The sequence below is a fragment of the Centroberyx affinis genome, unplaced genomic scaffold, assembly GCF_046629955.1.
Source record: "Centroberyx affinis isolate AG114_WGS23_722 - 3 ecotype Tasmania unplaced genomic scaffold, CSIRO-AGI_Caff_v1 ptg004281l_1, whole genome shotgun sequence".
Lineage (NCBI taxonomy): Eukaryota > Metazoa > Chordata > Actinopteri > Beryciformes > Berycidae > Centroberyx > Centroberyx affinis.
In genome coordinates, this window is record NW_027282002.1 from 44,059 (window position 1) to 179,853 (window position 135,795).

General features: G+C 41.3%; 10 protein-coding genes and 2 non-coding genes across 14 annotated transcripts; 5 read left to right on the forward strand and 7 right to left on the reverse strand.

Moving 5' to 3' along the window:
- The first annotated feature begins 21,370 nt into the window (after nucleotides 1–21,370).
- Nucleotides 21,371–25,075, forward strand: lim2.1 (lens intrinsic membrane protein 2.1). Its single transcript, XM_071543297.1, has 4 exons — nucleotides 21,371–21,545; nucleotides 22,469–22,618; nucleotides 23,412–23,546; nucleotides 25,014–25,075. Exons 1-4 carry the CDS (start codon nucleotides 21,371–21,373, stop codon nucleotides 25,073–25,075), a joined length of 522 nt encoding a protein of 173 aa, XP_071399398.1.
- A 6,458-nt stretch (nucleotides 25,076–31,533) lies between these two features.
- Nucleotides 31,534–33,911, forward strand: bsx (brain-specific homeobox). Its single transcript, XM_071543298.1, has 3 exons — nucleotides 31,534–31,777; nucleotides 32,547–32,737; nucleotides 33,669–33,911. Exons 1-3 carry the CDS (start codon nucleotides 31,534–31,536, stop codon nucleotides 33,909–33,911), a joined length of 678 nt encoding a protein of 225 aa, XP_071399399.1.
- Nucleotides 33,912–39,920: 6,009 nt separating this feature from the next.
- jhy (junctional cadherin complex regulator) lies at nucleotides 39,921–57,025 on the reverse strand. Its single transcript, XM_071543291.1, has 8 exons — nucleotides 56,595–57,025; nucleotides 53,047–53,821; nucleotides 48,460–48,555; nucleotides 46,930–47,396; nucleotides 46,179–46,467; nucleotides 42,829–42,915; nucleotides 40,961–41,083; nucleotides 39,921–40,136 (listed from the first exon to the last, which is right to left on the reverse strand). The coding sequence occupies exons 1-8, from the start codon at nucleotides 57,023–57,025 to the stop codon at nucleotides 39,921–39,923; spliced, it is 2,484 nt and encodes an 827-aa protein (XP_071399392.1).
- A 3,970-nt stretch (nucleotides 57,026–60,995) lies between these two features.
- Nucleotides 60,996–66,215, reverse strand: LOC139664450 (heat shock cognate 70 kDa protein). The gene is made up of 9 exons (XM_071543285.1): nucleotides 66,086–66,215; nucleotides 64,420–64,629; nucleotides 63,696–63,901; nucleotides 63,385–63,537; nucleotides 62,674–63,229; nucleotides 62,307–62,509; nucleotides 61,900–62,098; nucleotides 61,581–61,813; nucleotides 60,996–61,482 (listed from the first exon to the last, which is right to left on the reverse strand). The coding sequence occupies exons 2-9, from the start codon at nucleotides 64,622–64,624 to the stop codon at nucleotides 61,282–61,284; spliced, it is 1,956 nt and encodes a 651-aa protein (XP_071399386.1). The 5' UTR covers nucleotides 64,625–64,629; nucleotides 66,086–66,215; the 3' UTR covers nucleotides 60,996–61,281.
- On the reverse strand, nucleotides 62,176–62,268 carry LOC139664460 (small nucleolar RNA SNORD14). The gene has a single exon (XR_011696843.1). It is a non-coding gene; the product is annotated as a small nucleolar RNA SNORD14 (small nucleolar RNA).
- On the reverse strand, nucleotides 63,970–64,061 carry LOC139664461 (small nucleolar RNA SNORD14). The gene has a single exon (XR_011696844.1). It is a non-coding gene; the product is annotated as a small nucleolar RNA SNORD14 (small nucleolar RNA).
- A 655-nt stretch (nucleotides 66,216–66,870) lies between the features above and the next one.
- LOC139664457 (cytotoxic and regulatory T-cell molecule) lies at nucleotides 66,871–74,510 on the reverse strand. Of its 3 annotated transcripts, none has more exons than XM_071543294.1 (11): nucleotides 74,433–74,510; nucleotides 72,490–72,630; nucleotides 72,191–72,343; nucleotides 71,800–71,919; nucleotides 70,326–70,487; nucleotides 69,586–69,798; nucleotides 68,598–68,675; nucleotides 68,386–68,457; nucleotides 67,825–67,974; nucleotides 67,533–67,634; nucleotides 66,871–67,203 (listed from the first exon to the last, which is right to left on the reverse strand). In XM_071543294.1, exons 1-11 carry the CDS (start codon nucleotides 74,476–74,478, stop codon nucleotides 67,022–67,024), a joined length of 1,419 nt encoding a protein of 472 aa, XP_071399395.1. In that variant the 5' UTR covers nucleotides 74,479–74,510; the 3' UTR covers nucleotides 66,871–67,021. The 3 variants fall into 3 exon arrangements, with proteins under 3 accessions (XP_071399395.1, XP_071399396.1, XP_071399394.1); XM_071543295.1 differs by having other exon boundaries at nucleotides 67,533–67,619; nucleotides 72,484–72,630; XM_071543293.1 differs by having other exon boundaries at nucleotides 72,484–72,630.
- Nucleotides 74,511–79,191: 4,681 nt separating this feature from the next.
- LOC139664453 (heat shock cognate 71 kDa protein-like) lies at nucleotides 79,192–82,980 on the forward strand. The gene is made up of 8 exons (XM_071543289.1): nucleotides 79,192–79,396; nucleotides 79,614–79,819; nucleotides 79,900–80,052; nucleotides 80,139–80,694; nucleotides 80,856–81,058; nucleotides 81,248–81,446; nucleotides 81,545–81,777; nucleotides 82,760–82,980. Exons 1-8 carry the CDS (start codon nucleotides 79,192–79,194, stop codon nucleotides 82,955–82,957), a joined length of 1,953 nt encoding a protein of 650 aa, XP_071399390.1. The 3' UTR covers nucleotides 82,958–82,980.
- Nucleotides 82,981–84,978: 1,998 nt separating this feature from the next.
- On the reverse strand, nucleotides 84,979–85,886 carry h2ax1 (H2A.X variant histone family member 1). The gene has a single exon (XM_071543286.1). The coding sequence runs from the start codon at nucleotides 85,787–85,789 to the stop codon at nucleotides 85,403–85,405; it is 387 nt and encodes a 128-aa protein (XP_071399387.1). The 5' UTR covers nucleotides 85,790–85,886; the 3' UTR covers nucleotides 84,979–85,402.
- Nucleotides 85,887–86,073: 187 nt separating this feature from the next.
- hist2h2l (histone 2, H2, like) lies at nucleotides 86,074–86,989 on the forward strand. Its single transcript, XM_071543290.1, has one exon. It carries the CDS (start codon nucleotides 86,132–86,134, stop codon nucleotides 86,510–86,512), a length of 381 nt encoding a protein of 126 aa, XP_071399391.1. The 5' UTR covers nucleotides 86,074–86,131; the 3' UTR covers nucleotides 86,513–86,989.
- Nucleotides 86,990–93,342: 6,353 nt separating this feature from the next.
- Nucleotides 93,343–101,672, forward strand: LOC139664456 (zona pellucida-like domain-containing protein 1). Its single transcript, XM_071543292.1, has 9 exons — nucleotides 93,343–93,436; nucleotides 94,326–94,552; nucleotides 94,642–94,826; nucleotides 95,870–95,942; nucleotides 96,958–97,055; nucleotides 97,422–97,502; nucleotides 97,721–97,892; nucleotides 98,674–98,815; nucleotides 101,503–101,672. The coding sequence occupies exons 1-9, from the start codon at nucleotides 93,343–93,345 to the stop codon at nucleotides 101,670–101,672; spliced, it is 1,242 nt and encodes a 413-aa protein (XP_071399393.1).
- A 2,411-nt stretch (nucleotides 101,673–104,083) lies between these two features.
- On the reverse strand, nucleotides 104,084–121,692 carry hyou1 (hypoxia up-regulated 1). Its single transcript, XM_071543288.1, has 24 exons — nucleotides 121,527–121,692; nucleotides 119,795–119,867; nucleotides 119,432–119,525; nucleotides 119,060–119,138; nucleotides 118,756–118,910; nucleotides 117,654–117,730; nucleotides 117,361–117,542; nucleotides 117,126–117,241; nucleotides 115,936–116,122; nucleotides 115,159–115,293; nucleotides 114,388–114,470; nucleotides 114,056–114,188; nucleotides 113,536–113,720; nucleotides 112,759–112,897; nucleotides 111,779–111,836; nucleotides 111,135–111,211; nucleotides 110,765–110,926; nucleotides 110,326–110,486; nucleotides 110,136–110,223; nucleotides 108,856–109,112; nucleotides 108,684–108,768; nucleotides 107,356–107,617; nucleotides 107,029–107,130; nucleotides 104,084–106,129 (listed from the first exon to the last, which is right to left on the reverse strand). The coding sequence occupies exons 2-24, from the start codon at nucleotides 119,859–119,861 to the stop codon at nucleotides 106,080–106,082; spliced, it is 2,934 nt and encodes a 977-aa protein (XP_071399389.1). The 5' UTR covers nucleotides 119,862–119,867; nucleotides 121,527–121,692; the 3' UTR covers nucleotides 104,084–106,079.
- Nucleotides 121,693–135,795: the final 14,103 nt, after the last annotated feature.

Genomic DNA, 135,795 nt, shown 5'->3' on the forward strand with positions numbered 1-135,795 from the left:
CATGAAGCTATCAACCAAGTGTCAGTCCAAGCTAACACTCCAGTGTCCATCTGGCTCCTATGTTAGTCAACTCGCCACCACACAGCTGCCTGATTTTTGCTGTCTTTACAGATATGGATAATCAATCACTTGATTAAACTAACCTATAACATATCTTACATTTCTTCCTCTTTTGAAAACGTGAAGAAGATCCATATAACTTGTCTTGTCTTTTCCTGAAATTGTGTTTCCTGGCTGTAGCCTACTTTGCTTTCTCTGACCTAGACTAGGACCGACCGATTAAAATCATCCATAACGTCGCCTGTTCCTTTAGTTTGACTCAAACTACACGATGACAGATTGGCAGAGCCCCCTACCAAACAGACACACATAGCAAGGAGCGGCAGGTGAGTTTGATTTGTGTCCCGGCATGTACCTCGATGCACCCAAAGCCGGGCTTCAAAGCTGGCTCACGTAAAATAACCGGCCCGCTCTGACTACGACGCTCCCAGGAAAGACTACCTGTGGTTCCTCACCTATACTGCTATTTGTGCTCTCTCTGGGCTTCATGCAATTCCTAGAAACGAAAACTCCAACTGTGGGGAAACACCCCAGACCCTCCCTGATGGTTCAAAAGTAAGTATTTGAAGACCATATGCTCATTTGGTATGGGGGTGTTTGTCATCCTGAAGTCTACCAGACAAGTCAACTCTCAAAAATCCTATAAAACCAGACTTTGCCATATCTGTTGAAAAAAAAAAAAATATGGGAATCTTTTCATGACCGCAATGCTTCTGTCTGCAAATGTGTTATCTGTAAAGTGTTAGGCTACTATTTGCACAATTTCCAATTATTATTCATAATCAATCCTAGGTGAGCGGTATACTGAATCCTCTATATGATGCATGCTACTGTAAGCTTTATGACTGAAACACTGTAATGCTTTGGTAACCCATTGTAGCCATACATGAAGAAGTTTTACATAGAAACCTGCTAGTACACTGATCGTGCACCAGAGGGCACTCCCGCTAAAGCTTTGAAGGCGGCTCGGCCAAGTTGTAAAGAGGCAAACACACGAAGGGCCACTTAACTTTACCATGGTTTTTTAATGTGGAGTCAGATATTATCATTTTGAGATACTGTGTTCTCTCTAAAATACACTAAAGTTTGAACTAAATTATATAATGCAGATTCCCTGAATATTACCATGACAGAAGCAAGTTCCTTGACAAAAATGATGGATGAATCCAGGATGGGTCTGGGCAAACACTTTGGAAACTATATGAAGAAATATAATTTTTTGTTCCAACACATCAAAGAGAGATAAGAGACTGTGATGGTTCTGAAAATCTGTATTCACTACATGGCTGGAAGGTGTGTTTGTGTGTGTGTGTAAGAGCATACACTACTATGCAACCAACATATGAAGGTAACTTCTATGGTCTTGTACCCACATGCATACAATTTATTCCAAAGGATTCACAAGATATGACTTTCACATTTTCTGTGGTACATTATATCTGTCACCTACAATACTAAATCATTCTAATTGATGCTCAAGACTTCTTAAGGATAAAATATATAGGGAAGGGCTGGACTGATACAGTAAAGTGCTCTAACACTATATTTTACACATTTGGGTGAGTAGAAAATGTTCACGAGTTAGTGCTTAAAATGATCCTTATTTATTTTAAATCATCTTTTCAAAAGGCCTTGGACAATGGTAATGAATTCACTGTGGTGAGATTGAGTGAAGCCATCTGAGACTTAACATCTCCAAACACCCTGTAACGTGCAACTGCCTTGTCTGTTTATACACCCTTGTAAGTAAGGGCTCAAGAACATATGGTAAGGAATAAGAAGGTAGGCTATGTAACAGGGTGGTGACTTCCAAAATCCTTAGGGAGCTTAGTAGTGATGTGATAGAGTAAGTTTCAATGAAAGATAAGAAGTCTATTTTTCCAACCATACCACATACTGTACTTGTATACTGGAGGTTCATAATGGTCACAAAATCATGCTTAAAAACTGTTACTTCACAAATTCCTATTTCTGCATTTGCATTTCGTGATCTTGGAATTATAAGGTTGAATCTGACATTTTTTCTTAAATCAGTATTGAGTTATCCTCTTATTCATGATCTGTGAATGATCAATATCTGAGACCTGCACTCACACACCCAGAGAGCACCTTATACTTCCAAGCTCACAATTTGGTAAGAAATTGATCCACAGTCCAGATTTAAGGATCGTGAGGAGTATGGAAAGAAAGCCACTAATTTGACCATCATTGATCAGCAACAAATCTAATATCTCAAGTTTCTAATATACTGCACACAGTATCTGTCTGGTGTGGCTCAAGAGGCTGACCATGACTGTTCCAAGTGTTACTGGTGTTGTGAATGTATCAGTTTTGCTGCAGTATAACTTCAGTAAAAATCATAGCCTACATATGCCATCAGACCTACTGAGCATTAGGAGAAAAAAAAACATTTGGTAGCTTTTGAGGTGTGCAGCCATTGTCTGAAATGGTTTTCAAATCACCTTGAAGGAACTAGTCAAAATATTTGAAAACATAGTCCAAAAAAAAGAAATAAAAAAAAAAGAAATAAATCTTCTCCAGGTCTTTTTTCTACTCAAAAGTGATTGATCTGAGGATACTGAGCCGTCAATCAATCAGGCTCAATCCATTCATTATATATATTTTTTAAAAATCAAATAATTTCTAATAATTTTACAATAGAGAGACTCATCCCCAACAGACTGTCTGGAACTTTCCATTGTTCCTGACTGTTTACAAAATAACCCCTTCAGTCTAATTTAACTCATTTGCATTTTTGTCAGGGGGTTTGGCAGAGAAGACAGATGGAAATGAAGCAAACATGAGAGCAAATGGAACGACTAATTGATAAGTGAAAATTAACATAGCTTTTGTCTCAGACCGTTTTGTACACACTAATGGGACTTTCATTTACTAGTTATCTATATATTATGGAAATAAGGCTTGGTCACACATATCACAGGGCAAACTTTAAGCCTGTACACTAAACTATGATTTGCTAATCAGCTCACAAATATGAAATATGAGTAGTGTTTACGATAAATGTGTTCAATATGCTCACAGCATAACAGCTCGGGAGCTTGGGTGGAGTGCAGTTCTGAGATACTGAGAAAAACTGTAATGTACTTTCTATATTTTTAAATATTTAACCCCAGAAGGTTCTTTAAAAAACACCTCACAAGCAAGTGAGGAAGCAACATTCAAACATCATATGATAACTCAATCTTGACAAAAAAAAATAAAAAATAGAACCTTACAATTCCAAGTTCAGGAGGTGATGATATTTGAGGCAAAATACACCAGTAGTGTTTATATATTCTAGGAAAGGGTGAGAGTGCATAGCATCAATGGGCCCACTGCTTATAACTTCATAATGGTGGAATTATATGGATGATGGTCCAAGGACCATACCAACCCATCTATATCCCACTTGATAGCTATCAGCAGTTAAAGCAAAAAGAGGCTATGATGGGAAACAAAGGTAGACTGGGCCATGGGGGTCGGGCGGTGGAAGGGGGTTGTCTGCAGTTTTGGTGTCGGGGGCTAGAGGTGCATTAGGGAGGACTCCTCTATGAGAGCACTTAACTGACTTAGAATGCTGAGAGGAGCCGTCTGGAGTGGGGGCCCAAAAATGTCTTGCAGCACAAAAGCAGAAGGAATAGGGCGCCGTGTTTTAATGCTGTTCGTCCCCTACCTGGCAAGCTTTATTGTGCTCTTTCTCCAAGATGGATGGCATTGTATTAAAATGATCCGTATCCAACAGGACCCATATGGTCCGGGGCATTTAGAAGGGAGGCGGACTGCATGCGGCCACAGTGAGCAGCCCGAGCTTTAATCCCTGGCTTTTCTAGGGGACTCACATAACCCGGGCCCTGTTTGAGGCGAGTGGTGTGCTTGCCTGAGAGGCTGATGCCGGGCCGGCCGAGGCTCCTTGGCCAGCCACTCCAGTCTGGTCCGTGACAGACAGCTCCGCTCATCCCCACGTGAGTGTCTGCTGCCTGTATCGACTCCCCACCAACGCATAATTCCATTAATCAGTCCAATTTCCCTGTGGGCAGTGGTTTATTTCCGTCATCAAATGCCTGATGAAATCTTTAGACGCTGCGTATTAGGGAACAATCCCTACAAATAGCTGATAGTGTTAACCAGTCACAAGCTGCGCCGAGGTGTCGCTCAGCTCTAATTTGAAAGGGAGTGAGGTGATAATGCGATGTGTCATCCTTTTGTGGGCGTGCATTAATGGCGCCAGCCAAGATGGCAATTGACGGCAAATCAACTTCTTCCAGCGGGAAGGGAACAGTGGAGGGAGGGGGCTTGGGTTGGAGGAAAGCGAAAGAACATTGACTGGCAAACTGCGGAGCCACAGCGGCCTTTAATCCATTACTCCTCCTGATGGGGAAGGTTTAATGCATCTCAGCCGTAGATGGCATGTGCATTTCAGTCCCTCTCTCTCTCTTTCCTCTCACTCTCTCTCTCTGGCTGAGTTAGCTGTTACTGTGAGATTTGTATGGCATGATGTGTGGGATCTAGACTGAATGCTCTTAATTCATTCTCGTCCTGTTCACTTGCTTTTCCCGTACTAAGTGGATAAGTTTGGAAATCTATAACAGGACAGAATAAGCATGTTGATGATGTCCGTATTGGAAAACACTCTAGGTAACACTTCACGTTAAGTTGTTCTTAATCAGTCAGATAAAACTGGTTTTGAGAAAGCATTTTATTAGATTAGATAAACCGGTAGATAAAACAGCATTACATTAACTTCAGGACACAGGGATTAATTGATTGACAATTCAAAGGTGCAAGCAACTTAAAGAACAATGGAATTAACTGCACCTTAGAAGAAATAGAAATTAGCTACAGCCTCAGGAGAGGTGGATATAAAGACAGCCTTTACACACAGTGTAAGCAAGAACAGCCCTGAGATTTATCAGTCTTCGGAGTAATGAAAATGCTAGCCATAGTGGGAATATTTACTTTTACATTTACTTTTATACCTAATGAAATATAAAATGAAAACTGTGCCCACCCAATTTTGTTGTTCTGAAATGTAATTTTATGCAAAAGTAGCAAATATAATCATAATTGTCAGAATTTTATGCAAGCATAAGAGCAACTTCTGGGAAAAGGTGGGCCATTTGTGTCCGTGATACCGTGATTGAAAAACATGAATGATGTAGCGCCCCCTCTGGCCAATCAATGAAGTTCTGAAAATGCTGGATTGCTGTGGTGAGATGCATCATTCTCTTAAGTTGAGAGACTGCGTGTGACATGGACAAGCAAACGAACAAATGACTGAACAAACAAATGCATAAAACGAATGAACAAAATGAATGAACGATATAGCTCCCCCTTTGGGCCAATCAGTGTAATTTTGAAAATCCTGGAGTGCAGTGGTGAGATGCATCATTCCCTCCAAGTTGCATCAAAATCCAATTGGCTGTGTCTGCGATTGTATGATGGACGGACGATCAAACAAACAAATCCATAGACAATGGCAACTTGATGTGAGAGTGTCTCTATCACTGTACTCTCTACACATGCATGCACACATTTTGAAGGGGATTTGAGTGTGGGATGTGGTGATATATGGTGGGATTATGTAACATGTGGGCTGTGCAATGCACCTAACCTATCCTCCTACTGTAAACATACTCATTTTCTGATAATGTAAAGTAATGACGTTGAATTAGAGGATGATTTATTCAATGCCGTGCCTGTTATTTTATAAATACTGTCTGTCATATGAGCTACATGTATTTCAAATGGTATTTGATTTAATACAGTCACAATACAGTAATACAGTAATGCTAACGCAAGCAGCACTATACTTTTGTTTAGATGTTTCATCCCTTGAACTCTCTATTAAGAACTATGAAATATAACTAGTGGCAATACTGAAATCAGTTTTCTGAAAGTGCGATATGTTTTCATGTAATGATGCACAATGACAGCTTTTTGTCACTAGGTTGAAAATGTAATAAAACCCATTTATATAAAAAATTACTGGATAATGCAACATCAACTGGTGATTATTACTTATTACTTCACATTTTTAATTGAATTGTAATCATAATATTGACTAATAATGTAATTACATTACATTAACAGGTTTTCTTACACTTTCAACCCATTTTGATGGACGTTTTATTATATTTTGACAAGTTATTACATTATTAGTTGCTACACCAGCCAGAGGATGCTGAAGCCCAAACTTCAGAAATTGACTTAATTACTGTTCACATAACCTGAATATGACAGTATGTCAACCTCCCTGCCCCTTACTGAAATGCCTTCCTCATACCAGCATGGTCTGGATCTTTGCATCTCACATTACGCTGCTGTCAGGTTGTAGATGTCTCTCCTCCTGTGCACTCCTGTGCAACTGAGGACAAACACTGACCTTGTTTGTCCTCAGTTGCCATCAGAAATATTAAGAGGTTTGGGGCATCTATCTTCCAGAATCTATAATTACTCCACACTGTAAACACCCAGGGAATACAAGCTAACAAGTAGCAAACATGATGAAATTAAATAGTAAATACATAGCATTTGTTATCTTAATTCAAATTCTAGTTATTATTAAGTAGACTAGATAACTAGCATATCTGCTTTTCATATTGTACTGATCAGCTTCTTTCTTTGCCATCCTCTTTCTTTGCCATCCTTACTGAAGCTTTTTTTCTTGAAGACTTAGTAACAGTGGAAATACGTACAGCTTTAAGAAGTTCTTCACTCTTCATTTTAACAGAAATATGAACTGGAACACTGGTAACCCATTGGTGATATTCAAAGCAATCATTGGCATCATATTCTATAGCCCCTAGGAGCTAGTTTCTATCACAATTTTCATTATTTTCTGTTCTGGCTGCTTTTGATACATATAATGCAAATCATTTTGTGAAGAATCAAGCAAAGGTATTCATAAATTGGAATAAAAGAAAGCAGGAGGAAACTCATGGGCAGGAGACTTTGTCTAGTTATAGAAAGCGTCGACTTGAGCAATTTTACGAAGGCATATTGATCCAACACACCCTCTTATTAATGTGAACTGTCCCAAACACATAGCCACCTAGATGCTGCTATGAAACCTCATAGTTAATGTCAAATGTAGCTATGAGGTAGTTTCAGATCTGTTACAGTCAGTGCATCATGTAAGCATACAGAGCAGCTTCATGGCAATTAAGACCACCGAATTGGTTGAGTCATTGCAGAAATTACATGAATGTAGAGGCGTTCATAGAATGGTATAAGTGTATTGTACCATAGGGTATGAATGAGTTCCATATGCCTCAGCTCACACATTTCAAAGTACTGTACGGTATGAAGCTGCCACCGTCCTGATGAAATGAAGTATTATACATCTGTTCTTTGAGATTGAACTCGAGACGTCCAATCACGGAGAAACGGGACGACAAATTCTCTGAGAATCCGGCGATTGAACTTTAATATCTGCATTAATACATACACGGCTTCTTATCACGGAGGCCCGCGCTTGGTGCGGCCATCTCGGGCGTTTCCAATGTACACACTTGTGCCTTATTTCCCTACGAGAGCCGTCTTCATAATAGCCAATTGTTTCTCCATCACAACAAACGCCCAAACCTCGGCCAAGGAAGGAATCTATGACTAACCCTATGCACATTTCATCACGCCGCTGCATTGAGTGCTTCCACAGTATGCCACCACTGATAGGCAGGCTTCAGAGATGAAGAATGAAAGTAATATGCACAGGTCCTGCCCTTAATTTGTACGTACATACTTCCGCATTTATACAAAAAGGAGGTGTCGGAGGGGGGGGGGGTCTGCGGTTTGGGCTGTTGGTATGTTTCTCGTCTTTGGCTCCTCAGCACCGAGAGAGGCAACAGCTGTTCATTTGATGCTGCCTGCACCTTTGTTGACCCCATTTCCGTCTGTGCGGTTGCTGAGACAGTGGAGAAATTAGTTGTATTACCCGCTCCCTACCGCGGCAGGTCTAGCTGTGATTCTGCCCAGATTCTGTCCATTACAGTGGCCCCTCTGTCTTATTAGCCCCAACACACTCACTAACATGCCAAATCACTGCTTCGTGTGGCCGCCGCGAGCCTCCACTCGCCGGCAAACAGACGGCGAGAGCGCCGACTTGAAAGCAGATGGGCAGTGGTGTGGATGGCAAATGTGTTTACTCAAATGCAGAGAGCAAAATCAAGTCAAGTTGTTTTGTTATAGACTAAATGTCTGGAACATGCGGAAGTGAGATACAGTATGTTTGGAATATAATTGGAAGCGTATTTGGAAAGGGACTTAAAACATTGTCATTTGCTGAATCAACAAGAGGAGACCGTTTTCCAGATACCTTTCTTTTATCTTTGAGTGTAATTGCTTTTTTGTAATCTGTACATAAGCAAATAAAAAAACTCACTTTACCCACCTTTTTATTTGCAGAAGTACACATCGTAGTAAGCAGTATCAAACTGATGTTATATGAGGATAGGGTGTGTTAAAGGAAAAGCATAGGTGTGTAACTCATGAAAACTCAAATTGTGGAGTGTTCAGGTAATTGTATATCATAATTGCATTGTTAAATAGTCCAACTGACTATTGATGACTGACATTATCCTTTTACTGGATTATTATGCCTATTTTCTAGCAAACCCATGCAGATTCTGCAAATGAAATGTATAACTGAAGCTCAGAGGGAACGGTTTCCACCTCTCCCTACCCCCCATCCATTTTTTTATTGACTCTACGCACAACAGACATTTTAACTGAAATATCTTTTTTTTAATATTCACTCCCGACACAACGGCAGCCTAAGTCATATCGATTGTGGCTGAATTAAAAGTACCTGATGCAGGGCGTCTCTAATCCGCAGGGTCTTTTAAGAGTCACCTGGTCGGACAAATGGGCCCTTTTAAAGGAGTATAATGTGTTCTTAAATTATTTTATTGATGGGAGGGGGACGGCCACTCCAGGTACCCATACAAACTGACTTAACACGCTGTGAAAGGGTCAATTTGGCCTCCATTTTCCATTTCTTCGTTATCTGCATTTAGAGTCACGCTGAGTGGCTCGACGTGGGATGGGATGGGCCGGGGGGCGAAGGGGGGGGTTGTCAAATTTCAGCATTTGCTCGCATTTACAGTGTTCTCTGGCTTCTTACAGTGAACTAGAAAATTGCAAATAGATCCTGTTTGCTTTTGTTGCTTTGGGGTGTGGTATGGGTGAAGGATGTAGTGTTGTGGTACTCGGTTGTTGGACTTGTCTTTTATTTGCTTTCGGTGTTTAACGGTAATGGTTTTCATACATCTGTGGAGAAAGTGATCTCTCGAGCACATTTTTGAATGACAGGACCTGAACGAAGAAGACGAAACAACCATTTGATACGCCGTTACTGGCCTCAGCTCAACACATCTTATTGTCTGCCACATTTTAGCAACAAAATGCACCTGTAGCTTTTACATCGGTTGTAAAAATCGTTCCTTTTCCCTCAGAACAGTCTACAGAAGAACACTTCTCTGCATAAACCGAGTTGTTTCTTTCACCCTGGAAAAGATGAATGACAACTGTGACATATAAAGTGTTGCTTTGTCCCCCGCCCCCCCCAAAACAAAATTCTCCCCAGTACAGAAAATGAAAAGAATGCCTTCTCCTAGGTTAAGACAAACCACAAAGCTTTTCAACCCAACCCCACGTACTGCATGTCAAACAAACCCGCTCCAAGAAGGAGCCTCACGCAGCGGCCCAACACAATGCTACACCAGCCAGAATGACATTTTGTCTTTCATAAGCCTGGCAATTTCGCCCTGAAAAATAATGATTAATGCTGAATGGAGGAGAAAAGGTGTGTAACGCTTTTCAAATCAACCGGAGTCTGTAAAAGGGAGACCGCTAATTACATTGCTGTTTGTATGACCTCTGCTTAAGTGCATGAAAGCCTCCTGCAAACGACAGGTTAAATTGCATTTTCCAGTAACATTTTAAAGGTCCATGTGGGCACTCTGCCTAATAAAGCCATTTGTAAATGACTCCTCTTTCAGAATCCATTAGGAAGTGGAGCAAGGAACATTTCGTCATAGGATTCAGAGTCAATAAGCATGTAATCAGGACATCCAGAGAATGTAGCAACCAGTGAAGAGGATAATTAATGAGATTGCCTTATGAACTGGTTAATTACTGACTGTTGGCCCCCTCAATTGTCCCCCAAGTGCTGCATTTGTTCCTTAGTTGCCATTATGCTCTGATTGACAGAGATGGAAAACATGGGAGGGAGAGAGAATCAAGACGTCCAATTTTATACTAACCGGGTATTAAAAAATGGAAAACAAGCCGGTAATTAATGTGACCAGTGATTAAGACCTTTGACGAGGGGAAGTCAGACCGAAGGCAACAAGCATTGTCAACATTTCAGTCCCTGCCAAATAGCGAGCCATTAAATGCTACTGCTATTGTGCTGGATAAGATATTCTGTCCTCACAAATGATTATTTGCATAACATTCATCTGAAAGCAGGAGTTGACGTTTTAGAAGACGTCGCCGTATTTATGCATCTGCTATTGTTAATTGAACTACAATCAGCGGATAATACACGTTACAGACGGTACTGTTTTTGTTTTTTGTTTTTTTTTCCTGTTATTGTCTGCTACATTTCAACAAGCTTCTCATGAATATAAAGTTCAAACACGAGCGTTTTTTCAAAAGAGGAGGACCTAGGTCGACTCAGAGATACAATATGTCTAATAAAAAATACACAAATTGGTTTCCTCTCCTCCGTTCGCACCATCGGAGGAGAACAATTAGAGGCTTAAAATGAAAAGTGAAAAATCAGAGGCCCCCGGGCAGAACAAGCTCCATACACACACACACACACACACACACACACACACACACACACACACACACACACACACAGAAGGTCAATTCATTACAATTGGCAATAAAACAGCCACTGTGTCAGCACTACTCCCCCCCCATTTTTGTCCCCTTGTTTGATCATCTGCTTAATACCCAGGAAGGACGGAGAGGGAGTAGCAGGACTTATCGGTGGGGTTAAAGGGGGTTAAAGCAAGTGGGAGTCAGGGAGGAGAAGCACTCCCAGGTTTGAGAGTGCTGTGTGTGTGTGTGTGTGTGTGTGTGTGCGTTTGGGACGGGGGGGTAATTCAGAACCACATGAAGTCCTTGTACCTCCTGAGTCCTGGTTGTGAAGGGTGGGAGGGCTGAACAAGCAGGCCTGGGCTCGTACATCCTGGGGAAAAAGCAAAGGACCGTGTTGGCGCTCAACAGGGGTGGAACTCAAAAAACAGCTAACCCCCCCCTTTCTAACGCTACCACCGAAACACACACACATGCATACACACCCTGTCAATGGGTGTGTGTCCACTGACCCATTATGACCCGTCCTTTCTGAAGGCAACAAAGGTGGGAGTGAAAGAGGCGTGAGATCACACACATTTAAATCAACTGGGTGAGTGCTCTTATTCATCCGATACCCACCGGGGTGAACAGTGACAATGTCCTGCTTGTTCGCCGCCTCCATATTAGTCCAATATACGCTGAAGTGGCTGCGGTAACTGCCACCGCGGTGATTAGAATAAATTATTGTTTTTACAATGTGCGCATTCATACTGTGTAATAAGTTCAATACCTGTTGTGGTTGAGGCTAAGATCAGCTCAAAAGGAAGAGCTGATTGATTGACTGGGTGAATGTCGTCCCAGTCAATCAATCAGCGCTTCCATATCATTTTATGTCTGACATTCCTTACTGTTTATTTCAGAAAACATATGTGTAAAATTTAAGGGTCCTGTATTATAAACAGTAGATATTTCTGTTGGGAAGTATCGCTTTTGCTCAGGTTTGGGGTTGTTAAACATGTCATGTATTGGATGCAGGGATCCTGTTTTTTATACTTTTTATTGTCATCAATTATCAAATTCAATAATTACAAGATTTAGATTAATTACAAAAATTACAACTTCTTTTTTTTTCTTTTTAGTGAAGGAGTGTCCACCCATGTGCTATCAGTATTGAGTGAGAGAATATTTAGTAGCCTATATTTTTTTCATACATTTTAAGTGACAGCAATTGTATCGTTTTATCATTTCTACAAGTGAATTAGTCAGAAAGTCAGTCATAAATTTGCGAACATTTTGCAAAAGTCATAAATAAACGTTTGTTTCCAGTAAACAATCCATTCTACCTTAATATTGTAATGACCTACATCTACCCTTTCACTATAGAAAACTGTTCACATCCTTTGAAAACAAAATAAAACATAACAGGTCATTGACACCCAGCAGGTCATCACGGCTTTTTATCTGACTAGCAATTTTCCCCAAACCTCACGTTAAAATCATAAATGAACATAGTGCTTCACTCATAACTGGTTTGCATTTGGTTCTATACTATGTGGAAGGAAAAAAAAAAACTGCTAATTGAATGGCTAGCCTGAAGATATTACAATATTTCATTGTTGGTTAATGCATAGGTTACCTAAATCACTGAATTGCCTGACTTTGCCTTGCTTGATGAGAAAAAATCCACTATTCACTATTTCTATTTTATTTCTACTCTCTTCATTTGATGGCAAAGCCTACAAGAGACAGGAAGTGTCCGGTCAGGGGGGGCGACGTGCTGCTGAATGGGAGCGTTGGGTCTTGGTGTTGGAGTCCCTCGCTGCTGTGTGGATCCCCCGCTGGAGCAGCAGAGCAGGCCTAAGCCCCTCTTCCCTCGCTCCCTTCCCTGCGGATTAAATGGCTTTCGTTCGCCTCTTTTTCCCTCGCTTGCTGCCACCGGGAAAGGCTTTTTACTCCTTCTTCCCATGGCCTCAGCAGATGAGGCAGCAGTTTCCTGTTTTTCTTCTTGCTCACTTAGAAGGAGCAAATGACCAGCAAGAACTCAATTAGCGGCGCGTCCCCCTCGGCCGGGGGTCCGAGCCGCCGCTCGCTCGGCCCGCATCGGAGATCAAGCCGGCCTATGCAAAGAGACAGCGAGCGAGAGAAAAGGGAAAGCGAGGGGGGGGGTGGTGAGGAAGGCGGCATCTGCCCCCATACAGATTTGCTTAATTGGGTTTGACTCCCACAATTACAGGGTAATAATGGCCTTTTCAACCCGGCCTCGTCGAAGTGAAAGGCAGTTGCTCCGCGCACCCGCATGCTGTCAGATGGTTTATAGCTGAGCGAGAGAGACAGAGAGAGGGAGAGAGAGGGATGGGGGGGGAATTGCCAATGGACTTTGGTTAAGCAGTGGTTATTGAGTCTTTGATAGGACTCCAGGAGGCCAGGGCAGCAACAATGACAGAATTAATGGGCAAGGCACGATGAGAATGTCAGCTCAGCGGGGGGCTGCTGTGGCCTTTGAGCTGCCTTCTGACGCCTCTGTGATTGTGCTCTCCACAACACTCTGAAAAGGCTTGACCTGTTTGTTGGTGGATCTGGTCTTGAATGCATTTTTTTTTTTACAAGCTATTGTGCTTATCATAGCGCAATACCCTGGAGTTGTCACTGAATGAGCGAGCAACGCAACGAGGTCATGTTCAAGTGGCCGTAATTTCGCTAATACGTCAGTATGCGGTGGTGAGATGATGACATATTCCGCGAGACAAGGCTGTCGGAACAGGCTCTCGAGCGGAGCAGGTAGTTTAATTGTGGAGGAGGCGGTGTAGTAACAGCAAAGTCGAACTGCGTTGACACGGTCGCATGCGGGGCCGCATACAAATTTGTGTACATTCCATACCAGTTTGGGCGCAAGGAGATTAAAGAGGAAACTGAAGGAAATCGGAAGGAACGGTGACAAAAACAACAGCTACAGTGAAAAAGCGACAAAGGTGGCTGAGGGAATCTCTAACAAGCTCAGCAAGCCGAGCTTCCAAACCATTTAGTCTGAGGAGTTGAGTATGAGATGTTAGCCAGAAAAGGGAAAGGAGAAGCTTTTCCACAAGGCAACACAACCAATCACGCCAATCACAGACAGTCCCACAGTAGAGGCTGGTGTGTGACGTTTTTTTCCACAAACATGCCCTTTTGTCCATACAAATCTATAAAATTGAATCTAGTATACTGTTGCCTTTAGTCTATCAGAGCCAAGAGCGCTGCATATAATGGTGCTACATCCAAATATCTGTACATATAATTAAAATCCAGACAATCAGAAAAATGTGAATTGTCTGTTAGAGTGGATTTTCCTTTGGATAAAAAAATTCCATACATCATGCATCAATATTTATCCATATTCATAAACAAATCAAGTTTTTGAAGGGATTGGAGGAACTGGACGAGATGGTGCATAAAGTAACAGTAATGTAATAAACAGATCTTGAATCATTCGGTGATTGTATGTTTTGGCGCTAACGGATCTGTACTCTAAATGTAAACAAAAGCCTCACCCCATAAGACCAAAGCAATGGATTGGAGATTTTTATACGATCAAACTGTTACAAGGACTAGTAGGATGTAAATTAAACCAATAATATGAGTAATGGGACGGGATGAGCTAGGAAAGTTTCACAAATCTTATTTTCCATCCATAGTTCAGACTGTGAGATTACCAAAATTCAGATGGTGGAAGAAACAGATTGGGGTCTTGCAGGTGATTGGAGCACAGCATCTCTCTTGGCACCAATATCGCCTCATTACTGCCTTTGCTATTGTTTATTTCGCCGGATTAGAAGACATTTTTCATTCACAAATTCATCAACTGAGGTCTTGACACCAGGAATCGACGCAGGGAATGTTTTTTTTTTTGAGAATGCAAACGCTTGTTTATGTTCGTGTTCGGAAAAAAATTGATCTACATTTTTATATTATTATTTGTTATTCTTGGATCCGCATTTTGATAGACGGCAGAAAATACAAAGACCAAGAAATGTGTGTGTTTTTAAGCATCAGTGTTAAATAGCAGCACTGTGTTCAGTGATGTGACAGCAGTATATGTCAGTCTTTGTCTGCAGGAGTAAGAAAAATCCACAGGTCTGACAGGCACACAAAGAAAGTTTCCACTGTGGGCCAACTTGTATGGACTTTAAAGCACCTTGCTGTCAGTCATTATTAGCCGTAACGATGGGCCCATTTTGACACTTCAGAATCAAGTCTTGGCAAATAGCCCTGGGAAGAGGAGCCACATGGTACGAGATGGCTTTTCCCTGATATAATTTGTGGCTGCAAATTACAAAACAGAGGCAGGAATAATGTGTAAAGTCAAGTTTGGTGAGGGAGAAAATGGAAAAATTTAGGGCTGTGTGCCACTCTAATGGATATCCTTGTGGCTGGGAGAAAATGGGACTCAATAATGTGTCCTTAATGTCTGCCAGCGCTGTTTCAGGGAACGTATCAGAAGAAATGTCCCCTGCCATTTCTACAAGCAATCACTTAATGGGACGGGCAAATCTCAACAAAATGGATGTACTGATCTATTTCTGGGCTTGACAGATGGAATGAACCTGTGGCTCTAGTGCGAGGGGGAAAAAAGGAAAAAGGTAGAAGGCGAAGAAAAGAACAGGCTACAAACAAGAAAAGATAAACACAAGCCTTTCACAATTCATTCACCCATGCAGCATGCGTGCGGTGTTTGTGTGTGGCTTAAGTGCAGAGACTGACAGGAATTTCAATTATTTAATTAGGGAGGGAAAATGAAAAGACTTAAGTGTTGTGATTTCTGCAGTCTTTCATAGATCAATCTAATGTGCGCTCACATTGGAAATCAACCAAGATGGAAGAGGGGCAAGTGAAGTAGCGTCTTCCTAAATCACGCAATTAAAATGGCAAATTAGTTTCTTGATATATTCATTTAAGTGGTTAAGTGGAAGGGTTTCTCTCCCCGTCCACGCCGCCGTCTCATGGGTGGGTGTGGAGAGGCAGCGCCATCCGCATGCTCTTATGATTAGAGCTGCCGTTTATTTGCTGAGAAAAACGCTGAAAGCACTTGCTGCACAAATTAGCCATTTGAAGGCTTCAAAATTCAATTCCAAGGAGTTGATTTAAGCATTTAGGCAAAGCGTGGCTGGAACGTAAAGATTTAGAAGCATTTTGCCCGCTGATGTCAATAACTTTCAGAGGCCATTATAGGTTTTTGTGGCCTTGTGCCTTGTGCACTGCACAGCTGGGAAATAGTGGGGATTTTTTTTTTTTTTTTGTTCACGTTTTTGGCTCATTTCCTTCATCTTTGCCCCTCTATTCTTGCATTATCCATAGGCCGTTTCCTATTGTGAGGCTTTGTTTGGGCTATGATTTGGGTCGTAATGTAAGGTCATGTGATGCTCAGTCACTTGTTGCATTTGCACTGATGGATCATAGCTTCAGATTGACAGGACATCTGTTGGTGGGATATGTTTCATGTTTTCAAACAGTGGAAAAAAAGTAGAAAGTAGCGTGGCTTTAAATTATATATGTAGTGACATACACTATGTACTGAAAAATGATAGCTGGATAGATAGAGGGATCCGTAATGGAAAAAAGAAAGACAGAAATTAGGAAAAAAATAAAATTCAAGGATTCCAGGATTGGACTTCAAGAATGAGGACATAGAATACAGCAGCATATTTAGAGACATTTCACTATGGTTGAACCTTTTTAGACTTAATTCTTCTTAGACATAACGTACATCCACATTGGTTCACGTACAGTCAACAAATGGTTTCCTTCCAAAATGCTACATAACCATTGTGGGGAAAAAATATTAATCTGATGTCAGTTTTTGCCTGTTTTGCTTGACCACTATGCATTTTTGAGTTCATCCAAGGTGTTTTGAAAGGCTTTAAAATTGGCATGGGAATATGTTGACCATAAATCAGCCGGCTCAAACAGCAAGTTCAAGTGCAGGCAGGTGAACATGTGCGCGTGCAGGAGGACTTCAGACCCGCCTCGGAGTCTAACTTTACTGACATCACCGCAACGACGCAGGCACGCAACCGCACACTATTTGTAATTACTCTTGTCGTGTTATTATTCACCCCGGTTTGCCATCTTGCCCAGTGCTGCATGAGCTCCTTACCCACCCACGACACTACATAAACGTGGACTTTCCATAACAAAATTAATCTCTCAAAAGCCAGATGGATTCAAGGAAACATGGATTTGCTCTTCCATCACAGAGGCATATTGTCCACTTTGATGGTGCATGGGAGGATATCAAATGCCCTCCTGGCTGCCACACTCCAAATGGAAGAAAATAGGCTGTGGTCTATAAAAATGAAGTTAGATGTAAGTACAGCACTCAAATCTCGGGGAGAAAAAAATCCTTTTTCTGGGGCATTTTGTTGTTGTCAATTGGTCTGAGCAACTTGCTGTAATGCAGGTAATGGAGCTACTCTTCTCCTTTCATCTTCGGGGTTTGTGTGTGTCAAAGCAAAGGCAGGCCCGGCTGGAGATGGGGAGAAGAGGCACAACAGGAGGAGATACAGCCAGATGATGGTCAGAATAAAGGAAACACCGAGTCTGACCGCAGCGAAGGGATGTGTGTTGGTGTGTGTCGCGTCTCCCAGCATCGCCGGGCTCCATTCACCTTCCGCTTCCTCGATTCAGGAAGGGGATTTTCTTAAAGATTCAAATATTTCAGCGTGAGAAGGTTGTTATATCCAACATATTAACAAATGAATGAGAATAGATGCTCTGGCGCCGGCAAATAAATTGCAATTTTATGTTTACGCTTTGAATCAGTTGAAATGAATGTGAATAAGAGCTTTTGATTTGAATACACTTCCTGGTTGGATCCACACCCTAATGTTTATTTCCATTGCCACATGTGGGATGGAAACAATTTTTTTCACACACTTGAATTTACAAATGCATCTGCAGAGGTGGTTTTGGGTGATTGGATGGTCAGTGCATCTTGGGTGCATTTAAAGCTGAATTTTATGCATTTTCACTCTGTCCCATTACAGTCCAATCACTCAGGATGTATGTTAATGCCACATGTGGATGGGGATCAGTGTCTTTCCAGATGAGAATACCCCACACTAGTGGTCTGAACAGGAAGATGATGTGACCCATATTCCATTTTTGATCCCAGTTTATTCAGTGGCAGGTTCTGGACTTGGGGTTGGAGCAGTGACATTTTCACAAGGGGCAGGTACAAAAATCTTCCTCAAAAATTCTGCAGGGTACCAGAGGGAGGTTTAAGAGAAATATTTTAGACAAGTTTAAACAAACTTATTTCTAAGAGGGCATTCATGAGTATGATTGTGTGTCATTTTTTATGAGATGATTCTAATGAGATTTAACTTGATTTGACTTCTTTCTACTTGTAACTCCATTTGCCCTGGCCTGACAAATACAGACTTAGACTGAACTTGAGATGTAATCCTTTTGAATTTTGACATGGCTTGAAGGTTAAAGAAACAGCTATATACTATTAAAATTTGTTCCTGTCACATGTTTTAAGTCAAGTCTCATGATTTTTCTCATTGTTAAATCAAGTGTCAAGTTGTCAAAATTGTAATTTGTGTGTGATGCAAGTCCAATTCTGGAATGTATTTACAGCTAATTTTACAATAACGTCTTGTGTTGCATCTTTAAAATTTCCCATTTCCCATTTCCCATGTTAACAGTGTTGATTGGAATTTGGGTTAGCCTTCTTTCCACTTTAGTGATTTAATTAAAACCAGGAGCAGTACGCAAAAAATGTCAAAACATTCTCTGTCTTTTCAATGGTAAAACATTTCACATTTAATATTGAATCTGCACTATTCAGCTGTTGTGAAGACAAAAGGGGCTTATACTCCAACTGGCCGATGTTGCCCATAAATAACACAAAAATAACAGTGAAACACGTACAATGTCTCATAAAATAAAAGGAAGCAATCGTGCACATGTCTGTGTTAAATAATAAATCACAAATTGCACAGTACACACCTCATCCTGTATTTACCATACTCACAGCATTTGAATTTATACTAAATGTACAAAATATTAGGGACATGTTCCTGATATTGAGTTGCAGCCCCTTTTACATCTTAATTGTCTCTTGTGTTAACTTGTCTGCTTCTCTATATCTTTATTATAGATTTAATAAGAGAAATTAATATGGGATGGTTAGGGTTAGACCTTAGGATAATGGCTTTTACCAGGATTCAGCTCATCAGTGTACTTCATGAAAACAGCAAGTGTCCCTATAATATTTTGTACATTCAGTGTATATGGTAGCATTAATTCACATTTAGTGCCAAAGTTATCAAAAATCCATTAGACCGCATCAACAAAAGCCCTTAATTTATTCAATATAATCATCAACTGAAAAATATTCAAACTTAATACGTATATAAGACTTTTAAGCGATACCTTTTGATAGTGTTTGTTTTGAAAATGAGACAAAAATCAGTAGCGGTGGAGCTAAAGACTCTCATTTAATGCCTGGCTTGCCCTCCACTAAAGCCAGTTCAGCCCTCTACTTTCAATCAAAACCATGCAGTCATCAGTATTGCTTCAGCTTGCCAAGCTTTGGCCATTTCTGTTTTTTCAGCAGATTCCCAAACGACAAAACTGCCCGGCGCTGATTGGCCAGCGGTCGGCCTGGCCTTTTGTCCCGCCGCTGTGTTTGCTGGAGCCCCAGTTTCCCCCTATTCACCCTCTCAAACGCTAGTGCTATTAGCTTGCTGGAAATCTGCCTGTCTTGGCATTATAGGATCTTGTTCTATTTTGTCAGGCAACCCTGTCTTCATAAACGTCTTCTTAAAAAGGGGTTGATTGAGGTAAGGTAATATTGAATTTTGCGCAACAGTGTGAAATAAGTGTCAGTGTGAGTGTTGCTATTTATTTATTTATTTATTTATTTGTGGATTTTTCTTTTTCAGTTGGTTTATTATTTATTATTTATTGCATGGAGTCGCGGCCCTAACTCTTAGAGCTCCATGGGAAAAGTTGATACTGTTAACCGTTGCTTTATCAGAAAATGTATGCCTCAGTTTTATCTTTTTTAATATGATCTGTTAAGTGAATTTACTGTGAGAGGAAGGCTTTATACATCTCACGTATATATAGATAATGTACATATGGATATTATTATCCAGTGATGAAAACAAAATGTCTTTTCCATAACCGCTTCAGTTCCAGGGAAGGCATACATTTTCAGTGTGCGGCCAATTACATAGAAATTGACAGAAATGAATATGTGCCAAAATTAATGCAGTGCGGTGCGTTGAAAAGAGATTAAAACCCAGAGCCTCCTCCTCTAGAGGCTTCCTCCTCCTGGACAAAAATTAATAAAAGAAACAGATGGAGAAATTTAAACCTAATTCTAAACTAATTACTACACAGTTAAGGAAGGACAGGGGAAAAGGACTCATATCAGAAGTGGAATGATTTATACTGCAAATACATATTTCTCCTTGACATGGCGGGTCCATTTTCTCACCGGGAAATGATACAGAGTTTTACAGTAACCTGACAAATTTCAAAGTTTATCTCTTTCAACGTGAATTGAGTAATTCCTGGAAAAAGTTCACTGATGTGATTGAGACAAAACTGATAGCTGTCAGGTCAGTTCCAGGCTCAACCTTGTCTTCCATTCGGACCTTTGGAGAAAAAAAAAAAAAAGAAAAAAAAAGGAGATATTCCCTATTCTCCTATGCTCATTTCGGGGTTAGGATCAGTTTTCTTCCCCCAATTTGGAAGAAATAGAGTGCCTGGAAAAATTATTATTATTATCAAGTCCAAATGGCTGTAAAAAAAAAAAATCTGGTTATTATTTGGCAGTGGAAAAGCCACAACTTGGTGCTGTTGGAGTCGCACAATTTTAATTTGTTTTACATGTTGTGGTTAAATGGGTTTAAAAGAGGCTTGGTAGAGATTGGTTTAGACTGAGACAGCTGGGGTAAGTTGTCAGAGAGGATGCTAAGGCAGAAATGTGATCCACCAAAAATACAGAGCTCTTCAGCCAACGCGCAGAGCCCTTCAACGAGTATCCTGCTCAGGTCTCGGACCATAACAAGATCTATCCATCTATCATCCTTTTGCAAAAATATATGAAAACTCTCCACGAGAAAGAGGGGACGGGTCGGAAAGGATATTGCATCCAGGTGGAACAATGAGCAATAGATGTATCAAGTATCAAAGCAGCGCTGGACTCGGGCCCCCGATAGAGGCTGGGGAGGGGAGGGGGGGAGGGGGGTAAAGCCCATCCTCACTGACTGATCTCCTAGAGAACAAAGTGGGCCGCACGCACACAAGCGACCCCGCCGCTCAATCCAGTGGAAATAATATGTTCATTACAACGCAATTACTGACACTTAGACCCTCTCTCCCTGAAGTGTGTGTGTGTGAGATTGGGGGGGGGGGGGTTTGGTGAGGGGGAGGTGTGGCTGCTGACCCCTGATGCTAAGTGACCTTATGTTCCTGTGTGTGTGTGTGTGTCTGCAGGTGCAGGATGTACAGCTTTATGGGCGGAGGGCTGTTCTGTGCGGGCATGGGGAACATCCTCTTGATCGTTTCCACAGCAACCGATTATTGGATGCAGTATCGGCAGTCCAACAACTACATGCACCAGGGCCTGTGGCGCTACTGTATGCCGGGGAAATGCTTCACGCACAATGACAGCTTTGGTAAAGACTGCAGTGGAGTGCTAATGTGGCTGATTGGAGTTTTAGTGATACAATAATTTCTCGGAGGCAGAGCTGCTCTGGAGGCAGAAATAATCTGATTGGATAAATTAACCCTAAACGGGCGGAGCCAAAGAACCACAGTTTTTCTGAGTGTAATTTAGCTAACTGGCAAACTTGAATAGCAAAGAAGGAAAATATAAATAAAAAATATAAATGCCAATTTTCATTCATTCATGACCATGGCATTCATTATCTTGGAAGGTCAGCAGGCTAGCTAACTAGCTTACCTAGATTGCTCTGGCTAGTTTGAACATGGAAGGTCAGCTAGGCTAACTAGCTAACCTAGATAACATAGCATGGCTAGATTGCATTTTTTCAGTTAGTAGCAAAGCGCTAGGCTTCATAATATTAGCCTCCTCCTCTCTTACCCCTTGTCATTTTCACTGGACTTCAGTCTAATGTTACTTAGCCAGAAAAACTGTGGTTCTTTGGCTCCGCCCACTGAGATTGAATTTAACCAATGAGATTATTTCTGCCTCCAGAGCAGCTCTGCCTCTGAGAAATGTTTGCATAAATAAAACTCCAATCTGCGTTAAGTTGTGTTCTGTGTTCACCATTTTGTCACTGCTTCTGTCAAAGATTTGGTTAGATTTAGGATTTTCATCAGGACTAAACTTTTTGCTAATTTGCAGTGTACACTTATTAACTGCGTCTCTTCTGTTTAGCATAATGAGAACTGTGTAGGAAAGCTTTACATCACAAATTCTACAGTGATAGATTTGTTTTCTCTCAGACATTTTCTATTTTTACTCCAAATGGTTTGTTAACATGGCTTGATCAGGGTCATGGCTCAGATCATTCTCCTCTGTTGATTTGTACTGACCCCCCCGGTGACTCCTACTGACCTTTGACCCTGTCCACAGCCCACTTAGACGCCACCCGCGCCCTCATGATCCTGTCTCTTTTGGCCTGCTTCTTTGGCATCATCATTGGCATTATGGCCTTCATCCATTACTCCTCCTTCGACCGGTTTGACAAAACGTTTGCTGCAGGCATATTGTTTTTCATCTCATGTAAGTTGGCCTCTGTTGTTTTTGTCCTTGATTGGTGTGGTTTGAGCTGTAAAGTTGCATTTCATATGAACTTAGCTGATTGAAACCATTGAAAACTCATTTTTAAGTCAGGCATTTTAAGGAAATGAGTGTGCCATTCATACAAACTAATGACTCCAGAATAATTCTACTATCAATGTGATTTCACAACAAAGCACGGCTGCCTGGTACTTTCACAAAGGGCTTAATTCATGAGAGAAGAATGGTTTCATTATGCTCTTATTTTAATGCTCTGATAAAAAATTGTAGTAGCCTTTATTACTGTATCTGATCGGTATGAACTAGAAGATTTGGTGTTTTTCTATCACTAACTATCAACAAAGCCACTGTTTGATACATATAGGCTGACTAGGTGGTTTCTGCTAAAATAAAAAAACGTTTATATAGCTTTTATAGATTTTTAGTGTACATACTTAAGAATGAGAGGAGCAGTTAACCTCCCGCATTAGCTACTGTAAACAGTTACTCCATGAAAAGTATAAAACACAAATGAAATTGCCTGGAAATAACCTATGTTTTAGAGGCATGAATTGAAAGTGAGTGGCGGTGACTACAGGTTCCAAGAGCAGACAATATTAGAACCCATAATGAACTCTATAAAAGTGTATGCACTAAAAAAGTTCTACCAAAGTGAAATATGGCTGTAGATAGAGAAGACTTTAGCAGGTCAATAAACAGGGAATGCCCCTTTTATCCTAGAATACACTGACACTGATACATATATGATCCTGCATTTCCTTTTCTCTCTCCCCAGGCTTCTTCGTGTTTCTAGCAATGGCTGTGTACACTGGTGTGACGATTAACTACTATGGGAAACGTTATGGAAACTGGAGGTTCTCCTGGTCCTATATCATCGGCTGGGTGTCAATGGTGCTCACCTTCTTTTCAGGTAAACACACAACATAACAAACCAAACTGTTGTTGGTTTCCTCACTTCCAAGAAACTGCCTTATCAAATTGCACTCGTAGTATGTTTGGCTTGAAATTCAATTAAATTCAGCTGTGATCATTTTCTGCAAGGTATTAGCTTCTTTGTTGGCCAATATATTTTATGATGCCATGGTTGGCTACATGCTTACAATCCTATTCATATTCATCATTAATGTGTAAACTCTACACTACATGATGTAGAACCTGCTGATCAGTTCAATGAGGCAAAGCCCTCAGTGTAAAATCTGTATTCACCTTCACATGTCTTCAAGGGTTCAACCAGCACCCACATGCCTGGTTATATTTACTGTTACGTATCTAAAAATGGACTTGTGTGTAATCACTTGAGAATGATATTCATATAATGAAGCAAAGAAAAGCTACAGCGAATGTGTGTGACGGCGCAATAAGATGACTCACTTCCTTAGCAGAAAACGGTCAAACCATACATGGGTTCATCTATAGTTAAGCAGCTGAATCAAAGTTGTGACATTATCAGTAAGCGACCCCTTTAGTAAGTGCTGATCTCTGAATTCTCCACCAACTTTCATACTGAATATGAAGATGAAAATGCCATGATGTTATACTGTTTACCATGTTTGATATCAGCAAAATATGAACCGGAAAATAGTACTGTAAAGAACTAGTAAAAGTCAGTCAGTCATGGAGAACAACAGCAACACGATGGTTTGAAATATGGTGAAACTGCCATGTAGCACTGTGATATTTTTCATAATCAGCACTTTTTTATACACTTGATGCCCAATATACAGCACAGTTATTATGGGAAGTACCTACAGTTTGAATTGTGTATGTACTGAAAAGGTTTCAGACACAGCAGATGTCACTACATGTCCTGTTCAGTTGGGTCAGGGCCATCTTGAAAACGAAAATGAGACTGGGCTGGGAAAACCAGAAAATACTCCTGAGTGCTCCATTATTGGAACTGCCATGTAATGAATTCAATGAACTTCATTCAAAAAATAAAACATCAATTCAACTTGTTTTGTAAATTGCAGGAAAAAGACAATACTTGATTTTATCATTATTATTATGATTATTTTGCCATTTATTTTTCTTTCTTATGAATGAAAACCAGTTAATTAGTAGTCAATGACCACTCAGTCAGTCCCACAGAGTATGACAAAGCACAAAAATGAGTACAATTTACCACTATTTTCAGTTAATGCTTTTTAAGTAAAATACCAAATGACAAAAACCATGTCGTGCAATAAATGTGCAATACGCAAAACAAATATAAAACTGAAAATGTTTACTTAAGTCAGTTTAAACCTGAATATAAGCTACCACAGGAATCAAGCACAATGCAACATAAAGTCTCCTTTTACCTAATGCAAAATAAAGTCATGTAATTTAAGATGTAAGCTCATGGATAGGAAAAACATAACCTCTCTTTCTTTTCTAGGTATATTCTATATGTGTGCCTATCGAATGCACGAATGCCCCAGAAACTCCAGCTCTCATTAGAAGACTTACAGCATCATCAAGACGTAAGCCGTGGGTTATGATCATGGCAGCTGCATCAAGGCTGTTTGCTGAATCTCACCATCAACACTGACCCAAGGTTTACCCCCGGAACATGAATGATCAAAGTTTAAGTGATTTCAATAAAAAGATTGGGGAAAACACGTCTCTTCATTTTCATTACATGACATAGTCCATAATCACGATACAATTTTTATTCACCTCTACATTTCTTTAAAGCTGCACGATTTGTTAATTAAACTACTGTTGTACCCATGTGCCTGGTCATGTTTTGAGTTGTCTGTTAAAGAAATACACCAAGCTGTTGGCAGAGTGTCCCACTGGTCAACTTAGTGATGAGAACATAGACACCAAAATCATTCATGTGACAGTAGGCTAGATCATTCATCCTGGTGCTCCATGCTAACACTTTAGCACTATGTTGAGTGATAGTAGAAAACTAGCATCATCTCAGGCAGTTTTGAGGAGGAGATTAGTCAAATTTACACAAAATCTGATACAAGAATAACATCTACTGTTGTGAACTAGCAGGGATTACTTTCCCTGTTTCCATAGGAAGTGAAGGTGGTGCGTGATGGGAGACTGTGTGCAGCTAAATATCACTGCTCAGCAGATGAATGTGGATGCCCATCTGAAATAGTTCCAAAAATAAACCTGGTTACATAGCTGTATTGAGTTAATGATCTTCGAATTTTTACAATTTATGAATCTACAGGCCATAAAATAAAAAAACACTATCTACTGAATTGTTATACACATGGATGCTTCATCATAAGTCTATCCTGCGCCTTTATAAACCTTGATTGTCACACTCATGGTGTCGCCCTTACTACATACATACTACATACTTGCAGGCCTACTAGGCTACATATTACACAAATATCACAGAAAAACTTTAAACTATCATGCAACTACAATAAGTGAAAAACTTAAATATTTAGTAATGCCATAGAGGAGATAAACAAATAAAAATACCATAAAATTCGATAAGGTCACTATAAACTCACTACAGAGTACCACAGATAGACTACACTACAAGTCCCTATAGGAACATTGTACTAGGAGATTAAATACCATTAAAAACGATAAGGTCACTACACACTATTGAGCACCACATATAGCCTACAGCATGTTATGTAATAGCCTATACTGTATATCAGCCTATGGGAATATTATAAGGATTTTTATTTAAGGCGACTTTAAGGGAATCATTCCCCTGCTCTGTCCATTTTAGATTTAGATATTTTCAAATGTGACTCAAAATGTAGGCTATTATTTGTAGAAATAGGCCTACTGATGCCATTAAAGCGTGTATCTGCCTTGTCTCTGCTGGGAAATATTATAGTGATGACACTATCTTTGTCCCACAGCAGAACTTTTCACATCACTTCTCACAAATAAACACTAGGCCTATAACACTATATTCAAAAGATGCCTGTCCATCGATGAATTTGAATTTGAAAACTTATAACGAGAAAGTTGGATGGGAGTAAAAGCAATAGCAAGGGAGCGACATAACTTCAGCTTGTGACAGCAAGAGACAGACCAGGGCCGGCCCTAGTATTTCAGTAGCTCTAGGCAAGATTCTTGAAAAGCGCCCCCCGCGTGCCGCCGAGACAGTTATGCACGGGCGCACAGCACCGCCGAGGCAATATTCACGCTGCTGAGGCAATACTCGCGGGCACAAAACGTGTACACAGTGTTGGAGGGCAGGTTGGAGGAATTAGGTTGTGAGTGGACTCACTTGCTGCAGACTGTGCTGTAGTACATGAGGTTGATGTCTCTCCTGCAGATTGTGTAGCAGGTACACTTGGGACAGGTAGTGTAGATGACACGTTTTCACCTGCAGGCACAGTCAAACATGCATGGATACAGTTAGACACCCACTATGAGTGTGTGTGTGTGTGTAGGGTGGGGGAGTTAGACATATAACTTAATGGCAATAAAAGTCCTACTGTATGGTACTGCACTGTACTGTACTAGTCTGTAACACTAGAAAACTGTGGTACTGTGCTGGGAAGCTTCCAGGTGTGAATGTGTGTATGAACTACCCCCCATCCTAATAAACTCAACAGGCAATATCACAAAAAACTTGACTGAACTCACCTGCTACAGGTAGTGATGCAGTAGACTGAGTAGCAGAGTCCTCAGGTTTTGCAGTGGTGGGATTACCCAGATATTTTAAAAGTGCACCTGGAAATTATACAGGTAATAATGTAGGTATCTATCTGCAGTAATACTGAGCAGCATGACTAGTTTTGACTAGCTGACATAATTTCCTGTGGCCAACTATGCAAAATACATTTCCATACATTCCCGCAGCGACCTGGGTTCGAATCCGGCCTGCGGTCCTAGGCTTTGCTGCATGTCCTCCCCTCACTCTCTCTCCCATACCTTCCTGTCTCTCTCTCACTGTAACTGTCTAATAAAGCATAAAATGCCAAAAATAAATCTTTTTTAAAAAAAAAAGAAGTGATAACCTAGCTCATTAATGATTTAGCAGACTTATTTTGTGTCCATTAACGTTACCATTTGTAAGTTACAGATGGAACAAAATAGATAGCTTTAATAATATCAGGTAGGTAACGCTAAAGGTAGCTAGAGGTAACGCTAAAGGTAGCTAGCTATCTAGCTAGATGACGACAGGTAAAGCAGCTCATCTGCCAGCTCCCATCATGATACTATATCAGCTGCTATCGTTAGCTAACGTTAGCTAGCTACCTAGCTTTAAACCTTTGCGTGAAAAATGTCAATAAACACAAACAGACTTACCTCTGTTTTCTTGCCGTTTTTCCTCCTGCATCTTTTTTCGCCTTTTCCAGCGTGCTCCAGAAGGCTTTTTGTTGGGGTCGCCCCTCTTCATGTTGTCGATTAGTAACTTAACGATATTTAAATTCCCCACTTATTCTTGCCGCGAGCGCGTCACACGCGAGAACGCAAATGGAGGAAACCAAAGAAAACATGATAGAGGGGCGCAGTGTTGGGGGCGCCCCTACGTTTTATTTTTCATATTCTCATTCTCAAAACATATGAATCCTGAGCTGGGGGGCGCCTACAAAAATAATAATAATCTAAAAAAAAACAAAAAACATTAAAAAAAACAACTGTCTGACTTGCGCCCCCTGCGCTCTGAGACAGACTGTTGCTTGCAGGATTCCCATTGCCTATTCGATCCATAATTATAGCAGGCCTATGAAAGACTGCATGGAAACGAGACTGTTGATCGAGTTAGAATCAGAGTCAAGGTTAATAATTATTGCACACATGTAAAGTGAGCTAATATAATAGCCAGCAGTCGAAAAAGAAGATAGGCCTACAAATATAAGTGCCTCTAGGAATATTATTAAAGGAATATTAGTGATACCATGGGAGATAGAAAATACCTTAAAGAACGATAAAATCACTATAAACTCACCGTTGAGTACCACAGACACACTGGAAGTCCCTATATATTATAGTGATACTAGGCTATAGGGGGTAGAAAATACCATAAAGCACGATAAGGTCAGTAAACTCAACAGTAATTATGATATGTTGTAGGCTACATAGGCTATCATTATAAGGATCTATCTCAGCCTTAAAAGGTGGTTAAACTGTATTCCGCAAATAAAAAAGGTGGTAAAACTGAATTCAGGTAGGTTTACCCTCTACTATATACATCCAATGTCTTCCTTTGCTCTAAGATCCAGTATTGAACCCATATAAGCCAAGCAGGCAGTGCTGCAAGCCTCTTATCCAAACGCGCCACTTAATGGAGTGACGCACTGCCTCGCCGGCTCCCAATTTTACTTGATGAAATGGCTGCTAAAAGCCGCTTAACCGCGCCTCAAGAACGGATCCTATTGACTGCCCGCCTTAAAGACGATTTCATCACCATTTGTTTCATTTACTTTCTAATTTTCCTCTAAAAGCAACTTGTTATCCTGGCGCGCTCTGTAAGAGGGATTGACGCGCCGCCAGGTGCAGCCAGGGTCACCTCCATCTGCTCTGGCCATGTCTTAAAGAAGGTCTTTCCCACTGCTGTTCTTTACCTTCACCGTGCGTAAAGGTCGGGCTCAGCAAACAGTATCCATCTTAGCAGCTATTGTCTCTTGAAATATTATTTTTCATAAAGCAAGTGAAAAAAAATCTGCCAGTTGGAAAGAGGTAATTTCACTTGTTTCCAATGCAAATCAGATTGTTTCAAAGAATTTTCGTGGATCAAGTTTCATTTTCTTGATACTTAGTGGAGTGACCTGTCTCATTGTGCCTTGCAGATAGCCATGCTGACGCTTATTTGTAGAAAAATACATCTGACACAAGTGATGCTGCGTTTGAAATAGATTAGGAACCTCTCCATTGGCAGCATTTTTTCATTTAGGCTATTGTAAGAAAAATAAGGCTGAAACGAAACTTTGCAGCAGTTCTGTGAGGGTTATGTGGTACTATAGGGCTTATTATTGATATTGTCGCCTTGGACATCAGATAATATACAGCCATACCTCCACAATGCCAAAAGCTGTTTAATTTCCAACATTTTCCAATCCAATCGTGCTAAATTACATTTTGAGTCGCTGATACGTGCGCATCCATTTAACACATGGCCTATGCAAACTAACGCAATAGGACAACTCTTTTCCTGCGTAATTGATTCCCAGTAATTAATTTGTTCTCCCCCCCATCTGATCAAATGGAAATCCTGTCCTCCAGCCCAAGGATTACAACTTCCGCTCTAACATCTCCCTTAATTGCCTAATAGCATTGCAGCATGAATTCTGCCTACATTAAGACACTTTCACATTAACCGGCCTGATTGGAAATGTGATGACAACACCATATCAACAAATTATAGCGCACAGCTTTCTGTCGCAAATGGGCACAGGAGCGGCACTTGTACTCTCCCAGATTTTAATACCGACAATTACAGCCAATTTGGGCGGAATTACTAGACAGACCTGTAGCCCAATCCTCCTGTGACACGGGCGACGTCGCTTGATTCAAAAACCTCCAACATGAACAAAAAGTGGAGAACTTGTGCAGGAGAATTTCTCCGACAACTAAGACATTATAAGTGGTCGCGTTTCCAAGCCACAGCAAAGTAAACTTTTGTGTTGCAAGTTCAATATCGGCATGGATAGTCAGTCACAAAACCAAAAGTCCCTATATACGAGAATATTAACCAATATAGGCCTTTTATAGTGATATTATAGTAGGATATGGTCACAGTCCTGTAGGAATATAGAATATTATAGGGATAGGCTATATGGGAGATAAACAGGCTATAGGTCAAAAAGTTATAAGAAACCCTATAGTGGCACAATAGGAAATAGCCTAAAATATAGCCTATCACAAAGCAGCCTATAGGCCTACGATAAGAACATTATAAACCCATCTATTGAGTACCACACTGTCCACCATCTCCCTTTGAAAAGACTATTATAGGCATTTCTAACGATTCATACAAAAATACCATAAAGCACAACAAAGTCACTATAAACTCACTTTTGATACCCACTCTAGGCTATAGCCTATAAGCTCCTATATGAATATTAAAGTGTTTTTGGGATGTTAAAAACCTGAAAAGTAGCCTGTAAGACCCAGTTGTTTATACAAGTCCAAAGAGCTACTTATAAGCATAGGCCTATACTCAAAAATATAGCTTGAAATGGCTCTTTGCTTTTCTTTTTCTCAAAATTTGAACAAGAGAAGCTGCCAAAGAAGTTTGAATGAACCTTATTTTTTCAGCACCATGGCTAGCGACCCGGCTGTATTGCACATGGGCCTAAGCAGCCATTAATGCTTGAACGATATACTGTATTTAGAGGTGACACGCCATTGTATTAAAACAAGAAGGAACACGGACATTCAATAAATCTCTTATTTTGAATCATTAATAGCCTATTTCAATAAAAATAATCATTATATTTAGGCTAATTCTTCCGCCAAGCAATATAGTCCTTGAACAGCGCGCTAAACAACGTGGTTGCTCAGCGACCACATAAGTACCACTATGAGTGGTGATTTTCAGTTGTTGGATTTTCAGTTAATATTCAAATTAACCGTGATGCGGTCACAGGTGTGCTGTTTATCTGTTGTTGTTTCTTCTTTCTTTTTTTCTTTTACAACGCGCCTCAGCCAGTAAGAGCCGAGCACCGGCCCTAAATAAGCCTTCCCCCCCGCCCCTCCGGCGCTCTAATTGGCTGATGCGCAAATCAGTATCCCCAATCCGCTACTCTGTTTGAATAAATAGTAGTTAGAAGTCTGCCCTCCCACTGATATCTATGTAATAGGCTGCTCGATGTAGTGTCACTCACTGGTCACACACACAGGGGCTGCGTTTTTAAGCCTTTGAGACTTGGGGGGGAAAAGAGACAGATAGCCTACGGATGCAGTTTTGAAGCTGAGAGAAAACAACAACAACCACAAAAACAAACTAAAAAAAAGGAGAAAAAAAAAGAAACATGAGTCTAAACTACGCGTCTCCGGCGCCAACGCAGAGGTCAACGTCGTTTTTCATTGAGGACATCTTATTGCACAAGCCCAAGCCGCTGAGAGAGGTCTTCCCCTCGCCCTTCAGCAGCTCCCTGGCGTCCCGCATGCCCATCCTGGAGTATGGATACCCTCTGATGCCCACTCCAATACTGGCGCCGCATCCGCACCATCCGCTCCACAAGCCGGAGCATCACCAGTACTTCTTCACATCTGGTAAGCCCGTGAGAGGCAGAGGCAGAGGCGGAGGCGGAGGCCTGCAGTAACGCAAAAAGTTATGTCAAGGCTGTTTATGGGGCGGGAAAGAATTCATCCGAACCGGTGATGCCAGCCGCTTGAGCATCACGGCCACCGATATGAACAAAAATCAATTAAATATATAGCTATATATTTTTTAAAAAGCACTAATTTACTCATCATTTTTTCTTAGAAGACCATATCCTTATTAGTTTATCACTGCTAGGCTATTGTGAATTTTTCTACTAGGCTATATTCGTGAGTTTAGGAATATTATAACGTCATTTGCACTAACAAGTGGTTTGAAATGAATCCCATTACATAGCGTTATGCAGATGCAGTGCATAAAGGTGGGTAAACTATGACTTCCAGTTGTTGATCATCATAGGCAATAACAACAAAATCTATTATAATTTTTTCAGAAAAGTATTAGCCATATTTTACTTTATTTCCTGTAAAAAACGCTTTAAATACTGACTTTGTATATAGGCCTAATATAGGCTACATGGGTTTAATGTTAGGCTACTTACTATGATGTGCACAACACATTTATCTAAACTCTATTCTGTAAATAAAAAGGAGAGTAAACTGGGTCTGGTGGGTTTTTACCCTCCACACCCCTGATCACAAAATTACCATCATCACTAAACGCCTGTTAATTCCATTATAGTGAAGTTTATTGTAGTGGGAAAAAAACAAAAACATGAGTTTAAGTTGTTTTTCATATTTCATGTGATGTGACCTGCAGGGATGCAGATGCCAGCGCTGTTCCAGCACCACGCGGAGTTACCGGGGAAGCACTGCAGGCGCAGGAAGGCGCGCACGGTCTTCTCCGACTCGCAGCTGTCCGGACTGGAGAAGAGGTTTGAGATCCAGCGGTACCTGTCCACACCGGAGAGAGTGGAGCTGGCCACGGCGCTCAGCCTGTCCGAGACGCAGGTAAACAAACCCGACGCTGTTATAGTACAGGGAGTCTGTGTCTGGCTCAAGGGCACGTCGGTAGAGTGTAGTGTTTGAACCCGGGTTATCCATCTGAAGGACGCGGTGTCTTATACAGTGGAGAGTAACGATCAGGCAAAAAAAAAAAAAAAAAAACGCAAGAAATTGAAAGGCCAAAATTGATGTTTTAATATACAAATATAACACCACAGAGAATGAAGTATATTTCAAAATATAAGTAAATATATAGCCTTGGTTTAGGAATAATTTCACAATAAAAATTAAAATAAAAGTAAAATAATTGATTGTGTAATAGGCCTATTGCCTGGTTTGAGCACATAAGCTAGCCTATATATAAAAAATGTCTTATTTATCCTGAAACAAGCTCATGGGCTATTTCAAAATATACAGTATTCTTTGATATTTTTGCTGTGAAAAATAGCCCTATATTTAAATATATTCCATGTCAACTGCATTTCTGTACCATGTAGGCTATTTAAATATTTAAATGCGTGCAGAACATAGGCTATATAAAAATGACAATTTTGGAAGATACATATGGCTACATTACATTTTGACAGCCTACGCGGGTAAAAAGATACATTTAGGCATCATGTGGTTTCCATACAGGCTGTATATGAATGATAAAAATGCATGCTTATTAATTCAGGACCCATGTTCATCTCTGTGTGCGTTTGGTGACCTTTAGGTTCTAATAATTGATCATGATAAATAATAAGTTGTCAGACACCAGTCATTGCTCCAGGTTGTCCCCAGAAATGGAGTCTATTTATATATTTTATATTATAATCTGGTTCATAGCTTTGGATTTTATACATCCTATAATTGCATTTTTTTTTTTATTTGACTTTATCAAACCTTCTTACCTCCCCCCCCCCCCCCCCCCCCCCCTCCTTCCACTCCCGCCCAGGTGAAAACGTGGTTCCAGAACCGGCGGATGAAGCATAAAAAGCAGCTGAGGAAAGCGCAGGACGACCGGAAAGCCCCGGGGGACCTGGACAGATCCGCGGAGAACTCCAGCGAGAGCGAGATGAACGAGAAGAGCGCGGACGAGCTGAAAAGCGGACTGGACCCGGACTCCTACCTGCTGGAGGAAAACGACGACGATGTGGATATCGAGGATGACATTTGCTCCCCGGACCATCTACTATAGGAACTGTTTTCTAAGCAGCCGTCACTGTACATGTAGATAATACTGACTTTCGTTTTTTTTTTTTCCATGAGAAATTATATATTGTATTAAAATAAGGGGGGAAATAGCCTACAACACAATGTCGATATTTATTAAAGCATGCAAAATAGGCTATTTTTTTGGGGGGGATTTCCCTTTTTCCTCTATGGTAGCCTATGGGACCTGTCGTGTTGTCATGTCTGACGAAATAGATAAATGTCAAGCGACGTTATTATCATTATTATCATTATTATTATTATTATTATTATTATTATTATTATTATTATTATTATTATTATTATTATTATTATTATTTTCGCTTTAATAACCTTTGTATATTCCTTAGTTTATTTTTAAATGTCAAACAAAATGTGAAAATCTTTATTTTGACAGACAATCTGTACAAATTCACCTCTAAATTAGTATTTTAAACGATCCAATCGAATAGCTCTTTGCTTTGTAACATAACTGTATCGTCCGACCCCTTCCTTTTGCACTTATATCTCAATCGAAATATTGCATTTGCCATTTGCAGCGCCCGGTTTCTGTCGGTATTATTTTTGACAATTACATATCCACTTCTGGTATTTTATTTACAGTTCGGTTCTTATCTCGTTGGAGGTTTTGTAAATCAGTTTTTCGTAGCAAACGACTTTCTTCATCGGCATTTTACATGTCGGTATGTTTTTTTTTCTTTTAATCAGGTTTATATGTACATAGCCTATATATATATAAATAATGAATCGGCACACGGCTCAGTCTATTCCTCTTTCATATGTCTACATCTTTTATACATGTTATCACTAGGAAGCCCCCTTTTTTCTTTATTTCACATTTTCTCACACATTCTTCAGAACCGGAACGTGTCAGAGAAAAGCCAATACACACTTGTACTTTCACCATTAAAACTAAATGTTATCTAAGCTGGAAGAAAACGTGCGTGTGCGAGATCCTCTGATCACTGTCAGGTTTTCAACTCCGGTTCAAATGGCCGTTTTCCTACTGTTGTGAGCACCTGCATTAGGTGGCAGTCTCCACAGCATGGAGCTGAGTTCTGAATGGGAGGCTGCCTGTTAACCACTGGGCTTCCTGCGTGGTGGCCTGGACCCTGCTGTGCTTTAAGCCAACCACATTTCAGGAGAAAAGCAAAAGACTTGCACCAAGAAAAAAAACACTAACTACAAAGATTCTGAGTTCCATGCAAAAGCTCAGTGAAGTCCACAATTCCTACTGATGTAAATAAGGTGAATATTATTTTTTGAATAGGCTATGCATTGCTCATGTCTTTTTAAAACACAGATGTTTAAATCATCCAAATCCATTGGTGTGCATGTTCATTGCCACGTTGAGCTCCAAGTCTCTTTAAGGACATTTCTGGTTAAATGTTTGTTCTGTTAAGAATTAAATGGAATACAAAATAGCAGGATGTTTTGTTTATTCTTTTTCAACAGATGTTAATAACTTTTAATAGAAAATACATTTTCTGTGGGGCTACTGAATTTGACTGTATATTGAGCAACAATGAGGGAAATAAAGGTCAATTCAGAACAAATGTAATGTTTATATTATATTCATACATCAGATAGCTCAAGTCTGTTGAATGGAAACTGTATGGGCCATGCAGGCTAAATGCACAGGTCTTTCAGGATGGCAAAGGTCTGATGGACGTACTTTGATGTCGTCAAGAAAATGAGTGACGATAGCAGAATCAAAATGGGAGCATCTACATGTTCTTTTAAAGCTCTTGCTGTAGGTATTTTAGAATAAAATGGCTGAAAACAGAACATCAACCACACAATGCTTTTGAAATTCTCTGGGTAATGGATTTTTTTTTGCCAGTAAATTGCCTCAGCTGACTCTTTGAAAAGAGACTGTCTCAAACTGTAGGCTGCAGAATTTATAATTATGACTCTGACATTTTATCTTGTCCTGATATAGCAAACAGCATGCTAGTGCATATAAGAACTGCGGGTTATCATAGATTCACTTTGTCATCTATTTAGAGTAAACACACCATTGCTGACCAATTCATCTGAATTAATCTATTCATTGAGCCATAACACATTGCTTTTCTGAGATGCATGAGAATTAACAAAGAACTTAAATTAAATGTGTTGTTTGTGCTACTATAATCCTTTTCATTACAACAACTGTGTGTGTAAAGTGCAGTATATGGGCATGGGAAGATTGGGCATTTCAAAGGAAAACAGCAAACTAAGTCCTGCAGGAATGATCATATCAGAGAAGCATTACAGAGCAACATCAGAGCAACTGTATACATTTCCAAACATCTATGTAAAACTGTAAAACCAGTTTCATCATGAAGAAATGTGTGAAGAATTGGTTTGCTTGTCTCACAAGGATTCATTTTACAGAAAATGGAGCCGGCATACCAGAGAGGTTTGAGACAATTCATTCATTATGCTTCAGCTATTCTTTTGAGGCAACTTCCTGAGCGTTGTTAATGTAAATTATTGAAAACAGGAAAATAGATACATTTCAAAAAATCATTTTTAGGCATATTTTGGCATTATCATGTAATTTTTTTGTGAGCTTTCTATTGCATTTTGGCTGTTATTTCATTTTCTTAAGGGTTTGTCCCAAATGTTTTTGTAGCTCAGTGTTAATCATTTGGAGAGCTATTTAAAGTTCATGGCATTTACCCATAGTCTTCTGTATGGCTCAGTTTAACTGCTCAGTGACCGTTCACACCCCTATAATAGGCACTTAGTTGTCATTCACATTCCAGCCATTTCATGTGAAATTGTACAAACAATATTAAGTTAAAGGCATCAATGTCTTACTTAAAGAGTATTTGAGTACAGCAGAATAGCATCAAATATGTGTTACAACTACAATTTTTGTGCTATTTATATGTAATTTCATTAATTAATTGATTCAAAAGTACTATCTTCTTTCCTCCTAATTTCATGCCAAATAATTATCATGACCCACAGATATCTATAATTAACATAAAATCATCATTAAACTTTGTCAGTCCCATGAATAAAATGTGTCCCTCTGTGCTGTGACATCTTGCTGAGAGGGTTCTAGTATGCAGAGCAAACTATTTATTATCCAGCTATTAATGTGATGACAAGGCCCTTTGAAACGTAAGCCATCATTACATTTATGAAATCGTTTTATGCATCCTAATGTACCCGGAGCTGCATCTCTCCGTGTGTGTTTTGTACATTAACGTGCGAGCCTCTTTTCTCCTCCAGCACAGAATTTGCTGTGCTTTCCTGCCCTTTGAAAAGCAATTCATGTCATTTTCAAAATGTGATTCTGATTAACAGGGAGCAGGGGGGAAAAAAACTGTGTGGAGAATAGGCCATGCAGAAGGTGATCAATTAAAAGATTAAGCGTTTTGCAACACATGGACGCATCTGCATTTGGGCCTAATAGCAGGGCCATCAGCTCATTTTCAGGAAGCCTGCCGCCTACTGAAAGCGTGCTTCTCACATCAAAGCATCCACGTCTGCCTTAGCTTTCCAATGGGCAGAAAGGGATGCTAATTTGGCCCCCTTCATGTGTAGCGGTGAAAGACTCCTTCAATTAACTGGATTTCAATGGCAAAAAAATGAGTAGGTGGGACCAAAAAAAAAAAAAAAAAAAGATGCAAAGGGACTCGGTCTGGATAGACAGCGTTTCTCATTAAATCAAAAAGGGCTCCGTCATTTATTTCCCTCCGCGCATCTGAGGACTTAACACTAAAAACACAGAGCTTCAAAGAGCCCATGATGGGTTAAATAGAGACTATAATCTAATTAAAATATTGCACAGAGGTAAATAGTGCTTTGATAATGATCTGAGGGTTCTATTAGTGAAATGAGCTGCTTGAGAGTGTTTTGTGTCGGGGAGGAGTTACCACTTTAGAACATGGCTACATAAAGTAGGAGCGGGACCCAATCAGGTGAGCTTCAAAGTGTCATCTTCATTCGGCCAGCTTTTTTTCTAATCTGTAAACTAGAGAAATGGAGGAAGGAAACAATCAGTCCCACAACAAAGAGCGTGCGGATTATTCCGGGTTAACAGTGTAACCAGGTGCGTAACGGGGTGAGAGGAGACAAATTGAAAATGTGGCTAAAATAACAATGTGCGAATTACCTGTCTCTTATATAAAAATACAGCAGCGTGAGCGTAAGCACTGGCCGAGCCCAGGGGATGATTGTGTATGGATTGTGTAATGAAAATGAAAAAGGCTCAGTGCTGTTGGTGATGCCATGATTGGCCCATGTCATTGTTGACATATTAAGACCAATTAGTTTTATTAAGACCAGTAGGTCCTCAGTGATGCTGGACTCCTTGCCAGCACAAAGTCTTAACAGAATATCTATATATTGATCAGGCATATAAACAACAGGGCTTATCTGTAATCGCCTCAAATGAGTGCAGCTGATGAAATTGCTGCCATACAAAGTGTCCCTTTATTTCCCATGGTCAGGATAAGGCACTGTGTGCAAAACAAGTTATTACAGCAGGTAGGCTTCACTTACAATATGCAGCTTCCTCTACCATGACATCCATCATTCAGCTTAGCACATTGCCAAGAAAAAAAAGCAGCGCTAAAACAAGTTGGATCCAACAGACTTAGGCTTACTAGGACTATTCAGTGTCAACATTCACTCTTGCCAGTTTGGAAACACTTTCTCTGTGGGAAGACCTAAAATCCAGAATGACATCAGTCCATGAGGCCGGCATCTTTATGCGCCTGTTCCATCCCAGGACTGTGCTGAACAGTATTTGCATTTTTTTCCCAACTTAGGTGCCACATGGGTGGGGTCTGCCATATCGGACAGTACAAGTGTCAGGAAGTTTAGCAGGAAATCATCTGGGAGTCAGTATACTGTACTTTTCTGTAATTGCCAATTTATATGACACCAACTGATATGTCCCAATGCGGTAAACCCCACCCATCTGGTACTCCAAGCACATTAAAACAAACATAGGAAGAATCTGCAAATACTTTTGACGTGAGTCTGTCCAGTGGCTAAACCTGATTTGTATAAAATAGGCTCATTGACCTAAGAATGGTCAAATGTTTCCAACATTGACATATGAATCAAGTGCAATCTCAATTATCCAATATGATCATGTTTAGTTGTACAAAGCACATTGAATATCATACAAGAGGTAATCAAAACTGCTTGCTTTGCTTGGCAAAAGCATTCACAAAACTAATTTCTCTACAAGATATGACACAAATAATGTCATCATGACATAATAGGCTGCGTTGTTAGACAAACCTATTGAAGAGGACATCAATAAAAGGGAATAGTGCTGACAATGAATGTTTAGACTTTGCACTGTTTTTAAAGGTGGCATGTGTTTCATTTTTAAACATCAATAAATCACTGTCAAATTAATTGTGATACCTTGATATGTTTACTGTAAACAAATGAGACTATGTTCAAGATGACTGGTAGCCTATATCTCACCCCTGTGGTATTGTTAGTGTTAGAGTTTCTCCAAATTAAGAACACATTTCCTATAAACTGTGTTGCTTCCTGTCACAAAGAAGATCTTTGTTTCTTTAACGAAAAGTTTTGCTTTACTGAAGAGGATCAACATTTTGGAAGTGCTTTTTCCATTGACCTTTCACTCCTTCTGCCATCTGCTGTTACCAGAAACTCTGAAAGCTTTAGCTCTGTTTGCTCTGGAAGAACAGCGCCCTCTTCCTGTTTTGTGCCGTAAAGCAATCCAGCAGATTTCCCTCCAAATCTGACCCGGTGGCTCACAATGTAAAATGCAGAGCAGAGGTCAGTAGAGGCTGCCAATCTTCTTGGTGATGGTCTCATTTGTTTACAGTAATTATACTAATGTCTCAAAACTAATGTGGTAATGATTTATTGATGCTAAACGCAGCACCTTTAATGAAGCGAGATTGTCCTACATGTAGCGTCTCGCATCCTGCAGTGCAAAAATCTAGCAGAGCACGAGATCTACTGACTCTGAGTGTTCGACTGTTTAAGTGAGCTGCGTCTCGCCTCAGACAGCGTGCACCTTTCTGAAGCAGGCCACGGCCCGTTTTTCTTCTTCGTGGCGTTTCCTCAGGAGCTCCAGCGTGGCCAGCTGGGACAGGTCCAAGCCGTCCAGGTAGGGAGCGTGCTCCGCGGAGCCTTCGGGCCCGTGTTTCCGACTCGGCTTTGGCTTAGGCTGGGGCTGAACCGGGGGCCTCGCTACAGTCTTGGCATATTCCAAGGCCTGAGAGAGAGAGAGAGAGATGGAGAGAGAGAGAGAGAAGAGAGATTGACATTGAGAGAAGGTTTTGAGCCTAGTATTTTTATGATGTAATTTAGAAATTAGAAAAGCTTAATGGAAACGGCAAAATTTGATAAAAATATTGCAAAAAGGTTTTTATATATATAGTCTCAGCATGATCAGCCCGACTAGTGGTTCAATCTCATTGTATAACAGTTCAAAAGTGTCTTTGGACGTCCTGAAATGTTAAATATCTGTCCACCATGACCTCCCAGAAATGTCATGCCACTGTTTCTCCCATGAATAAAGTTACCCACCATGGTTGTATGATCCTTAGTTGGTACGTCAGAATATCGTACATGTTATTTCTCACATGTATAAGTCTCCATTGTGGTTTTGTGACCATTAGTTGGTGGATTAGAATATTGCCAGGTGCATTTCTTGATTTTCAGATGAAATATGGCCTGACAATAGCTGACACTAACGAGCAATAACAAACTTTTTTGTTGTTTTTGACGTTCAGGAATTCTCTCTATTCAACCTAGCTGATGGAAAAACACACCTAAGTCAAAATTTTTGCAACATTTCACAAGTTTGTGTAAAATTCACTAGACAGTTGAATGGAAACATAGCTACTGACATTCTCCCTAATCTCATATCATACTTTCTTTTCTTCTTCTCCATTTTGCTTCGTCAGAATTCGTCTCTCTCACACAAACACACAAGCACCCACGCTCTTTCTCAAACAGTCATGTGCTCGCGTTCACACACAAGCACACACACACACACACACACACACACACAAACAGAGAAACACACAGACACACCTTCGTCCTGGGAACCTTCTTGTCACTGCCTTCCGGGTCCTTGGCCGGTAGAAAGGGAATCCTACTCATCTTTTTGTTCTGCTCGCGGATCACATTTGAATACAGCTTCTGCCGCCTCATTTTCTCAGCATGATGATGGCGAAACAGAGAGAGGGAGAGACACAGAGAGAGAGAGAGAGAGAGAGAAAGGGGCAGATTACAAAAGAGGGTTTAATTAACTGAGCCATTTCTCCCTTAAGGCCCTTCTCTTTGTATATCCCCTCGCCAGAGCCTCTCCACGCAGCCCTGCAAAACCAAATACAGCCGGCCATTCAGCGGGCCTATCAACATTTACACATATCATTCACTAATAGGCTCGGTCCTGGAGGCGCACGGGGCTCAATCTAGTGCAAATTGGCCAAACATGCTCACTTTTTACAACTGGGTGTTTAACAAAAGCTACATCAAAGCACAAAGAGCACTTAATTTCTTAGGGATGCTCTCATTTGCTTTGTAAATCTGGTTTTATCTGCCGGAGAGGGACGGGAGCCTTTAAATGAGGGAGAGAGGGTCAGCGGACACACAATGACACTGGCGGACATCACGACTGGGACGCTGGAAACCGACTGAAAGGCAGCTAATCATTGCCGTCAAAACAGCTAATAATCTCATTTTCTCTGTATGGATACGTTTTAATAAGCGATTCTGCCCATCAGCAAATCACAAAAAAAGATGTTGAGTGATTTAACACCCTGGTATGTGGGTCAGCGTTTGTGTCGTGTTTGCGTTTACTGCTTTTTTTAAGGCGGTAAAAATGTTCAAATACTAGAAAAAAAAGCCCTATAATTCAACATGAGATGAACAAATAAAAAACAGCTGACAGATAGCTACGGGGGCAGATGCACATCTCTCTGCTTGTTAGCTTCTGGTACTTTGTACTCTCCCGCAATCAATACTACAGTTTGTTTTTTCGCTCGGTCTTTTGAGCTTGCTTGCGGTTTGGCAAGAGAAATCGCATTTCTGAGAGGAAAACTAAACGACACAATTCTAAGTGAGGTGGGAATAAGCGGTTGAGAGAAAGTTGAGAGAGAATAATATGGAGCTTTAGGGCTGCAAAGTGCACAAATACCTTTCTCTGCCACTGCGGGACTGGCTGTGTGTGTGTGTGTTTGTGTGTGTACATCTTTGTTTTGCCAATTTACCCTTTGGTGAATTTCAAGCCTACTTTATCTTTGGGAAATGTTTCATCTTGTTGTTCACAGGGTTACACTAATGTATCAGTTTGCCAATATATTGTTCAATATTGGCCTTTTATTAAAATTCATATATCGGCCAGTCAGTGTCATCCTCCTTCAGGATGGATATAATGCAGTTTGATTGATTACATATTTATTGTAGAATTGATCAATACTACACAGGTTGTCTATGGGAAGACCTTAACCTGAATTGATTCTAATGAGATATTTTGATCAAACTCCACACAAGTATGCATGATGACGATGATGATGACGATTATTGTAATGATTACGATGATGATGATCACTATTATCATTATTATCCAGGGTTTCAATGGAGAGTTTTACTTTATTTCTATGTTTTTGGAACTTTTTTGGCATGAAAATGGTCAAATCTAATGATACTGCATATTGGCACAGAATATCAGCTATCAGCGGCTTCAATCCAAAAATATCAGCATTGGAATTATCCTTCAAAAACCCAGATCCGTCGAACCAAACTGCATTCACCAATAGCCTAAAAGACTTTCACAATTCACAGTCAGTTTGTTTGAAAACCCCCTAACGCGTACTGTGGTTACAGATCTAATGGGCAGTGAAAAGTCCTGCTCATATGACACTGGAGGGCTGCTGAAGCTGCAGGTCGGTACTCACTGTCTTTTCACTGGCTGTGTAGTCAGGGCCCAGGCCTCGCAGGTTCACATCCTGCTTCAGCTGCTTGTAGTCTTTCAGCGTGTAGGCCTGAGAGAGAGAGAGAGAGAGAGAGAGAGAGAGAGAGGGAGAGAGAGAGAGACAGAGAGAGTTTTTGAAGTTTTGACACTGGCAGGACCATCAAGTGACATTTTTGATTACTTGATTGGAGGCAGACTATTGTTGAATTAAACTCTATTTGTTTTGATGGCTGTGGAAACGGCAACACGTCACAAACAGTAAATTCCCAACTGCAATTTTGATCAATTTGATGTCTTTTTAGCCTTAGACTGGGTTCAGATTAAAGTGCTGCATAGTAAATAGTCCATTTGTAAGAACATTTGCTAACAGTAGACCAAAGGAGAGGAGAGATGACAGACGGATGACGGGCAGACTAAATGGAGAGATGGGCTCGCTTTTGAGTGACATTCTCTCTAACACAAAACCCTTTTCTCATGCACTCTTTCCTTCTCCTTTGGCTGTCTCACTTGTTTGTCCTCTCCCAGAAACACACACACATACACATACAAACATTCTCTTAAACAGAGAAACACACAATTTGAACCCAGCACTTCCTAGAGATCACCTGTCAATCAGACAGTGTGTCCAGTACTGCGACTTTGTCTTTCTCCTTGGATTTTCTGTTGATGCAGTCTGAGTTTCTGTAGGTGGCGCTCTTTTCTTTGACTGTTCAGCCATGGTGGCTATGCTAACTACCCAGTTCTTCTTCTGTTTATTCCAAACAAACTGGAAACATAAAACGCATCACTTCCTGTGTGGCAGAGGATTTTTACCAGGAAAGAGCTACCAGGCAGCGGGTGTTGAATCACAATTGTGTTATATCATTCGGCAATATAGAGTAGCAAAACGGATATTTATTCATATGAAAATGTTGCAGGTTATTACATTATAAGTGATTAATCATACAATGACACACATACAATATATACAGAGTATAAACCAGGTGGACTAAAAAACCTCATGGACGCTTGGAAAGGATTTTGCCTCAGTACCATATATAGGAACATATTTCCTCATTAGGCCCTAGTATGATGTTGAAGTGCCTTTTTCAGGGCCACTGATGGTGAGCTGGAGTTGAACCCTGATGAATGGATTCCAAGTGATAGGGGCAAAGACAGAAAGAGATGTACACCCGCTCCTTCAAAAGTGGTGATGAAGTGTGTGTGTGTGTGTGTGTGTGTGTGTATGCGATCCACAAGCTGCCCCAGACAAAAGGAGACTAATCATTCCAGATTGTACTGGCTGCTTTTTGGAAGGGGGATTTCAGTTTGCTTCAGAATTAGCCACATTGGTCATGGACACGACAGGGCAGCTTTCTTTTCAGCCCCTAAGTCACGCTCGTCTGCTTTCATGCCCGGGCACCGCGGGCTGGACTGCTTTACAAATTGAGCCTGTAATCTCGTCAGACATGATGGCTAACATGGTGGGGGGAAAGGGGAGGTCGGGGGGGAGAGGGGAGGTCGGGGGGTTGGACACCGCAGGAGGACAACGTGAAGGCTCCTGTATGAATGCAACCCCTGAGCACACAGTCATACTTTCCAGTCTTCCTGGGGTTCACCGAACTCCATTGTTGACCCCATCAACGGTATAATTAAGTTAGCAAACAAATCATCGGCTGTCGTTTAAATTTGAAATATGCAACTTTTTTCACATTAAAATAACAATAAATAAATAGGATATATTGTATGTTATTGGTGACTATTTAGTTTGGATGGGTTATATGGGCGTGGCCTGCAGTGAGCTGGGTTGTGGCTATCAAGGTGACGCTAGTAGCCACAGAACAGAGAAATCCTAACAACAACAAAGGAAAGCAGTAAGAAAAGGAAGTACAGCGAAGCTAAATGTACAGCAGACAAAAACATGGTGAACGTCGACATGAAGGAGACAAAAGGGCTCAGAAGTGACGCAGAGCTGGTTTGCATACTGTTATACAGGTAGCATGCTAGCCTGTTAGCTAGGTTAGCTAGGTTTTCTGTGTAGTGATCTAGCGGTGCTACATTATCCCACAGAGTTCATCACACAGCTCATCAAGATGAGTGCCGAGTGTTGGGGTGGGAACTTGCCCTACTGAGGCTGGAGGAGGGCGGGACTTACAATACACCTTGCTACCTCAAGGCAAAAAGTTCCATATTGTAGCTTTAATAAAATCCAAATATGTCTAAACTGGCTGTCTATGTGACTACCTTGCAGGAGGGGAGTGGGGGGGTGGTGGTGGCTGAGTCACTCTCTCCACTCCTCAGCAGCACCCACCTGCAGGGCTCAGCCTGACGAACCAAAGGAGAGGGGGGAAAAAAAACAACAACGGACAAATCATTACATGCAAATGGGCATGTTTAGTGGCCCCGCGCCTCACAGACGGCCCTATTCTCTCCCTCCTAATCACCTTATCCTCTAACACATCTTCAAATGGCTTTTCAGGGCCTGCAGCTCTGCGGTTTATATCGTCATCATCTCATAGCAATTAAGTGTATCTTAGCGGGGCTAGACAATTAACCTGATGTTTTGTGCCCTTAGTCACCAGAGCCCTCCTTTCGGATTAAACCGGCCCCGCATGGAGGCAGCTGAGGGGATTATTTGGGACTTCAAAGGGACATTTATTTGTGTAACCTCTCGTGTACATGGGGATTAAAGGGGAATGCCACTCAATTTAAGAATTCATGTATCACTTTTGTTAGGTGAAGCCGCGTAATGTGTTTCTATTTTTCTTACTTGAAAGTTTACGCGGTCATTTATGTGCTGAGTGAGTTTTGTGGCCCTTGAGCCTTTGAAACCTGTTGAAACCCAATTGCATAATTTCAAAAATACATAAGCGTCGATAAGAAAAGAAGTACTCTTGTATTCGCTTTTGGAAACAACTTTTGTAGATACATGCAACAAGATGTTGTTCTGCAGACTCAGACAGCTCAGTGAAGTGTGAGATAGTTAAACCCCATAGATAAACCTTGTATGGGGAGACTGACTTTGTTGAGTGATACGATGTTTGTTTGAGCTTTTACACACACAACCTTTATTTTATAGCAATGCTAACTATTTTGAATGACCCTGAGTGCTCTCACCTTCACCGTCATTTCACATTCATTCTCAATGGAGTTACACTGTATATCTACAGTGAGATTTCAGATTAGAGGGCAGGATGAACTCTTTTCTTTTGTTTTGGGCACAGACTGATCAGTAACACTAACTGAACTGTCCTATGGCAGAGGAAAAAATGTTTGAACACTCATTGTCAGTATTCCCCTTTTAAAGATGTAAAGATCACACACACACACACACACACACACACACACACCAACCTTATAAGTGAGTCTCTCCCTCTGCTGCTTCTGTTTCTCCATCTGTGCCAGGTAGCCGTCGGAGCTGCTTCTCTGGATGGGGAGGGTGGTCGTCACACTCAGCTCAGGCTCTGCTCCTGTCTGAGGCTTGCCTATAGGGGGCAGCACTGCGTAGGAGCCTGAGTGCTGGGACTGGGTGGTGGAGGGCGGCCTGGGGCTGTCTTCAGGAAACTGGTTAGCGTGAAGCTCGTTTGGACTCTGATTCTGGTCCTCCGCCTCGCAGGGTAACAGCCATTTTGGTGCAGTTGGCCTGAGAGACCAAATCATTGGTGGATCCACAGTGTGGGGTGTCACGTTAGTAATAAATTACTAGACTAATTACATTTGCTAATGGAGAATAAGAAAGTATTATTATGGCCTATGTGCATTTGCACATTTGTACATATTTCTGATCTGACATTGTAGAGAGCTAATGGATGACACACATTTTAAATATGCGGAACATAAGCTGTAAATTCACATTTTTTATATTCTCATATTTTCTCATTTACTGCTGTTATTTTATACATGCCAATACATACAGTATATTTGTCATATTTCTTCATTCAGAAAATGGCTTAATATGTTTTTAATACCCCGATTTGCTCTGTTTTTTCTTTTCTGACTGATTATTTGCTGCTGCAGCGACCCAATTTCCCATGGGCATCCTTAAAGTGTCCTCTAATCTAATGTAATATCTTTCACATGGTCAATAAACATATAAATGCTTCACCTTTGCCATCTTCCAGGGCTATTCTCCAGGTGCCAGTGGTGAAGTTCTGCATTTAGCTCTTCGCTGCACCCCTGGGTGGGCTTCCCTGGCCTGGGTTGCCGACACCCCGGGGACAAGGCGAGTTGTGGCACCGCCGCCCCCTGCAACCGACCGTCATGGGGAGAAAGCCGCGGAACTCGGTTGACGTAACGGACGTCGGATCCGGGGCCGTGAAGGGACGCTAAGCTGATGACGGCGTCTCGGCCCGTCTGCCGCAGGAAGGGAAGGAGGTCGGTGGACGTGTTGAGGTTGATGTTAAGGTGGATGGTGGGAGGCGGAGGCTGCGATGAAGGAGTCTTCCGGGGGTTTGGTCCCGCGGCGGGGGAGCTCAGACCGTCGCCCCGCTCGGCTTTGACCCCCGGGGCAGGAGGTCGCCGCTTGGGGCTTCCTTTCCGCCGGGCTTTCTTCTCTTTGGAGATCTGGGTGACCTGGGGTCGGAGTAGGATTAGTAATGAGGATAACATTTGTCTGTGTTGAATAATGATGTCAGAGGAACAATAGAGTAGCAATTTAGACACGTTTGACTTTAAAGATTGACTTTGTCCTAACCCTAACTAACCCATAACGTGGTTAACTAACCCCTGGCAAAAGTCCCAGCATATAAAATCGTTTGCCATCATAACTTCCATACCTGCTTATCTAAATAGACAAAATTTATGGGGACAAAGTGGAGCAATGACTGATGACTGACAAGTTATTATTTGGTCAATGTGATAACGTATTAGATGTAGGTAAGTGTATATAACCTGGTCACCTGGTTAATGCCAACAATTATTCTATAGCAGTCATCTTTTTAAATATCTTTCGCTATCTTCGTATTCAAAGACTCAGATTTTGTTTTTAAAGGAGAAGGTGCTGCAGAGAACAGAGCATGAAATCTAGATCTACCCATTTTTACCACAAAAAACAAAAACAACCCCAAAAAAAAAAAAAAAAAAAAAAAAAACCCAGACAAACATGAGCTCTGGTCGACAGGCACGATTCTTTCCCAAGCGTAAGTAGGGCCGGCGCTCTTCTTTGCATGATCTGACCAAATTATTTCGCCGTGGTCTTCGGGCCTGCACCTCATGCATCTAATGGCGCTGATTTAGCAAAACACCAGCTTTGCCCATTCCAGTGGGAAAATATTTATACGCCTCTGCTTGGCAGCGTTAAGGTGGCCGCTCAAGTGCTCAAAATAATAATACTTCTCCATTGCCAAACCCGCCCCCTCCCCTCCCCTTCCCCTTCCCCTTCTCTCTCTGACTCCTTCTCAGAGACGTCTTCGGCAAGCCCCACTGCGACAAACCTATCAGCGATTGTGTGTACATTCTGGGAGGAAATTAAAAGCCCGGGTGATAGTGCCCCCCCCCCACCCCGCTGTGCAGCAGATATTCCCATCTGGAGTGGGAAGCCCTCGCTGGCTGCCATATATATACAATACCACAAAACAATCTGGGTGGTGAATGAGGTGAACCAATTGAGAAGGATAGGAGGGTTGAGGGTTCCTACCCTCAGTTGTTGTGTTTTCTGGAGCCACCTCAGCTCCGGGTCTGAAGTCTCCTCCAGACTCTCTGCCATGGCTGTCTCCTCTGGAGCTTCACACACCTTTAGACAGGACAGAAAAGGAAACCATGTTGATAGAGAAGAATTGGGAGACAAAGGGTTTTCAAGGGATTTTTAAGGCAACTTGATGATTAGCTGAGTTGTTCAGTACTGCTGATAATGATGATGGGCTTATACATCAGTCATGAGTATTATGATGATAATTTATTGTATATTTCAGTCCAGCAAGGTGCAAAGTAGAAATAAACAAAATAATTAGAGATGGGACGATATATCGGAAATCAATATATCACAATACAGAAATGTGACAATACGTATCGTGGGGCAGAAAAATGAATCGCGATATTAGCTACATTGTATTCTGCTGTAGTAATCACAAATGGGGTAGTTTGCCCATCACAATTTCACAAGCTCTCCATCGAAATTATATTATTTTCACTTTGTAATGACATTTTTAAATTGTTGTTTTCATTCTAGCCGGCCAATGCCATTGCTAGAAAGATTTGTGGCTCGGAAGTAAAAAATAATTTTAGATAAAATCCTACACATGCCTTTGCTAAAACCCAAGACAACTTACACCGACTCATGTGGGCTAATACTGCATCACACTCCTTCACTACTATCAATTCCCATCTTCTTCAACCACATCATATTACATCAATTTACTGTTTCAGTTGTTCCTAATGCACCCGTTTGTGGCAGGGAAATATGTTCTGTTAATGCTGTAATGAAAATCATTTAGTTAACTTTGGGACTCCCCTCAGCTGCGGAGGACAATCTGAGTGGATCGATGGTATTGACAGGCTGAAGACTTTCTCGCTGAATGCCACTAATTCTGTGAGCTTGAATAGGTGAAGGTCACGAAGAGGGAGTGGATGCAGTTGTAATATATCCATCAATAGGGTTGTTTGCCATGTTATTGTATCTAATAGGCTGAGAGGCGAGCGGTATGCTGGGAGTACACAGGAGAAAAAACAGAAGTCTCTGCCTGACCTGGATGATGATATGTTGCCAAAAAGTAGGGCCATTGTTGGAAAAAGTAACTAGGCTTTATGATATTTGTGTGTCTAAGCTACTAGCCTTAAAGCAAAATCTTAACACTTTGGGTAGTCAAGTGAATACCTACATGTATTCCCCGACCAAATGAGGAAATCTTTCTGAAATTGACGCACAGACTGTTACACATTTCTGGAGTTCAGGTGCTGTTATGAGCTTTCGCCAAGGCTGGTGTTGCCAGAGCAGCTGTTTGAAGATCAGTAACAGGTGACTATGTCCGGCAGCACACACACACACACACACACACACAAACACTTTGCGCCTCTCACCTTTGCCCATTCCCCCTGCCATTGCCTTTTGTCACCCATTACAAAAATCCCAATCAGTTGGAGCAAATGATCAAGCCTGTATTGCATTTTGAGCATGGTAAGCTGTGTAATATCTTTTCTGCTAAATTGGGAGGCCCGTAATTGCTTCTCAGCGAGACGATGTCACAACAAAGTCCGGCAATTGCAGCTAGCTGTATTACCCCCTGTACCCGGGAAACATCTGCTTTTCGCAATGAAGACTTCAAAGGGGCTGTGGATCTTGAATTGCATTTAGCTGCTATTGTGGCCAGCCCAGGTAATCTTGATTAGGTGTTTAGACTGAGGCAGGGTATACAGTGGCAGAGAGCTCCCCGGAGCTTTGGTCTAAAGCTATTAAAAGATTGTACATTATGTTCCCTTGGCTTTGAAGTGAGGGCCTGCAAGACGAGAAGGGACTCTGAGGGCTGAGTGCAATAGCAGAAGATTGATCTGCTACTTCTGTCTTTATCAAAGGAGGCCCCAGCCCCGCTGAAGCCAATCATCGCTACCGCCACTCTGCCACTCGCCCCGGCTAAGCATTTGCCGCATTAGGAAATTGTGTACATTTAATAACACGGCTAATTATCACAAGTTGCTTTCAGAAGTCCTTTCTCTTCAAAAGACCAAATGGGGTATTTTAAAAGAGCCTCGTAGCGTCTTGCTTGCCTGGACTCGAATAATGATTGGTGAAACTGATGCGATTTGGATGTGGAGTTGCTGTCTTTTGAAAGGAGATATGGACATGGGAGGGGGGCACAGCAAGCTATTTGATGGAAGATATATGGTTATCGCAATTATGAAAATTTGCTTTGGTGTTTTCAGATGCTTTAAGATCACACAACCTCTCTTAGTGACCTTCAACATTAAAGCAAACATCCACCCTAAAACCGAATTCGTATATGTTACTCCTTTGATCTTGAATATTTCATTCATTTAGTGTTTGTGAATATAAACAGCTCTGTTCCAAAGCTAGAGACCAGAGAACCACATCTGCAATCTCATCAGGAGAGAAAACGTACAGATGCTCTCTTGACAATTGATTGGAAACTGGGTTTGTAGAACCATAGAATGTTTTTTGAGCTCTTCCATCCAAATAACCTTTATTTCATTGGAGATCTAACAATTCTTGGACATTAAATTTGTACAAATGCCAATTCACCTTGAGTACTGTCACTGTGTCCATAAATTCTGTCCCTCATTCGATACCAATGGAGCAGGTCAGAGGTGTCTCTTGATGATAGCATCAAGACAGTTTTGGGTCTTTTGCGTCTAGATTCAGGAAAGTGAATCGAGAACTGTCCCAGCTCATACAAATTTCACATGTGAATTCTGTTTTAGGGTGGATTTTCCCTTTAAGCATGATTAATTACAATGCAGCTTCTCTAGAAGATCTTATTTCAATGAGCCTATTTCCAAAACATGGTCTCAAAAATTACTTTGCTTTAGCATTAGCCTATTTCTGAATAGCTTTTGTGATAGGTTATAATGTTGTGGTAACACACCCAATTCTTAAATGAATCCTATGATGAAACAGGAAATAGACTACATGCAAATTGGTGCCCCCTTCTTTTATGCCCCATGTACCCCATTAAGTGGGACACGTCTTGGGGGAGACGTGGCAATGGAAAACTAATAAGCGAATTCAGGGGGAAAATGACAAAACATGAGGGTTTAGGAGAGGGGAAGGCTCTGGCTCTGTTTACCATTGCACAAAGCTAACGGCTCTTGACTATGTAAATGGCGATGATATGAGACATTGTAGCGGGCTGGGGCTCAGATGGGTGAACAAGGTTGGGGGTATTATAGCCAGCAAACAGTCATATGGCCCGACAAATGGGGAATGCGGGCCATCCCGACCAATTATGTCACTGTGCCAGGTGCAGGGATATCTAAGAGCCTATTGGTAACCATGCTTCTCTGATGTTCTTGTTGTACACATCAACTCATAATAGGCACTGCATAGCCAGACACGGCCCCTTTCACATTGTGAAGGGGAGGGCAGTTGAAAACAGCAATGCTCCTCTGCCAAATTAATTTTCCAGACTGGGTCAGAGCAAACATGATAGGATATTCTCCCGATTCTTGTCCGAGACGACAAGAAAAGACATATAGATATTCTGACAATATGACTAAATGAGCATAAGCTTGGCTGACGCAGGAAAAGGCCTATATTCTTCTCATGAAAAAAAGCTGCATTCAAGCAACTGCCCATTGATAGCCTGTCTCCAAGATTATAACTAAGCTTTCAAGAGCAAATACACAGAGATTTGGCTATTTTTCCTATCCCCTGGTTGCATGGTAAGTACCAATCTGTGAACAATATAAAGCTAAGACACAACAGCGGCACGTGTTTAGAGCACTAACAAGCCCAAGGATTGACCTCCACATTTAAAACGTCTCACTCTAGGGAAACCTGGCTGCATTCACCACCAATATTAAGTCATTGCAAAACATATCACAGCACTATCACTCAGCTTTATACTCAAGAATATGCTCTTTTTAACTCCTCAAATACAGAAGATACCACACACAAGTGCCAATAGCTGTTTGGGCTGAATAAAAGCACTCGATCATCCCACAATGTGAGCAGAATCTACTTTGCTCATTGCCTAAATTAACAACTTATGCTGTGAATGTTTAGCAGATCACCAAGAGAGGCTAATGGAGTCAATAGACAAATCTGTCCATCACCCAACAATTATAGGCTTTTAAAAATGTGAAACATTTTTATTGATTGCCAACTGTGGACCCAGTAGGTCACGGGGCATCACCAAACGAATCACATGAAACAAAACAATAAATTCTCTGTTCTCCTTGCCAAGCAATAAACAGGAATGAAAACCTAACATTCCCACTGGTCCGTCCTCCCTCAGAACCTCATGGAGTGCACAGAAAGACCTAATCTTGCCTCATTGTAATGCCAAGCCTTGCCAAATGCTGCCAAAGTGGGGCAAAGAGCATAACAGCAGCCCAGCAGCCTAAGAGTCATAATCTGTGTTAGTGCAGCTCCTGGTGTCTGTTTCTGTAACTGCAACCTGTTTCGGGAAGAGGGAGAGCATAAGAATGGACATTATGGAACTGTCTGAGAGCTTGTTGTCACATTTCAATGGATGATTTGATCTCGGAGGCAGAAATTCACCAAGTGCACAAAATTTTGCCAGAGAAAATTCAATCTCCCACACACACACACCTCATTCACAGTATCAGGCGTTTCCCGCTTCGGTGCATGTGCCTTCAGATAGGAGCCACATTTGGCTGTGTTGCGCCCCAGGGTGAGTTTGTTGCGCTCCACGATGTCCTCTCTCAGTTTTTCTAGCTTTCTGTTAGATAAAAGCTTAGGACTCTTGAATTTAGACATGCTCTTTTGCTGTTTTGTCATCGCTCTTCCTGGTGTATGACTCAGTTCTTGCTCATAGTACGTCTGAAACTCTTGCTTGTATCTGGCGTGTATTTCCTCAAAGTGCTCCGCCGGCTCAGGAGAGCTGCTGGAGATTTCACCGGCGCAGTCGAGGCTCCTCTCATGTGTGACTTTGAGTTCTCTCTGTGAAGTGCTGCCGTTGTCTTTTTCAGAGGAAGTGCTGGGACTTGGATGGCCGGGTTCTGGCGAGCTGGCTTGTGAAGCGCGGCGGTGGTGTGCACGCAGGTGGGGGGGGGACGTTAGTGAGGCAGCGTGGCCAGCTTGGCCGTCATGTGGGTGCAGGTGGTACGGCTGTGCAGGCTCATCGCCAGTCATGTGTGGGGTCTCCACAACAGCTGGACCTCTGGCGACGATGTATCTGTACCCTCCTTTGATGGACAGCTCCTGTCTTTCATGATGTCTCTGCTGAGATTTCTCTCCAGAGAGTTGGGGATCTTCCTCAACAGAGAGCTGTGGACTCTCGTTAAAGCGGCCAGCTCCCTTCAGGTTCCTCCTCCAGTTGGGATCATAGCGCAGGTCTGAGTAGGCGTCATCACAGGGTAGCTGTCTGCAACGTAGAAGAAAGACAATGGCAAAAAAGATCAGTAAAGTAAGCCTGATATTAATATCGGCATCACTAAGTCAAAGCTATATTGCCCAGCTCAATTAACTGAGCAAATAGTGAGAAATAAGTCACTAAATAAAATTATCCAGGAGCCATAAATGTATTTGTCCTTAAGAATATTATTTGCTAAATTAGATTCTGTTGTCTTGGTAAACATCATTAATGTGATTTCCATATCCAAAGGAAGCTTTTAAGAAACTTGAATGTAACACAGGCCTGTACTGAGAGGTCAAAAGAACAAGAGGCATTACACCATTATTAGAATGATGATGTCCTCAAACAAAGAGCTCTAGGCCTTATTCAGAGACTAAAAGCCGTCTTCTGAAATTGAAACAGATGAGGGGGATTATGAGCCTGTATTTACAGATAATTTTCGTATTTTCACCTCCAGGCTCACTAATGAGAGTGTGTTTGAGGACTACTAGCGGGGGAATGGTTCACAAACGGCAATTTTCAGCTTATGAAATGGCTCGAAAATTGCAGGCTAAAATGCTCTTTCTGATGGTGATGAAAAGATCTCATTAAAATAAATAGCAGAGAGCCTCTTTGTTGTGCTTACTGGGAGGACGAGGGGAGCCTACTTCTCCCGCCGCGATGTCGTGCGGCGGGGCGCAGGGTGTGTGCCGGGGTGGGTGGGGGGGCTGGGGGTTGCCTAGGTGTAGGGCCCTTCACTTCTATGAGGCCAAAAGGGTAAGGGATGGCTCACTAATGACTCAGACTCAAACAAGTTGGAGAATGCATTATGGACGACACGCAGCTGGGCGACGATGCCTCCAACACTGGCGAAACACCACAGGCTATTATTCCATGCCCAAGATGCAGACACCCACATACAAAAGCCAGTGAAATATCGTAACGAACTCTGAATGGGCAAATGTAAAAAAAAAAAGAAGAAAACTGGTTATGAGAAGTATACTCAAACATCTTTTAGCAATATTTCGAGGGAAATGGGCAGAAGATATGGTACAGGGGGGATGAATGGACTTGCTTAAATAGGAATCTTTTGCTTGAATGAGGAATACCCATTGGCTTTGTAATCTAAGCAATGGGAACTATTGTGCGAAAGGGCTTACCCGCTTTGAGGAGGCTATCAGCCGAGAGGACTATGAGAATATGATGATGGGAAAGGGACTGTGTCCACTGCGGCGGCTCTATGAAATGGAGCCTTTTGTGGGAATATGTCACGGTCATTTTCCCCTGAAACAATGTGCGTTGGAAGTGGACCCACACTTGGCGGGCATCAATCCGCGCAGGTTAATGACGGGGAGAAAGGGAGAATGCCCCCTCGCTATTTTGGAGGGAAATTACTATCAGGCGGCGTCTGGAGGACAGAGCAGGAGAGGAGACAACAGTCGGAGTCGGCGAGAGCGGGGAGAACAGATGTGGTGTCGTCCTCCTCGCCGCAGATTCCTGCATCTGCCCCCTCCGAACGGCAGAAACCCAGATCTCCTTTCTGCCGACGATGATCCTTGTTAATGGACCACAGAGTGACCACTTATTGTGATCCTCCCTAAACAAAACAAAAATCTAATTTCCCTTAAATGAAAGCAGTTATTCTGAAAGCACCTGAATTAGGCCATTCTCCGCCACAATAAACTCAATGCCCGCATCTCATTAAATGACTGACACTGTTTCATTGTTGAGGGATGAATGCAGCCTATTTATCTTTTCTCTTCCGTGCGCTGTTTAAAAGTAAAAGGTTTGATTGTGGCTGCGGTTCTCCCTGTTGTACTCCACCCAAGCCGCGCTATTATCTGCTTAATTTTAATTAATTTGTAACGGGAAAATAGTGACATTTCAATGCAACAGGCAAATTGAATAAGGTGAGGCACAAATCTCACCGTGGCAAATAGCTTACATAATGCCATACTTTAATTGAACTATAGTGATACTGAGGGGACTGAAAAATAATGTGCAAGGCTACTCAACTAATAGCCTAATTAGACAGATTTTTTCACAACAACAATATCTCTTCCCTACTCTCACAATTTGGAGCATAGTTTTTATTTAGACACAATGTGAAATTCAGCTCAACTTCTCACAAAAGATATGGAAGCGATGACCATTTTCATGCCATTTTCACAAAGAAATAAAGCCTGTATGTAATGTTTTGACTGCCAAAAGCAGTATTCATGCTTTTCATTGTAGTGCCACTAAAATCAATACCATCAATTACTGCCATCTAGTGGCCAAACTCTATAACTGCAGTCAGAATCAATCATATTTAGCCTATTCAACCTGTATGTACTGTAGTTGTGTAAGGGATGTATGAGGATTTTTACTTGGTTTGTTATCAGCCCCTGGTGATTATAAACAGACTGAAATAAGTCTTGCAGTTTGTGTATTTCCAATGGCAAGAATGAAGACAAACGTTTCCCTGGTACATTTTCCCTTTTTGATGCCACATCTTCAGGCAAATTCATTTACTGGAACCCCAGTTTTCAATTGCACACTTTGATCTCTAGATTAAATCCTTTATAATGTATCCTGTTGAAGACATTCAACACAAGACTAGCTTCATTGTTCAATACTGTTTCCATACGAGTTTTGGGCCTTTGCTGTACAAGGCTTCAACTTGTATGCCTCAATGTGCTTGGAATATACACAGTGATGTTATATATACCTGCAACACCGTCATTTAATTACAACAACCTATTAACTGCTATTTATCTGACAAAATGGCATTTGGTGATGTGTTGGAATATGAATACCTTACCTTGATGCTTCTCTTTCATTCATTTGCTGATGTGCATCCTGAGCTTCAATGGGGATCGGTGTGCAGTTCCTCTTGACAAGCGGGTGTGCTGCCACTTCTAGGCTATCGTACACCTGAAGATCTTCTTTCTCATCATCATTCACGTCTTCCTCTTCCCCGTCCCCCCGCTGTAAGCTGTCAGCATTCTCCTCTTGGGATTGTACGCCGTTGGTTTGACCCTGGCAGCCGATCCTCCTCTGCAGCTCGTGCTGGTAGGCCCTCTCCTGGGCCAGGCTCTCAGTGTCGGACTCAGCAGAGTCCCACAGGTTCACCCCACCTGCTTGTGTCGGTGAAGGAGGTTTCTCTTGCTCATTCTTCAGCCTTATATACATCTTTCCATGTGTGAGTCCTTTATCCATGTTTATGTTGCGGCTGGATGGCGCTGCGTTCATCTATATGGTTGTCAAATGCGAAGAGGGGATGCTCGCGGCAGGGCGGTGACTTGCCAACACTGCAACCGATAAACAAACAAAAGATAACTTTATAGTATGAGAAGAACAGCAGGTTGAAAAAGGGGCTGAAATATGTTGAGCAATTGTGTAATTTCATGAGCTTTGAATTATAAGGTTCTATCTGGGTGGAGTACAGTTCTAAGATATTGAGCATCAAAGATTTGACATCCCAGCTGGCAAAACTGTACTTTCTATCTTTTAAAGGTTCTTTAAAAAAACACCACACAAGCATAAAGTAGCATTCAAAGATCAGGAATTTGTAAATTACTCAATTTTGATTAAAAACAAAAACAAAAAAAACTTGTCATTCCAAGCTCACAATTTGCAAACAAATTAGTCATTGAAGGACACACACAGCTGTGCATCACAAACCAACATGCTTACAATGCTACTGAGAGCAGTAATGAGAGCCAATAATAAGTGATCTGACATTACTTCAAATCATGCTAATCTATTGTGGATCAGCAACTGCAGTGTTACACCTGAACTAAACATGTGTAAGCATTGTCAGCATGTCTGGTTCATATCCTACTGGGAGCTGCATTTACCCAGTGAGGCTCACCAGTTTGACCAGTGTGTCTATGTATATGTATGCTGTCACCACACTAAAACAAAGTGTGAAGAGTAGTCTTGGCATGTCACACTAGTTTGAGACCTGTGGGTGAGGTTAAGCGTTTTCAACCACATGTTGCAGTCCATCATTACACATCGTTGTATGAGGATAAGTTAATAGCATCACTAATGAGAACCCATAGAGTGGAGTTAAACTTGTGTTTTGAGAGTTAAACGGAACTAGAGAGAGAGTTTTGCCAGATTGCACTATGGGTGTTCTGTCACTGCCCCTTTTCCAGAACCAAAGAATAGATGTTACAAGAGAGTTGACAGCTATAATGAGCTTAAGGAGCATTTACAAACACCAGCATTAAGAGTCGTAATAGGACTACTATAGGATTTCTATATTTTTGATATAGCAGATCAGCGAATAGGAAGAACATGTATTTCCTGGATCCAAACCATATTTCAAATGAATATCAGCTACATGTGCAAACACACTTTTGGCTATTTTTTGTATATTTTGAAACACATCTCTAAACATACTCTGAAGTATATGTGAAATGCATTTTTTGCAGTGGTTAGATTTGAACCAATAGAAAATTATCTATGAAAACACAAGATTATTCATATATATACATAGAAGTCCATTAAAAAAAAAAAAGAACATTCATGTCTTTTATTGTAGCAGGTTATCCACTTTCAGCTGAAAAAGCTGTTGCAACATGCAGTTACTCTTTAAGACTGGCATGGGCTATAGCTTGAAAAAATGGATTTTCAAGTTCTCTTCAGAATAACTGAGTTATAGATCAACAGTAGTTTCAAAAATAATATAATATTAAACGATTTGTGTTGTTGCTGATTTAGTATTGAATTGTATAACAGTCTCAGTTGCGAGTGGGAAGATAACAGTGGTGAGTGAAACCTATGATTACAACAGTCATGCTACATTATTTAAATGAGATCATTAAGTTGTTCTTCATTTTGTCTGGGGACCCATGGCACCCTCTCAATGACCCCTGGGGCCCACTTTGGTCCCCACTGAGCTGACCTGACAGCTAAATATAGGTATAGAAAAACAACAACTTTTTTTTCCCCAGGAAATATCTTATCTGTGAAACAAGAGAGGGCTAGCAACGCAGTTGTGTTCAGTATTTACCCAGTTTGTATTTTACTATCCTTCAATATAAAACAAAGAGTGGTTATTTTCGGTTACACAGTTAATGGGCTACTCTCCATCTAACGATAATAACTAACTAGCTGCAAGTAGGCTATCATGTAGCCTATTCAACCAAACGAGGCGTGAGTCGTAGTAAAACAAAGCAACAAACACGTTCAAAACCAACCCATGTAAAAAATATAATATATAGCATCGACTGTATTTAACGTTACGGCAGTTATGAAAACAGCATAAACAGCGTCCTAATTCATGAATAGTTAAGTTAGTAAGCTGCTCCTGGGCTACTCACCCATCTCATTCCTGTCAGTACTCAACAGTCAGACTGCCACCATGGAAACGCGGACGCACACGTGCTGCCTTCAAGTACTCCTCGTAAAAGCTCCTACTTTCGAGAGCAGAAGTCATAAATATGCTTGTCGGTGCATTCATGTGGTTTTGGTTGTATTTTTGGTAGGCCTATCTGTTATATTTCAGAAACCGGCCCACAGATGCTTTGTCCTGCAGTGGCCAAATGAAGAGCGGAACATACGCATCAGTAGGCCTGTATGATTGATGTTTTAATTCATTTATTAAAAATGTGTGACAACTAAACATTAAACATAGAAACACACAATTATTTTTCCGGTTGTGCAGCTCAAAGTGTAATATAGATATTTCCGACAGCACCTAAAGGCAGCAAAACGCCGCATAGAATGTTACATGCGCAGTATGGAAACGGTCAAGCCATACGTACTGATGGATAACCTGTATCTCAACACACAGGCCATGCTCTCATGAGAGTTACAGTTTCGCAAGTCATTTGATTATAAACCGTTCAATTTGCCTGTGAATGTGAAAACTATAGGACTTATTAATTGAACTTGAGTTGAGGCAAGCTACAGTAAGTGGCATTGGCCAGAAGATGTCGCCGTCTGTGCACACAACTTATCCATGTTTCACACTTGCTGCATAGGAACTGCACAAAGGGCACCTCAGTAATATCTGTGAAAGTAAAATCTATTTTCCTATCAGCTGGGATTGTTTAATACTTTCTCCTCGTCCAAAACAAGAGCTGCATGACATAATACTTGTCTAAAATGAATGTTATGTCTGACTTCAATATGTTGTCAAAAATCATATCAGCTTATTTGTGCTTTTTTTTTTACTCAGAAACAAATTTCATCTGAACGAGGATTTTTATAGCATAGCCAGTCATGAGTCAGTTGTGTCAGTCGTGGCCATTAGAAAAAGCGTGGATTTTCTACTCAAGAAAATTCTAATTTCCAGAATGAACAATAATAAAATTAAAGTATAGGAATAGCAAGCCACTGATCGCACACCACTGCGGCCGCCATAATTGCTTGCATTGCAGAAGCATATTTGATCTAATATTAATACAGTTAGCTCAGACAGAGCAAATGAGTGGACCGAGAAAATCTCGCGATCTAATATTAATATAGTTAGCTCAGACAGAGCAAATGAGTGGACCGACAAAATCTCGCGACAGTGGCACACCTATGAGAAAATACCAGACAGCGTTGTTCACACCTGTCATACAACGTTGTCAATTACAGACAACCTGGAAACACGTCAAAATTACTTGTCGGGGAAGTAATAGGCTACAATTTAGTATAGAAGTTAATTGCGTTTTTTTTTAACATATAAAAAACCTTTGTACAAGTGGGCGAGTCGAGGCGTTATCGGCAATGCTCTGCGGCACCTCTCCTTTATTGTGCAGATAGTTAAATCCCACTTGGAACGGCAGCAATTTACCCACGATTGAGCAAAGATCGTATGATAGAAACACAAGCGTTACAAATGCAATCCTTATTACTTCTTTTTATCGGGTCATATCGTTAAGTGTGCACCGGAGTAGGCGCTCGTTGTTCGTCGAGATCTCACTGAAAAATTGGATCTCACAATGAGTGAATTCTGTCTTGCAAATCTCATTTTGTGCAGATTTGGTTTTGTTCCGTTTTGAATCAGCATTTCCCCTTTGGACATCATGATGCTGCATTCAGGGTAAAGGTCTGCCTGAAAATACTGGGGTACCCGCACACTAGTAGACAGGGGCTCAGTGGCACATGATTAGACACTACTGCATTAATGTCTGACAAATATCAGGCTGTAATCTACATTGATTACGGGCAATTTCATGTAATTTTGGATAATGCTGAAAAAAGACAATTTAAGTCAACAGAGGGCTACCAGATTTTACTTTGTCAAGGCAGTGAGAAAGGCAATTAACATCTCAGGTATATAAAATATTTTCCATACATGTGAAATTGACAGCTCGGTTGTGCAAACAGAAAGTTGTTCCCTGTTGTGTAGCAAACAAAGATGCAATACAAATATGATCCCGTAAACCCTGTTTTTATACTTTTAATTGCACTCCCTAGCCTGAGCGTTTAACTCATGCTATGAGAGGGATACTTCTGTTACAGACAGATCTCTTGGGGAGGTAGCTGCTGAAGCGATGGAATGTTTAGTCGACCTCCTCGATGGTGGGGCCGGAGGATCCACCACCACCGGGAGCGGCACCGCCTGCTCCAGGGAAGCCGCCGGGCATGCCCTCTGGCATACCGCCTGGCATGCCACCAGCACTCTGGTACAGCTTGGTGATGATGGGGTTGCACACCTTCTCCAGCTCCTTCTGCTGATGCTCATACTCATCCTTCTCGGCAGTCTGTAAAGAAAACAAAAATCCATGTTTAAAAAAAAAAAAAAAAAAAGCCAAATTCATGTCATTCACATGAAACAAAAAACTGCACAATCAGTTTTTACCTGGTTCTTGTCCAGCCAGCTGATGACCTCGTTGCACTTGTCCAAGATCTTCTGCTTGTCCTCCTCACTGATCTTACCAGCAAGCTTCTCATCCTCCACGGTGGACTTCATGTTGAAGGCATAAGACTCCAGAGAGTTTTTAGAAGACACCTTGTCACGCTGGACATCATCCTCAGCCTTGTATTTCTCAGCCTCCTGGACCATGCGCTCAATGTCCTCCTTGCTGAGACGACCTGGGGACAAATTGGGCCATCACAAATGGTTCCAAAACTCATAATCTGCATATGGATTTTACAGCCTAAGAGAATCTGAAACTCACCCTTGTCGTTTGTGATGGTGATCTTGTTCTCCTTGCCAGTGCTCTTGTCGACAGCAGACACATTCATGATACCGTTGGCATCGATATCGAATGTGACCTCGATCTGAGGAACACCACGAGGAGCAGGAGGGATGCCGGTCAGCTCAAACTTGCCCAGCAGGTTGTTGTCCTTGGTCATGGCACGCTCACCCTCATAAACCTGTGGGATGTACATAATACAATGTTAGCAATACAGTCAATTTCTCAACAGGTGGCTACAGTTGTGTGAAGTTCAAATCGCTCAGACATCCAAGGAAGGTTTGGGCCATCTTTGGTCTTACGACCTCTGGTGGAAACTACGAATGGCAGGAAAAAACATCATCACAGCGAAATACTGGTAGGAACCATCAATTAATTGATGTCCTCACCTGGATGAGCACACCAGGCTGGTTGTCAGAGTAGGTGGTGAAGGTCTGGGTCTGCTTGGTGGGGATGGTGGTGTTACGTTTGATCAGGACAGTCATGACACCTCCAGCTGTCTCGATACCCAGGGACAGAGGGGTGACGTCCAGAAGAAGCAGGTCCTGGACATTTTCAGACTTGTCACCAGACAGAATGGCGGCCTGGACAGCTGTAGATAACAAAACGGGACTGGTTAGACTAGGAGAGGGCTGAGATTGACATTATTTTTGATGTTTAGACATCCAAGAATGTCTTCTCTTCTGGTGAAAACATCCAAGGGCAGTGATCAGCAGGTCTATAGATACGCTTGGTAGAGCCAAGCCAGACACTTACCAGCTCCATAGGCCACAGCTTCATCAGGGTTGATGCTTTTGTTCAGCTCCTTGCCATTGAAGAAGTCCTGCAGCAGCTTCTGGATCTTGGGGATACGGGTGGAGCCACCGACCAAGACGATGTCATGGACCTGTCCTTTGTCCATCTTGGCATCGCGGAGTGACTTCTCTACAGGGTCCAAGGTACCACGGAAGAGGTCAGCGTTGAGCTCCTCAAAGCGAGCCCTGGTGATGGAGGTGTAGAAGTCAACTCCCTCATACAGAGAGTCGATCTCAATGCTGGCCTGGGTGCTGGAAGACAGGGTGCGCTTTGCCCTCTCACAAGCGGTGCGCAGACGACGGACAGCTCTCTTGTTGTCACTGATGTCCTTCTTGTATTTGCGTTTGAACTCTGCGATGAAGTGGTTGACCATGCGGTTGTCGAAGTCTTCTCCACCAAGATGGGTGTCTCCGGCAGTGGACTTGACCTCAAAGATACCATCCTCAATGGTCAAGATGGACACATCGAAGGTGCCACCACCAAGATCGAAGATGAGAACATTCCTCTCAGACCCAACCTGAAATGAAATTTAAGTTAAAGCATTTCTCCAAGCCACTGAAAAAATATGTATTTTCTTCATCTAGTTACACACAAGATTTGAGCCAACTTGTTTTCTGACATCTAGTGAACATATCTTTTCAGTACACTGCAATTACTACAAGCTTAAATTACCTTCTTGTCCAACCCATAGGCGATGGCAGCAGCGGTTGGCTCGTTGATGATACGCAGAACATTGAGGCCAGAGATGGTACCAGCATCCTTGGTGGCCTGGCGCTGGGAGTCATTGAAGTAGGCGGGCACGGTAATAACTGCATTGTTTACAGTCTGGAGGGAGAAAATTCAAACAATAAACACCAATATTTACTTTGTTGTTAATCTGTCTTTGGAAAGCACTTTGTAACTTTAAAAAAAAGTGCTATATATATAAACAAAAAGTAAACATAAATTTGCAAGTCTTAAAATAAAGTTGTGCAAGATCTTACTTTTCCGAGGTAGGCTTCAGCAATCTCCTTCATCTTCACCAGCACCATGGAGGAGATCTCCTCTGGGTAGAAGGACTTTGTCTCGCCCTTGTACTCAACTTGAACCTTGGGGCGAGTGTTGTCATTGACGACTGTAAATGGCCAGTGCTTCATGTCCGACTGCACAACTCCATCATCAAACCTGCGGCCAATCAGTCTTTTGGCATCTGCAAAAAGACAGTTTGTTAAAGCAACAGAATATACTTGCCCCTATAGAGTGCCTTGTTTATTCAAATCACTCAGACATCCAAGGAAGGATTGGGCCATCTTTGGTCTTTCGACCTCTGGTGGAAACTACGAATGGCAGGAAAAACGTCATCACAGTGAGCCAGAGCTCTAATGGGCCACTGTAGGACTCAGCATTTAATTTCATGTGGGTCTAATGTCATTCTTGCCTTGATAGGAGTTAAGACCTCTGACTGTTAGGCATGTTTGTCTGTTTGGCCATATTGTGCAATTCACTTAACATACGATTGGAGTGCATTTGGGGTTTGAGGTGCTTAACCATCAGGACCAAACACTGGTCATGCTAGTAATTACACAATATCAATACATGGTTGAATTAAGTTCAACAGGCGTTTGAGTAGTTGAGGTCCAAATGGGAAAGGGTGCACAGGAATGACACAAGACCACATGCAAAATACTATTGTCCTTTAATTATTGAAAGCAAACACTTTAACCTTACCAAAGACTGTGTTGGTTGGGTTCATGGCAACCTGATTCTTGGCTGCATCTCCGATGAGCCTCTCAGAGTCAGTGAAGGCCACATAGCTGGGTGTGGTCCTGTTGCCCTGGTCGTTGGCAATGATTTCAACTTTGCCATGCTGGAACACACCCACACAGGAGTAGGTGGTCCCAAGATCGATGCCAACGGCTGGTCCCTTAGACATGTTTCCTGTGGAATAAATTAAACATGATGGTTAACTTTAATGGCCTAATCTCATCTTTTAAAACAGTGACACAATCTAGCAGAAAGTATTTGCCATTATAGGCTAAAAGTCAGCATCTGCTTTGACAACTACCAAGCAGTACATCTGTAGACCTAACAGCTTTATGCATAACCAAAGTGTAATGGTATCCACATTCAATCACATCAGTAGTATAGAAGGTGCCATTTGGATTGTGCATGTACCCAGTTAAGGCCGATTCAATTGATATTCACCAATAATCACCAACGTGGCACAACACTATGAATAATATTTTACAGTACCATTTTATGCCGACTATTCAAGCAGACTTGCGAAACATCCTTCCTTTCTGGCCAAGCCCAGAAGGATAAGGTTCAGGGTTTCCGACATTAGGACACTAGGTGGCGACGGGAGGAAGGTTGCAAGTCATTTTGTATCGTCTGATTATCCTTATAATTAACACACTTGGCTGATGGCGGTCCTTCAGCTCGCCATAGCTTTTGACTGGTTTCTGTCAAGTCACTGGTCAAGGAAATACTCTGAAAATGGATGGGGGAAACTAACCACCAACAATAGGTAATTAAATCAGTCATAAGGGAGGCTTTATGCTCCCACCTCGAATAGTGAACTGATTGTTAAAGATAATTAAATATGTTGACTTGAGAAAACCCCACGACATTATATGCCGACACCTACTGGATACTAAAATGGCTTAAAACATTTCCGTCCTCACGTCAAGACACTGTGAAAGCATATGGGTCAGCATTAAACAATGCTGCGGGTATTTGTACAGAACAAGTGTTTCTATAAATGGCGCCGGGTCTGACCATGTGACAAGGAGATGCGTCAAGCAAGCCAGAAACACCCACGCTAAAACCGGAAATTGCGTAACTCCGCCTTCACAATAAAAACCGTTAGAAGTATTACAGCGTACACACCTGCGAGAACCATATAAAAATGCGCACTAGAACCATCACAGCAAATATATAGGCAAACTATAGCTGCGAGTGAGACACCAACTTGTTGTGATTGGATACATAGCATTTCAATTAAGGTTTTATTTTTAAAGACACTGACCGGAAGTCAATTTATTCTGTGGAGCTTGACGCTGGTTGTTCCAGAACATTCTACAGCTACCCCCCCACCCCCACCCCCACCCTTGGCCCGCTACACGCCAAGGCAGTACATCCACGAAGAGCAGGTTGTTTTAGCCAATTCTTCCATTTAACAGTGTAATATAGTGTATACCAACAATAACAAACTAAGCACTGGTCATTTGAAATCGAAAACACGTTTCTAATGTTCAGCAGACGTTGAGATCCGTTATAAACGGCCAAGACAAGGCCAAGGCAGCTAACGTCATAGTAGCTGGATAAACAGTCCTAATGAAGTTTACTGAAACATCTTATTTCTCTGTCTGATCTAAGGATAAATTGAACTTACCGAATATTGGAACCGCGGATGATTTTGGGTATGGGGTTAAGTGCAGCGGCGAAGCTAGCTTGTCCTCGCCTGTGAGAGAAAGAAGGACAGACAAGAGCGGACCCTGTAATATCACCGGCAAACCAGCCAATCAGGCGTCGAGTCTTGAGCTGGTCCTCAATAGTCCACCAATTGCTGACGATCCCGCCCACTTCCTGTTTCATTTTGTATGGATTTCATAATCACATCGTGGGACCGCATGGCCTCCAGATAAAAATGACGTTGTGTATGTCAGGAAACACTTAAAAACCTCCTTGAATATAACATGTAGTTGTGGCAATGAGGTTTTCTTCGCAGAGAAATTTTATCTGTATGAGAAATTTACATTTACACGTTACATTTTAGGCATTTAGCCGAAGCTGTTATCCAGAGACTCACAATGAGCACAACAATAGATCACCAACAGTTACAAGGAACCAAAAATAAGGAGTGCAAAGGTCAGGGCCTTAGTGCTTATAACACTGTGACCATAGAACGATCATGGAGCAAGTACAAGGAAAAGAAATAGAATAAGAGCTTAGGAGAGAGATAGAAAGGATTTTTATAGAGCATGATGTAAAACTGACTGATATTGAATTATATTATTACTGAATCATCTCAGTTAATGTGTACAGGTTTATGACATTGATTGTTTCTTGAGATGTCACCTCACATGATGTTTTTCAAGTGTCAATGTATAAAAAAGCCACAAAACATTAACATTTTCCCTCTTAAATATCAATCACCCAAGTCTTTATGTTCTGGAAAAATATAATTTATTGACATGTGTAAACATATTATTTATACAGTACTTTACAGGCAATGTGACACCACATGCTTTTTGCTTTTATGTCAACAACATACACCATTTTTACAAAACAGTAAAAAGAAATCATGCTATATTTGACAGGCTACAGGTTACAGCTCGGTCTCCTTAATGTGGTTTTTGGCTGAAGCAGCTGTTTGTGGGCTGATGGGAGGTTCACACGTCTGCTCTTGATTTAAACTTTCAGCTGCTGTTACTACGGTTGTATTTGTTGCTGTGGTTATCTCTGTTGGCTCCTCAATGACATACTTTGTGAAGCCCATGTTGAAAAGCCCTGTAACACAGAAGATTTCACAACCAATGATTAAATGCGGAAATGCTTTGTTCAGACACTGGTTCTATGGAAAGAGATTACTGGCAGCAGAGATTTAGCTAGAATTTCAAATTCTCAATTTCATCATATTCCATTTCAAGCCTTCGCATTCCATTTCAAATTGTGCCTTACAAATTCAATTTTTGAATTCATTTATTCAACAAATCCACTGTTTTAAACTCACAGATTGACCGTGACAAATATAGATTTATGCAATTCAAATACAATATCTGCTGGCACTAAACTTTTCCTATGCTCAGATGGTTTATAGTAAGAGTTTTATCACGTACCTCTGCGTCTCTGTCCTTGGGTGTGCCTCTCTTCATTGCTTGATTTCGATTTACTGCTCTCCTCCGACTGCTGGGACTCTTCATTCTCTGTAACAATGAAAACTATCATCATTTGTTTTATACGTTTCCAGAAAGCAGTACGCCAGATGTAAACCACTAGGCCATATATAAGGAAGTGTATGTTTCTTTCTATTTAATGCAACATTTTTCAGCTTTGTCTGGACACATATCAAACAGAAGCCAGAAGAAACCCCGCCATAAGGATTCTTCTAAGTGGAGATGTTGTGTTTACCTCTCTTCCAGAGGATGTGCGCTCTCCTGAGTTTGATGGCAAAGAAAATGACCACCACCAGAAGAGCGAAGATCAGGCACGTCACCAGGAGGACCAGTAATGATGAACTTCCTGTATTTCCTGTTTGGCTGTCTGTCTTATCAAAGCCTCCTGGGAATGGACAGAACACAGTGTACAGTCAGTGACCTCAGTGAAACCTTCATCAGTCTCATAGCCTACTTTGTATTATAGAACAGTGGTTCTCAACATGGGGTCCGGGGACCACCAGAGGTCCTTGAGTGGGTTCCAGGGGGTCCCCAGCAAATTAATGAATTGTTAAACTTCACCATTATTTCATTTACAAGAAGTTAAAATGACTAGAGAATGTAGAAGAATGACTGTTTTGATCATAGTTTCACTGTTATCTCTCTACCTACAATACAGAGAGTGATGGAATTCTGGACAAAATCATATCTAACAATAAAAATATTCTCAGATTTGGGTTCATCTTATTAACATTTTCACACAAGAGGACTAAGACCTTTACCCAGAACCAGGCAGAAACTGGTGGTGTGGATTTACCTCTGGTGCTGTTTCCCTCTGTCCCATTATAGGACGTGTTCTCCTCTGTTGCCATGGAAACAGGTGTCCCACCTTTAATTATGAAGAAGAAGCAATCAAATGATTAGCATAGCCTTGAGATAAACTCTTGCATGTATGTGCAGAGAGTGGCCACTAGATGTCACTAGACAGGATCTATTTGTCAACAGTAGTTCTGCATCTAGATGCCATACCTGTTGTGCTGGTGACATTACTGGTGGTGTCATTCTTAGTCCTGGTTGAGCCTGGTAATGCAGACCACTCCGAAGCATCTAGAAAAAAAACAAAAAAACAAAGGCATTTCAATTAATGAACCTCATAAAGAAATATGTTGTTCATACAAAAACACTGTAAGACTTTAAATTGCCTACACAGAAACTTTATGACTGGGCGACAAAATGACAATATTTTCCTATGGCGTATGTTGCCTTGCAGTTATACAATGAAACAGGGGTGAGAAATATATATAAGTAATCCACATATTCACGATCATTGAATGTTACTTTAAGTGTGTGTGGTGTTATCTTTGTTTTATTTAAAGAATCTTTTGCGGTTAAATATTCAAAAAGAGAAAGTGCATAACAGTTTTTACCCGCTGGTGTGTCAGATCTTTGATGCTCAGCATCTCAGAAGTGCACTCCACCCAGATAAAACCTTCCAAGCCAAGCTCACTATTTATGAATACATCAACCACAGCCTGAGTGTATACAGTGTCTGAACGAGCCTGACAAACTGCCTCTGGTTCACACTACTCTGCCATTTCCGTTGCAGGAAACAGACCTGGTGGTATGAGAACTAATTGTGGTTCTCACAAAGCTCACAAAGCATCTTGAAAGCTGAGGTATCGCTCAGTTTGCTATCTCGGGTTTAGAGGGGCTTATTTTTTGGGTAATATATTGTTTTAGGCTATATGTTTTAAGGCAGGGCCCTGATCAGGGATGTAATAGAGGGTAAACCCACCTAAATCTATATGACCCAAATTCATAGTAAGCGTCATAGTAAGCAGTATCAAACTGATGTGAGTTATATGACGATAGGGTCTTTTAATGGGGGGAGAACACATAATCTGCTTCCCTCCTCCTCTTCCTCTTCCTCATCTCATCGCTTCTTATGTCATCTGATATACTGCATTGTGCCCCTCAAAGCCTTGAATGGCAAACGCCCGAAAACAGTTTTACTCACTAGTAGCGCTGCTGAGATGTGACCCAGTGGATGATGTCACTGTCTCAGGGTCATTGGAGGTAACAGAGCGCTCTGATGAAGGCCCATACAAGTCGGTGTTGGTTGTTGGTGTGTTTGTTGTTCGCTCTCCTGTTGTTGTTCTTGGCATTTCTGTTGACCTTTGAGGCTGAGTTGTGGGTGAACTCGTCGACGTCGTCCGGGGGAACTTTGTGGCTGTGATAGAGAGGAGTTTAAGATAAATTATACATAGAAGTGGCATGCCGTCCCACACATTTTCTGTAAAGGTTGACATTCTATAATAGGGTATCACATCATACCACGGTCTAACTCTGTTGAAATGGGACTATAGTGTGAAATAAATCGCTTTTCCCCATAATAATTAGATTAAACTCAAAGTCAAAAATGAGCTTTACCTCTTAATAACCTGCCTATACCACATCTGTTGTTAAAATTAGTATACAAATAAATCAGCCCATTTACAACATACAAAATGAGGAAGTCACATGGTGTTTGGTCAAGTTTTATGGTCAAGTGTGTCATGGAGCAACAGAAACCCGTGAGAAAAAACCCCTCTAACGGCCAGCGCTGTCTCTGTTCTGTGACGACACAGCTACACTTTCCTTGTTCCTCAAATGGCGCCCTTTATGCAGAAGTACTTTTCTGAAAACAAACGCCGAGACTAGTGTTTGTTTTTTTTCTACCCATTGTCTTATGTAGTGAATATCTGACATTGTACTCACAAGTTCGTCCAATTTGGATGAAGTCCATCAGAGGTTCAGTGTGCAGAGCCGGGTGGCGAACAAGGCATTTCACTTTGACTTTCTTCCCCACTGACTGAATGTGTAATTTATCCACAGAGACATACGTGCTTATTCCTTCTTCAAGCTGGTAGTGGGGCTGAGCTGTGGAATGGGAAAGGTATCATGAATATCCACTGCCAACAGTTGTATTGGCTGTCTTGAATAGACAGAAGCATCATAATATGACATTGCTGTGTGTGTGTGTGTGTGTGCGTGTGTTGGGGGGGGGGTTCAAGAAATGGGATTTTCAAGAAATGCCAAAAATAAAGTCTGTGCTACAGAGGCTTACTAGCTATACTACGTTTTGTTCCATGAAATAAAATACATTAACTAATATTTTTATTTATTATACTTTATACTTTATTTATACTTTTTATATCAATTGTTGCTAACAAAATGCTCAGGAAAGGGGACTAGCCTACAGCATTTGTTAGCCTGTTAGCCAGCTGGAAAACACAATAGTTTGAATAGAACTAGTCAAACTAATGTATCCTCAGCACAGCCCTTATTTTTGGTATTTTTCAAAAAGCCCATTCATAATTCCATAGGGATTTTAGACTACTACCAAATGGCAGATAATCTATGGCATACAAATGACATAAAATAGCTTATAGCCTCTATAGACATTGGTAAGTGTGAGGTACTGTATACTGTGTCTTATTCCTGTGACTGATGATTGAAATGGGAAACCACATAGTGTGTGTGTCATTGTCCCCAACTCCCCAGCCTGGCCTTGTATTGAGACTTTGCCAACTAGCCTGTTCCCTGATGTTTTTCAGTTAGTTTGTACTTGTTTTGCATTGCTGAACTTCATGATAATCATATGTTGGCTTCCTGAGAATATATACAGTACAGCATGTATCTGTTTAGGTGTCTGTATTCTCATTCACATATCTGAAGAATTGAGATGAGTCGGTACTGCAAAATGCTTTGAATAAAAGCGTCCCCAAAATGGCATATGTTATGTAATAGATGCAACTTCACAGTCTCTTACGCTGTCTAGGCTGGGCGAGCACAATTTAGAGATCAAAAAGACATCGGTGTAAGTTATTTTTCATGCAGAAGTACAAATATCTGGGGGAGTGCCTCTTCTGACAGGAGAGTCAGCGCTAGTCGAGGCTGAAGCGGAACATCAGAGAGCCAACTGCTGCTAAAGATGTTCCAGGTGAGCACATGTTGTTTTTCGAGGTGTCGACCACCCTCACCAAACGACTGTAGGAGGGGAATTTCAAAGCTTGCAAATTGCTTGAAATCGGCATAGTGCGGAGTTGTAGAGCTGAAGCTCGAGTTCATGGGCGGTTATTCAAATTCGCTATCTTTTGTGGCTGTTGACTTTGGCGCAAGTCTCAAATAGAATCTAGTTGTTGCCATTCAATCTAACTAGCATGAGTTGTTAAGTTATTACACAACTTACCAACAATTTCAAGCCCGTGACCCAGGCGCCAATAGAGTTTGGGAGGATAGTGGTTCCCCACTGCAGTGCATTTGATGACTATCTTCCCACCATGCCTTACTACTTCCATTTTTGGATGGCCTTGAAAGGGAAAAAAGAAGAGCTCATGTTATTTAAATATAATAGAAGCGCTCATCCAAATGATTAGTGAGGTCAGTAACATTGAGTTACGTGGAAGAATATAGATCATGTAAGAAGGTTCATAAATTAAAACAGGACTTTAATGTGTCATATCCTTGATGACTAACATTCATGTAGACGGCTGTCAACTAAACTAAAACAGCCCACACTGAACTAAACCCACTCAACAGATGGTGTTTTGGCATGTGGTTGCAGATGTTCTCATACTCACCTAACACTGTCACCTCCACTGTCTTCTCGGTCACACCATGGTTGTACTGACGGCACGTATAGTTGCCTCCATCTTTGAAGGTGACATCGGACACACTGATGGTGAATTCTGCCTTGGACAGCTTGTCTATGCTGTAGCGCCTGTCCTTCAAAGCTGGAAATCAATGACGGGGGAAAGAAAAGGATAGTCAGCCTCATTTAATCTGTTAAAAAAATCTGATTCAAAGGTGTGAGAGACTCTTCAATTGGAAGTGTCGGGTGTGATACTGAACGGACGGAAACACGAAATATTACCTTCACCTTTATCGTGATTGAAGAACATAACGTATCCCTTGGGGTCCTTCCACTCCACATGTCTCATGTGAGCGTTTGTAATGGGGCAGGTCAGGGTGAGCGTGGCACCCTCCAGCACAGTCACACGCTGCCACACCGCCAGCGATGCTGCAGAGACAAACGGCAGCTTTTTTTTTACGGCGCTGGATTTGACTAAACCAAGAATAGGAACAGTGAGTCGCGCTCAGAGACATGACATCACTCTCACCCCCGTACGTTTCAGCGGTACCTTTCATTAACTGGCACCATGTAAGGGCAACAGCGTGAGCGGTCATTTATTGGAATAAAAAAAAAAAAAAGGTCAAGTCGAGAAGAATCAAACAGGGAAAGAGCTGAGCGGGTTCGCCCTCCCCCGCACCCAGAGGTGTCCGAAGTCGAGCTCCCACTTGTCAGTTTTGACTCATGTATTCCTGTGTGCGCCCCTGGCCCGGGGGCTCGGTGTGTGTGTGTGGAGGTGGTGTGACAGTGACACACACACACAAAAAAAAAGAAACATTTTCTAGCTGCACTACAGCTAGAAAATGGAGCGGCCCACTGTCACACATCTATCGCCTCTCTCTTATTCTGACAGGAAGTCATGTGGCCGGTCCTTACATGGTGAAAGAGAAAGTAGGGGGGGGGAGGGAGCGGGACTGTAAGTAGAAGTGGAAGTTGAGTTGCGGGTTTGGTCACAGGGGCTTTGGGTGCTTTTTCTTTCCAGTGGGGGTAAGAAGTAAGAATGACGAGGTGTTTGGAAAACACACTTTACGGGGCATATTGATGCTGGTGGGCTTGCAGGTTCAAGCCGAGGTTAACATGACTTAAAGTTTTTCACACGTGTGGGAGCTGTGTTACATTGCGCTGTAGTGAAACTTTCCATGAGTGACGGCCAATTGTACTGTATAACAATCAGTGAAAATTAAATTCCACTTTGCATAATTTCTCATTCAGATCAGAGGTTGTTTTAACATTACGGCAAAGTTGCTGAAGATCTAGACTTTAGGTTTTGGCTTTTGGACATTTCCGGTTTTTTTGTGACCAAGTTTTTTTTTCAGTGTCTGAATTGAGAGATAAGATATAACATGTTTTAGCATATTTAAACAGTTGGCAGAGTATGAATGGCACTGGCCTCCAGTTTGTCAAAGAATTGACTTTAAAATACTGTTTCTGCACTGCCTATGCAACTTGATGTTTATTCTCTTTTATGCATTTTAATTCTTTATTTATTCTCTCCTCTTATACACTTTATCATCTCTTTTCATTTGTGTTTTATTTATCTTATCCTGTATTTCTTATCTAATGTCTTATATACCTTGTGCTCCAAAGCACTTTGAATTGCCTTTGTGTATGAAATGTGATATATATGTTAATAAACTTGCCTTGCCTTGCTTATGAATGGAGCAAATATCTATCCTATCATATACAGAGGGTGGCAAAAGGAAAAAAATTTAAAAATATATAGTTTTTTTTTTTAAAGGAAGGAAGGCGCATGAGAATCGGAACAGAAATACAGTCAACACAGGTGATAAACAGCCACGACCACATCAAGTGCTTCAACACACTCCGCATACAAATTCTAAGCATGAAGAAGCATATGAGCTCAGGCAAAAACTATATTATTTGTCACAAACATCTTGCTTTTTGATTTCTTCCAAATTTGCCAGATGAAGCACCGTCATTCTACTTATCACACACCTTCCCATACAAATGACTAGACCAGTATCATAACCTACTGTTGTCATTTAATAGTTCATCAACAAAGTCATTGTTTCCATAGGTGCGCCTCTCATTTTTCCTGACCTGATTCTGTTCATCATCTCATCTCAGCATCACCTCTACCTCTATTGTACATATCAAAATAGATTATTGGCCAAACACATCTACTTTTCATGAAAAAAATACAATCCAACAAGTATTAGTGAAGTACTCACCCTCTATGAAGAGCATGAAGAGGCTCAGCTGCAGCTTCAGTTCCATCTCTGTCACTCAGTACCCAACGCACAGCGCTCAGACTCTCAGCAGCGTTTCCTCCACTTTGTCTTTTTGTACCACAGTGAGGGACCTTCCGTGACATCACAGCTCTGTGGTTTCCACTGACTTTTTGATTCACGTGATAAATAAAAAAAGTAGGAGGTGAAGATACTGAGTGCAAAGCCCTATTCCAGTGTTGGTTTGCTTTTCGGTGATATTCATACGTGTTGTGTCACATTGGACTCATTTCTGAAATTTCTGACAATTAAAAAAAAAGGGTTTATCCTGCTGAATTCTTCAAAGCCTGATCTTTATAGGTATACAGCCTACAATCACTATAAGGAGAATACAAAGTAAAGGGTGAGATTTAGCCTATCAAACAATTAAGTTCCTAATGCTGAAGAGCAATAAGAGGGAGCCTGCACACTGCTCAATATAAAAAATATTCAATGGAATAAAACATATTTAATATTCATTATTTTTTACATTTAACAATTTTCATGCCAAACATTTTCCAAGAAATCATACTTATTCTGTGTTTTCTCAAGAATGTTATTCTTGTTCAGACAGCCTCTGAAACAGCATTGCAACACTAAAACTCAAAACTAAAACTGAAACCCAGAATAGGAATGAGAATAGTTTAAATTTACCCATAATGGTGTGCAACATGAGTGATAGTACAATTAACCAATAACAGAAAAGAACAATGTGACCCTGGACACACGTCAGCGTTAAAGCCTCTGTTCGGTTTGCCTGCATTCTGTTGAAAATGTCATGTAGCAAGCTTACACTTTTTTATCTACTACATGCTGCTATATATGTATATAGCAGCATGTATATACAGTACATTTATATAGTATATATGTTACTATGGATCTTGTTAGTATGGACACACACACACACCCCACAATAAGTGCCAAGGACCCTACTCTCAGTTTATTAGTAGCCGGCTAGCAATGGAATGATGAAATTGCAAGTGATGAAATCTAAGTCTATCCTCACAGTATGTTTTGTGTGTTGACTCTGTTCTAGATCTAATAACTTTTACTCAAGGGAAGGGACAAAATTGCTGCCAGGTACAAAGTAACTTCACTGTGAAAAAAAACAAAACAGAAACCATGAGTAGCTTATATGACTTGTAGACACTGGATATTTTCAATGGGAAATAACAAAGAGCTCTATCTTAACCCAACTTTGACCTCTCTGCATGAGGCCTGAGTTTTGAAGTGGCTAAATAACAGTAAAGTAACATGTAGAAAATCTTATAGGCTGAATAGAAAAGCTGTCTAAATGGTTGCGGTTTTGTTAAACCATGACATTCAGCTTCATATAAATAAGTGTCAGTTTTGCTATTCTCTGTCACTGATTGATACAACAGTGATTCAACCTCTAGCCAGGTCATGAATGTTTTTACACTTGTTGCTCTTAACACTTGAATGTGTTCCTCTTTCTAGGGAAAACTCTTCTGCTGCACAGGAAGTGATGTGTTTCATATTTATAGTAGCATCAACATAGACATTTTCAGTTTTAGAGAGGCTAATGAACAGTGTAATTTCAAAGATTTATTTTTTTTACGCATTTTATGCCTTTATTTGACAGAGATAGTGAGAGAGAGACAGGAAGGTATGGGAGAGAGGGGAGGACATGCAGCAAATGACCACAGTCGCTGCGGGAAGGACTGAGCTACTGGGTGAGCCACCGGGGAACCCCCAGAACAGTGTAAGTCCACTTATGAGGAAAGTAGCCTAATAATAGCCTAATAATAATAAAAATAATAACCGTGACTTGTATAGCACCTTTCATACACAACATGCAGCTCAGTACCTGTGCTTTACATCAATAGAAGGCAGATAGAAAACAGAAAATACATATATAAAAGAACAACAATATAAAAGAACAAGCAAAATGCATTGCATTAAAATAATCAAATCAAGTAAAATAGAAAGATAAAAGAACACAGTCAAATTAAACAAGCAGGGTGTTCCACAGTTTAGGAGTGCAGTTAAAAAAGGCTGCATCCCCAATCTTCTTTTGAGTGGGGTTTTGTAATTCTAAGAAACCAGCAGTAGAAGACCTGAGGACTCTTGAAGGAATATAGAACAGCAGGGATTCTGAGCCGTTAAGAGCTTTGTATACAAGTAAACAGACTTTAAAATCACTTCTAAAGGACACTGGGAGCCAGTACAATGTGGCTAAAACCGGAGTGAGACGCTCTCGCTTCCTTGTTTTTGTCTAGCTGCAGAGTTCTGGATAAACTGAAGCCTTGGCAATAAGATGTAAGAATGCTGTTCTGGTCACCTTGTTTATATGGGAATTAAAACTTGGATCAGAATCTAAGATAACACCCAGGCTTGTTACTTCTGAGTAATGGTGCAGTCAGGTTATCAGGTCTATGCCTATGTTAAAATGCAAAAAAGGACTAATGGCCTATCAGCAATCCATGTGGATGGCGTTTACTGCAATAGGTTTAAGTACTGGATACTGATGTCTAATACAATTCCAATGGAATTTTACTGCATTAGGCTACAAACAGGGATGTAGTGGAGGGCAAACCATCCTAACTCTGTTCACCAGCCTTTTTGCTTTTAGATACTTTTTAGACTGATATTATGGTATTAATTCATAGCCTACATCATAAACTGATATAGGTTATGTGAAGACAAGGTCAACTTGATTTTCTGAAATTTTGATTAATTGCGTAGCCTATTGGCTTGCCTTTACCAGTCTTGTTATTTAGCCCTTCCACTACATCACTGTAACCAAAGCAGTCCTCAGTTAAATCCAGTCAATTCACTAAGAAATGGCAACATATTCATCTCTGAGTGCTTTGAGTAAAACTGGGGGAAATTCACTCTGCGAGAGAGTTTCTCCTATTTCTTATTTAAAAACCCCGCCTTACATCGAGGAAAGCCCTGGAACGTTTGCCCTGCTATTTCTGTCTCTAATCTGTCTTTATTCGAAAGGGAATTTATTACAGGAGAACCAGCTGTACAGTTTTTAACCAATCAGAGGCCGACGAGTTAAAGAAAACGTAAGGACTGACCCAGGGACAGCGGATATTTAACGGGGCCGGTCATTTCTGCATAATAGGGCCACATGCGAGTCTGGTTAAAATCCGACCCCAGCTCGGTTCGGTGATGAGAGAATGTACTGGAAGCGCACTGCCGTTCTGCATGCTGATTGGCTGACAGACAACAGGAAGGAGCTACCGGCATCTTCTATCCTCATTCATCTGGTGGAGGAGACACTGAGCAGCTTTAGACTGCAACATCACTCAGGTAGGACGGTAATAACAATCTATAATTAGTCTTATGCATCGCTGTTTTTAATCATCCAGAATATGGCCAGTTATGCTGCTCAGCACTGCCAAATGTTAACCCTACCCATAACGAAAAATCCCTATAATATTACCCTACTGTATAGGGACTTAAAGTGTGTCTGTGGTACTCAATCGTTACCTTTAGTGACCTTATCATACTGTTTTTTCTCCTATTGCATCACTATGCAATAGGATACTTGCATTCTTATAATATTCCTTATAGGAAGTTATAGCTTTGCTGTGCATATCTGAATAGTATCCTTATATTAATTACTTCATTCCTATAATAAATTCCCTCTGACAATTGATTATAGTATTACTAGACTTCGTTTTAATTAGGGCCGTTTTGCGCATTTTTTCCTCTCATCTACTGGCTCCATTCTTATAAAAGACAAAATGTAAAAAAAAAAAAAATAAAATAAAAAAAAAAAAAGTATATCGTGAACGTCAGGACGTATAAGCTATCATTACTATTAATACCCGGCGCGCAGGGTGCCAAATTACCGATGCGGTGCAACTTTGCGCATAGATGCGGGGCCAGCTGGATACTGCAGCATGCAGGGCAACTTCGTCCTTCAGAGGAGTCGGTGGGGGGAGGAGTAAGAGCCTGTCTCCCCCAGATGGCCGGGGATCAGCTTTGATTAGTCGCATGGATCTGCGTGATGCTGCAAAATGCGCACTGGTGCCGGTGTGCTGCAGGCTGCACAATCCTGCTTTGCATTATTGCACAGTAACACGTTAATTTCTATGGTGTATACATGTGTGTATGTATTTATATGTTGTACTCGGGCAGTTTTATACACATTGTACAATGATCATTGCATGATCTTAAGGCCCTTATAATGGGCTTTTTTTAACAGTTGCTCATTACCAGTCTCACTCTTTCCCTCAGAATTTCAGCATCTCCACAGTTTGTCAGTGCAGAATGTTTTTCTTTCAGCAGCCTAAAATGGCTGCCTTCCCTTGGTATCTAATCCATGGCAGATAGGCACTATCCTATTACAGTACACTGTAGCCTACCTGGAAGGTAACAAAGGCCATTACACTTCAGTTTGAGGAATATATAAGCTATATTTTGTGCTCAATAGATGCCTTCACAACGCTTATGAAAGGTATATAACAAACACTACTACATTCTTACAATGATATTTAATTAGTTTCCTCTTAGAATGGGAATATTTGTTATAAATTGTAGTTGGAATTTAGGAAAAAAGTACACCTCTGACTCATGCTGTTGTTGTTTGATGTAGAATGAGTTGGCAAGTTCAATATAAAACTACTTCATTAAGATATGGGCAAAAACCTCACTATGTCTCACAAGCTCATATGTCCTGGAGGGTATTATTGCCCCCTACTGGAATAACAATAATTATGAAGTGTTGTCTCTTTTCAGACAAATCATGTCCAAAGGAACAGCAGTTGGCATCGATCTTGGGACCACCTACTCCTGTGTGGGTGTGTTCCAGCATGGCAAAGTTGAAATTATTGCAAACGACCAGGGCAACAGGACCACACCCAGCTATGTGGCCTTCACTGACTCTGAGAGGCTCATCGGAGATGCAGCCAAGAATCAGGTTGCCATGAACCCAACCAACACAGTTTTTGGTAAGGTTACAGCAGGGTGATGTGATATGTGTCATGAAAGATTTAACACAGTGATCTTCTGATGTCACTCCCAGATCACTGAGTGAATAAATGATTTATTTTCATGTGTCCATGCGTACAAATGCACATACAGTATATTAAATAGAAGTATCTGAACAAAGATAGAGCAGCAACCACAAGTGCAATCCCATACTCATTTTTTTCCCCCGGATTGCAGATGCCAAACGTTTGATTGGCAGAAGATTTGAGGACCCAGTAGTGCAGTCGGACATGAAGCACTGGCCATTCAATATAATCAGTGATAGTGGACGCCCCAAAGTGGAGGTTGAGTACAAAGGTGAAACCAAAAGCTTCTACCCAGAGGAGATCTCCTCTATGGTGCTGGTGAAGATGAAGGAGATTGCTGAAGCCTACCTAGGGAAGGTATGTTTAGAAAATAATAACTTGTTGAGCAATTATGTACTTACAAGATGGACTAACAACATTGCTCTTCATTTTTATAGTCTGTGTCGAATGCTGTTATCACAGTCCCTGCATACTTCAACGACTCTCAGCGTCAAGCAACCAAAGATGCTGGAACCATCTCTGGTCTAAATGTGCTGAGAATCATTAACGAACCCACAGCTGCAGCAATTGCTTATGGTTTGGACAAGAAGGTGAGATTTAGGTCAGTAGCTGATGTAGCATGTTTTGTATCCACTAGTACCTGTACAACAGTGCTCAATCTTCTCCTATGTTTCAGGTTGGGTCTGAGAGGAATGTTCTCATTTTTGATCTTGGTGGTGGCACCTTTGATGTGTCAATCTTGACCATTGAGGATGGTATCTTTGAGGTCAAGTCCACTGCCGGAGACACCCATCTTGGTGGAGAAGATTTCGACAACCGCATGGTCAACCACTTCATCGCAGAGTTCAAACGCAAATACAAGAAGGACATCAGTGACAACAAGAGAGCTGTCCGTCGTCTGCGCACCGCTTGTGAGAGGGCAAAGCGCACCCTGTCTTCCAGCACCCAGGCCAGCATTGAGATCGACTCTCTGTATGAGGGAGTTGACTTCTACACCTCCATCACCAGGGCTCGCTTTGAGGAGCTCAACGCTGACCTCTTCCGTGGCACCTTGGACCCTGTAGAGAAGTCACTCCGGGATGCCAAAATGGACAAAGCTCAGGTCCATGACATCGTCTTGGTCGGTGGCTCCACCCGTATCCCCAAGATCCAGAAGCTGCTGCAGGACTTCTTCAATGGCAAGGAGCTGAACAAAAGCATCAACCCTGATGAAGCTGTGGCCTATGGAGCTGGTAAGTGGCTGGCTTCTCTACCAAGCGTATCTATAGACCTGCTGATCACTTCCTTTAGATGTTTTCACCAGAAGAGAAGACATTCTTGGATGTCTAAGTATAAAAAATAATGTCAATCTCAGCCCTCTCCTAGTCTAACCAGTCCTTTTTGTTATCTACAGCTGTCCAGGCCGCCATTCTGTCTGGTGACAAGTCTGAAAATGTCCAGGACCTGCTTCTTCTGGACGTCACCCCTCTGTCCCTGGGTATCGAGACAGCTGGAGGTGTCATGACTGTCCTAATCAAACGTAACACCACCATCCCCACCAAGCAGACCCAGACATTCACCACCTACTCTGACAACCAGCCTGGTGTGCTCATCCAGGTGAGGACATCAGTTGATATTTTGCTCTGGTGACATTTTTCATGCCATTTGTAGTTTCCACCAGAGGTCACAAGATCAAACATGGTTCCAAACTTTTCTTGGATGTCTGAGTGAATCAATTCACTGATTTGTAGTTACCTGGTGTGGAATAACTTTGTCTGTGTTGCCAACATTACATGCATTCCACAGGTTTATGAGGGTGAGCGTGCCATGACCAAAGACAACAACCTGCTGGGCAAGTTTGAGCTGACTGGCATCCCTCCTGCTCCTCGTGGTGTTCCTCAGATCGAGGTCACATTTGATATTGATGCCAATGGAATACTCAACGTCTCTGCTGTTGACAAGAGCACTGGCAAGGAAAACAAGATCACCATCACCAATGACAAGGGTAAACAAAAGGGAAAAAATGGTGCTTGACCCAAATCAAGCTGCTGGTTTATACCCACTATGGATTGTGGATTGCTAACATTATCTGTTTTATGATAGGTCGTCTCAGCAAGGAGGACATTGAGCGCATGGTCCAGGAGGCTGAGAAATACAAGGCTGAGGACGACGTCCAGCGTGACAAGGTGTCTTCTAAAAACTCTCTGGAGTCTTACGCCTTCAACATGAAGTCCACTGTGGAAGATGAGAAGCTTGCTGGCAAGATCAGTGAGGAGGACAAGCAGAAGATCTTGGACAAATGCAATGAGATCATTAGCTGGCTGGACAAAAATCAGGTAAGAATTGGTGCTGATGGAATATTTGGGGGTCAATTCTATGAAAAAGACATCATTTAAGGGACACCATGACATGAATATCATTTTTTCTCTCTACCAGGCACTTATAATGTGGTGAAAAATGTCTGTGTTGGGACGTAGCAGCACCCATTAGCTCTCTGTCAGTCAAATCAGGCAACGTCTCACTTGTGGTTGAAGATATCTAATAGTAGCTAGTTATCAAATGATACAGAACCAGTTTAGTTTACCGGGATACTACCTATTGAGTGGAATGGTTTAGCAGGGAAGCTAAGTCAATGAGTAGATAAACTTGAAGAAAGTCAGCAACGCTGCTACTACTTTATGTGTAGCTAGCTGCTTACAAATGTGATTCTAACCAGGCTGGTAGTGTCAGCAAGTCCATTCTTGTCTGCTAATCCAGGGAAGAGAGAAGCAAAACAAGCAAAACGAGCAGATGTCCCTTTGGAAAGAGAAATAGAATCAACTCAGTGGTCCTTGGTGGGGTGATGGCCCATACCTAGTGGAACAACTAAGCTGAGAAGCTAGATATATCTCAACAAAAAAGCTGCCCAACAGCCTTGTGTGAAAGAGGAGAGGAATGAAGATTTGGGACTTTGCAGGTGCTTATAAAGCAGCAGGACCACACTCTGCTAAGCACTGGTCTACTGTGTGTGATTAGAAAGGCCTTCAGAATAGGGAATGTCCAATATGAGATGTTTCCTTCGATTGTTCAGAGGTTGGGGGTTAGATATGTAACCAATAGTGTTAAAGACATTTTGTGGAAAATTGTAGAAATTCTAGCAAGCCTGTTTTAGGGTATAGATTCGGGGGCGTGGAGGTCAGCAGGGGTGGGGGCAATCCTACAATTGTCACTGACCAACTGCCTGATCTGGAAAAATAAAAGTAACATTCAAACTGTTTAGGTATCCAATCAAGCTATGAGAATGTTCTAAGATACAACATAATGTATTTCTGTTTTTAGACTGCAGAGAGGGATGAATATGAACATCAGCAGCAGGAGCTGGAGAAGGTGTGCAACCCCATCATCACCAAGCTGTACCAGAGTGCTGGTGGCATGCCAGGCGGTATGCCAGGTGGAATGCCAGGTGGCTTCCCCGGTGCAGGTGGTGCTCCTACCGGCGGAGGATCCTCTGGACCAACTATCGAGGAAGTTGATTAAACACTGTCTGCAACTCCATCCTGCCCCTGACAAAACATAAAGCATGAACAACCCCAGAGACCTAATCTATAAGCCAAGGCTGGTCATTGGCTCATGATGACACACAAGTGATAGTTGCTATGTTTGAATATTTGAAGGTCTTGAAGCAAACATTGCCTGCACATTTTGAGTCCGGTTTGAGTCCAGATGAATAAATTATTACTGTACCATGAGTCTTGACGGGTGTAAATTATTTTCAACATCTAATGCTGCTTTGAGGTCAAAGCTCCGATGTTCCTTGTCAACTTGCATCAGCGAGGGAAGCTTTGAAGTGATAAATGGTTGGGAATTGGGGACTAGAAAAGAGAAAAGGTGACATTTCAAAGGTGGTTTGCAACATTCTTAATACTGTCAATGAACCCATCGGAAGTGGAAATACCTACGAACTAAGAAAATAAGCCTTCAGTTTCAGATCCCTTTGACTGATGTTCTTTTGAAAGTCTTAGTTCTGCCATTGTTTGTAGGCATCACATCATACTTTTAAGAAATATTAAAGGAACATACAAGATGCATTCCAGACATAATTTTCACTATCACGCAATTTATTGTGTCTTTATGTTGATATCAGGTAGAAATCATATTCCCCTTACTAAAAAATCGTATAGCAGGCTTCACAATTCTCATGTTTTGCTACACAGGATGTTTCCTGTAGCTGTAGTACTTTACTTTTTTGTTGTTCTAGTTGTTAGAAAGCCGTTAACTTCTCCAAACTCTGGGCTTTTTGTTTTCATGTGCTCTACTGTGACTTTAGTTTGCTCCAAATTAACTTTGAGGCAGAATAGAACAGATGATTGGCATAAGAAAACCAGGGCGTGGATTGTAAAACCAGCCCCAAATCATCATCCACAGTGCAGAGAGTGGCTATAGCGGGAGATGTTCCAGGACACTGAACACTTTCACTGACTTTCCTAATAGAATAACTAGTGTCATTTTCATGTGATGCTCAAATGGTTCTTTGGTCTGAGAGTAGTCCATGAACCAGGTGATACATGGTTTGGTTCTCTGGTAGTAGCCACACAAACATCAGCAAAAAAAAAATCAAAATCAAAACTCCCCTGCTAATGCTTGGCCCCATTTCTCTCAATGAACAGGAGAAATGGGGCCGACTGCAATGTTTCAAATTTGGGGCAAAATCATCATCATTTAACACAGAACAACATGTTGATTTAGGATAATCTAAGGGGATTTACATCTTCATTACATGTCACGTTTGCCCTTATATCTCCCTATTCCTCCCCGCTCCAACCAAACCACAGATTCCATTTTCACTGAACATCACATCAAAATAATAGGAATTGCGAGAATAGGAGATGAGAGAATTAGTGAGATTAATGAGAGATGCCAATTTGAGGTCTAGCAAATGCTCTCCCTAGATTATTGCATTGATAATAGCATCTTAAGCAACCAACTAGATCCTGTGTATTGGTTACTATACACCACTGTTTCGCAGGTGAGGGTAATATAGGCCCATATAGCATGCAAACAACAACCATTATAAACATAAATTGTGCAAAGCATTAACTTATGCCTATTTTCCCTTAAAAGACCCTATCTTCACATAACTTACATCAGTTTGATAGTACTTACTATGATATATACTACAAATTTCTGTCATGAAGATTTCTGTCAGCCCTAAAAAGGTGGGTAAACTGACATGTTGGAACGCACTGGTTAAGAGGTATGGGTATATTATGATAAAAGCTATAGGCAGGTGAAAGGGAAAATTTGATGCATATATAATCATGTGTAGGTCTGAGTGTTAGCCTAAATGAAAACCGACCAGGAAAGCTTTCAGCCTCTGTGCCAAAATCAATCATGGGTGTTAATTATCAGGCAGATTAAGTTAAATATCGACTATAATCACTATAAAACAGATACTGCAGTCCATCTATGCGCCTCTGTGCCTTTTGTGTTTTGACAAAGACCTACAGCCAAGTCCCCGGATGACAACAACCAAAATAAAGACTGGAGATCTTACCGACTGTGTTTGCCCTGTACCAGTACAGAGCATTTATTGAAACAACATGACATTACATAAATTTAGCACGTTTTATAGCAGCACTACGAAAAGAAAACACCCCCCCTCCCCTCCAGAATTGGTCCATATTATGCACTGGAAATTTTCTGCACGGCCGTCACCATCCCCAGCTCTCAAAATGCGCCTCCATTTTCCCGATCCAAGTATACAACAGTGGAGAATGAGCAGTCTATGAGTAGTCCCGACAATAAGCGATTGTGTGTGTGTTTTCGTTGTAGAAACAGCAACGCCATAGCACTGTCCCGTATTTTAAAGGTTTCTTATCCGAAAAGAAAAAGAAGAATATTGATATGAAAAAAAGTAGCTGGCTCCGAGACGAGCCCCCCCGTTTCGTGTTGGACTGTATCCAGGGCTTTGGAGGGAGTCTCTTACTTGCTCTTGGCTGGTTTCTCCGTCTTCTTGGGCAGGAGGACGGCCTGGATGTTGGGCAGCACCCCTCCCTGGGCGATGGTCACACCGCCTAGCAGCTTGTTCAGCTCCTCGTCGTTGCGGACGGCCAGCTGGAGGTGCCGGGGGATGATACGGGTCTTCTTGTTGTCCCTGGCCGCGTTGCCTGCCAACTCCAGGATCTCAGCGGTCAGGTACTCCAGCACGGCCGCCAGGTAGACCGGAGCCCCGGCGCCCACCCGCTCCGCGTAGTTGCCCTTGCGCAGTAACCTGTGGACACGTCCTACCGGGAACTGGAGCCCGGCCCGGGAGGAACGGGATTTCGCCTTTGCTCGGGCTTTGCCTCCGGTTTTCCCTCTGCCAGACATGGTCGTTTAAAAAAAAATGCGGTTATAAATCAACGGGGACGACACCAGGGATACGGAGGATGATCGGGCTTGGAGCTTTACGTAATGTAAGCGAGTAATGGGATATAAACCTCAAAGGCTTCTCTGATTGGCTGAGTGAGGCAGAAACGCACAAACCAATGGCGCTGTGGAAAAGGCCGTCCTTCGGTAACGCACGCTCCAATCGTACAGACGGAATTGCACAGGGTAATTTGTATAGCCACGTTATAAATACAGGACTGCTGATAAGGGAGGTATAGTGCTCTGTGGGCTCTGTGTCATTCCCCGCTGTTCTCGCCTGACGTTTATACCGAAACGCCAAAAATGCCCGAGCCCGCAAAGTCGGCCCCTGCGCCTAAAAAGGGCTCCAAAAAGGCCGTGACCAAAACCCAGAAGAAAGGGGACAAAAAGCGTCGCAAGACCAGGAAGGAAAGTTACGCCATATACGTGTACAAAGTGCTGAAGCAGGTGCACCCCGACACGGGTATCTCCTCCAAGGCCATGGGCATCATGAACTCGTTTGTCAATGACATTTTCGAGCGCATCGCCGGGGAAGCGTCCCGACTGGCCCACTACAACAAGCGGTCCACCATCACCTCCCGGGAGATCCAGACCGCCGTCCGCCTGCTGCTGCCGGGGGAGCTGGCCAAGCACGCCGTGTCCGAGGGCACCAAGGCGGTGACCAAGTACACCAGCTCCAAGTGAGGTGGACGGAGCGGGGGTGGAAAAAATAAACTCGCCAAAATAATCACCAAGACGATTTAAACACTTTATTGTAGCCTTTCAGTGAGGAACAGCCGGTGTGATTTCGCCAAAACCCGCATCCGTCCTTTGCAAGAATGACTGCTATTTGCCCAAGAATGAATGGATCAATGTTTGTTTGTTTTTTCTGCAAATGATTCCAGATTAACCAGGCTATTGCCTGTCGGGTTTTTTTTTGTTTTTTTTTTTAACTTATGTTACTTCTGAGCTGTGTGAACGGTTTTAACCAAATATTGAATAAACTGTATCTAGATGTTAATGAAATTAAAGAGTCACATGTGGAGTTCTTGAAATTACAAACCGTCGCCTTCTGCTTTGCAGCCTTGAATTCTACTATCACTTGCTGTTGAATGTATGCATTTTGTCGTTTCCTGCCATAACAAATCATATGTGTAACATGGAATGGCATACTGAGCTAAAACAAGCAGTAAGTGATTAAAACTGTGACTTGATTACCTGTAAGAGTCTTGTTTTAATCTTTTTCCTCTGCCAGTGGTCGCATGTGTAAAAGCCACAAAAGACCTGTCCTTACAAATCTTCATGTCTTGGATATAAAAACAAACCCTTCCATGCTTGTGAGGGGATATTTTGTTTTGGAGTATGGCGACGCCAAATGGTGAGAATCAGTTCATGAGAAAAGGGCCATGCATTGTGCATGTGCCATTACTCTGTAGCCGACCCTGCTCATAATTGGCTTAATTGGCCTAATTATAATTGCACTGCAGCCTACCAAAGGGCAGACTTGCACACAGTAAAAAGAGGGTTCATATAGAGCCATAATGACCCAGAACTCTCTGAGTAGTTAAATAAAATTGACAAAAACAACTTTTGAACCACAGACTGTGGTTCAAAGTTGTTTTAATGCTGATTGGGAGCATTTCATGCATTTTCAAAGGTGTCTGCTGTGGTACTATATAGGACCAGACCAGGGTCAAATAATTATTTGAAATGCTTCTCAAAGTTTGTTGTAGTCAATGTGAAGTGCCAGATTTGGGATTTGCCTTTTAGTACTTTTTTTTGGACAGGCAAGTTCTCATTCCAGAACAGTATTTCAGCTTTCAGACAACATTCTCAGATTGGATTAATTTGGCCAGATATTATTAAATATTACTAAATATTAGCCTACATGTGACAAAAGCCACCGTCTAGCATTTTAAGCAGGGCAAAATGAACGCTGCAAAACAAGAAGGATTTGCAAATACTACACGAACAAAAATATAAACGCAACACTTTTGGTTTTGCTCCCATTTTTCATGAGTTGAAATAAAAGATCTAAGACTTTTTCTATGCACACAAAAGGCTTATTCCTCTCAAATTTTGTTCACAAATTTGTTTAAATCCGTGTTAGTGAACACTTCTCCTTTGCCAAGATAATCCATCCACCTGACAGGTGTGGCATATCAAGATGCTGATTAAACAGCATGATTATTGCACAGGTGTGCCTTGGGCTGGTCACAATAAAATTATATATATATATATATATACACACACACTGTATATATATATGTATATATATATATACACACAATATATATACATATATATATATCTATATAGGTATATATATAGATATATATATACATAGATAGATATATATATTACTATGCCTAAAAAAGTGTTTTGAGCAAGTCAAGCAAGGCCTTACTGAAACCGTCTCTACTGAAACATCTCCACCTCAGTATATAGCATTTTTTTGTAAAATCACTTGGCATTGACTAGGAACAAAAGAAGCTTAAATCTGTCCTCTGTACAGCTGACTCCTCAGGGAGTCACCTGTTTACTGGAGTTTACTGGAACTGAGCATACAGTGAAACCTCCTCCAGTAACAAAACCTGCAGGAGTGGCACAGTTTCAGCCCTTCACCACACGTGCTGAAGGGAAGCAAGCTTGATGCGTTGGCACTGGCCAGCATCCTGCAGCGGAGCTCATATCTCATATCTGAAAGTCCCCGACATTTGGCGCCAACCTCGGCATGCGTGAGCCGTATGCATATCCTTGGAGTCATATGCAGTACTCCAGCTACTGGCTGAGCTTTGCTGCAAAATGTTTCATCAAAAGTTTCCTTGTTAATCTGGGTGTATACAGAAGATAGGGGACTGTCTTTAAAGAGGCCGTTGAAGTGTTACTGGGTCGGACTGCAGCACAGTACAGGTAGAGATGTGAGGTGTGTCCTCATTGAACGCACACAGAACTTGGAGTAACTTAGAACTTTGCACAACTGAAGGCTGAAATGATTAATCCTATGAAATCGCCTCCAGTGTGTAGCGTAGGTGTCTTGTATTGTGCTTGAGGAAGCGACGGTAGACGCTCAACAGGCCCAGAGCTGTCTGAGGTTCTGTTTTGGAGAGTTTGTTGCATTTCTGAGACCCTCAGCTTTTTCTGAAGTTGGGCAAAGCACCCCGTTTCTGTAACAGCACCCATTTCTGCTTCTGGAGGTGCGGTTGCATCTGGCTCAACCTCTGCAGCACTTCACGTAAAAGTCAAGCATCGCGGTCTTGGGAGGTGGGCCGGCCTAGCAGTTTGAGAAACCGTCCCGCCACCGAAAGGTCAAGTCCCGCAACAGTCAATATGTGCATCGACAGCATGTTGACGTGTCCTCTTTGTAAATTTGGGTGGTATTCTGTTAGAAGTGGTATCCTGATTAGTGATCCTGTCAACTGGATATCGTCCCAGTTTGGCTGCCGTCTTGGGAGTAGCTGCCAGCAGGGTGTCCATGAATCTCTGGAAGATGATGATAGCAGTCGACGCGCCAAGGTCCAGCCTTGTGTAATGAATGAGTCTCCTGTGACTCAGGGTCGTTAACAACTCGGATGACTTGTCATTCAAGACAAGCTGTTGGTACAACCGTGTTAAGTCCTGCCTGATGAACAAAGTCCCCCGACCAGCACTGAAAATACCTCAATAACCACAGGTAAGGTATACACATTAGGACAACACCTAGAACTATAGTATTCTGACAAATATTTGCTAATTGATGCTTAATTGATGCTTGATTCATGACCTAATTTGCATAACTGGTTATGTTTAATATATCCTCCATTTTAAGGACGGCCTTCCTACTCACAACACCATCCTGTGAAGTTCTGAAGGCCAGCAAGATCTAAGACATTGCCAGAATTGTAGGTTTGGTCTTTATGAAAGAGAAGAGAAGATTTACTTTGAATTCAGCCAACACAACAGCACATTTGTCTGAAGCAACTCAAATAAATAAATACAAAGTAAATACCACACTTCTAGAGAATGACATGGTAAAGAGGGTCAAGGTAGCTTTTCTGGGTACAAAGGTAGGTTTTCTGGTTCAGAACTGATAACACTAATACCGAATGAAGTGATGTCGGTATAAAAAAAACAAGCTGTGGGTTCACAAATTGTCTTTTATTCACTGACTATGAGGCTCCAGATTTTACATCTTGATTGATGGTTTGAGTCTGAGTTCAGTAACACTTCACACAATGCAGTAAGTTCTTCATTAAAGCTATGTGTCACATTCATGGATACTGATTCAGCCTTTATGCAGAGCTTTAATCAGGTTTTCATGCAATACTTAGGTAATTTACTGTCAGCGAAACCTAAAACCAAAATAAAAGTCCTCCTGGCAAATGCAATTTTAATTGAAAAACATACCCTGAAACCCTGAAAATATGTTATGAAGGTGTTTTTCATACATTATACACTGTTATATGCTGCAGCCCTTTGCTTTACCCACCTCTTTCATGTGCTTCCATGTGCTGTATGGTTTTGTACTTACAGTCTTAGCTCAACAAATAAGTAACATTTTATTGGATTTGTATTTGTATTGTATTTGTATTGCACTTGTATTTTTGAAATATCCAGCCATGAACTTAAGATTTTTCCAAATCAATATATATAACTGTTTGGAATTAAAGCTAAATACTGATATGAATAGCCCCATAGGAGTCAATAACAAAGCTGTTTAATTTGCTATGAAAAACAGTAAAGTGACTATTAAACTAATATTGATCAGTATATCTACTGTTGAATAAATACTAGTGACTTTTGAATATGTGCTAGTAAATTTCCAATAGTGACTAGTAACATTAGATTAGTTATTATTAACTAAAGTGAATATGAGTGTCTATTGTGCAATTACTAATGAAGTATAAAGAATAATTATTAAAACATGTTGCCATTGTATATTATGTGTCCTTACTTTACCGGCAACTTCAAAGAATTTGATGGGAATCATTTCAAGTATTGTCATTTAAGCATGCAACAGACCTCGGCCATTTGAATAGAAACATGAGTGACATTTAATGATGTCTAATATTCAAAAAAATTAGGACAAGCAAAGAACAAGGTGATCTCTGTGATATCACGCAGATTCTGTTACTGCGGCGTACAATGCGAGGAGCAGGTTCAATCAGGAATTAGTTGCATATTAAGGTTGTTCCGCCCTTAGGTGATGGAAATAGAAACCAAACAGAGAGGATGTTGGATGGGGAATAATCACCTTAACCGATATTATGTGGACTGTGATGGTAGTCTGACTTGGTGTGGATTATGTGTTTGCTCAAGTCAGTAAACAAACCCTTGGTTTCCAGCAAAGGTGGAACATGCCAGGTTCAGCTCATTGGGTCCAATGACAATAAAGTAACTGTCCGAAATGGACAAAATGTAGCAATACAAAAATCTAACACTGAAATATGGATTGTTGACCAGCACAGTATTATCGCAAAATATGCAATTATTATAAATATATGGTTGATATTAAGGTTGATATCTGTGCAGCAACTGCTCCAGATCTGGGGCAGCAAAACATGATTCACGAGAGAGGAATTTCACGTGACAGAAATATCTATATGTTGTGTTTGTGCAAACATTGTTTCCCCCTCAAGCAGCCACAGTGAGGAAACAGTACAGTTGGTTACCTGTGGTTAATCCCCACTCAGATACACTTATGGCTGCTGAATGGAAAGGGACAGACAAGAATGCTGCCTATAGTGATAAGCTCTCTGTAAGCTCATCTCCGCACCATTGTTTGGATCCTAGCCTCTGGATTTCTGGAGGGCATCATCCATGGTTCGGATGACGCTGACAGTCCTCAGAGGTTTTGTTTGGCAGGGTGTGCCTTTCTCTCCATGTCTGACATGGTGTTCGGGAGACCTAATTTCTGAACAAAGAGTGGTAGCCCCTGGCAAAATAAGGGGGGATGTGAAAACAAGCATCACTTTGGTGGAGCTCGGGCCATATCGAGGCCGTTTTAGACGCTCTTGCGTAAAAGTGGCTGAAACAATGCGGTTAAAACAGTGGTTATGTAACTTCTTCAGGCCTGTATGGCTGAGGTTTTTGCAGATTATCATCATGTATTTTTGGGGGTTTCTTGTGGATTTTGCCTCATTGTCCTGTTGATGGAGTGTTCAAATGTTCAAATGTTCAAATCTATTTATGTGGCTGGGATTTGTGCATTATATGATCAAAGAAATTTAGTAAAATTCTGATGTCATTGTGTCTCTTTGCTGATGGTGATGTGGGCAGCAAATTTCAGAGAATATTCCTTTACGAGATTGAGTTTTGGGAGAAGTCTACACCAAAATAAAGATATTTTCAACATTTAATAACATATATGATGTGGTACAATACGGTCGGGTGCGGTACGGTACAGTACGATATGATAGAATTTTATATATAGGCTAGAGCTTGTGATTACGGCATACACCTGTAGAAATTTTATATAAGGCATATGAGGACATTTTGCTTTAAAAAAAAAAAAAACAGATTCCAGTGGTACTCATTCAGGTTTTCTCTACTAACAAGCCAAATTTATTGCTGCTTGACATATGCTACAAGATGCTACAAGACCATAGACATACGTTCATCATATAGGTTTGTCTATTGTTCCAGGCCTGACAGACGATCCGGCCGTGGGATCCACAGCTGGTTGGGCTGCTTGTGCTGCTCTCTCATACCTTTCCCCTTTCTTCTACTCGGTGAGTTTCCGGTGAACTGGAAAAGAGGCTGGAAAAGAGGCCAGTATAAATAGCTGGACGTCATGACGGCAAGAGCAGAGTGAGAACAGACAGACTGAGAGAAAGAGGTGGGGCAAGATACTGTGGGCATCCACACAAGGTAAGCGAGAACTTTTCTAAGCTTGTGGCTCACCGTGGAAGAGAGATAAGAGAGGAGAAAGTCCCACAGCCTGGGATATTGGTTGCGATTAGTTACAAGATAAATAGATTTTACCCTTTCCTTTGAATTTAAATTTGATGGATGTCACAGCTTTCCTAGGCAGGTCAGTGCTGCAATCTGCCATCATCACCATGTCATATTTGCTTTGTTGTTTCATTTCTTCTCAGATAATTGAAGCCACATCAGGTTGGCTTCCAGTTAAGTTTCATACATTCAGAGCAATGCATGGTTTTGCTTCAGTCTATATGCTGGATTCTAAGACACTGTATTAGGAAAAACAGCCTCAGGTCCTCAAGAAAGTCACCACTGTTTCAAAGGCTATAAAATAAAGATGGTTGTGCTTTTGAAATTAGAGGCTCCAAGCTTTTGACAGACTTCCTGAAGACATTCGGCTGGCAGACTGTTCTGTTTAAATCACTTGTAAAAACTCATTCATATAAAGTTGCACTTGCAATTTATTAGCAATAGACCATTTATGAAATACTGACATTATCACTAATGGAGTTAGAGGCTTAATCTGTAAATTGAATTAGATTTTTTAGACCTGTTCGTATAGAATAGAAAGCAGGTGAAGCAGATGACTGATATGTAGGGTTCCCCCTGTTTTCCCCACCAGGTTGAGGACAATGTGGCTGGCCCTTGTTGTGTATCATCTTGCCACGCTCGCTCTCGCCCAAGCTGTAAATGTTTGCCTTGGACACTCTACGTTCAGAAAGCCAGGTCAGTGCAACCAGCAACCCTCACGCTTCATCCTCCTTCCCCCGCTCCTCTTCTTCTTCTCACCTCTCCTTCTCCTGCAACCTAATAAGCGGCAGCACAGTGGCAACCTGGCTATTTGAGGAGCGTTTTCTTTTTTGTTTGCTCCCTTTTTTTTGTTCCCTGAGTGAGGTGTGTCACAGGTTTGGAGATGTCATGTTGAAAAAGGAGCTTGTTGTTGAGTGCTGGAGTTATAAAGGACCTGTCAGTGATGGGAGAAGGAAGCGGTGTGAAGGAATTTTGGTTCTGCAGGTGCATACTTTGAAGAAGAAAAAAAAACATGCACCGGAAATTATGTCTATCCCGTCGCATATGGAGTCCATTTTCTCCACTAAGGCATTCTGCTGCAGTTTGATGTTGTCATGACTGTATGTTTTGTGGTGATAATGTATTGCTGAAGGGTTAAGCCCATATGCTTAAAGTCACATTTAGCCAACAAATAGGCAAAGTCAACAATTAAAATCACTGCATTTTATGCATAGAAATATCCCTCTTGTGAAAAACAACACCAGCAAACACCTGTGAAAGTATCATAAGGAATTTTTGGAATCAGGTCTTGGAATTAAAGGATGATTCGGGTTATTTTCAACCTTATTTTCCCAGGTTTTGCCGTCATGACAATTGAATGTGTTCAAAATTTTGTGCTGAAAGGACATTTTTTAATCGTGTGTTGGACAGCAGCGCTCCCTGAGAACTGGAGGAACAAAAAGCTCTATAGTGAAATAAGTGACAAAATTTTGAACACAATCACCATGGCGGCAAAAACTACGAAAATAAAGCCCAGGTTGAAAATAACCCGATTTATCCTTTAAAATCCTGAAGATGATTTTGGTCTGATCCTCTATCTCTTCAGCTAGCTCCGATATCGAAGTCTTCTGTGGCACGGAGAGCGTGGCGCTCCAGATGCTGCTGTGTCCCATCTACTTCAGCGGGTACAACGAATCCCTGATGGCCCTCAACGCGGAACACTCCAAAGACGAGTGCAAAGGGACTCCCGACTGGACGGTGGACCCGCCGGTCCTCAAATTCAACTTCTCCATCAGGGAGGAGGCGATCGCCACTTGCTCCAACAAGCTCACGGTATTTTAGCTTTCCACCGAAAGGCACTACAGTTCAACGATCTAAAACTCTTCTAAAACACATATGGGATCTTTTCTTTTCCCTAACAGGTCACTCAGGAGGTGGGCACCGGAGTGTTTTCAGACTTCTCCAATGTCCAGTTCGTCAACATCTCAGGCATGATCAACTCCCTGGAGCCCAACGCAGGAACCATCACCTACCGCCAAGAGATGTTGTACAAGTTTTCCTGCCGCTATCCACTCCAATATCTGGTCAACAACACTCAGATGACCGTGTAAGTGGCTCCTGCAGCTCACAAGCCTGTATTCATCCTGAATGAATGAGCCAAGAAGTAAACGTAAAATTTCAGCTGTCAAACGCAAAGAAAAATTCTGTAAGTAAGAAAGTAAAGTAAGAAAGTAAAAATCTGTAACATTTTCCTTTAAATAAATCCATCTAGTCCATTTTGCTACTTGCTGCCGCTGATTAATATAACATAGTCAACCTATAGCCAGTTCATGAAAGCTTTTATATTTGCTGTTCTAAATTTCAAATAAACTCCCACACACTGCACTCTTGCATTGCTCGTAAAATCTGGTTGTTTCTGATAAAGGTTTTTTTTTTAACACAGAAACATCAATGCATTTTCTCTAGTGATGCAAGAGTGCAGTGTGCGGAATAAAGCAGAAGAACTGCATAGTTAGCATGAGCAGTGATATCCACCATGGCTGAACAGACAAAGAAATGAGAAACTCAAACCACATCAACAGAAAATCCAAGGAAAAATGATTGACAAGTGATCTTTGGGAAGTGCAGTGCAGAAACACCTCAGCAATGAGCACTGAGCACCAAAGATGTCAAAATAAAAAAAACAAGGAACTATAGGATTACAACTTTAACATCAAGCTAATTCTAAGAATTGTAGGCTCAAATTAGCAAGTGTATTCAAATAAAAGTCACATAGTAAATAAAATCAACAGAACTTACATTTACTAGAAATGCAATCAGTCTGGATCATAAGGATTACATTGTGTCATTTTTCATTTACTGTGTTAAAATGAAGCCCTTTGAGACTGTAACTGTGATTGAGGGCTACACAAGTAAACCTCGACTTGACTACATGTAGGAAAGTATAACGTTACCGGCTGGTTACGCTACATGGCACAGACACTGCTCTTATGTCGCCCCTGTGTCTTGTTTCAGGAGGGCTTGAATCACACATTGTTGTGCTTGACTGTGTTGTTCCCTCGTGTATCAAATGAATGATGACCTGGTTGCTGACGAGGTGGGTTTTCCCCCCTGATGACAGCTGCTGACAGAACTTCTTTCGCCCAACAGGTCTGGGGTGAGCCTGGCCATCAAAGACAAGAATGGGAGTTTCATCAGCACACTGAGCATGCAGCTCTACGCGGTAAGGCGGGGTGATGTTTTATTGGAAACTATAAGGAGAATGATGTTTTTTTATATAAACATCCAATTTCAGTCTTCGCTAATGGTGCAAGTTACATTTGGATCATTTAGAATAGCACAGTGTGGAATAGATTGTTCTCCTGTACATGCATTTAGGTCCAGCATTTAGGAACAAAATAACACTATCTACCCACTCAAATGTCTTATACATTGATTTGAATCTGGAACTTCACACTTTTTCACAAGAAAAACAAACTGTCACTACGTTTACAAATTCAGCTACTCTTGGACACCAATCGATGTTCTGAAAAAAAAAAAAAATTTATTGGTACAGAAAACCCCTTCATCGGGGCTTACATGGCAAAGAGACAATGGATCTTAAATGCATTTCTGAAATAGCCACTTCAGTCAAAATGGCCATGTTAGTGGACTTAGACCAATCAGAAAACAGTGCACATGTCAAAGGTCAATGTCTGCGCCTACATTATATTACCCAGCAACAGTTTCTTTGACTGTCTGACAGTCAAGGAAACTGTTGCTGGGTAATATAAAAGTTATTTTTTTTCTTTCAAACATTTCAAGGAAAGCAATTTGATGACATAGAAATATTGCATTTTCCTTTAATCTTGAGAAAATTCCGGGGGATAAGGACAGAGGAAAGAAGTTCTATTTGGGTCTGATATGAACACACAGGTCCTCTTTGGAGGCAGGTAGATTCAAACTGATACTAGAAAACTCCTTCACTTGCTGGTAAAGAATTTAATTCTACAAAGCAGTGATCCAGAAACAAAACCGATGCATTCTGTCTCAAGTAAAGACAAAAAGTCTTTATAAATGGGCTGCAAGACAATTAAAAATGACCAATGCATGTCAACCTAATGAGGAAAATTCCTACTTTTGTAGAATAATAACCCAAAAGTCAATATCACTGGAATCCCCCTTTCGTCAAACATCAACATACAGTAAAGATGTGATGTAATGATATCCTTCCCTCTCCTGCATTATTTGGCTCAAAGGACCGTTCCTACACCTCCGTGCTGCAGATCCCTAATGGAGGCCTGCAGCTAAAGACCAGGATCTTTGTAGAAGTGAAGGCCACCAACCTTACCAACAGGTACTTCTCCACCCACCTAACTGATAGATATAGATTAACTGTTGATATATGTTAAAAATGAACCAACCCCTAACCTTGGGCTGATATTTTCAGAAAATGCAAAAAACCCAGACTATCAAAACATTTTTGTTTGTAAGTTACAAAGCACTTAAGTAGCCTCCTTTTTCAGTGACCAGCTCTTATTTAACCAAATTTCTACACAGGTGTTCTTTCCCCTGCTTGATTAAAATTCCACCTGTGCTGATATCCAGAGCTAAGCTTCTCCAGCCCCAGCAAACATAATCTTACCCGAAAATAGAAAGGGATGATTGGATTTCTCAATCTTGTTGATATACTCTGTACTGATGCCAAAGTTCTCCCTCCCAGATTCAATGTTCTGCTGGACAGATGTTATGCCACGACCACCCCCTTCCCCATCAACAGCACGTATTACGATCTCTTTGTCGGGTGAGTGAATCAGCCTATACCTGGATGAAAAATGAGACAACTTGACCCGGGAATAAATTGGCCAGTAGTGTCTGATATACAGAAAACAAGATGGTACTCTGGCCCTTTTCATCTACTCTAGACCAGATGTCAAAGATCAGCATCTCTGAATTTGTGTTGCAATTTTTGTTGAATTTTTATAAAACTAAAGGGAAAAACCATCATCTGTCCTCCCCAAGGTGTAACCGGGACGGCCAGACGGTAATAGGGGTCAACGGATTGCAGCAGGAGGCTCGCTTCTCCTTCGAGGCTTTCCGCTTCGTCCAGCACAAGAACAGGACTCTGTCCACCTTCTACCTGCACTGTGCCACCAGGCTCTGTGAGCGCTCCTTCTGCTCCGGCCTCATTCAGGTCAGCTTCTGCTGCCAGGCTTCAAAACATACATCTCAGATTACATCGTGCTATGGATCTAGATTCACGGTTGCACGTATTTGGTGTATTTTCATGGGAAGTTGTCATGGCAATCTGGAGCGCTAAGAATGGGTAAACTAAACTCTATGAATACAGTTAAAGGACAGCTGTTGGTTGCACTCTTGAGGTGAAGGTTAGACTGATATATGAGGCCAATATTCAGATATCCACCTCTGATATGATGGATATGATGAAGTTTGTTTGATTACATATTTATTTTAGAATTGATCAATACTACACTGGTTGCCTATAAGAAGCCCTTAACCTCAACTGATTCTAATGTGATATTTTGATTGGATTTCACAAGTATGCGTGAATATGTTTTATTATTATTATTATTATTATTATTATTATTATTATTATTATCCTGGGTTTCAGTGGAGAGTTTTAGTATCAAATGATGGCCTAAATGCTGTTTCAGAGGCTTTTCCGCTCTGCCAATAATAAACTACCGGGGGAAACTACTTTAGTTATTTGGTGCAATTTTTTGGGCATGAAAATTGACAATTTTAAAGATATCAGCACAGCTATCATCAGTTTCAGTCCTAAATTATCGATATCGGCCTTCAAAAACCCATATCAGTCAAACCCTGCAGTAGATGGAGTCGCTGCTTCTCTACTAGGTCACTTTTTCCTTCTCTTTCTACTCTCAGAGTGCTGTAAGTGTAAAAAAAAATGTCCTTGAGATATCCTAATAAACTCTCACCCAATCCACCTACAGAACTGCACCACCAACATCAACTTGAGCAACTCGAGGAGGCGTCGCAGCGCCGGCGACGTCCAGGGCACCACGCTGAGCGACGTGGCCACCGTCAGCTCGGGCCCCATCACCACCCACGTGGACAACGGTGAGAAACTGAAAGGTCACCATGTGTTGACGTCTCAGCGTTCAGGGATACTCCAGCATTCACTGGCGCTGCCGCAGCAGAATAATGAAGGCACAGTACATACATTCGCTGTATAATACCCATCTCATACCGGTCGTGCACGAGTTGCTTGGAAGTTTTCTTTGTTCCGTGAATTGAACTGAGGGGTTTTCTCTTGCTCTGTCACAGGGGATCCGGTGGTGTCTGCAGGTATGCATCTGCTTCTACAGTGACTATATCTTCTACCTGAGAGACGACTTTCTTTGGACATCACATCACATCTAAGGACATCACATCTACATCACTTGACATCACATGTACATCACATCACATCACATCACATCACATCACATCACATCTACATCACATGTACATCACATCACATCACATCTACGTCACATCACATCACATCACATCACATCTACATCACATCACATCACATCTACGTCACATCACATCACATCACATCACATCACATCTACATCACATGTACATCACTTGACATCACATGTACATCACATCACATCACATCACATCACATCTACATCACATCACATCACATCTACATCACATCACATCACATCACATCTACATCACATGTACATCACATCAACGTCACATCACATCACATCACATCACATCACATCTACGTCACATCACATCTACATCACATCACATCACATCACATCTACGTCACATCACATCACATCTACATCACATCACATCACATCACATCTACGTCACATCACATCACATCTACATCACATGTACATCACATCACATCACATCACATCACATCTACATCACATCACATCTACGTCACATCACATCACATCTACATCACATCACATCACATCACATCACATCTACATCACATCACATCACATCACATCACATCACATCTACATCACATGTACATCACATCACATCACATCACATCTACGTCACATCACATCACATCTACATCACATCACATCACGTCACGTCACATCACATCACATCACATCACATCACATCACATCTACATCACATCACATCACAACACATCACATCTACGTCACATCACATCACATCTACATCACATCACATCACATCACATCTACGTCACATCACATCTACATCACATCACATCACATCACATCTACGTCACATCACATCACATCACATCACATCACATCTACGTCACATCACATCACATCTACGTCACATCACATCTACATCACATCACATCAACGTCACATCACATCACATCTACATCACATCACATCACATCTACGTCACATCACATCACATCTACATCACATCACATCTACGTCACATCACATCTATGTCACGTCACATCACATCTACTTTACATCTACATCACATCACATCTACGTCACATCACATCACATCTACGTCACATCACATCTACATCACATCACATCACATCACATCTACGTCACATCACATCACATCACATCACATCTACATCACATCACGTCACATCACATCACATCACATCACATCACATCACAACACATCACATCTACGTCACATCACATCTACATCACATGACATCACATCACATCACATCTACGTCACATCACATCTACATCACATCACATCACATCACATCACATCACATCTATGTCACATCACATCTACATCACATCACATCACATCACATCACATCTGTCACATCACATCACATCACATCTACGTCACATCACATCACATCTACGTCACATCACATCACATCTACATCACATCACATCTACGTCACATCACATCTACATCACATCACATCACATCTACGTCACATCACATCACATCTACATCACATGACATCACATCTACGTCACATCACATCTATGTCATGTCACATCACATCTACTTTACATCTACATCACATCACATCTACGTAATATCACATCTACGTCACATCACATCTATGTCACATCACATCTACATCACATCTACATCACATCTACGTCACATTACATCACATCTACTTTACATCTACATCACATGACATCACATCACATCACATCTACATCTACATCTACATCTACATCACATCACATCCAAGGACATCACATCTACGTCACATTACATCTACGTCACATCATATTTACATCACATCACATCTATGTAACATCACATTTACATCACATCGCATCCAAGGACATCACATCTACATCACATCACGTCACACCACATCTATATTACATCACATCACATCTAGATCACATCACATTTACTATCTAAGGACATCACATCTACATCACATCACATCACATCTAAGGACATCACATCTACATCACATCAAATCATATTTAAGGACACCATGCCTACATCACATCACATCTACCGCTTACAACTGTTTGTGTTGTATTACCATAGCTTATTCACCTTAGTGTTCAAGACCTCATCAGCAGCATCGGGTCGCAACACACTGCAGTACTGTTATTACTTTTCCTAGTAGGTAGTAATATTTACAGTGGCTAATCTAAGAGGTTGTCGTCCTTTTGGTTACTTGGTCTCACAATGAGCTAGCTTAGAATAGAAATGGCAGAAAAGTTCACTTTCTCCAGGTGGAAGTATTATTTACTTCACTTATTACGTTTTTTGAGTAACAAGCCCAACACTGCTGATCAGTATGGAAACTGTCTATAAGGTCTCATTTCTGATCATGGTTTCCTTTTTCTCTCCAGGTGCTCAGAAGACTGGCAATAACGGTACTGTGCTGGGTGTTTCAATAGTAGCAGGCGTTGTTGGAGCCCTCTGCATTACCTTGATGGCTTTCATCGCTCACTACATCTACAACTCCAACAACAGTTTAATCAAGACAACGCTCTACCCGCAAGAGTGACAGAGTGAGGCCCTCGGTGCCTTGCAAAGGCTTCGTCCCATTGTGGAATCTTCTCTTAAGTCCTGTTTCCTTCATTTATACAGTATGGTTTAAGATAACATGATAGCAGTGCCATAATGCGAAAGTCAGAAATCATTTTGTGGTCTCTTGTTTCCCGATTCTTTTCTCTTGCTATACAAAACACATTCAGTTTTATCATCCCTAAAATATGAGAAGAACACCTGAAAGTTGTATCTGTGTACATTTTGAGGTAAATGAACACAGGCAAATGGGAAGGAACTTTTTCGAATGGAACGATATATCAGCAGAATAAAAAAAAAAATCCAACCTTTTGTTTCCCATTCAACCAGATTGCCTTCATTCAGCCTGCGAGAACACGAGGAAACAGGACATAAGACAGAGTCTCGTATTTCAGTACAGGGACATGACAATGAAGTCCAATTAATCATCTAGCCAAGAAAATGTCAGGAAGAACGATTCCAAAGATGACTGGCAAAAGTCAGACAGAAACAACATCATCATATATGCATGAATAACTATATAGCAGTTGTGCACTGCTTCCTTCTTTTCTATTAATTTTATATTCTGAAATTGGGTAATAGAATTAAGGGCTATGATTGTTTGTGTAATCCGAGCAGGGTTATGCTTAGGTAGTTCTCATTCAAACATTATTATATGGTTATTTCTATTAAAGGTGTTTGACTGACAGGACTTCTTGTCACAAATTGGTGTATATAACCACAATACCCTACTTTTATATAATAAAATTTTTAATAAAAGTATATTATTTTGTCTGCATGTTTCTTACTATGGTCTTTCTACCATTATTGGAACATATTTACTTTTTCCGTCTTATTTCCATCATTGCAGCTCCATTTCACATCTAAATTAATTCAGTTTTGTTTGGTTTTTTTGCTAAATCCATGGCACCCAATTTCCACTGGGTGCACACTGGCCTCCCAGCCTTGCTGCTCAGCCTCAGCTGCTTGTTCATGGCACAGTGAGCCTGACAGCCTGCTGAGTGCCTGACACAATACCAGGTCAAGTCTTAGTTGTTGGCCTACATCTGCTCACATTGCCCAACCCCTTGTCTCTGCTAGCTGCCCTGACTTGGTGTTTTAGTAATAGGCTAATTCACTCTTGAGTTGTTGCCCTTCAGGGACAAAGGCCCCTATACCCTGCAGGGCAAACAATTTATAGATTTTCATTTATTTTGAATTGCTGCAGCCAGTTAACTCATCAACTGATTATAGTAGCAACCTTGGGACAAACTAATTTTGCACCCTGCTATTACAGTTCTATTCAATGTGGAAACCCGTGCTCTCTTGTTTTGAAATCCATACTCTCTATTCAGTAATCCGTACTCTCTATTTAGTAATCCATACTCTCAAATTAGTAATCCATGCCTTCAATTTAACAACTAGTGTCCTTGATTAAGTAATCTGTACCATCAGTTTTATAAGCACCGAACCAAGTCAACCATTTGATGCAGGCATGGAAAGGGGCAGGTAACCTGGTTCAGTGCTTGGAAAATTGAAGGAGTACAGTTAACTAATTCGAGAGTACAGATTACTAAATTGAGAGTACGGATTACTAATTTCAGAGTACGGATTACTAATTTAAGAGTACAGATTACTAATTTGGATTGTTAATACGCACGCATGGATCTCAAAACTTAGAGCAGGGGTTTCCACATTTATTTATTATATCTACCAAGTGGCCCTGGCAGGCTCTGTATATTTTCCTTAGTTAATTGCTCATAAACTGTATATTTTTTGGAAGTATGTTCTGTCAAGAATGACAGAATGAAATCATCTACAGAAACTTTATGGGCAATATACGATGCTCTTCCATTCAGTGTTTCTTTTCTGCCAGTTTGATAACGTGACCAGATTTTTCCAATTTTTCCTCAGCAGCCATCCATTTGCTACAAAGTTCATTCAATAATTATTTACTTGTTCTCAGAAACTAAAACGTTAGTATGAAAACATTTACGTTTATAAAAGATCTTCATCGTTAAAACATCTTGGGTAATCCTTAGATTATTCTTGGTTAAATAACTCAAATTAAACACAAACTAAATAACTTGTAACACTTGAGAGACCCTTAACTATATACATATAAAATCAAGTAGTGAGCAATAACCTGACAACCAGCGACTAACAAAGTTAACAATAATAAACTTTATTGATCCCTGTAGAGAAATTTTCTTTTCTCTTGCCCCCTCCACAGGGAGGTCAAAGGTCAGGTTCAGCTACAGAACAGCAGCTGGTAGGGATTCAATGTCTTGCTCAAGGACACTTCAGCAGGGTGGATGCTTGGCGGCACAGGAACCAGGCCCCTCTGGTTGAAGGAAACCCCAAAGGGAGATTAGGTAATTAAGCCATTAAACGAAAAAATGACAACCAAACTAAAAAAAAGAACTTTTATTAACAGTTTAGAAACAAAACATTGTTGGCATCTCCCATTCCCGACTCTTCTTTGCTTCAGTTCCCCCCTTCAAATTATCTGGGGTGATGCACACACACACACAAGAACACAGTTGCCCCAAAGCCACTGATCCGAGTTCAGTTTCCCCACTGTCCTATGAAAAGACGACCCAACATCTGAGCTGGGATCTGCGCCGAGGGCCAACGTCTGCATGTCGAGGTAAAGAACAGTGACCACACTAATAGACCATCTCTTCTACGACATTTAGCAGCTTATGAGACTTTGAAAACATGGGGTTTTGTCCACTATCAGTGCAGCACATTCAAGCAGTTCTCAAAGGTCATATTGGCATCGGTAGAAAAACTAACTGCGAGTGATTTTTAGTTTGTCAAAGTATTTAACTGGACTATAACGGACTGATGGAGAGCTGATGTGTCGCCGCCAGTTTGTTTGAAATGTTGAGGTCATCCCGATTTGGTAGCAGTCATTAAAGTGATATTTTGGTATAACAACCAACACTGATGGCTGCAGTACTCAATGGAGATTACTTTTAACACATACAGTTTGCCATGTACTACATATATAAACAGGATGGACCACAGTATGTGCTGTTTTGTATTGTATGAAGATGTAATTATGCTGTTTTTCAGTGATCAGTAAGGTAATTGAAAAAAGCCTGAATGCTGGTGCTGAATATACAGTCCAGGAGGTGAGTAATGTTGGAAGTTGAGTCCCACGAGGTAAGCATACTGGAAAAAAAAAGGAAAATGTATGAAAGTGAAATATCCCTTGAAGGACATATCTTGAGAAGTTAGGGGCTTTATAAGACGGGTGGTTTTATGATTCGCTCTTTTGCAGAAGATGCACATATATACCAGCGCTTCAGGAAAGGTATAATGTCGACGCTTCAAGAGTTGAGTTCCAATGAAAACGTATAACTTAGTCTTATGAGGTAGTGCATCTTTCTCTTAAAGACTGTAGCGAATACACGTCCGATATTTATGTTTCAAGTTTAAAATGGTAATTGCGGTATGAAATCCTGTAGTGAAACCCAGCTGCCCCGCTAGTAGCTTTTGTTTGTATTATAATTCACTGGGTTGAAGATGTTTTTCCATTCAAATCAAATCAAATTACATTTGTGTAAAACTGTTGTGTAAAACGCTGTTTGTCGTGTTTGTAAGCATTTTGAAGCAAAAATAACCCTGTGTTTTTGAGTTATGATTGGTTATGAAAGTTGCACAAAGCTTGTTTTCCATGTTCAAGTCAAACTCTTCAAAACTCTTTCTGAATATTCCTAAAAATATACACGGCCAAATAAATTCTGGATTGGGAGCTCTGGCTCTTTCCACGGAGAGAATCCTTCAAAAGAGCATTTTTCCCTCCCGCTGTGATCAATTTGCACGTGAACATCAGCACCAACAGTTACACTTAGAGGCCAAGAGGAGTCAATAAAAGTGCAGGTATTTGGACAAATAATATCCCCACAAACACAAACCATGGTTGATGATACAGTGCAGAGGACAATGCAATAAATGAAACGCTAATGAGTGACACGCCAGAATATATTACCACTGGTCCTTGTCCTTACATCAGTATGCACAAGTGCTGCATTCATCTCTCTTTGCAGTCATTATTAGTTGTACGTTATGTGGGAAGGTATCATGTCTCGAACCTTAATTTGTTAAACTGTTTCCCCCATGGTCTATAAGTGCTCCTTGCTTACAGCATCAGTGAGAGAGGAAAAGAGATGAACAGCACAGCACAGGAGAGGAAGAGAGGGGGCAAAAAAAAAACAAGGTGATGAGACGAGGGGTCTCCGATCGTATCCAATCAATTTCCGGGAGTTCAATAAACAGGGGCGTAAAAACAAAACGAAAACCAAAAGGAAAAAAAAAAAAAAGAGAGAGAGAGAAGGAAACTTGAACATTTATACACTGTCAATAAATATAGTGAAATATTTTTTTCCAGTTCCAGCTGTTATAATTCATCCTCTATGTGGTTTTCAGATTGGGGCTTCTCCGTCGGTTCTGAAAAGAGGGCAGAAAAGGGAAGAATGAGTACTGTGTGTGTGTGTGCATGTGGGATTTCTACACGAATAGCAACTCGATACTGAAAATATTGCCGAGGCTTCAATGTGCCGCTGAAAGACGTACATTCTCTACCGAGCATCTTCTAGTTCAAGGAAACCAGTGCTGAGCGACTGAAGCGCATGTTGAGTGTGCTTATACCTGCACACGAAATGCAGTTGCTATGGCAAAGCCTGTTAGTGGAGCTTGAATCGCTGTGACATTTTTGAAAAGGTCTCGGCCGGAACTAGGCTGGAAAAATACAGAGCGGGCTAGTCATCTTACCGTCTACGCTCATGCTAAAATGCGTGCTTTTTAATTACTTCAGATTCTGACAATGGCACCTTCCTTGCCATTTAAAAAAAAAAAAATTAGCAGCAGCTTGCCTGAAATGTACATCATCACATTATTTGCATTTATTATTACAAAGCCGGATGATTAGAGTTCACACGTTCTTTATGTGGTGAAATGTCAGCTGGGCTTTAGCAGCTCATGTATATCACAGTTTCAAAGAGGTAGTGACTATTCTTATTATGATGACTTAATTTAACAGCCTTATCAAAGATATGAATTGTCTTTGTTTGGGTTGAAAATGCAATATGGGTTGAAAATACAATAGAATCACATTATTACATTAACCAGCGATTATTACTTCAAAAGATGTAGTAATGACAATATTGACCAAGAATTTGACACCTCAAGTTATTACATTTTGACAACTTATTACATTATCCAGCAGTTATTACATTATCACTTAATTGCCTACACATTATACCTTGTGGAATTATTAGAAATTTTGTTATATTCCTCATTTGAGAGGAATATAACTGACTGGTGACTGACTGGTACGGCAGACCGACCTGTTTCCTCTGTGGGCTGTGATTGGCTATCTGAGTCTGTTTTCTCTGCAGTCGTCTCCTCGGTGGGCGGTGCCTCACCCGGCTGCGCTTCCTCAGTGTTTTCTGAGAAGAGACCAAGCATTTAAATGAGGAAATAATAATACAGCAGATGGGATTTTCAAGCAGTGGTGGCAGCTGGAATCCTATTTTCATATTCACAAAAGAAGCATAATAATCATAACAGGAAAAAAACACAATTAAAATGAAAACACGGTACAACAAAAATCCTATTCCATTTTTAAGCTCTAAAATAAACCAGCACTTGTGCCTTATTGCTGTTTCACCCACCGCTGTTTTTGTCTGCGCCCTCCTCCGTGGGAGGAATGACTTTCTCCTCGGCTGTGCTGTTGGCCTTGCTGGTTTTGTCGGAGCTGGTGCTGTTCTTGGCTTTGGCCTTAGCCTTGGGCTTGGCGAACTTGGCCTTGTTGAGCAGGTAGTTGACCTCGCGGTCCAGCAGGGTCAGCTTGGCCTCGATGTCTTTGGACAGCAGGATCGGCCGCTCCTGTGGCGAGCGCTTGTCCTGCTCCGCCACCGTCTCGTTCTTCCACGTCTGCAAGGAGACGGAGGGGGTGAGTGAGGGCGGGGGCTAAGTTCACTGTGTATGCTTTTTAGGTTTAACAACACTGAATGACACAGGGCGACATGATCCACCACAGGGGTTCTCAAAGTGGGGTCTGGGGATGCCTTAAGGGGCCTTGAGAGGGCTCCAGTGGTCCCCCGCAAAATGACGTGTGGTTTAAATTCACTATCATTTAATTCACTAGAGGTTAGAGAGTGAATCATTGGAAGATGTGTAAGAATGACTATTGCAATTATATGTTACACTCTCACTCCTATTATCTCCACATGTAGAGTGTAAATAGTTTTACATTTCACTACTAAATGATCAACAAGAAAACTCAGTAACACTTTCAATTACAGGCCATTAATTACACAGTAATGACCGGAGATAACTAAGTAATATCCAAGTAAAATAGATATAATAACTAGTTATACCATTACAATGACTGGTAATTACTGAGTAACAGTTGAAAAAGGAAGAAACACACTGTCTCAATTGATTTATCTTCCATAGGGGGGAGGGACAGTCATTACAGAAAGTGACGACACCTGGGCAGAAGCAATCTGTTTTTTCATTAGGTTTTCCTTTGCTTATCATGTAGAATACATACAATTATACATTCTATATTATAGAAAAGACATACCAACACTGACTATGCACAATATTCACATAGGTATACAAATCCATACCAACTCTACACAAATAAAAGAAAACAGAAACTGCAGAATCGCAGAAAAGCACCTTTTTTTACTTGTATATTACTCAATAATTACCAGTCATTCTAATGCTATAACTAGTTATTACCTATTATCTATTTTACTCGGCTATTACTTTCCAGTCATTACTACGTAATTAATGGCCTGTAATTTAAAGGGTTACTGAAAACTCTTCTTGGAACGAAATATTTTCAAATATGGCCCTAACTGTGTCAATTTGGGGATGTGTGACATGAAAACATTTAAGAACCCGTAATCTACCAAAGTTGTAATGTAGTGTTAAACTAGGTAACTTGCAGGATGGTGGTGTGAGGACAGTCGCAGAACTTAAAACTCACCGTGGTCTCGTTGATCACTTTCTCTAACGTCTTCAGCTCCACTTCGGTGAAGATCTGGTCATCCTCTGGAATCAGCTTAGCGCTCCTTTGAAAGAAAAAACAATCAACTCCGAGTACCGAATGACCCCGCGGCCCCCCCCGATATCTCCCGCCTCCCTTCGCCCGCCCTCACCTGAGGAAGAAGCTGGAGGTGTTGAGCATGCTGTCCAGGGCGGCCAGGCGGTCGGGCCACTTGCGGCGCTCCTCCACCCGGAAGAACATGGCCTTGCACAGGGTCTTGAGCGCCGACAGCTTCTCCCTCAGCTCCTTGGTGGTGGCCGAGTAGCCGTCCTCGTCCATCCAGGCCGACGCCTCGCTCAGCTTGCCGGTGATCTGCTCGTTCTCCTCCGCCGACACCACCAGCTGGTACTCCTCCTGGTACAGCTTGTCCTGGAGGGGGGGGGGGGGGGAGAAGAGAGAGAGAGAGAGAGAGAGAGAGAGAGAGAGAGAGAGAGAGAGAGAGAGAGAGAGAGAGAGAGAGAGAGAGAGAGAGAGAGAGAGAGAGAGAGAGGAGAGAGAGAGAGAGAGAGAGAGAGAGAGAGAGAGAGAGAGAGAGAGAGAGAGAGAGAGAGAGTGTGTGTGTGTTGTGGGAAAGGGGCTTTGATGAGGTGCCATATCACTGTTATATCATTTCTATAATCAATTCTGATGGCGTACTGAGGCGTACAGTGTCTGTGGCCTGTCAGTCATAGTACAGAGAGGTAATTGTTTGGATTTTGAAGACTTCAAAACACAGAAATCTTGCAGCGTGACATCAGTATTATATTTTTTCTCTTAAGTTTCAAGTCGTTGCTTCCTTTGTTATTTGTATTTGTATTATTTCCTGCCAGTGACAAAATTAAATCATTCATCTCCTTGTTTCTTCTCGTATTGATTTAGTTTAAACCCCATTTTCTCTCCTGCTGCACAAAAACTGTTGAATGACTTGTTGGACAGGGACTTTAGCCATTCAACTTCATCTTTTTTCATTCATTCATTTTATGGCAACTGTGACTTTTGAGACACAATAGATTTTCTTTGTTCCAACTTAATACTGTTACTGTGTTTTTGGCAATTAAAGTTAATAGATTTGACAAAAACACATTCAAAAGATGATATAGTGAGAATATTTTGATAACATTTCTGGAAATTGAGTAGGCTCATGTGTGGTTGAAGTGCACATCATCGTTCACTTTCCTCAACACAATACCCAGGAGATGTTTTAGCTTCTTCAAAGTGCTCAAAGATTAGAGGGAACACTGCTGGTAGCAAGGACTAAAGTCCTTCAAAAAAGGCAAGGAAATCTTTGGTATAGCCAATAAAAAATAGCGAAGGATCAAAATATGCAGTGGTGGAGGTAATCAAAGAACAAATTGTACAATTAAAAGTATCAATGAAACATATGTATATTTTGAAGGAAGTTTCAGTTTTTACCTGTGTCTCAAAGATAAACGCCTCGAGACTGTTGAGCGTCTTCTCCCTCTCCTGTTTCTCCAGGTCTCTGTCGGTCAGGTCCTGCAGCCTGAAGAGATACCAAGACCTTTAGACTCGTTCTCCAACACAACCAATAACACTGAACCAAAAAGGAGAAGAAAGTTCAAAATGAAGAAAATCTCTGCTTTACTTCTTTTTAGAGGAGGTGATATCTTCCACGGTGGGGTTGAGGATGTCGTTGATGAGGAGCTCCACGTTGACGTCTTCGGAGATCTTGGTCTTCTTCTGAGATTTTGCCTTCTTCTCCGCTTCCTTCTCCGCTTCCGCAGATTTCTCTCCCTCCTTTTCCTCCTTAAATAAAAGGCACAACCTAATATGAGTCTTGACCAGGACTTGACACACTGCGAGATCTTTCTAACCACTTCAAGACACTAATGACCATCACCAAGAAATATTTCAAAAAATCAGGGTATGAAAGCCTGGGAAAAAAATGATGTAATGGTATTTTCACTTCAATCTTTTGTATGGGACAAAAACTGTTTTCTAAAAGTGTTTTCACTCTGACAATTGGTCAAAAGAAAACCTCTATGATCATTTTCTCACTGGAGATTGCGAGTGACAGGTCCTACCTTGGCCTCAGTCGTGCTGCCTGCCTCCTCTGTCTTCTCCTGGGTCGGCTCTTCCCCCGGGGTTTTCTCCACATCCTCTGGCTTCTCCTCCTGAGGAGCCTCTTCCTTCTGGGCCTCCTCCTTCGTCTCCTTTCCAGACTCTGGAGGCACCTCCTCCTCATCCTGGACACCACAAGACAGATGTAAAGCACGATCTCAGGCCAGGTAGTATACATTTAGTTCTATGGGCACTGGATGTCCCCAAAAACCCAGGATCCAGAAAAAAACACACATCCCTGATATACAGTATAATGCAGAATATTGTGTGCTTCAGTTCAGAGCAGGTATGTCCCTGCAGTGTCCAGCAGGGGCAGCACAGAGCGCTAGTTACCTGGACTGGCTCCGTCATATTTGGGGCTGGTTCTGAGGAACCTCCTCCAAACAAGGTGGAAATTGTGTTTCCCAGTTCTGAAAGAAAACGTGAATCAGTTATGAAACTATGGGTAATGTAGTAATATGGCAACACACACGACATTTTACATACTGTACTACTGGAATTACATTTTAAAAGCTGTAGCAAAGGGCCACTTTAGTCAAATTTCTCATGTAAATGTCCTGTAACATCTCAGATGTCTGTCCTGGTGGCTGGCTGGATAGAGGGGGTAAAGGAGGAATAGATGCAACAGTGAAGTGGAACAGAGGGGAGTCCTCTATATAATCTATTGTATTGATGGCTCTGAAATGCCCCACTGTGGGTGGTTTTAAAGCCCAATTAATGGTGCAACTGCTTTCTTGTCGTTATTGGTGGAAATACAATATTTTGGATGAATCAAGGGGAAAGCAGAACAACAAATGTCATCAATCACGTTCTTATCATTTCTAAACCAAAGAAAGACCAACATGCCTCATTTTCATTTAACTGTTTGTGAATGCAAGTCAAAAGGCAATAACTAGTCACACAACACCACACTCCTCTGACACCGAGCCATAGATTCTAGATGGCTCAGGTTACAGTCATGAGTTTGCGAAACCTACTTGTTAATGTGGATTCCTCTTCCTTCTCCTCCACAATGGTTTCAAAGACCGACTCAACCTGTAGATGGAAATCAGAGCAATGATAAGTTAACCTCATTTATAAGATTGCAAAATGTTCCTTTCCAACTTCCTTGATTACTCAGGTGAACCGATTTGAAAAATAAAAGAAAAAAATTTGACTTTTCATCCTCCCTTATGTTTGAGCTCCAGCCCTCATACCAGTTGACACTTCTTTATTTTCAGATGTGTGCCTAAGTATAGCTGATGGGTTTACTGACGCAGGGCCTGACTGCTTCCTTGTGCAAGAAGCATGCATTTTGAGTGTGGAAATTGCACGGACTGTCTGGAGATTAGGTACGCATAAATCCTCAGACTTTTTGGTGTGAAAGTTTTCACCTTGATTAATCTTCTTTCAGTTAAGCACATTTTCTCGGAGTCAAGCGCGTTTGGCTTTGATTTTAATAAGCCTCATTGACCACCATGGCAACCGCTTGGAGCACAAAGAGGGGCAGCAGAGCGGGAACGCGACACAAGGCTAACCCATTATGTTTGACAGACCATAGTCAAGAAATACTTTCCGAAAAGGAGCTACAGGACAGTTCAGGAAAAGAAAACACCAATCCAAAAAGAGACTCTGTGTCAGATACCAAACTACCTCAGTTTCACAGCTGTTTTCTCTGTTTCGTATTTCGTAATCATGGTACACTGCAGTTCCTTTTATAGTGCAGCAAATGACACTGGCTTAACAAAAGCTTAGGGAAAGATGTGCTGTTGCTTAGTTACGTGGCTACAGCTGCTTAGCTGAACAGTGTGTTTATTTTTTTCCATGAAGGATGTTTGAAGGTACTCTTAGGATTTTCAAATCCTAATTGCTTGTTTAATCGTTCGAATATTCAGCAGAATCCACAGTTACCAAATGAATCGACAGCTACAGCCCTAGATGGGGCAAAGTTAAAAACGGACTAAACGGCACAACTGACCCGGTCCAGCAGCAGCACGCCGCTCTCGTCCATGTTGAAGTGGGCCTTGATGCCCTTCGACTCGGCGTCTGTGTGCTTCTGGAAGCTGCTGCCCACGCCGGACAGCTTGACTGTGGTCAGGTTCGGAGAGCCGAACACACTGCAGAGAGGACAAACGGTAAGAGAGGGAGCCGTGGCTTACAGTCGAATGCGGCGCTCACGTCACGTGGGGAAAAACTGACGGTGTGACCTAACGGCTCGAAGCGACAACTTGGAACTTTGCTTGCTCCTGATCAGCTTTTTTGACACTTCACACATGCACACAGTGACTGATATATACAGCAAACTAAACATTGCAGTGTCAACCACAACACCCAGAGAGTGTCTGCGGTTGCGTCGGACTTATGTGATAAAAATCGTTCATTTTGTTTGCTTTACTTGAAATGAATAAAACATTTGCTACACTAAACTGCAGATATTTCCTTGTTGGTTATGGTAGGAATTCATGAGCATTTGTAACCTCAGAGCTGATATGAAAGGTATTTTCAACTAGGAAGCTTGTGTCTACCATCTTTCCAATATGACCTGAATGCAGTAAAACATTGCACTTTCAAGAGTTGCTAAAGCTATCCTTGATTTACGAAGCTCGTTGGCAGAGCGAGCTGAAATAAGAGCAATATTGGCATCAGTCCAGAAGTTTTATTAACTGTGTTGACTCTCAGGGTATTTTTAGGAAGCCCAAGGTGCTAAAGCAAGCGCTGGAAGTAGAATTCCTCCCACTCCCATCACGCATCCTACCTGAGGTCCTCCTGTCCCAGGAAGCTGAGGTCGCCGTAGTTGATTTCGAAAGCGAAGTCGTCGCTGTAGCGGTTGAAGGTGATGACCTTGCGCTGGGGGTAGGGCGCCATCCTGTGGAAGAGGATGCGCTTGTTGTGCTTCAGGACTTTGCTCCCCTCCTCCTCTGTCTCGCGGGTGAACTCCACCTGGGGGACAGAAATACCGTGTGGTTGGTTTTAACACGGCTCACGGAGTATATCCATTTAAACAAAACTGTATACTGCATGTTATCCTACTGCAGCTCCAAAGATTGAACTGTACAACAGCGTACTGTTCCAAAACGCTATATTATGGGACAATAAACATTACCTTCATCATTCAATATCTTTCATCATTCAATATCTTTAAGTGTTAGTATTTGGTCAAACAAGAGCTTACTATTACCTACTATCCTTTACAAAGTACCACAGCTCGTTTTAATTGTGTGAGTGTGGGTGTCACAGACTTTTGATTTAAATCTATATCCAGCAGCTGCACTAACCTGAATGGGGAAGACAGCAGCGTCTCGGACCAGGAAGGGCTTGACCTTAAAGGCCTTGCTGAGGGCAGCGGCCTGGTACACGGCGCCCATGGCTGCTGCTTCATCCGCATTGATGTTCTTCCCCAGCTCCTCCCTGCACAGACAAACGCACATCGTCACAAATACAGATACTTCCAACCCTAGAAACTTCATTGCACTTGCTGAATTTTATCTCTTTATTTCAGTGAGACAAGACTGTAGAATAGAGGTTGAAGACAGAATTTGCACATTCAAATTTAGGTGCATTATCGAGGGTGAATGTTTATTCAAAGTCTTATGTGTTCGTCACTTACTTCCCCACAGCTTTGAGCAGCACTTCCTGCACCTTGGGGACGCGAGTGGAGCCGCCGACTAAGATCACCTGCTCGATGTCGTCCTGCAGGAGGAAGTGAAAGGTTAGCAGCGACAACAAAAGTCTCTGCAACAGAAGCACTTGCACAAGGCACAGACCTATACGTCCCGCACAGCACAGCAAGAACACACACACAGTTTCCATTCCAAAACACAGACATTCATGTGGGATAATCGTTGCTACTGGATGCTCACTGCTCAATATTTCAAAAACAAAAAGTGACCCTGGCCCTCTAAAAATAGTGCTAAAACCTCTAGGCAAATAACCTCAATAACATTTCATAATGAGTTTTACTTTGGTGTCACTTTTGCTGTCAGAATGGGCGTTGCATGTATTCAAATGATGGATGTTTTTGTATTGGAGAGAAACACTTCAATTTCACCAGCACAAGCACATCCTGCATACATCCTGTAATTTGACATATTGTTTTTCCTCTCATTTGTTCTCTATTCCATGTCCATTGATATTTTTATAATTCATTTCATACTGCCCATATTTCATAATTTTGGTATATTCTTGTAATCGTACATATTTTTCATTCCTATTTTTCATCAACATAATGCTGTAATGAATGCTTTTCATATGACCCTCTTTTGCGATATTCTTATTCTACTTTCCTGTATCTGCTGTAGCAAACGGCCCAATGTCAAGTGGGACTGTGGACTTGCACTCGGTAGAGAAATATTTGCATGCAGGTAATGAGTATACTGACCAGGCTCATCTCTGAGGAGGCGAGGGCGTCCTGCACCGGGCGGGGCACCCGCTCGAACAGATCGGCGCACAGGGCTTCAAATTCGGCCCGGGTCACCTTGGCTTTGAAGTCAATGTCATCCATCAGACCTTCTACCTGAAAAAAAAATAATACAAAGACATTTTGTTTCACTTGAATAGTACCGCATCGATCAATAGCAGACTATTTGGTCAGGAGTGACAAAGTGATATGCTCCAGCTCATGTTTCATTGCTAATATTTGTACACTGTCATCCCCGTCTTTCCATGGAATCCTGTATTGGATTAGCGATGTTTGCCTCTTGCACCATCAATCATAATCACACATGTATTTGTATTTGTTTTGGCAGTGTTAATGTATAAAGAATAATCAGGTTGGTGGATGAAATGCATAGACGTTTACGACTTCTTAATGTCAGTTAGAATGAAATATTAGAGCATTTCCACAACTGAAATAAACATGCAACTGCAGATGTAGAATATATAGTAAGTCTGCATGACAGCTGATTTCTCATGGGATAAACAGCGCACCAAGAAACTGCAACATTTTTAAGACCTCTAAAATGAAATTGAGTCTTAAATTATGGCATCTAAAATCAAGATCTTGAATACTGGTAAAAAAAAGCAGACACCATCATGGAGCAGGATGTTAACCCCCGCCATTAGCCTGGTTTTAGTTCTGACATAAGACACCACCCTGCGGGACGGAGCGCAACCAGGAATCCAAAAAAGACGGACGGAGGATAGAGAGGTCGGTCACCTGGGCCATGAAGTCGACGTTGGCGCTCAGCACCGTCTTGAGCCTCTGAGCCTCTTTGAGCAGCTTGGCCATGGCCCGGTGGTTCTCCCTCACGTCCTTCTTGCTCTTCTTCTGCTCGTTGAACAGCTTGGCCAGGTGGTCGCGGAGGCGCAGGTCCATCTCGAAGCCGCCCAGCCCCCGGTCGAACCTAGGTGACCGAGTGTGAGGATTGGGCTTTTGAATGGGGAAGCGTTCACTATCTTTTACATTCAAAAGGAAATCTGGATAAACAAACACCCACATGTAATATCCCTAAACCTTTATCTGCAGACGTTAAGGTTCTCCCTGCTTATCTAGAGCTTGAGCAGGCAGCCTAAGGCATTTCAGCCCGAGCCTAATCGAAAACAAGGGAAAAAAATCATCATTAAAACTTCTATCATCATTAGAACTTGACTATATGCCTTTACGCTGCATCACTCCTGTAAGAGTCAATGAGAAGCCCTGTGTGCTGAGGGGCTTATGTTACCACAGCAGCTCCTAGTGCATGTTCAGTGTACCGAACATCATCGCATCAGTATTCAGCCATAGCACATGCGAGATATCAATTTACCTTAACAAATGGTGGGTACTAAACAATGTATGAGCCATGCATCACTGGCTTTCTTTTTTTTTCCCCCACCAGCTTTGGGTGATAAAGGAGGATACAAAAAAATTATCTTAAAACCACTGTTTCCCCCCTATTCTGTAGCCCTTCTAAAAGAGATACTGGCTTTCTGATTCCTTTCTTTTATTTTTGCTCAACCCCCCAAACCATACGATCACATTTGCTCTGTCTGCCAAAAGGCTGTTCTCCACACAACACCCACCAAACTGGCAACTTCACCACACGGCACTGAGGCTGCCTCAGCCTCTCCAAAAGCCAGGATAAAACCATTACTGCAGGGGTTCACGATGAATTTCTATTTACTGAAATGCATTTTGATCTCATCAAAAACAGAACCTGCTTCCCGTCTACAAAGCCTCCTCGACGATGAAGCGGTGTTTCAGGTGGTGTAATAAGATGCTTTCATAACACATCCTCATATCTCATCTTCACATCACCATGCCTTGTAGTGAGAGGCCTGGGTTGTCGATATTATCATCAGACAGAGGGTCGACGTCTTGTGCGTATAGGTGCTATCACTTATCACGTCACGGGCCGGCGGACTCACCCGACACCTCGGATCTGCAGCTGGGGCTGGGTGCCCGACTCCTTGGTCTTGACCGTCTGGTAAGTGACGATGGTTGCCGTGGTGCTGCCGGAGCCCATGTCATAAAACATCACATTCTGCAAGGAGACAAGATCGTCTTATTAATGCACCCATGTCAAGCAAACAAACTGCCTCTTTTCAATCACGACCTCCGAGCCCGTTGTCGGTGTATTTAGGTGTAACGCTGGACGTTCACCTTGGCTGTGCTGTCGATGTCTTTCCTCCTGAAGACGCCGTAGTTCAGGGCCACGGCTGTGTTGTCGTTGATGAGCTGCAGGACCTTCACGCCCCCCATCTGGGCCGCCTGCAGGACGGCCCTGCGCTCCGCCTGGTTGAAGAAGGCCGGGACGGTGATCACCGCGTCTTTGATTGTTTGTTCTGCGGGTGACGGTAAAGGTTAGGAAGAAAAAATAAAACAAAAAACACTCAGCGTACATTAGAATATGCTTGAACTGATTAACTTATTTCGCCGTTAATGAACAGACTAACCTGCGAAGTCCTGAGCCAGTCCACGAGAATAGTTCAGCACCATCCCAAGGAGCTCCTCAGTCGTGTACTGCAGTTCTCTGGCAGTAACAAAAACAGACACAAACCAGGTTACATCTACACAACCACCGAAGAAAAAATATCAGCACCATGCTTAAAGAGTAACAAAACCCTAGACAGCTGTTGTGGGTTTGCTGACACCTAATTGTTAAAAGCGTGCTATTGCAACTGCCATCTGCTATTGGCTGATCTTTGGTGCCAGGTGATCTTCTACATCTTCTACAATAGGTTGAACCACTATTGTGTTATATCAGTCAGCGACAGAGAGTAGCAAAACTTTTATTTATGTGACAATGTCATGGATTCAAATGACAGCTGGCTTTACACAAATGGAAAAAAAAACAGAACTAACAGAATTCACATATGCATTTCCTATGATCCTAGGCAGCTCAGTCAATATTTATGAACATAACATTATCAATGAACTAACATTCCTTTTAACACAGCTAGAATTATAGCTGATATTTCCACCCAATGTAATTGATGATAACTGGCAATAATGGCATCAAGTACAAGTGTCTTCTAATGGGAAGGAAAGCATTTTATGGTGTGACGGTCATTGATTACGAATCTCCATATTGAGAAATACAGTTTTTCACCATCAGGTACTGATGTTTCCATGACAACTACTACAATACCCATAAGGCTAGCTAGCTCCCACCCTGTCACACAGAGATCTGTGATGATGGATGATGAAGAGAGCGTTAGCAGAGGTAAAGATCATTACAAATGTGGACATGTAGAGCAGCGCAGCCTGTCATGCTGCATTATATGCTAGAGGCTAAATAATGAAACGAGCCGGGCTTGTCGGGTCAAGCCACAAAGAATTTAATAACTGGCACAAAACATGGCACCATAGTTATCAATGTCGACCTTCAGAGTCTGAGGCTTCTTCAGGCAGACGCTTAACTTTCCTTTAACCATTTTGTCTTGCCTTGTAAACTCTAGGACTGATTGAATGAAAGGAACCACGTAGAAACAAGCTTTTTTTTTTTTTAAATCTCTATGCTACAAATGAATGGCCAAAATACTTCCAGAGACTTACTCAGAGTTTTTGAAGTACGCCGTGCCTCTGACCGGGTCCTCCAGCAGCTGGTGCTCGGGGAAGCGCGCCTGGTAGAGCGCCACCTGCGGGTTGTCGTGCTTCTTGCCCAGGAGGCTCTGCAGGTGCCTGTACACAAACTTGGGGTTCTTCACCGACTGAAATGTAAGCAATACCTCCATGTTATTAGGGAGATTACCACTGCAGGACGAGTTGTACACATTGTGCAACTCATCCTTGCGTGTATGGAATCTCAGATCAAGTTGACATTTTAATAAGCGTGAGGAAATCTGAGAACGGGTCGTACCACTCCTAATGCACTGTCTCCGAAAAGTCGCTCGTTTTCCTTTAGGCATACGGCTATGGGCGTTTTCCTCCTCGACTCCCTGAGAGACAAGAGACAAAGTATAGAGACCTTTGAGAGATTTTGCTTGCTTTTGTACCATCATGGCTGCCCATTACTTTAGCGTACTTTTCAAAGATATGTGAAGGAAACTGAAAGCTTGGTGAGAGCGTTTATCTCGGCTTCGTTTCCTCTCACTTCCTAGTCAGGTTTCCATGTGGGCACTCACATAGATTGTGTATATTTACAACGCTTGATGAGGATGAACAGTCAAACGCACAAAAGCAGAATACAATGTGGACACAGGAATCCATACTGAGCCTCAGTTATACTCACTTATTGAGAGCGATCTCCATTGGCACACCAGGTTTCACTATTGCTATTTTCATCCACTCACTGCCCAAGTCAACTGACATGACGGCTACAGAAGCTGCAAAGACAAATCAGTGTGTTATGTAAAGCAAGTCAGCATGGCACACAGGATTCTGAAGTAGCATAGGATTGTTGCTTTGATTTATCTCATCTAAATCTATTTCCAATTATTGAGCAGCAAGTAGTTTTATGTAGTCTTTGGCGTGGCATTGTTGGCATCACAGTACTTAATCTGGCATGGTATTGCAAGGGAAAACACTATTTGTTGACAATACTACAACCACCAGTGCTGCATGCAAGAAAGTACAACTAGATGGATCACATTACCTGTGTGAGAAGGCAACATTGCCAGAACAAGGCAGAAGAGAGCACTCAACGCCAGCTTCCTCCTCATGATGACCTGTAAAGAAAAAAAAATGACATGAAAAAAATATATTCAGCATCAGTATAATGGATCTGTGCATAGTAATACTTAGATTTCTCAGGTTTTCACCAAATTCTGACAGGGAATTAAAATAGAAACAGTGATTCTATCAGAACTATTCCTGCAAAATGTAGCCTATGCCATGGAAGGCTCAGATTTTGGTATTGTAGGGAAAAGAAGAGCTGCATTCCTTCAGGTTCAACGGCGAGTTTGGAAAACCACATCGAGCGACTTGAACGTTTACCACAACTTTGCCACTGAACTCATTGTGGGTAACATCAGTATTTCCTGCCATTCTCGCATTGAAAGTGAAGGATATCCGCTCTGCTGTCTTAATAGCAGTTTCTGTTTAATGGCACAGTCAGCAGTAAACAGTTGATTCATCCATGAAGACATTTCTATTTTCGTCTCTTCAAGGATCAATTCAAGCACCTCGCACATATTCGCCACCTAAACTTTTGCGTATTACCTTACAGGACCACGGAAATGTCATTCATGGCAGCCAATTCCCACGCACCCCTGTTACTGGAGAAAGCCTTTATCTCCTCCCCATCTCTCCTCTTCCACCTACACTGCGCTGGTGCTGTATGCCTAGCTTTGTCGCTCGTCCCTCTCTATTCATAATGTGGAAGTACAACACCTGGGACATGGCCCCTCAGAAAGGGCAACATAACAAGATGATCTGCTACTTGACAAGCCCGACGACATACCTGCTCTCCCTCTTTTTCCGTTTACATCCAAGCTAGGCTTCTCCACAGCTGCTCAACAGCACAAGAGATAGTTACATCATATCCTGTGTATTGGTCATATGTCCCATCATTATTCATGATTCCTCACATGGTTCCTTCAGAGCTCATGGAGCTGAGATTCACTTCAGGTGGGATCAGTGTGTTACGGCTGGGTGTACTGCCAGGTAGTGCATTGGCCTTTGACCAAGAACGTGCAAAGCATCTAATGAACTTGATCCCACCCACAGGTGCAGACTGTTTCCAAACACGTGGCATTAATGCCATTGTAAGGCTTTGATGTTGGCTAAAGGCTGAACATCTACAATGAGCCAAAGTGGCTCTGCACTCAGAAACAGAACATATGCCATTTGATTTTAATTTAAGAGAGGCAAGAGCATGTCTTTACCAGAGGTTAAAAATGGGATGGCACACATCTAAGAACAGAGCTTTGTCTCTCTTTTTTAGGGAGAAAACAACAGGCAATCTGCATGTATTAGCATAGAAACTTCTAGCCCCTGGTGAAACACTGAGGCATGAATGCTAAACGGATGCACAAGTGAAATCCTCATCATTCAAAAGCCCACTCTCTCTTCGCTTCTGGAAACCACCTGGATGAACTGGCTAGTGGAAAGATAAGTTCGGCTGCTGATTTGTATGACATATGGGTGTACTATTGTGTAGGGTTACAGCGTGAAAGATAATGCAAAAACAGTTCAATTAAACCACCACTGGACAATGTGGAAACCCCACTCTATTTGTTGACCTTTTCAAAGTAATTAGCTAGTACTATAAACGTTGATAGCCATAGCTATAACACAAGTTTGACAGCTACTGCTAGCTAGCGGACTGTCTGACAACCATCAATAAGAAAGCATGATTGAAACACTGTGCAATGGCATGCACTTACCTTTCCTTGGCCAGCACAAACGAAACTGTGAAGGGGATTATATCAACAGAGAGTGTTTTTCCAGGACGTTTATGAGCTTAGCTTCCCTCGTTTCTTTGATTCGGAGCTTCTTTGTAGTCAGACTTGTTAGTTTTTATTTCCCCTTATCACCGGCTTGCTGTCCACCGTCGGGCCCGGAACGCGGCGTCACCTCATTGGATCTACTGAAGCCGCTGCTGCGAGTAAAAAGCGACGTCAAGATTGCCAGAATTATACATACAACTTCCGCTCATGACTTTCAAAATAAAACGCGTTATTGGTGGAAAAATATGTTAAAACGTATATTTTGAGGAATACAAACGTCCAAAATGAAAATAAAGACTATATTTTAACAGAAATAATTTTAAATAAATACAAAATGTTTTCATTCACAAATTTCCTTTTAACAGCAAAGCTTTGTGGCCCTATAAGTTGCTATTTAGGCTACATAGCAGTGCAAAAATACCCAAAGAAAGACTCAATCACATAAATATGTACAAGACAATTTGGAAGGAGGTCTGCTATCCTGAATAAATTACATTACAATCCACAGCTGTTCCTAAAAGGCCAGAGCATGTGAGCTCCTGTACAAACAGTGACCAATTTTGAGCTTTATTTTGAAAGCAAAACACCTTGCTTCCGGTCTTAACCTAGATAACTCTGGCTGTCTTGACGCTGCTCCGTAGCCCCGCCCACCACGCTCCACGCACTGCGCCGTGATTGGTCCACGTGAGGTGAGTGACGTCGGAAAGCGACCTTTGGTTGCATCTGATTGGTCCACGTTCAGTTAGTAGGCGTGGATTGGATGATGACATTTCCAAGGTGAGTCTGCGCACAGAATGACTGAAAATAGAATGTACTGTACTGTAAATAGAATGTTTCATATAAGAAATATTAATATAATATTAAAAAACTATGATAATGTTGATTTTTGCAAGACCCTGATTAACATTCCAATGAGCACTATTTAGTGATTGGTTGATTTCATTTTAACACTCACATTCCGTGTTTTTTTTTAAATATATTTTCATGTAAACTTTTTTTAATAAATGCTGTGATATTTTCTTTACTGCTATACTGACAAAAACTTTAATTTTACACGTTTGTTAAAAAAAAGAAAAAAGAAAAAGAATGCCTCCTGTACTGCACACAGGCAAAGTTTACCCAAAGATCCTGATCTTAACTGTCAAGATAAGAAGATCCTGGACTCAACTGTCAGCATAGTTCACATCCTACTCTAGCAGGAGTGGAGAGAGTGCTACAATATCACACTCAAGTAGAAATATTGTTCCTTTGCTGAAGCTGTAAGTAGAAGTAAAAGCACTACAAGTATCTACTTGAGTAAAGGTAAAATGTAGCTAAATTAAAATGTTAACACACACAGTTAAAGTTGCTGAGTTACTATTTTTTTTTTTTATTTCATTTTATTTTATTTTTTACAAAAGACACCATTGTCACATGCAACCTTTCCAATGCAATGTAAAAAGCATGAGATGGCAGAGTTTGAACTATATTATTTTAATTTAAAAATAACTTTAAAGTAAAGCCAGATATCTCTCTGCTGACTGACTGCTAAAAGCACCACAACAAGCCAATTTATGATTAGTCTGATGCAAGGCTGAACTCTGTAATGGATGTGATTTAAAATGCAGTGATTTAAAGTGTAATACTTCAGTCAAAACATATTCAAGCAGCACTAACATTACTATCCATCCACCCTTGTATTAGGCTACAGCCTATGAAAAAAATCCTTGTCTGCTAGATGCGTACATGCATACGACAGTCTAAAATTACAAAACTTAGCTGGCAAGATAGCTAGCTAACACATACAGCAACTAATTTTGCAAAAACTAAATGAATATTCATTACTGACATAATACATATACATGTATAATACATGTCATGCATGAAAGAGGAGTGCTTGCTAAAAAAATGTTTCTTTAATACTACTGCTACTATTTTGGCTACTATTACTAGTTGAAAGGACTGTTGCTGGGCTTATTTTCCGTGTCCAGACAATGTTGCAGCTATGCTAATGAAAATATTGTGGAATAGATTGTCCATCTCTTGCCCAAATCTCTTTGAGTCACACATGCAATTTGTGTAAAAAATAATCATATTAATAAATATCCATAAATTCAAACTTATAGAGTAATGTGATATAGGTGAACTGTATTAACACCATTCAAACAGTGATACATTTATGACATAACCATACCAGAAAAGACAGACTGACACTAACTGGGAATTTTCTCTTTGTCTGTGAAACATGATTCCACAGTTATGCAAGCAGCAAAGTTGGCCATGTACTTTGTAGGCTAAATGTTTAAATTGTCAACTTTAACCTTGGACAACCAAAGCACACACAGAGAGAGAGAGAGAGAGAGAGAGAGAGAGAGAGAGACCCTAAACTTCACTGTTATACTGTCTAAATAGTGCGCTGTGGAATCAGTTGTACGTGTGACATGTTGGAGTGACTAGTAGGATGAGCACACAGTTTCTAATAGAAATAGTGACTTCAATGCAATTCTATAGTAACATTGAAAGGCTCTTAAAGAAAAAGTTTGCTGGTCATAGACACAGTGTCAGATGCTGATGTGATGAGTTAAATCCCCAGATATATTCTGAGAACTGAAACATAGCGATCAAATTTAACACTATCATAGAAAACACTAAGGTGGTATTGTATTACATGTCTTAACACTGACTGAAAACATATACAGGCTGACATAATGCTATATTTCACAAATCATCACAAATAGTTTGTAGTGTCTGCACTATCATGCTGCAATTCTGTATAGTGTGCATGGTTTTTCATGGTACAGCACATATCATTATGAGTAGAAGGCAACACGCACACCACTTGCTTTGTCTCTTTTGTGGTACAGGGAATCAATTACCCTGAAGATCCAATTCCAAAGAAAAAAAGGAAATTCCCGCACACACTTATCACCTCTGCATTGATTTATTAAAAAGAGTCGACGTTTCGGTCACAAGGACCTTTCTCAAGACATATCAATCATAAAGTGACATAGTGCTTAAATACAGCCCATGATTGCATAACAGTCCACAGCTGTGTTGGAGGTGTGTCCATGACCCCATACAACAGCTCACTCATTCAAGATTCCCTCAACTGTCAAAACATACAATATCTATAATCGTACACATTCAAAATCCTTTTGATATTACTAACAAGCAAAACATTTTTTTCCAGGTTAGTGGTATATATATATAAGACATAGCCCAAGTCTACAGTATGCAAATGCCCCATGGGGTCCTATAACTCCAAATTCGTCCATGTACAAATATACAAAATATATATATATTTACCAAAACACATTTTCCGGAGGACATGCCCACCCAAAAAAAGGGAAACAGAAAAACAAAAACACCAAAACAAAACAACAAAAGGCAAAAGAAGTCCATCTCTATATAAAATAGTTTATACCATGGTAGAAAAAACTTTTTATATATAAAACACGCAGGTCAATTATCAAAAATCTATTTAGGGATTTGACAGTAGGTTGGATTTGTATCACAGGACATTTCACAGGAAGACCCTGAGATCCAGGTCCTCATTCATTCCCAATGGTGTGAGAGTCTCTAATTCAGTAATCCAATATCACGTTTCAGGAGGGCTTCCTTTAAGTTGCCTCCTCGTCTGGAAATTTGAATTCTCTCAATACCAGTATACCAGCATGAGGTCGGGGGATGTTTCATATGTGCAAAATGAAGGGCAACTGGACTGTCTTTGTTTGCATTTCTAATAGCAGAACGATGTTCCGTCATTCTAGTCTTCAAAGATCTGGTTGTCATGCCGATGTATACTTTACCACAAGGACACTTGATGAGGTATATGACTCCAGTGGTTGTACAGGAAATTGTGCCCCGAATCCTGTGCTCTTTTCCTGTTACAGGACGTAAGAAGGAAGTGCACTTAGTTGTGTGTTGGCATTTTATGCATCGACCACATTTGAAATTACCTTCTGGTAAGGGTGACAATAGTTGCGTGGGTTTGGTATAAAGGCAATCTGAGTGTACCAATTTGTCTTTAAGGTTTCATCCTCTACAAAAGGTAGGATATGATTTAATAACTGACCATGGGCACATTAGTGTCTCAGCAGCTTAAATCGTTTCCTTTATGAGCAACAATTGCTTTAATTAAAGTGTTGGAAAGAATATTTCTTTAAATTCCACTTCCACTTTGAAGTTGTTAGCCGGCTGGCTAACCTCAGTTTAATTAGCCAATAAAATGTGATTGGTCATGTGTCCCTATATAAAAATAACAGTAATCCTATATATATATTTTTAGGATACTATACAAATATCACAGCAAGATTGTACATTGTAGTAATATAATTGTGATACCATTGGAGCTACAAACATACAGTTAAATACAATGATACCATAAAGTCACTTTTGACTGCCAGATACACTATAAGTTCATATAGGAATATTACAGTAATGCTATATTGCTTTTTCATAAGGGATAATGCAGGAGCAGAATTTGACAAAAGTTGAACGCTACCACAGCTGAGCAGATTTCTTCTTCACGCGCTCTTCAGTCTGGTAGATTTGCCCTACCAATATCTGCTTTGCATTCACAGACGGCGAATGGCAGCTGAGGAATCTGCTGCTCTGTGACCTTTGAATCATAAGTGGATGTGTTTTGCAAGACTTTAACATTGGAATATTTTTTTTTAATGTTCATGTGAATTGAATAGAATGAATAAACGAAGCTCCTGTGTATAAAGGTCATAGATAATCCTCCATTACGGCACTATGAAAATCTATTGATGCCAGGTATGAGTTTGTGTAGATTCAGGTCTGAATGACTGTATTCACAAAGGACCATGTTTCATCAATTAGCCATAGAAAGTTATGGAAATGGCCTGAGTTTTGCATTTCATTTCTCATTTAACCCATGCAATTCTGATAAAAAAAAAAGAAGACACAAATTGATCTGAACAGAGCCCTTAAAATATTATAAAGAAAAAAGAAAATATATATGAAAGGGTAAGTCATATTGCTGCGACAATACAGCAAAGTTATGATACCCATCATCAGTGTGTCATCGTCTCCCTACAGTACCAAAATGCGTGATATATCACCCAAAACTAATATACCACTATTACTGTGATAAAGTAGTTCAGCTGAACTTTCCATTTTCTGTTGCATCATCTTCATTTCTTCTTCCCTCTTCACAGAGACCTTTACGCCAGAAAGGGAGAGAACTGCATGCTCTAGTTCAGTATCTTGTATGACAGGATTTATAAGGAATTAGGCCATCCATATAATCAATCATTCACATGTCGAGTCCTATCCTTTACTGATTCCTATTTTGAAATTATAATAATAGAAATAAAAAATTCAAATCAGACATCCAGCATCACAGGATGTGGGTCAACCCGTGGCACATGGCTTATACAACACATAGGCTATTTCAGCTTGTCCTCTGTGTCAGGACGGAAATATCACATGACTGCAGGCAGATCAAAGACTGGATGTGAATATGTAAGCGGGCGTTAGGCAAAACTTTTGTGATCTTTGAACTCTAAGGAAACATGTTACAGTTACACACAAAGTCTAATGAAGGCTACAGGAGAAATAACGTATCGAATGTCACTGTCATGAAACGTTATGGGAGAAAGCTCTTCAAATATTTACGAGGGTTTGTTACGCACTCAATGAGGACAGTCAGCCCTTGATAGTGCCAATGCTGAATATTGAATGTTGATCCGATGATTAAATATTGATAATTACATAAAATAATCTGAATGTGACTTCTGCAGCAGTAAGGTTGTGATTTACCATAGAACTTACTATAGAACTCCATTAAGTGGTGTGGCTAACTTTCTTTCAAAAACTTTGTTTCATTACAATGAGCAAGCTAATGCATCCTCCTTTTCCTTTGATTCAAGTGCAAGATAAATCAAATATGGAAAAATCACAAGAGCCTGCTCAGGTCCATAAATAGCTATTTACCATGCTCAGGTGTCTGATAAAATTTTCTAGTGTGCAGCTTTTACTCCACTAACTACTACTAAAACTTCATAAAAAAATGCTGAAATTGTTGTCATTGTGCTGACGTGCAGTCTGTTACATTTCAGCAGACCTCACACATAATGATAAACTTCAAAGTCAACAGTCTTGTACTTCTTTCAGCCTACTGCTATTCGCCTCCACTGGTCTCTTGTCAATAATTAATGACTTCAGAAACTCAAAGCAAAACAGGCAATTGTGGATCGTTTCAACAACTATTTTTAGCTAATTGGTGTGGACATTATACCTAGTAACGTGTGCATGATGAAACATTTGCAACAGTATGGTTGTTGCTGTAGAGGTGAGCATACTGAGTGTGCAGAAATGTATCACAAGGTAGTTCTACTGAAAAGAAGGAAAGGAATGAAATGAATTATGAGCATTGGAGAACACATTTTCCTCAAGCTGAAAAGTGTCACAGTGTACAAAGGCTGAAATGTGTGCATTTGAACATGCCCTCAGGTGAGGTAAGCTTATGTGAAGCTGAAACTATGCAGTGAGAAGAGTGGAACAGGAATAAAGTTGTGGATTACTTTCTGAGCATAAACTCTTCCTGTTTTGTGCCATAAATCAATCTCCCTTTGTGCCGTAAAGCAATCCAGCAGATTTCCCACCAATCCGACCCAGTGGCACACAATGTAAAATGCAGTGCAGAGGCTGGTAGAGGCTTTCAGTCTTCTCAGTGATGGTCTTGTTTGTTTATGGCAATCATACTGATATCACAGAATTAATGAGGGATTGATTTATTTAATTGTAATTGGTGATGTGGGCCAGAGTGGAATCACCGCCAACATTAAGCAATGTGGAATCGATCCTACAGATGTCCACATAACATCTTATGATGTATTCTTAAAAAGCAGGAACAAAATTAACATATTTTAATTTAATTTTGCAATATGTAAAAAAAAAAAAAAATCCTACCTCTCTGGAGAACTTTTGACTAGAACATTCTCCAAGGGTTCTTGAAGATCTGAAGAAAATTCAGAGGATTATACAACCATTTCTGGTCTAAAACCAACAGCCACTGATTAGTCTACCCCCCCGTCCACCCCTTCACCCCCACCCCCGTCTGTCTTTTCCCATGTAACACACTCACATACAGGCTCTGCAAGCACCACTGACACTTCATCTAACATAGATTACTCATAGCAAGTCCCCAGGAGAAATCATTCAGACACATTTTTCAGACAAATTAGCAGCAAGAATAGTGTGTTTTATCATGGCTGATGATGTGGTGCTCGCTGTTCTCGGGTTAGATTAACATGCTGTGGCCGGTCTGCAGCAAAAATGCAATTAATACCATTCCACAGACACCTCACTCCCTCTGAATCAATGCTTGGAGTGCAGTCAGCATTCCTACAAGTTAAAAGCAGCTGATTTACTTTGTGACAGCGATCGCTTCTTCTCTCCCCCAGTACGGCGGGACGATGGCACTCCACACTGGACTCTTTAGACGCAGAGTTGCAGTTCCAGCTTCGATTTTGAGCGAAATTCTCAAAGGGAATCGTTGAGCAGCGGCTACAAAGCGAGTCATAAGGAAAGTGAATGCAATAAGTAGCACATGACTTACATGGAGGGTAACGCTAATTGCCTTGAGAAAGCCAAAACAAGGGAGAGAAAAAAAAGAAATCTAGGCCTTAAAAAGGATAAAAGCATGTCACTTTGCAAACTGTATAGGGAAAACTGTATCAGAGATTGATTCAGGAGGTTTGAAGTGTTGCAGGCCCATCAGGCTACAGATTTAGTGTGATTTCAAAGCACTAAAGTGCCCCCTGCCTCCATGAATATAAATATAGCCATCAGATGATTTGGAAACCTTATTAAATAACCAGGATAACGTCTCTATGATCACGCGTAGAGTCTGTTATTAGACGAAATGTATTCCTCGCCGTAATTTGAATAAGTCTAAAGCCAAGGCTGAATGTTGAAGCTTGTGATTTGCGACTTGTCTCGCCTTGAATTTGGGATGTCAAATTGAACTTTCTGAGATTTTTCTTTTTCTATTTTTGAACTAAAGTTTGTGACAGATGACTTCAAAGTCAGACATTTTGCGTTTTATGTTGAAAGTCACTCGCACTTTTCAGAACTCTTACCAAAGTAACAGGAAAAAAAAAAATGGGCTCTTGATTTCCATGGGAATTCCGAAACGTCAAAATATTTTCAAATAGGGTTTTGATGTATGATTTTTTTTTTCTTCCCCCCTCCCCCCTACTCTTCTTCCTGGTTGCTATGTGGAAAAACTGAGATGTTACAAAAAGAGGAAAACGATCTCGTATATAATAACTCCTGTACCTCTTGGTACCTCTTGAGCCTAATTAGGGCCCAAAAATAGAGGAGGGTAAAACACAGCACAAAGAAAGAGAGATGAGATGCTGAATTCAAAGAGTGATTCACTTCTGTAGCCTCTGGCTTTTTTTTTTCCGCATTCGGGGTAACAGCAGGGTTCATTTGCAACACCCAAGGGATCTTTCAGTGGATTGCCAAATCTCAGGAGAAGAGACAGGAGGCTCTTAGAGGGGGTGGCAGCGTGAGTGGCAGATCTGTAGCGTTGCTCCCAAAAACCAATGATTAGAGGAAATTGTAGATACAAATATTGTGCTTCCGACCCTGCCACGAGGGCTCAGTGATTCAGTGTCAATGGTAAGTATAGATCAATGCGCTGCGGAAAATGAGGCTTTGGTGTAATAGCGAGGCATTATTTCTGCAATGGCTGTATCTGCTCTGGCACAAACAACGCACACACACTTTCCTCCGCTGCAAACCGCTGTCATGTAGGTGCTGTGCCAACACAGCTACACTAATTAGATAAGACTAAAGTAATAATCAATGTTCAGCGTTAATTGCATTGTTTGTTCTCCTTATTTGCTTCATGACTAAGCCACGAGCATGGACCTACGTACGTGATGAAATTCCACAACCACGAAAATGAGAGGACCTTTGAACGGCTGTCGCCAGTCATTTTAATGCTCATCCCTTTGTGGTGTTTTTAATTCGGGAGTCGTTGCATGCATTTCGCCTAATTTATTAAGAGAAGTGGAAAGATGCTGAAATGTGTCACCAAATAAAATAACTAATCAATGAAATACAGTCGTTTTGCCAGATGTTGATCTAATTGTACATTTAACTCTTTTTTTTAATAATATAACTGTAGTTGCAGCATCCACATATCCTCATGGCTGTATGCATGTATGGAAACACACACACACACAGTTTGGAAATCCCTCACCATGATTAACTGACTGTGCTGGACCACAGTATCTCACACAGCATCCAGCCTGCTTTTAGCACAATCCCCAGTGATAAGCTCTAAGACTCTTGACGTGCCACGAATGACCACACACACACACACACACACACACACACAAAAACACCCATGGTGGTTCTCTCCCACTCCTCGGCGAGTTACAGATACTTCTTGTTAAAGCCCCTGACCCCGTGACCCACCTCGCCGACTCCACATCCAGCGCTCTTACCTACCGACTCGGTGCAGACGCTAAGCCGGACCAACGGCGAGCCGTGATTGATGTGGCTCGACAGGAGTCAGGAGTTTTGATGAGTTTCCAGCAACTTGTCAAGGGAGGGTCGGGGGGAAAAAAAAGAAATAAAAAAAAAAGGCATGAGAAGAAGAATGAAAAATGAGTCTCGCAGAACTACAAACAAGAAGATAAATGGAGAAAACAAAAGTCTGCAGTCTGTTATTTCCATGCGGCCTGCTGCGGGTGTTGTGGATCTGCTCGACCCCTTGGCGCTCTATGCGTTCGTGTATACTGCGCCGTTATGCAACCCGGCGCCTCCGTCGGTGGATTGATGAGCTGAATAGCGGCTTTACGGAAGATTATCTTGCCTCGATGAACTGAGATGATCGCGTTTGAAGCTTTGGTTGAGTCATGACTGTGAATCTGGTGCCGATCATTTGCAGCATTTGCCTGCAACAAACTGCGTATGACTTTATTCGGCATTGGTCACCGCTGCTGGAGCTGTTCAGGTTGTTCCCATGGCGTACTTGGAAGGCACGTGTTAGCGGTGGAGTATTCAGAAAAGTCTAGATGGTAACAGAAGTGATGTAGATTTGCTTTTCTACCTGTGTGAAATCGGTATTTGCTTTGCCTTTGGTAAACTCATTGAGAACCTGCAGCTACGGGCCTGCAGAGAGGCCATACCATTCACTTTTTACTAATTAAACTACCACTACCTCAGGGCAAGTTTCAGAACTAAATGCTATTGATCAAGAAATAATAAGGTAATACCACTTTTGATTGTTAAAGAGAATAAAGGGAATAGATCGGAAAAGATGAAAAGTATCCCTGTGGTGGTTTGCAGGTGGATTTTCTTGGGATGTGGGCACACTTTCTAGTTCAGACATAATCCCTACTATGAAATAGAGCTCATTTAGATGTAAAATCTCAAATAAACATTTTCTGAGTCTTCGTAATCTCCTGTTCATTGTCAGCAAATCAACTCCAGGCTGTATCTCATCATGATAACATCACAGATCAGAGTCTTAGCTCTCTGGTCTCTAAGTCTGTGTGGATGTTGACTAAGTTCATACATGATGATTTAATCATCCTGGCGCATAGAGATAACATTTTTTGAACCCTTAAATTGAGTGGTATTTCCCTTTACTGTACATAAAGAGATGGTTATCACATGAGCATCTTTGAATTGGTTTTTAGATGGGAGTTTGATATTATAGATATCATGAAATATGGGAAAATACCAAGAAAGCCCATAATCCTTATGTGATGTCCTTACTTCTAATGAAGCTGTATGGTAGAAGGATGACCATTAAATGTCATTGTCAAAGTGATGCATGGATCAATGTGACTCTAACAGAGGATAGAAAAGAGTCAGTGAGGCGGCGAACATACAGCTTTCCCATGAGGGAATGGATCCCTTTTTGACCGGTCCTCATTGATTCTGTATTGTGTAACGTATTTAGTAGTATCCCATAACACCCTTCCATATCTTATTTCCAATACATCAAAGACATGAAACCGCTCATTCAGCATTATCCAGCCAGAATCAATCTGAGCGTCTGCCATTGTAAAATATGAATTTAAACCAATGGATTTGTGTTTTTTGTTTTGTCACTAATGGGATTGTAAAATGAGAGACTCAACAAGCACATTTTTAATTTTTGATTTCTGCTTTCTCGTGCATAAATGTTTGCAAGATTCATGCACTTGAGGCTTCTAAAAATGTCTGTAAAAAATAGTTCTCCCACACTGATAAGCCAAAACACCCATAAAGATACTCCAGTTGCAGAGACTTGGAATAAGTAGGCATTCATATTCATGTTTTGAGGAATTAATCTCAAAACATGAAAATGAAGTGTAAATTGAGTTTCTGCAATGCACTTTTATGTGATCATATTGTTTGGGAGTTATTTGGATTTCCTCATAGAAACACTTTCTATTTAAATCACACACGCTTGACAAGTGCAGGATGTGTAGTGGCATACCATCGGCCAATTACGATGGTTGATTTCAATGATGTGTGCAAACATTGCCACATTTCTCTGCTCTCAAATTGATTAAAGCACCATTTGTCTCAAAAACTGGCAGAAGAAGTGACATCAAATTATAGGATCCAGTGCTACTGTAGTGCAGATTTTGAATCACAAAGTAGTGTGCTTTGCCCACACTGCAGGAATTAAGGGGACAATTCTACACTCTTAAAAAATGAAGGTTACAATGGGGCTTTTATTTAGGTGGTACAGCTTTATTTGGAACTGTTTTGCAAGCCTAAGGACTTGGAGGCAAAGCACTCCAAATTTATTTTCTTCTGTATCTTCTGATATGTTAATTATGTAACATGTAGGGCTGGATATCATTCAAAATTTTTCATTCAGTCAATTTTATTGTAGGGGCTGGTTTGCAAATTGCGAGTAAACGCAGTATACAAGGGGCTTTTATTTTGACGTTCAGCTTCCGTGGTACAGTATGTTTACACTGGGGAGTTAGTAGTAGTTAGTACACATACATACAGAAAATCTGCTTTGCTTCTATGCTTTATCATTTTTACATTATCATGAATACATTGCGGGTAGAGAGCGGGACAAGACCCACTCATTTATGAATATATTTTTGCCAGGTTTTTTTTAAATGTTTTGCAGAATTTCTGCATCTTTCCGATTCCAAATGACCTCAGGACAATCTGTTTCACTTCAATGTGTAGATGAACCTTTTACAGCTACAAGATATATTTAAAATTCACACTCAGTTTTCACTCCGGTGTCTTATTCCATCAAAAGCGCTGTCAATCAAACAAAGAATGTGAAACAGAAGAAGGAGGAGAAAAATAAATCAAACAACCTCTTTTATTCCATGTCTTAGAGCTATCCTTTGTTTAGGTTTGGATCAGGCCTTAAGGGCAGCACAAGCTCCTCCATCACGTTGTTGTTTTTGAAAACAGAAGTGTATATCTAGAAATACAAACTAAACTATCTTAGGTCATGGAAATAATATTGCTGCTGAAACACTGCGGTGTTCCTCTTCAATCTTTCTGACTATAAAAAAATAAAGGTTTTACTTCGCACTTATACTTAAAAACTCTCAAACCCTCATCTTTCCAAGAAAGGGCTTCCGAGATGCAAAAAAAAAAAAAAGTTCAAAGAAGAACCATTGCACCTAAGAAGTCTTTTGAAATTTTTATTTTTAATATGCATTACTCAACTGGCTTGAACAGACGATGCCCACAACCACCGTCTGTCTTGGATTACGTGATTATTTGATTATACCCATTGCAGTGGCACTATTTTCTTCAACATATTACCATACGCTCTATGCATTCGTACGAGGAGACTCTCAAGCATCTCCAGTGGCGGCTGACATTTCTTTGCTTTCACTTTAAAGCGAGCGGGAGAGGTTTTCTGCACAGTACGGTAGAGTGATTCCTGTTTGGAAGAACACTCTTGTCAACGTTTCCTTTTGCTGATGATAGATCAGGATAGAGGCACTCCCTTCTCCTTTGACATTTACAGATTTAGCGCTTGACAGTCCCACCTTTTGCGCTGAGTTCTTGCTGCAAATCCAGTAAAACTGTAGTCAAGACCACCTCAGTCGAAGTCAATTCAAAGAGCAGGTGCAGTTGAGTTCCAGTCCAGGTCCAAAGGGTAAAACGAGTCCTATTCAAAACAGGCAATAAACAGTGTATATGTCTTTCCAAATGTAAAAATAATCAGCTTTCTTGAGGATCAATAGAGATGTAGATCTATCTGGAGGAGCTTTGTACTTTATCCTTCAACATCCAACTAATCAATGCATAGGATTTTGACTAATTACATGCTATACACGGGTGTAGTCCATTAAGTTGATTCCAGTGCTGCAAAGGTGGACCAGGTGGAAAAAAAAACATAGATTTGAACATTTCTAGATAGGCAGGAAAAAGTCGATATCCAACTGTGGCCAAGATCACATCAAGACAAGTCCAAGAGAAGTGGTCTTAAGACTGGACTCAAGTGCTACAGCCCTGCCATGGTGTGCCACCCCTCCCAAAGAAATTGTGTGAAATGGTAATTCCTGTCCTCTTTTAACCTGCCAGGAGCGACGGCCTCTGCGACACATTTTCCCGCTGAACGATTGGTTTCCTCCCCCCGCAATCTTGTGGTCTGCTATTGATTAAGATCTTTCCAAACTCATAATGGAGATAAATGCATGTGGCTGGGCTGAGATTATGAGTATTAAATGAGAGTAACGAGGACTTAGGCAACAGTAGGCAACAGCAGGCTTATGGGATGTGAAATGTTCTGTTTCTTCATGAGCCAACTGCAGTTTCTTATCCGGGGTTTTCGCCTAGTGTGTGTGTGTGTGTGTGTGTGTGTGTGTGTGTGTGTGGTGCGTGCGCGCGCTGAGGTGGGGCTCATTCTGCCGGAGAACCTCCCTTTTACTTTCACAAGTCAATGTTTGCAGGGGTGGCTTTGCAGCACAGACGCTCCTGGTGCCCTAGCTGGAAAAAAAAAAACACTCTAGGGGAAACGCTGTTCTTATTCCACTAGTTTTTGCAAAGCATTCCTCTGCTGTAAGTGAGACTATTTGATGGCATTTTGAAACTGTTTTTGGAGAGCATTCAAGTTATTTATTGGGCCGTTTTTATGATAATAATAAGCATAAACTAACCAAGGCTAGATGAAACGTTAATGACCCCATGAGGAAACTGGATAAGCATTAGCAGAGGATGTTTCGATCCATCGCCCTCTGGGTTATGGGCC

Coding starts and splice junctions, on each gene's coding strand:
- hyou1 (XM_071543288.1), bottom strand. CDS start 119,861: ATGAGGAGGAAGCTGGCGTTGAGTGCTCTCTTCTGCCTTGTTCTGGCA. Junction 112,898..113,535: donor CTGGGACAGGAGGACCTCAG/GTAGGATGCGTG, acceptor TCCTCTCTGCAG/TGTGTTCGGCTCTCCGAACC. Junction 111,837..112,758: donor GCGTGCTGCTGCTGGACCGG/GTCAGTTGTGCC, acceptor TTCCATCTACAG/GTTGAGTCGGTCTTTGAAAC.
- jhy (XM_071543291.1), bottom strand. CDS start 57,025: ATGAACGCAGCGCCATCCAGCCGCAACATAAACATGGATAAAGGACTC. Junction 47,397..48,459: donor AGAAAACACAACAACTGAGG/GTAGGAACCCTC, acceptor CTCCGACCCCAG/GTCACCCAGATCTCCAAAGA. Junction 40,137..40,960: donor AGAAGGTTCCCAGGACGAAG/GTGTGTCTGTGT, acceptor TCTCTCTCTCAG/GCCTTGGAATATGCCAAGAC.
- bsx (XM_071543298.1), top strand. CDS start 31,534: ATGAGTCTAAACTACGCGTCTCCGGCGCCAACGCAGAGGTCAACGTCG. Junction 31,778..32,546: donor CCAGTACTTCTTCACATCTG/GTAAGCCCGTGA, acceptor TGTGACCTGCAG/GGATGCAGATGCCAGCGCTG. Junction 32,738..33,668: donor TCAGCCTGTCCGAGACGCAG/GTAAACAAACCC, acceptor ACTCCCGCCCAG/GTGAAAACGTGGTTCCAGAA.
- LOC139664453 (XM_071543289.1), top strand. CDS start 79,192: ATGTCCAAAGGAACAGCAGTTGGCATCGATCTTGGGACCACCTACTCC. Junction 79,397..79,613: donor CCCAACCAACACAGTTTTTG/GTAAGGTTACAG, acceptor CCCGGATTGCAG/ATGCCAAACGTTTGATTGGC. Junction 81,447..81,544: donor CACCATCACCAATGACAAGG/GTAAACAAAAGG, acceptor GTTTTATGATAG/GTCGTCTCAGCAAGGAGGAC.
- LOC139664450 (XM_071543285.1), bottom strand. CDS start 64,624: ATGTCTAAGGGACCAGCCGTTGGCATCGATCTTGGGACCACCTACTCC. Junction 63,538..63,695: donor CTGAAGCCTACCTCGGAAAA/GTAAGATCTTGC, acceptor TTCTCCCTCCAG/ACTGTAAACAATGCAGTTAT. Junction 61,814..61,899: donor CACCATCACAAACGACAAGG/GTGAGTTTCAGA, acceptor ATTTGTCCCCAG/GTCGTCTCAGCAAGGAGGAC.
- hist2h2l (XM_071543290.1), top strand. CDS start 86,132: ATGCCCGAGCCCGCAAAGTCGGCCCCTGCGCCTAAAAAGGGCTCCAAA.
- LOC139664457 (XM_071543293.1), bottom strand. CDS start 74,478: ATGGAACTGAAGCTGCAGCTGAGCCTCTTCATGCTCTTCATAGAGG. Junction 68,458..68,597: donor TAATGTCACCAGCACAACAG/GTATGGCATCTA, acceptor TCATAATTAAAG/GTGGGACACCTGTTTCCATG. Junction 67,635..67,824: donor GCACATCCTCTGGAAGAGAG/GTAAACACAACA, acceptor AAATGATGATAG/TTTTCATTGTTACAGAGAAT.
- LOC139664456 (XM_071543292.1), top strand. CDS start 93,343: ATGTGGCTGGCCCTTGTTGTGTATCATCTTGCCACGCTCGCTCTCGCC. Junction 93,437..94,325: donor CTCTACGTTCAGAAAGCCAG/GTCAGTGCAACC, acceptor CTATCTCTTCAG/CTAGCTCCGATATCGAAGTC. Junction 97,056..97,421: donor GCCACCAACCTTACCAACAG/GTACTTCTCCAC, acceptor TCTCCCTCCCAG/ATTCAATGTTCTGCTGGACA.
- h2ax1 (XM_071543286.1), bottom strand. CDS start 85,789: ATGTCTGGCAGAGGGAAAACCGGAGGCAAAGCCCGAGCAAAGGCGAAA.
- lim2.1 (XM_071543297.1), top strand. CDS start 21,371: ATGTACAGCTTTATGGGCGGAGGGCTGTTCTGTGCGGGCATGGGGAAC. Junction 21,546..22,468: donor CACGCACAATGACAGCTTTG/GTAAAGACTGCA, acceptor CCCTGTCCACAG/CCCACTTAGACGCCACCCGC. Junction 23,547..25,013: donor GGTGCTCACCTTCTTTTCAG/GTAAACACACAA, acceptor TTTCTTTTCTAG/GTATATTCTATATGTGTGCC.